This window comes from Camelus dromedarius, chromosome 27, assembly GCF_036321535.1.
Source record: "Camelus dromedarius isolate mCamDro1 chromosome 27, mCamDro1.pat, whole genome shotgun sequence".
NCBI classification, from domain to species: Eukaryota; Metazoa; Chordata; class Mammalia; order Artiodactyla; family Camelidae; genus Camelus; species Camelus dromedarius.
In genome coordinates this window covers 20,724,482-20,868,660 of record NC_087462.1, presented here as the reverse complement: position 1 = coordinate 20,868,660, position 144,179 = coordinate 20,724,482, and the positions used below count along the sequence as shown (strand labels likewise).

The 144,179-nt window shown below is 44.1% G+C and overlaps 4 protein-coding genes and 1 pseudogene across 7 annotated transcripts; 3 read left to right on the top strand and 2 right to left on the bottom strand.

The window, feature by feature from the left end:
- The first annotated feature begins 32,491 nt into the window (after positions 1–32,491).
- On the top strand, positions 32,492–35,596 carry NKX2-5 (NK2 homeobox 5). Its single transcript, XM_010980418.3, has 2 exons — positions 32,492–32,986; positions 34,523–35,596. The coding sequence occupies exons 1-2, from the start codon at positions 32,656–32,658 to the stop codon at positions 35,161–35,163; spliced, it is 972 nt and encodes a 323-aa protein (XP_010978720.1). The 5' UTR covers positions 32,492–32,655; the 3' UTR covers positions 35,164–35,596.
- A 23,632-nt stretch (positions 35,597–59,228) lies between these two features.
- Positions 59,229–60,702, top strand: LOC105089400 (DCN1-like protein 3; annotated as a pseudogene).
- Positions 60,703–72,883: 12,181 nt separating this feature from the next.
- On the bottom strand, positions 72,884–85,965 carry BNIP1 (BCL2 interacting protein 1). The gene is made up of 6 exons (XM_010980419.3): positions 85,823–85,965; positions 83,863–83,955; positions 80,168–80,259; positions 77,819–77,920; positions 76,881–76,999; positions 72,884–73,513 (listed from the first exon to the last, which is right to left on the bottom strand). The coding sequence occupies exons 1-6, from the start codon at positions 85,904–85,906 to the stop codon at positions 73,317–73,319; spliced, it is 687 nt and encodes a 228-aa protein (XP_010978721.1). The 5' UTR covers positions 85,907–85,965; the 3' UTR covers positions 72,884–73,316.
- Positions 85,966–86,074: 109 nt separating this feature from the next.
- On the bottom strand, positions 86,075–140,487 carry CREBRF (CREB3 regulatory factor). 4 transcript variants are annotated; one of them, XM_064480102.1, is made up of 10 exons: positions 140,368–140,487; positions 123,946–124,153; positions 121,871–121,996; positions 119,338–120,424; positions 113,860–114,054; positions 112,035–112,224; positions 110,715–110,788; positions 104,281–104,403; positions 96,162–96,297; positions 86,075–86,094 (listed from the first exon to the last, which is right to left on the bottom strand). In XM_064480102.1, the coding sequence occupies exons 2-9, from the start codon at positions 123,952–123,954 to the stop codon at positions 96,182–96,184; spliced, it is 1,920 nt and encodes a 639-aa protein (XP_064336172.1). In that variant the 5' UTR covers positions 123,955–124,153; positions 140,368–140,487; the 3' UTR covers positions 86,075–86,094; positions 96,162–96,181. The 4 variants fall into 4 exon arrangements, with proteins under 4 accessions (XP_064336172.1, XP_064336171.1, XP_031293666.2 ...); XM_064480101.1 differs by lacking the exon at positions 86,075–86,094 and having other exon boundaries at positions 92,156–96,297; XM_031437806.2 differs by lacking the exons at positions 86,075–86,094; positions 140,368–140,487 and adding an exon at positions 125,751–125,897 and having other exon boundaries at positions 92,156–96,297.
- On the top strand, positions 97,753–99,019 carry LOC105089398 (N-glycosylase/DNA lyase-like). The gene has a single exon (XM_064480104.1). It carries the CDS (start codon positions 98,123–98,125, stop codon positions 99,017–99,019), a length of 897 nt encoding a protein of 298 aa, XP_064336174.1. The 5' UTR covers positions 97,753–98,122.
- Positions 140,488–144,179: the final 3,692 nt, after the last annotated feature.

Sequence of the window (144,179 nt, the reverse complement as noted above, 5' to 3'; positions counted from 1 at the left end):
TGCAATCTCAGTCATGTAAAATATACCCAAAGAAAGATGACAGAACCACACACCTAAATATTTTCCACGCTTTTTGTGCCTTCGTAAAATTGTAGTTTCTTTTTCTTCTTTCTCATGAGCTCATCGCCCCATGGGTTTCATCCCAATTTCTGTGCTTTCTAAAGAAGGAACATGGGGCCTGACAGCCACCTGTGCACAAAGGAGACCCAGGACATCTCGCACATGACTGCTTCGGTGAAGGCCGGAAAAAGGTTTCAAGTTAAAACTGTAAGAGAGTCGAATTAAAATATTAAATAAAAAATAATAATGGGGGAGGGTGTAGCTCAGTGGTAGAGCACATGGCTTAGCATGCACAAGGTCCTAGGTTCAATCCCCAGTACCTCCAGTAAGTAAGTAAACAAACAAACCAACCAACCTAATCACCTCCCCCCTCCAAAGATAAAAACAAAAACTATTTTTAAAAGCTTAAAAAAAAAGAAAAAATGATAAAGTATTAAATAAAAAAAATTCTGCCTAGTTGTGGCAAACAACTGACGTTTGTAGGAAACTCTACATTAGTGTATTAATCTTTTTAATTAAAAAACACTTTAAAAAAATTTTTTAATGGAGATACTGGGAATTGAACCCAGGACCTCGCACATGCTAACCGCACGCTCTACCACTGAGCTGTACGAGCTGTACCCTTACACCCGTAGTGTATTAATTTTTAAAAAGAAAAAAAAATTTAAAAATATGTACAAATGTCTGACTTGGTGACAGATAACCCATTTCCACTCTCGAGATTCCTGTCCCAAAAGGGGGACCCACACAAAGAATCAGAGAGAGGGACAGAGCTTCACAGTGAGCATGTGGAAGGCCAGGAGGCCCCTAAACAGAGGGCAACCCCCCGGTGAATCCATGAGGCCCCATCGGGAGTCCCTTCCGCATCCGGTCAGCTTCAGCCTGGGTCCAGATACTGCTCATCCACTTAAAGACCCTTGGTAACAGCCACCCGAAGACTGACATCAAAGATGACATTTGGGATTGTAACTACAGTGTACCCTAACTATCCGAATCTCTTACTCCTCATTGAAAAGGTCTTCCTTACATAGTTAACAGAAAACAAACCCCAACATAACAAGAGAATAAAGGGAAATGACATTTGTTGAATGCATACAATGTTCCAGAAATTACATTAGAGACAGGACAATGTAGCATATCAGAGATGGCTATCACACTGCTGTCCATTTCACAGATGAGAAAACCGAGCCTCAGAGAGGTTAAATAGCTCATCCAAGGTCACCCAGCTCAATGTGGTCAAGCAAAGCTCAGATCTGCTGACACCCGGGCCCAAGGTCTTTGCATCAAGTCTCACTAACCCCTGCCTCTACAAGGACTTCCTCATGCACAGAAAGCCACGAGGGGCTGGGAGCAGAGGGAGCAAGAACATGAGCTGAGACTGACAAGATCCCAGGGGGTTGACAACCTCTCTCCCCAGACATTTCACCACTGGGGAGACACATGGGCTCAGAAAAAGAAAGCCAGAGAAGGAAAAGGAGCAAAGGTTCAAAAGCAAAGGCAGGGAGCAGCCTCACCGTGGAATCAGCTTCTCGGCTCTGGGCCGTTGGGCTATAGCCCACTGGCCAGTATGTAAATGTGGGGTCCGCTGCGTATGAAATCAACAAGACCAGCTCTTCCATCTCTGCCAGACAGGCAACTCCGGCTGTAATCTAATCGCACCCCTTGAAGCCCCAGCCAGCAATCTCGTTCCCTCACCCTGTCACAAATGCCATCACATTGCATCACAGATTCCCCTCACACGCACAGCCCCGGCAGGACACTGGGACCTGTCTTGGCCACACATCCACAGATCGGCAGGGTCAGCCCTGGTTCTGCACAGTTCACAAAGGCCAAAATAAGAGTGAGACCCGAGAGGGGCCCCTGCGGGCAGCAGGCCTGGCTGGCCCAGGGAGGGCAAGGCTTGGAGGCTTGCTCTTAGCTGAGTCCCGGTTCCTTGCTGCTGCCCACTGTGGGGAAAGTTATTAGGGATAAAAACAAAAGGAAAGAAATAATCCTAAAATGCAATTATTTTTTAAATTATTTTTTTAAAGGAGTGAGGAAAAATATAGTAAAAACTCATCTGATGATTCAGATTTTAGATTTGACTGCTGTAATGAACCGGGTACCACTAACTGGTCTGATGTTTGGGAAGTCACAGAGGGACTGCCTGATGCAAACTGCTTTGGCACCACCAGCCCAGGCCTGGAGTCAGCGGGTGCCCTCCTTCCCAAAGAGTTCAGATGCCTCTGGAAACTCCGGGATGAGGATCAGGGGGAAATGAACCTTAGCACGTTGCCTTTATATTGGGTCGCATGTTTCCAGGTAGTTTATCTCATCTGCCCCCACAGTAATCTGGGAGGCAAGTAAGCCCACGGCTATTGTTCTCTTTTAACTAATGAGGAAAGGAAAGCCCAGGGGACCCGCGGTCCTACAAGTACTTTGTGACAGAGCTGAGACTAGAGCTAAAATCTGGAAGCCTGAACTCCCGTTACCAGCTACAGCCAACCAGGTAGTTCACACCAACTGCCATTCTGCTGAGGACAAACACAAAACCTGCAGAACAAATTCTTAATTGAACAAACGGAAGAAATTCACGAATTTTCTTGGAATAAAGAAGAGGAACATGACTAAGCTCAGCTTTTTTTTTTTTTTTTTTTTTTTTTTTTTGGTGGAGGGAGATTAGGTTTATTTATTTAACTGTTTTTTTAAGGAAGGTACTGGGGATTGAACCTAGGACCTCGTGCTTGCCAAGCACATGCTTTTACCTTAAGCTCTGTCTTTTACTTTCCCTGGCCCATTTAAAACTGAAAGATTATTACACTCACAGGCAGTAACAAAATTACCCTGCCCCTCTTATTGGTCAATGTAAATTTTTTTATTATTATTACTATTAGTCCTAAATAGGGATTGCTCTGCCTCAGATGTGAGGATTTGTCACAAAAGCATGCAAAGGTAAAATAAACTGAAAGAAAAGCTATATAAGCTTTTTTTTTCAGACGTGGTTTCTTTGTAAGAATTCTGTCTGCCAGAATACCTTCTGAGAAAGAAAAGGGGTAAAGCCAATGAAAGACACTGTCATCTCACTTTGTTGCTATTATTGTTTGTAAACATTTGTTTATGGTTTTACTAAAATGGATGATTACTCACAGTAAATAGCAAAACAAACAAACAAACAAACAAAAATCTGCTTCAAGGCATCAGAGAGCTAATAAAATAATGAAGAATTCCCAGCCAGGATGCAGGGGAAGAAGGAGGCTCAGAGCAGTGAGGCCATTCTTTGAGCTGCTTTAAGACCCTGGCGGCGTTTGGTAACTCTGCGAGTGGTGGCTGAGAGGCTGAGTGGCACTTTTGACAGCCCCAAAGGCAAAAGGGGCAGAGGTGGGGTCTGAAGCCCACCAAGAGTAGGATGGGGGCTTGCTTTGGATTGGAACTCCAAAGGGGTGGTCTCTACAAGGAAGTGTGAACCAGAAGGAGACAGGCCCTTGCAGAGACTACAGCTAAGCGGTAAGTATCCCAAAGCCCCGAAATTAGATTAAAGTAATCCTTGATTGTTGGTGCCCCAGGAACCTGGCAGTAGCAAACACAAACCTTCTTAGAAGGAAAACAATGTAATTGGAGGCCTCCAATAGATTCTGCAAGCAATTTTGCAAAAACAACGCCCAAAACACAATTAAAAAAAAACAATTAAGGTACAAAGGATACAATGCAGTATTTCTGAAACAAAACCAAAAAAAAAAAAAAAAGAAATGGAAAATCAACAAACAATAGAAACAGACCCACAGAAGCTCTCGATATTGGTGTTACCAAAGACCTTAAAGTAACTATGATTACCACATTCTAGGAAGTAAAAGAAATAAAACATAAGGCTGAGGATTTTGGTAGAGAACTGAACACTATAAAAAGAACCAAACAGATATGTTAGAATTGAAAAATATAGTAGCTAATATTAACAACTCAAAGGATAGTTTAAGTTTAAAAAAAAAAAGTCGTGAGGGGGGAGGGTACAGCTCAGTGGTAGAACGCACGCTTAGCATGCAAGAGGTCCTGGGTTCAATCCCCAGTACTGCCATTAAATAATAAATAAGTAAACCCAATTACCTCCTTCCCCTCCAAAAAAAAGAAAAAACATTTAAAAAAAATTTTTAATGGTGAACTATGTTAGGTGAGGAGAAATTACCAGAATACAGGAGGGAAGACAAAAGGAGAAAATACAGAAGATAACGCAAGAGAAGTAAGTGAGATCTAACGTGTGTTATTAAGGACCCAGGGAGAAGAGAAGGGGAAAATGTCAGAAGCAAGATCTGAAGAGACAACAGCTGAGAATTTTTAAAGGTGATGAAAGACATCATCATACCACAGATTCAAGAAGCCTCACAAATCCCAAGGAGGATAAATAAAAAGAGACCCACACTTAGGCACACTGTTAAAAGAAAAAAAAAAAAAAAAGACTGCTGATAAACCAAAGATGAAGAGAAAATCCTAAAAGTAGCTAGAGGGAAGAAAAAAGATGGATTACCTTAAAAAAGGAGCAGGAATCAGGCATACAGCTGACCTTCCATCAGCAACAATGGAAAACAGAAGACAATAAGCATGCAACTTCAGTTTGCTAAAATAGAACTCATGTCCCTTGTCTACAAACCCAGTTCTCTTTCTACTGCACTATGCTGCCACCCAAGCTTTCATTCCCTAGTGGCTTCTAGAGCTAGACAAACCTGAGTTCAAATGCTAGCTGTCTGACGTTAAGCCTCTGCTTTCTTTCTGTACAACACAGAAGAGAAAAATTTAGTAGAAAATGTATATAAAGTATCTGGTACTAGCAGCTCAACAAAATTGAATCCCTGCTCCCTCATTTTTTCTCTTCATTTCCCTGAGACTCCGATATCCCCTCAAATAAACACCATTGATATATTTTGTTCCCCTTCTCTGGTTTTCTCTTGTAACACAGTTCAAGCCCTAGTGATTTGCTGAAACCACAGTTCGATTACACATACTCAGATTTTCTAGGAGAATGGTCTGCTTTATCGCATCTCACCATCTTGAATGATTCTTCCTTCTTGAGCTCTCCCTATCTGTCCTGGTCTAAATCACTCAGTGCAGCTCCTGTGAGCCAGAGCTCAGTGCTCTGGCCACCCACCTCCTGACTGCCACACATACGGGGTTGGTGACCACTTGTCTTTTCCTGCAGTGATGTGTCAGATACCTGATTGCCTTAGGGTTGAGCTGAAGCTATATCCCGGAAGGCCAGAAGCATGAACTTGACCATGGCAAACCTAGAGCTCCAGGAAGACAGCAGTTCCTCAACCACATGATCATAGGACACAAGTTAACACTTAGTGAGAACCTGTCAAGGGTCAGGCATTGCAGTGAGTGTGGCTGCTGCAGACAGAAGACATGGTGCTGCCCTCAAGACACTCCCAGTCTACTGAGGAACAAACCATTTCAACAAGTACCAAAGTAGGGTGTGATGGAGTTAGGGGGAGGAGAAAACTAACTTGAGCAAAGAAAAGACCGGTCCTGAGCCCTCTTTTCTTTCTCTACACTCTCCCTGATTAATCTTATCCATTGCCATGGCTTTAAATACCATCTGTATACACTGACGGATTCCACATCACATCTCCAACCCAGGTCGATCCACTTAACTCCAGACCCAGAAGACAACTGCCCATCAGAAACTTAAATGTCTATAAGAATCTAAAACTTAACACAACCGAAAGAGAACTACTGAGTTCCTGCCTTAAATCCCACACCTCACTCACACACACACAAACTTGATTTCTTCAAGTCTTCCCCACCCCAGAAAACCATACTAGGTACTTAAGCCCAACACTTCAGTGCTGAGATGTCCTTCATTCTTCTCTTTCCTTCTCCCCCAAAACCGATCCATCAGAACAGCACTGGACTCTACATCCAAAATGATCTTATTTATGAGTTTGAGTCTGTTCGTTCATTTTCTTCCACCAGAATGTTATCTTTTTAAATGCAGGAACACTGCTGTTCTTTGGAGTTTTGTGTGGTTTCTTTTCACTGCTGCATCTCAGCTTGTGGAGCTGTGACTGTCATTTCACAGGTCTTCAATAAATATGTGTTACCAGCTAAGAAGGTCGGGGAGGGTGTCAGCAGGGAGGTGATATCTGAGCTGGGTCCTGAAATGTAAGTCAGTGTTCACCTGCTGGAGAAGGAGGAAGGGAACGCTGGAAGAGGGAATAGTATGAGCAAAGAGATAGAAGCAATAAAAAGTGCAGAGTGTCTGGGCAGCCTGGACTCGGAAGTCAGGCGTGCTCTGTGTTCAAATTCTAGCTCAGCCCCTAGCTCGGTAACCTTTGGCAAAGTAGCTTCCTGACCTGAGAAAAATGGAACTAACGCTAATACATTCTTCATAGGGCCATGTGGGGAATTTAATAATACACAGACAGGGATGCACAGCACACTATAAGCATGCAATAAATGGTAGTTTGATTAATACGAATTAATAATCATTATACATGCATAATGAGTAACAGTTTTAATAATTTGGTGTGGTTAGAATGTGGGTTGCATGAGAAGTTTCTGGGAGATGTGACTAGAAGATCAGGTTAGAGTCAGAACACCAGAGGTCAGGGGACCCTCAAAATCAAGCAGTTAGTGGCCAAGTGACTATGGCTCTGCAAATTATTCTGTCACTCAAAACATTAGGTGATCAGCAAACTCTCACCTGAAAGCATGCTTCTACTCTGATGCTAGCAAACAGCAGTCAGCTAATACAGTCAATTCTCAATTATGACAGTGGTGTATTAGTTATCTATTGCTGTGTAACAAATTACCCCAAATCTTGGCAGCTTAGAAGACAATGAACACTTATTATCTCATATAGTTTCTGTGGGTCAGGAATACGGGAAAAATTTAGCTGGGTCATTCTGGCTTGGGGGTCCCTCATGAGACTGAAGTCAGTTTCAGACATCTGAAAACTTTACTGGAGCTGGAAGACTCACTTTCAGGATTGTTCACATGGTTGGCAACTGCAAGCTGGCTGTTGGCAAGAAGCCTTAGTTACTCACCACATAGACCACAGGGCTGCTTGAGTGTCCTCACAACATGGCAGCTAGTTTCCCTCAGAGCAAGTGATCCCAAAGAGAGCAAGGAAAAAATCACGTCTTTCATGACCTAGCACCAGAGGTCACACACGGTCATTCCTAAATACCTTATTGGTGACCAGGTCAGCCCTACTCATTGTGGGAGGGTCAGGGAGCCTCGGCATTTCCCCACTTGGCCTCTCATCCTTCCAGAATACCAGGTCATCTTGGGCTTTGGCTACCCCAGTTGGCCAGAGTGGACCTGAATTTTTCTTCACATCCCAACAGATGGAACAAAATAACAATGCTGAAAGAGAAAGTAAAAAAATGGAAAGCAAAAGAGGGCTGCTGAAGGAATAAGGTAATAATAATAATAATATAATAATAATAATAGCTATCATTTACCAGTTGCTCCCCTTATATTGGACAAAGACCAAGATCTCTCCCAACTTCATCACAGGGGTTGACAAGCTACGGTCTGTGGGCCAAATCTGACCCATCACCTAATTTTGGGAATAAAGTCTTAATGGAACGTGGCCACACCCATTCATATCATCTGTAGATGCTCCCACCTACAACGGCAGGTGAGCAGTTATAACAGAAACCATGTGGTCTGTAAAGTCAAAAATATTTACTATCTGACCTGTTACAGTAGAAGTTTACCAACCTGTGCACTATCCCACTAAAACCTCATAAAAAAAGAACCCATGAGGTTAAAAAACCTATTTTAAAAAATTTAAAACCCCATTAGGTAAGTGATATTACTTTCCTAATTTTATAGATGAAGAAACCAAGGATCAGGTAAATTAAGTGACTTGCCCAAGATGGTGTTTATTGTAAGGTTCCTACTGGGGAGCCTGACCTCAGGGTCTGGGTTATTCTGAGCTAGGAATCAGAAAGGCCGGCTTTTCTGAGGAACTCTGTGACCTTGAGCAATTATTTAATATCTTGATCCTCATTTTTCTCTTCTAGGAATAGATTTTAAAATGTCTGTCCAAACACTCCATGGGAAGGCCAAACAATAAATACAAAATTAGAATGAAAACCTATAATGGAAAAGAATGTATATATATGTGTAACTGAATCACTATGCTGTACACCAGAAACTAACACAACATTGTAAAGCAACTAGACTTCAATTAAATTTTTAAAAAGTGGAATGAAAAAACAGCAAATACTTCAACAAAAAGAATTAGGATTCTCAGCATGTGATGCTAAGGCTTACAAAGAGAAAGAAGCTCTGGGAGACACTACTAGAGGAGGCATCTCAGTTATCCCTGCAAAACAGACCACCCAAAATGTAACGGCTTAAGGCAACAGCAATTCATTACTTTTTATGATTTTCTAGGTTGGCTGGGTGGTTCCTCTGCTGGTTCCCCCGAACTCACTTATGCGGCTTTGTTCAGCGAGAGCAGCAGTTCTCAACCAGGGGACATCTGGGGATGCCTGGAGCCATCATTGGTAAGCGTTCCTCTCATCTAGTGGGTAGAGGACAGGGATGCTACAAAATAGGGACTAAATATCAACAACGCCGAGAAACCCAAGCTAGAGAGTCAACTGAGCTAGAAAAGTCAGGATGCCATCACTCACATGTCTGGCTTCGGTGCTGGCAACTGGCTGGGGGCCTCAGCAATCCTTCACGTGGACTCTCATCCTCCAGTAGGCTAGCCCCGCCTCCTTCCATCATGGTCTCAGAGCAGTGTCCCAAAAACTCGAGGGTGGAAGCCACAAGGTTTCTTGAGATCTGGGCTCTAGAATTCACCCAAGGTGGCCTCCCTCACATTCATTTGGCCAAAGTAATTCACAAGGTCAGCCAAGATTCTAGGCAGTGGAGGAAGAGACTCCACCTCTGCTGGGCCAGCAGCAAAGTCACATTCAAGGGCATGCATATACAGGGATGGGAGGACTCCATGACTATTAGTCTACTACAGGAAGTAAGATTAAATATGTTTCAGCTGGAGCCCCACAGCTCAGGGGACAGCTCTAAGCCACTGGTTTTCAAAGTATGGTCCCTGGGCCTGCAGCGTCAACATTACCTGAGAACGTGTTAGAAAGGCAAACTCTCGGGACCTACCCAACCCAACTGAATGGGAAACACAGGTGTGGCAACCAGCAGTGTGGTGTCAACAAGCCCCAGGTGATGCTGCTGCTCGTTCACGTGTAAGAATCCCAGGGCTAAAGGGAGCAACCAGATCAGACACCCATACATGCCCCGGACACTGGCTTGGAAGATGGTAGAGACCAAAATCTCCCTCCCCAACCCTGCCCCAGCTCTCCCTGGGCCGCTGGTCATTCACCTGAGCACAAAACTCTCTCCTTGATAACAGAGTTTAGAGGGAACAGTCCTTACACTCCCAACAGAAACGTGTCAAAGATCAAGGGGCAGGAACATGAGCCCAACAGAGTCTGGGGGCCAGGCCAGGAGGAAGCCAGGGAGGCAGCCAGCCCTCCTCAGGAGCTGGACCAGAAGAATCAGAGGACTCTTATTTTTGTTTTTGCTACTAAAAATACTAGCAGGGAAAAAAAAAGTCCATATAAAACCAAATCTTTTTTTATGATGTGACCAACAAGGTAATTTCCAAAATACACAAACAGCTCAGACAGTGCAATATCAAAAAAGCAAACAATCCAATCAAAACTGGGCAGAAGACTGAAATCAACATTTCTCCAAAGAAGACATACAGATGGCCAACAGACACATGAAAAGATGCTCAACATCACTAATTACTAGAGAAATGCAAATCAAAATTACAATGAGGTACCACCTCACACCAGTCAGAATGGCCATCGTCAAAAAGTCTACAAATAATAAATGCTGGGGAGGGTGTGGAGAAAAGGGAACCTTCCTACGCTACTAGTGGGGATATAAATTGGTGCAGCTACTATGGAGAACAGTATGGAGGTTCCTTTAAAAACTAAAAATGGAGTTACTATATGATCCAGCAATCCCACTCCTGGGCATACATCTGGAAAAGACAAAAACTCTAATTCGAAAAGACACATGCACCCCAATGTTCACAGAAACACTATTTACAACAGCCAAGACACTGAAGCAACCTAAATGTCCATCAACAGATGACTGGATAAAGAAGCTGTGGTATAGATATAAACACTGGAATATTACTCAGCTATAAAAAGAATGAAATAATGCCATTTGCAGAAACGTGGATGGACCGAGAGATGATCATACTAAGTGAAGTAAAGCCAGAAAGAGAAAGACAAGATTTGATATCACTTATATGTGGAATCTAAAAAAACTGATACAGATAAACTTAGTTATAAAACAGAAAGAGACTCACGGACATAGAAGACAAACTCATGGTTACCAAAGGGGAAAGGGTAGGGGAGGGATAAAATAGGAGTTTGGGATTAATAGATGCAAATTACTATATATAAAATAGATAAACAACAAGGACCTACTGTATAGCACAGGGAGCTATATTCAATATCTTATACTACCTATAATGGACAAGAATCTATAAAAGAATATATATATATATATATATATGATGTGTGTGTATATATAGCTGAATCACTTTGCTGTGCACCTGAAACACATTGTAAGTCAACTATACTTCAGTAAAATAAATAGATAAATTAAAGGTTTTTAAGCTAAACAGAAATACTCACAGGGCCCATTTAGAGTTTTCTATCCTCAGCCCAGAACTTAAATTCACATCGCTGATCAAGAAGTGGATGGGACACCACCACTGCTGGTGATTGCCAGCTGAAAGCAGAGAAGCCGGTAAGAACCCCTGTGTTCCAGCGCCACTGTGCTCTGCAGCCTTTAGGCAAAACCAGTGGTAGGACCCAGTCAGGTTCCCAAGCTACCCTTGAGTCCCATCTGGTTCTTTGCTTTTGTCTCTGTTTGTTCTGGAAATTACTGAATACCGCCAGCTGAGAGTGCTAAGCAGGGGGGCCTTGAAAGTCATGCTGTCCCCATGCACCAGGGACCCTCGGGCCAGAGGACCTGGGACTCAGAGCCTCTCCCACCTTCCCCTCCAGGAACCCCCTACCCAGGGCCAGCTGGGTCCTCAAGCTCTTGATGAAGGAGGGAGATGTGTGACCCCCTGACCTGTTCATTCAATCTGAGGCAAGGTGAACTTTCCTGGATTCAAGATAAACCACATGATCCAACAAAAGGACCCAGTCCTTGTTTAGCACAAAAATGGCTCAGCAGATATTCACCATCTCCCAGGCGGGTACTAAATGCGCTCCTGGAGCCTGCTGGAGGACACACATTTGTGAGAGGAGGCGGTAAGAGGACTTAATTGGCATTAGAATAAGTTTTTCTGAGAAAAACAAATATCATATGATATCACTTATATGTGGAATCTAAAAAAAATGATACAAATCTTATTGACAAACCAAAAATAGACTCACGGACATAGAAAACAAACTTGCGGTTACCAAAAGGGAAAGGGCGGGGGAGGGATAAATTAGGAGTTTGGGATTAACAGATACAAATTACTATATATAAAATAGATAAACAAGAAGGACCTTCTGTATAGCACAGGGAGCTATATTCAATTTCTTATAATAACATAAAATGGAAAAGAATCTTAAAAATATATATATATGTTAATATATGTATAACTGAATCACTTTGCTGTACACCTGAAACTAACGTTGTAAATCAACTACATCTAAAAAAAAAAGTCTTTCTGACCATGGGCCCAATCTTAGCATCGTAGAGGCAGCTTCCCAGGGTCATGAGGCCCTCTCACTGGAGTTATGCCTTCAAGAGGCGGGACATTAACAACCAATTGCTGGGGGCGCTAGAGTGGGGATTTAGGAACTGGCGATTTCTCCACTGTCAGCCCCAGAAGTTAAACACAGCAATTTCCAAGCAGGAGCCACCATGAAGACAGGAGCATCCCCTACACTCAGTCCTTCTATGTTACGAATTGGGATTCTGCGTTGGGAAGATCATTTGCAATAAGGATTCCATTGTTTTAAAAACAAAACTTTGAGAACAACTGAACTGGTAACTGCTGGTGTTCCTTCCAACTTTCAGACCCCTAGTTCTGTGGATTAAATATCTGGGTGCCCAGAGTAGTCAACAATATCTAAACCATAATCACTCTTCTTAACAATAATCTCTAATGTTTGGATATAAACTATCGCTACAGCATAAATAAGCCAACATAACACTAATTTCCCCTCCCACAGGAAAGTTTTAAGTCCCTTAACCTTGGTTTGAACAGGGGTGGCAGAGCTGTTTCATTATTTACCTTCTATTCTCTGTCGCTATGAGAAAATGGTGATGACATCTTTTTGGCCAGATGGAACTGATGGGAGATTTATGGAGCAGCTGAGAACTGTCAAAGCCAGGCCAGGCAGATCCCACAAGACAATGACCATGGCCTTTTCATCAAGGAGCACGCTGCTTTCTGGAATCCACTAACACAAGAGGTTCGTATCTACCCAGTCATCAGCAAGATTATCCCAACACCCCACCAGCTGCTGCCACCCAACCCGGAGGCCTCCGCTTCTGCTCTTGGGGGATGCCATGTGACTGCACAGGAGTCTCGCCCCTCACCCACCATCGCACCACCCACCCACCCCATCCCCACCCCAGTCTGGCACCCACAGCCCTCCCAGAGTGGGAAACCTCATCCAATGCCTTCTCGGTTACAGAGATTTCAGAAATTAGTCACAGAAAGGAGGGCGGGAAGAGAGTGGAGGTTTCCCGAAGGAACCAGTAACAAGATCTGGGCTGTTTCACCTCGAGGTCACAGCGGCTCAGATTGTCCCTGAGTTAGCACTGAACGGTCAAGAACAAAATCAACCTCTCCAAACCCTTCTGCCGACTTGTCCACCATCTACTTTGTACCAAGAGCTTCCTTGAGTTGAGGCAGGACTTCCGGGCGATGGGATCTCCCTATTCACCGAGCCTTTCTCTTTGGAGACTTTGATCCTTTCTCCACTGTCAGCCCCAGAAGATGGCCCCAGTGCCCACTCATTATCAGACAGAAGGGAGGAGTGGAATTGGAGACTAGAGTCAAGCATTTGTTTGAAACAAAGGTTCAGACGAGCTTCTCATCCTTTTCTTATAAAGATGCACACTGGGACCCCTTCTCTGGCTTTGGTGACCATATGTCCTACTCAGCACAGAACAGTCCCAGTTTGTTCCTCCTGTTGTCCCGAAGTTGTAACTTCCATCACTGCGTTTCACTCTTAAGAGTCCCTATTTGGACAGCAAACTATACAGTCCCTTTCCCCTGGCCCAGTCACCACCTATGCTTTTCAGTAAGAATCTGGAAAGCCGCAGGTAGCCCTGCAAGCCAAGAGATGTGGGGATTTACAAAAAAAAAAAGCCAAAGAGACAAAATAGATTTCAAAAAATAAATTTTAAAAAGCCAAAGCCAAGAGCAGAGATGCTTATCCAAACAATCCAAATGCTCATGGGTAGGAAACGGTTTAATAAATCAAGGCTTGTCAACATGGAAATACTATGCATCAATTCAAAAGAAAAAGGTGTATGTATTCATACTGATACTGTTATGAAAAGATCTCCAAGGGAGTTTGGTAAGTGAAAAAAGCAAACTGTCGATTGATGCAACATGAATGATCCCAGTTATCTATTTTTTGTCATTGTGCACGTGGATATACAAAAGGTCTAGAACAACAGTGTCTAATAGAAATATAATGTGAGCCACCATGTAATTTAAAATTTTCTAGGTCCATATTTTTACCAAGTGAAATTAATTTTATATAACCCAGTACATCCAAGATATGATCTAAATCAACATAAAAAATTATTAATCTTATTTTACTTATTTCTTACTAAATCTTATTTTACTTATTTTGTACTAAGTCCTCAAAATTGTGCTTTTTCCAGCAGTCTCAGTTCTTACAAGCCACATTGCAAGGGCTTAATAGCCACATGAGGTTATTCAACAGCTCAGGGCTAGAAGGACACACACCAGATAACATGCTATCTCTGGGGAGGGAATTGGGATTATGAAATGGAGTGATTTGCACAGGCTTTTGAAATTTTTACAGTGAGAATATATTCACTACTTAACATAATTTTGTAAAACAATAAGACCGTGAGATTTTTTAAAAGTAAGGAGCCAGAACATGAGATGTGAAACTAACAAAATCTATGAATGAGCAATGAGGAAACATGGTATTAAAATCAATTCATCAGCCAGAGTGTTGGCTTACTTTTTTTTTTAAGTTTGACCCCCTCCAGGTCTGCTGGTCATGGGGCTGCATTAGGGTGCCCAGCAGCTGGAAACCAGCTTCCTGAGGGTCGCCTTGCTGACTTCTCCATCTAGCAAGAGAATGCCACGACATCACCCTGAGGAGCCTGCCACGTCAGGGCACACAGGACAGTGCTCTCAAACACTCTGAAATTCTTTCAAAATGCAGACTAGAAAACCAGTGCCATCAAAATAGCTTGGGGTGCTTGTTTTAAAAAGGCAGACTCTTGGAAGGGAGGGTATAGCTCAGTGGTAGAGTGCATGCTTAGCATGCATGAGGTCCTGGGTTCAATCCTCAGAACTTCTACTTAATTAATTAGGCTAATTGATGAATTAAAGGCAGACTCTTGAGCCTCACAAAATAGGAGTTCCTGAGGTGGGGCCCAAGAATCTGCAATAAACAAGAACTCCAGGTGACTCCTATGCCCAACTAGGATGCAAAGAGACATCATTCTCTCCCAGACAACTTTCTACAGCCGATTCCTGGCTAGAATCTGATTCCACCTAGAATCATACAGCCAAAAACTGGTGGAAGACAGGAAATTCACTCCGATTTCCCCCGCCCCACCCTGAAGGAAGATTATATTCCTTCACAGTACTTACTGAATGATGCTTAAAGACCCCAAAACTTAAAAATAGGCCACCTCTTGGTAAAGACGGCCTTGTCCAGAATTAGCCCTGCTTCCAACTCTCCAAATCAGAGAACAGCTCAGGCTGCTGGACCAGTGCCTGCCCTATTGTGAGAATGCAAAAGGGGTTTGTTTCTTTCTACTTCCACGAGATGAGGCTGGGACATCTGGGTGGAAGATTTTTTCCCTCAAGGTGAGATCTTGTATCCATTTGGGTTTTTTTGTTGTTTTTTCACATACTTTTTGCTTCCTTATTTTTAAACAAACCAAAGATGCAAATCACTGTTTAAAAGGGGGTGGGGTCAGGGGAGGAAATTACTTCAAAGGCACAGTTTCAATAGTGAAAAGTTATTGCTGCCTATGCATAACATCTTTCTCCTAAAAGCTCAATAACCAGAAATTGACAGGTGTGATTTTTCCCTATTTTACAAAAAAAAAAAAAAAAAGAACAGGAGGCTGGGAAGGTTAAGAGATGAGGGGGCTGGAAGGAGAAATTAACCTTTACCCTCCCCGTTTGGACTCACAGGTAATTTTCACAACCGCGAGAAGCTGGTATCGTTACTCTCCCCATTTTCACACCTGAAGAAAGGGGTTGGCGGGCTCGCAAAGCTAGTGAGAAACAGATTGTCCACTGGACTCCTCCGCTGGTGCTCATCGCCCCTGCTTCACACGGAGTAATTCCCTCTGACACAAAATGATTTACTGCCTACTTCACCCCCACTCAGCCACGTTTAGCTGATTACAAGAAAGGCCCTCTCACAATCGTTAAACAAGCAGATGAATCTTTTCATCGAAGCTAAATGTCCTTTAATAATCTGACACCCATTCTCCTTCCCTGACACCTGGCTGCTGTCAGTCTCCATGTAGATGAGAGAGGGAGAGAGGAATTTTCCTTCTCCCCTCACCCTAACAGCCCTCCAAGGCCAGGTTGGGTGCATTCCCTCACACTTGGAAACTCCTTTCCCTTGAAGTTTCTCTCTCTCTCCCCCCTCCTCTCTTTTCCCGCCACTCACCCCCATCTCCATCTCTCTTCTCTCCCAATGTCTCTTTTCCCCTTCAGTCTCCCTCCCTCTCTTTCGGCTCTCTAGGCAAAGCAAACAGCAGCGAAGGCAGGCCATCAGAATGAAGAATGGGCAGGATGATCCCTGTCTGGGGCAGCCTCCCCAGGGCAGAAGGTCAAGGTGAGGCGCAGCAGAGACCAGGGCGCGGAGGAAGCCCAGGAGCGGGGCGTGGCCCGCGCGCGGGGACCAGCTGTCCAGAGGTTCTCGCAGCTGTGCAAAACCTCCCGGTGCCGGTGCCCATGCCCATCTGCCCGCCTCTCTTGAGAGGGAGGAGAAGCCTCCTGGATCTAAGGAGGGCTGGGTGGCGCTCACCACGGAAACCCCAGAAGATTCGGCACACGGGCCCAGGCTCGGTTGTCCTAGAACCCCACCTCCCCCGACCCCGCCCAGGATGCTGCCCCGGCGGGGACACCATCTCCAGAGAAAAGCAAAAGGCTATTTCTGCGGCAGCTTAAAATTTTACCCTCTTTGCTACATCCAAGGCTTTCCCTTCTGCAGCTCTGAGCCCCCAGATGTACTGTCCCTTAGTTGTCACCCCTGAGCCTCTGGGGAAGGAGACATAAGCAGGTGACCCTGATCAGGGCTCACTGGACGTAGGAATCACAACAGCAGAAAGATCCCCTTCCTGCGCAGGAGGCACTGCGCACGCGCATGGACTCCCTGTGCAGTCACTGCTTGGCGGGTTTCAAATGATCAATCCGAAAGCATTCGTTGTACACCCAAAACTTGCTTGGAAGTGAGCTAGAATGTATTCTCTGCCCTCAAATGCCTAAAGACAGGGTGATGCATAGGGAGACAGGTGCTCAAACTGAAAAGCAGAGCCCAGAGACGAGGGGTTACTAAATTCTGCACAATAATTTTTTACAGTTACCATGCTATTATGGTTTTGCCGTTCAAGCAACAAAATGATTTCTCACACCTCCTCTGCTCCCCACTCTCCCACATTCCCCAAGCTCCTTCACTCCAGCCTACAACCCTTGCCAAACACCACTCTAAAATTTTTTTAAAGGAGAAGATGTGGGTGCAAAAAGAGAAAATTCTAAGGCCCTCCAATCACCTCCTTTTGTGGCTATTTGCAGTTTGGAGCTCTGGAGGCAGGAGGAAGACACAGTCCAGGTAGAGGGCCTGAAATCATCCTGGCTCCACTTTCCCGCAGCAGGCCCGTCTGCTCTATTCCCCTGCTAAAGCCTCCTGTTCTCCACTCTGGGACAACTCTGTCACCAATGAGACTACTAAAAGCCACTGTATATTAAATAGCTACTACCAGTCCATGTGCTGAATCATTTTGCTTGAATGATGTTCTGATTGCCTATAGCTGCATCACAAACCATCCCAAAACTTAGTGGTACGGAAACAACCATTTTATTATATTCACTGATTCCATGGAGTAGAAATTTGGACAAGACATAGCAGGGATGGCTTGCCTCTGCTGAACGAAGTCTGGGGCCTCAGCTATGAAAACTGGACCAGCTGGGTGCTGGAATCATCTGGACCCTGCATCACTCACAGGTCTGGCTTTGAAGCTGGAATGACTGGAAAGATGGTTCATCCGGAACTGTCAAGCAGTTTCCATGTCCTGGACGCAGCCAGTGATACTTCCACCTCCATCCCATCTTCACCGGCTCTGGGGCCCAGGATGGAAATTTCAAGGAAGGCCCCCCTCCAGGTTTGACCAGCCTCTAATACCAGCTACTTACGGGCTCTACTAGGCCAGAACAGGAACTGCCTTTGTCCTATCAAATCTCCATTGTCTCACGGAAGCGGCTTCAGTGGCTTGGGGCCCTGATGCACCCTGCCTTCATTCTGCCATTGGCCCCTAACTGGGAAACAGTACCCCATCAGTATATCTCTTTATATACTATCATCAGGTGTCCTAAAATAAAAATGAAGGTTTTAGAACAACAAATGGGAAAACGGTCAAAATATTTGTAGTATACAATAAAATGATAAAGGGGCACTAGCTCATATGAAGAATTCATAAAATCAATAAGAAAAAAACTAAAATCTCAATAGATAGTCAGAAAATGCAAAGAGGTGATATAATTTAAAAAGAAAAACGCAAATGCATTACAAACATTGAAAATAACCAAAATAACTTAAAATAATTATAGTATTGTGTTTTCACCTTATATATTTGCAAAAATCCATAAAATGAGAATTCTCAAATTGCTTTCCAGAAGGACTGCATAAAATTATATTCATGTGTCACTCATGTTCCAAGCGGAGAGTGGCTCTTCTTGAGCTGCAGCAATCAGGAAAGACTGTCTGGGAGAGGTGGGGCTGGGATTGGGACTTTAAAAGGGGGGTAGGATGTCGCGTCTACATCTCTACAGCTACACTACCTGTGTTTTAAAAACTCATGTAAATGAGGAGGGTATAGTTAGGAGGAAGTGCTGAAGTGTATGCTTAGCTCAGGATGCACGAGATCCTGGGTCCTGGGTTCAATCCTCTAAAAATAAAGAAATAAATAAACCTAATTACCTACCCCTCCAAAATAAACTTAAATAAATAAATCACTCTTCAAAAAAATTTTTTTAATTTTTAAAAAACTAACGAGTTTACCAAAAAAAAAAAGAAAAACTCATGGAGTTTAAATTATTCCACTTAAATTGCTATGGAAAGATTTGATCCACCACAGTGTATAAAAAAGGATACATAATAGTGAATTCAGCCCTCTCCTTCAATCCGAAGTGTTTTATTGGAGTTTCTCCCATTTAATGGATGACTAAAATATTCTTAGAAGAAAAAAAATGCTCTAGCAACTATGAGGGAAACAAGGAGAATCAAAGGGTGTTATGTCTTCAAGGAGTTTACTATGGATGGCGGGGTGGGTTGCCCAGAACCCAAAAAGGTACTCAGCCACAGATACCCCAGACATATAAACCAGCAGTGCTACCAACTCAAGGTCAGAAGCATGTCACGAGGCCAGAGCCCAAAATGGATGCTATGGCATTAAGGGAGTAAAAATGCAAACCACCAACTGAGGGACGACATTCACAGTAAGTATATATCCAACAAAGGGCTCACATCCAAAAATATACGGAACTCCCACAGATCAATAAGAAAAAGACAAAAGACTTAAACAGGCATTTCACAAAAGAGGACATTGAAAAAGCCAATAAGCATTTGAAAAGTTGCTCAGTTTTGTTAGTCAGTAGGGAAAAGCAAAAGAAAACCACACTGAGATAGCCCTACACTCCCACCAGAATGGCTTAAAATGAAAAACTAATAATACCAAGTGTTGACAAGGAAGTGGAGTGGCTGTAATTCTCAAACACTGCCAGCATGAATAGAAACTGGTGTAACTGTAAATTGGAAAACTGCTGAGTGAATCTACTAAAGCTTAATTTATGAACATTCTATGGCCCAGCAATTCGACTCCTAGATATATACCCAATAGAAATGTGTACATATATTAAAAAAAAGGCACGTACTAGGGTGTCCATAGCAGCCTTCACTATTCATAACAGTCAAAAACTGAAAACCACCCAAAAAGTACACCAAGAGAGAATGGGTCTAAAAAAGAATGAAATAATGCCATTTGCAGCAACATGGATGGACCTAAAGATTACGATACTAAGTGAAGTAACTCAGACAGAGAAAGACAAATTTTATATGATATCACTTATAAGTGGAATCTAAAAAATAATACAAATGAACTCATTTATGAAACAGAATAGATTCACAGTCATAGAAAGCATACTTACAGTTACCAAAGGGGATGGGAGCAATGGATACATTAGGAGTTTGGGATTAACAGATACACATTACGATATATAAAATAGATAAACAAAGACCTGCTGTATAACAGAGGAAACTATATTCAGTTTCTTGTAATAACATATAATGGAAAAGAATCTGAAAAGAATACACATATATGTATATGTATAACTGAATGACTTTGCCGTACACCTGAAACTAACATTGGAAATCAACTACACTTCAATTAAAAAACAACTTTTTTAATTAAAAAAATAAAGAAAGAAGTGCCCAGAGCTTCTAGAAGATGATGGCCATGTCTAAGGAGAGGGCAGTGTCCTGAGGGTCCACGGTTGGCTGTTCTGACCACTCTTGATTCTGAATGTCCCAATGTCCCCATCCCCCACCCCACACAATTAGAAGAAAAGAGAACAATGAACCCTGGATTCCTTCTAACGAAGCGTTCATTCAGAACAGCTTTCTATGAGGGCCCTTGGCCTGGAGGAGTCGGGGAAGCAGCCCTCCCCATGCAGGAGGGCCAACTCCAGGTCTACCCTGGGCTGATTAGCTAGGTCCCCAGTGTAACCGAAATGGCCAGGAGATGGAGGGCACTGGACTGGCAGACACCATGGCAGTGTCTAGTTCACATTCTGCTAGTGTCAACCTAGCATATGGTACCAACCTGGCAAGAAAGCACAGCTAGAATCTCCCCTCCACTTCCACCAACCAATTTGCTAGTAATCAATTTCGGTATTTTTTTAAATGACAAATGAGATAAAACGGAAAGGTCCACAGGGAGTAGGAAGACTTAGACCAAGGCTTTCAAGACGCTTCAGAAATGCCTCCTCCTCTCCATGAGGGAGAAAGGTGATGTTTTCCTCTACTTAATTTGCCCACAATAATTTCTATCTATCTGGATAAATAAACCCTGATAAATGAGAACCCAAATTTTCCCAAGGCCTGCATTTCCCCATGGATGTTTTTGGTGGGTGGTCCTCTCTCAGCAGTTAGGGTAATCCGGATGATCCCGGGCAAGCTGGAAGGGAGCAAGTCTGTATTAAAGCCAAGAAATAATTTTCCCCCTCCAGCTTTCCAGGAGAAAGGAACCCTGTAGGGAATTGTGAGGCTGGAAATAAAGGGAGGCCGAATCCCACCATACCTGGATGTTTGGTGGGTGTGTGCAGGCTTACGGGGTAGAGGGAGGAGGAGACTGAAAAGTTTTTATTATTGCTATTGGATTATTTTTCTTAAAAAAAAAAAAAAGCCAGATACAACCGACTCTAATATAAAAAGAGGAAGATGAGGAGATGCTGGTAACGGTGCTTAGACATGGAAGCTGGCCCAGGGCCTCCCGGCAGGTCGCCACATCTAAAAACACTTCAGTGCAGAGCCTGGCCTGCAGTTCAGACCGGAAGAGAAAGCCGAGGCCGGCCCCAGGGCCTTTGCGAAGGCTGGAAGACCAGCCAGGGTTACATCGTTACTCTGCGCCCTGTCCTCAGGCCCGGCTGCAGTCAACTCCGACTCCAGCTCGCTGCAGGCTGGGGAGGTGAAGCCGCCAGAGGCGAGGACGGCAGCCGGACGCCCCACCGACCCTCAGCCCTTGGGAGTTCGCTCCTCTCCCCTGCACAAGCCGCCTGGAGACCCGGGAAACCTCACTCTACCGGAGCGCGAAAGGTACCCTGGCGCCGGGTTGGCGCTTCCTGAAGCCCAGGAGGCCCTCCCCAAATAACAAAGCCGATTTTCCTCCAGACGCGGGCAAACAAGGTTGCCCACAGAGTCACCAAAGCCTAGCTCTCAACTATTTTCGTGGTTAGAAAAAAAGAAAAAAGAAACCGCGCCCTCCCCCGCGAGTGCTATGCACCTCAAGTCTCCCCCCAGGCGGGTCGCTTTCAGCCTGTTAGTTCCCTCCCGCGCCCGAGTGGGAGTTCTAAGCCCCCGCACCTTCATCCCTGCCCCCACCTCTTCGCCCCACCCTCCCGGATCCCCGAAGGGGCGTCTGGGCCTAGCCGAGGGCGCTGCGCGTGACCCCGAGCGGAAGGGCCCCAGTCTGGGTCCTAATGCGGGTGGCGTCTCCCTTGACAGGCGGCGTTTGGGGACAACAGCGGGGACGGGAGATAAGGTGACATACCAGAGCAGATTTGGCGGTGCGCGCGCTGATACTCCTCTCCCGACAGGAAACGCGGAGCTATTTAAAAGACCCTATCGATTACTTTATCTTTCCCGGAGGAAAGCTTCTTGCCGGCAGACAAAAGATGTTCCCTACCTAGAGATACAAGGCCACAGCCCTCAACACACACAACGGAGGCTCTGCGCAGGCGACGCCCAATTAGGGCGCAGGGACGGCAGGGACACATTTACCCCGCAGAGTGCCAAGAACAGCTCTGGAGGGCAGGAGCCGAGAGGGGAGCGAGGGGTACTTCACAGGATGATCTGCTGCACCCTCTGAATTTTTCCTTTCTGACTTGGTGAATTTAAAACACACACAAAGAAAGTGACTATGCACTTAAAGAACGCGTATGTGTACCCGAGCCCCTCAGCATATTTAAAGCGCACCCGCTGTGAACGTATTCCAAAGATACACGTCTCAAAAGTAAACACTCCATTGTGCTCCTTTAAAGTGCCTGAATGTCTACAACTGTCATGTGTACACTTAAATGTGGGGACGCGTCAACGGCCCTTTATAGTGCGCTCATTTCACGTCTTTCATTCCCCGCACCTCGCCAGTCTGTGGGCAGCGCAGAACGCCATCACCGCTATCCTGCTGCTGACACTGAGTTAGCTCTGGAATCCAGAAGCTCTTTGGCCTCCGGGTCCCCTACGCCATGCCCCCGGGGGAGATTCTCAAGAAATACCGAGAGAACCGAATTGCACGGAATCGAATTATTTTTCTGTGCAGAAATTTGCAAGCTAGGCATTCACAAGGTGCTTCTCCCGGCTGTGCAAACTTCGCGGCTTGTCCACAGAGCAGGTTGGAAGCTAAGACAGGAAGAAAGATGCTGAAAAAGGAAAGGTGGCGGGCCTAGGAAGGTTCGATCGCCCATTTCCAGCTTCAATGCAACACTGACCAGGCCGCAGAAATCCGGGAGTGGAAGCTCTGGGAGCCGCGGTGCCAGCCTGAGCCCAGGAGGCGGCACAGATCTGGGCAAGACTCTAAGATCTCTCCCGGAGGCCAGTGCCGACGACCAAGCCGCAACACTGCTGACTCCGCGAGCACCCCGCGCTTTGGGCAAAATCACACGTCCGCTCGCCCAGCTGGGCTTCTCCCAAAGCTTCGCACTCACGCCAAAGGTTTTTCCAAAGCCGCGGCTCCCGAGCTGTACACTCACCGGGCAGGTGTACACCGGCCCTGGAAAATCCATTTTCCTCTTCCTCGGATTCCGAATCGTTGTCCATAGGACTCGAATGTCACCTGACTTTTCCAGCTGTGAACGCGAGCGACGGGATCCTGGGGGACTGGCTGCAGTGTCTTGGTTCCCTCCGCCTCTCCGCGCTGTTTTCGCTGGAACGGTTTGCAGCAGTGAGGGGAGGGGTGGAGAACCAGGGGGAATACAGAGGAGAAAGCATGAAATTAACACGGAACGGCAACGGAAGTTTGAAAGCGATGCCCTCCGATCTGGCAAACCTTAACACGAGTTTGAAACCGGGTCACATCTATGCACACAGAATAAATTCCGTTTTAGAAACATGCCCCCCAAAGCATGAGAAAGTGACTTACACAAAGATACTGGTAACAAAAACTGTCAAGTGCAAAAATGCAAAGGAATTGGGGAAGGTAGATGCTCTCAGAAAAAAACAAAAACAAAAATTAAAAAACAATGTACTTGTTTGCTTACATTTGCAGGAAATGTCTCCAGAAGGGTACTTTTTTTTTTTTTTTTTTAAAGCCGGTGACTGCCTGGATCGGGGTAAGAATTAACTGGGAAGGAGCAGAAGGAAACCATTTGTGGTGACGCAAATGTTTTTGTATCTTGATTGTGGTAGTCCTTACACAGGTTTATTCCTGTCAGGACTCATCGATTGTGTTTTGTTGTAGATACATTATGCCTCGATAAAGTTGATTTTAAAAATAAATAAACCCAGATACAACTTTGTGTTTAAGGAAACTGGGTGGCGGGGGGAGAGTCCTGGGACGCTTTACATTGTATGTCTCTTTTCATGTGTTTATTTTGGCATTTTGCCGTTGTTTTGTTTTTATGGTGTATTACTTACTCAAAATGTGTAAGTAGGGTATTCAGTGATGTGAATATAAAACAATTGTTAAGGAAACCAACAAAAGCAAGACAGAGATGCTAATATGAAAACGAATATATGTATGTATATGCATGACTGGGACATTGTGCTGTACACCAGAAACTGACACACTGTAACTGACTGTACTTCAATTAAAAAAAAAAGAACAGAAAATGCTTATACACTCCCTTGTAGGGATTTTAAAAAAGCATGCATTGTCCAAGCCCAGAAAATACTTTGAAAGAGGAAACATCTTTAATGTCCAGATTTGTTTCTTTTGTTTTTGGGTCATATGTTTCAGACATCAACATAAATGAGGACCTAGAACTTTTCCGGTGTTTACGTGTGGTGTGGGTGGCTGTCATCTCCTCGAGGACTGGAGGCCAGCCACAGAGAGCTCCACTCAAGGCCACAGGAGGTTTTCCTGGCTGCTTTGTCCCAGCTCCCCAGAGTAGCATGCTATCCCGCTATCCTGCTTGGAGCAAAGACGTGATGGCCCACTGCGCTGTGCTGTCCGGAGAAGGCCAGATGCCCCGGGCGGGCATGCTTCACACTGGGAGAGCCCTCCCAGGGGTCAAAGCAGGGCCTCCCAGAGGCTAAGCAGGCGAGTGAGAGGCCCCAGACCTCGCAGCCTCTGTGGAACCCTATGGGGCTGGCAGTCTGGGACCAATGACTGGAGGGTCCCGACTCTGGGAAAAGCAGATATGAAATGCCTCCATGTATTGCTCTGCAAGACAGGGAAGAGTCACTTCGGCCTTATTCAGACAGATTCCAGATCTGGTTTGGATTCAGAGCTATTTCAGAGAGAATTTTGAAAGCTGGCCCTCAAGACAGATGGACAGTGGGTCCAAGGCCGGGGGCCAGGGAAACTAGGACCTGTCAGACTCCTCTGCTGGCCTGGGGGCAGGGCCTGGGTGGGGTTACCAAGCTTTCCAGCCAGCCTCGTCTACTGTCCTACTCACAGCCACCCAGACCCACAGCACCTTCAAGCAGCAAGCCAAGGCATTGGTTAATTTAACGGAGTTGTATTCCCAGTGACCCCAAAACTAGTGTCTAGCCCCAGGACCAAAGCACAAGTCAGAGGGAAATCATGAGGGCAAACATGAGTTTGCTGAGTGGTAACAGGGACCACTGACATCCTGTCCCTGAATAGTGCTGGACCAAAAGGCCACCCCACTCCTCTCTCTGATGCTCCTCTGACCACCCTACTCAGTCTTCCTACCACTGATGACTTAGCTCCGGTTCCCTCTGGGAGAGTGGAGATTTCATTGGACGGCTGCACAGGAGGAACTTTCAAGCTATATACACCTTTGATTTGCAAACTCCAACATGAAGGGTGGGGCCCATAAATGTGCATTTTTAACATGTACCCCAGGTGATTCTGGCCCAGATGTTTCTAGATGTTTCTATAGCCCAGATGTCTCTTCCCTTCTACAAAGGCACAATTTGATTCACTATGTTTGGAGTTTGCCTTGATTGTGTTTTTTTAATCTTTTTAAGGCAATATATGCATGTGGTAAACAACAAAACAAAACAAAATTTAAAAAAGAGGAAATTGTCCTTAAAAATGTACTAAAAATGTCACGTTTTTATTCTTGACCACCCCCCCATTCTTCCCCCGTTTCATTACCATTTTGTTTATCCTCCAAAAAATCCATAGAACCATACATATGTACATATGTCCATATTTAAAATACAAATTCTGCATCTGGATTTAATACTTAATGTGCTTCAAAATGTATCCGTAAGAATACAAATAATGTAACAAACTCTTTCTCATGGCTGCTAGTATTCTTTTCCATCGGCAAACAATTTTTTTAACCAGTCCTCCAAGATAGATATATTAGGGTTTTTTTTTTTTAATGTTCTGATTCTTTAAAAAAAATTTTTAATTGCAACAAAGATACTTCTTTTTCCATACAGGTGCTCATACAGAATAGAGTCTTAGAAGTGGAAACACTTGTTCAAAGGGCTTAAACGTTTTTAATTGTGATAGTACTAAATTGTTCCAAGGAGGTTTACCAATTAACTTTCAATCAACAACGTAAAAGGGTGCTTAGGTAGGGTAATTATCAAACTTTGTGATCTTTGCCAATCTGATAAGTGAAAAAGTTGCCTCTTTGTTTTTAAATTTCTTTCTTCCTTTCTTTTTTCTTTCTTTCTCTTTCTTTCTCCCTTTCTTTCTTTCTCCAGCAAAGTTCTGCTACTCTTGGCCAATTTTTCAATTATTTTGTTGCATCATTTTCTAATTCATTTACAGAAACTCTTTCCATATTGTGTAACTCAGCAGGGTTTTTGGTCATTATTTCAAGCATTTAACCTGTGTGTCATTTTTCTATTCTATTCTGTTTTGTTTTGTTTTATTTTTCTGTACACAAGTTATTTTTATGCCATCAGGTTATATAATTCACCTTTTATGGTTTCTAGGTCTTTAGTGCTCCTCATTCACCCTCCTAAATATATAACCACTCCAAAATTACTATCTTAATTGTTACTTTTCATTTTTTAAGCTTAAATTTTTAATCTATCTAGAATTACACGTATTTGATGTAAGAATAATCCAGTTCCCTTTCCCTAATGTCACTTTTACTTTATTTCGAGTGTGTCTTGCTGTATGGACCACATTGCCCAAAACAGTGTAAACTGACGATTCGTAGGGACCTTATTTCCCATCTTGCCAGTTTCACTTTGCAGATTAGACAACCACCAACATGCTGCTCCACCCCTCCCCACCGCCCAGGTGAGTCCAGGTAACAATAGGGAATGTTTCCCAGAATAGCACAACTAGGAAGAGAGTTTAGGTACACCCAAAATCACCAAGGAAACAAACATGAAATCAGTGAGAGAGGAAAAAGGATGTGCTGCAGAAGAGCCAATCAGTGAGGGAAGCAGGACCAGAACCCAGTACTAGCTCATAGTCTAGCACTCATTCTGGCACAACTCTGCCTCCTTCAAGGTCTGTGTGTCTTGGACTGTGCAACCCCAGCACCTGATGCATGGTGGCCACCCAGTCAAGGTGGGTAAAGAGAAACAGAAATCAGCCCAAGTATCCCACAGTGACTAGGCTATGGGGTCACTTGGTGGCTGGGTGGAAGTTCAGGCCTGCTCTTCTAGCCTTTCCCCTCACTGCTCACCACGCCTCAACACACTTATACATATCTGCACATAATATCCACCAGCCAGCTGGGTCTGCCCACTGCTATCCCCTTCTGTGGGCTCCAAGCCCTTCTTATGGCTGAGCAACTTTGGATGGACAGCCTTTAATGCAGCTCAGGGGACTTCCTGCCTGATCCAGCTGGCTAGCCAAGGCTAAACCCTGGGGGGCAAAGGAAGCCAAAAGCCTGACAGATTACAGGGGCCTTAGGGACATGAAGATAGTATTTCCAGGACTCTGCTCAGACCGCCCAAAGAGCAGAACCAGTTATATCGTTGGTGGGGCCCGCTGCAAAATGAAAACGTGGAGTCTATTGTTCCAAATGTAGCAAGAATTTTAAGACAGCAACAGCAGAACACGGGGGCCTTTCTAGGTAAGTTCAGGCCCTGTGTGACTGCACAGTTGGCATACCCATGAAGTCAGCGTTCAAGGAAGGACAGGGTTAATTGTTGGGGAAGGCAGGAGAAGGGTCCTCCCCAGGCCTCTAAAGGTTCAGAGTTTAGGCCAGAAGTGGCCTGGGAGATTATTCATAGCAGCCAAAAGGTGGAAGCAACCCAAATGTCCATCAACTGATGAATGTAGAAACAAAATGTGATATAGCCATACAATAGGATATCATTCTGCCATAAAAAGGAACAAATTTGGGAGTTTGATATTTGCAAATATTAGCCACTGTATCTAAAAATAGATTACAAAAACAAATCTCTTCTGTACAGCACAGGGAACTATATTCAATATCTTGTAATAATCTTTAATGAAAAAGAACATGGAAATGAATATATGTATGTGTATGCATGACTGGGACATTGCGCTGTACATCAGAAACTGACACATTGTAACTGACTATACTTCAATTTTTTTAAAAGAGGAACAAATTACTGATACATGCCACAGCATGGAGAACCTTGAAAATGGGAGATGGTGGGGAGGGAGAGTTGATGGCTAAAGCCTACAGATTCTTTTGGGGGTGATGAGAATGTCCTAGAATTAATTGTGGGATGATTGCAGTACTTTGTGAACATACTAAAAGTCACTGAATTGTATACTTTAATGGATGAATTATATGGTAGGTAAATTATATCTATTATATCTCAATAAAGTTGTTACCAAATAAGAAGAGACGGGGGAGGAGGAGATGGGGGAGGAGGAGGAAATAGAGGAGATAATGGAGGAGTGGAGGAGGGGGAGGAAGAGGAGGGGGAGATGGAGGAGGTGGAGGAGAGAATAGAGGAGGAGGAATCTTAAATTTCTCTTTCTCTCTCTCTCTCTCAGACGAACTTTTTGCCAGAAGCCCCCTCGTCCATGAAGGTTTTGTCGAACCCAGCATCCCAAATCCAACAGCCTGCTCATCCTCTCTAGCTGCGGGGGGTGTGTGTTGGGGAAGGGGATAGTGTTTTGATTCCTCTCCAGTTAATTGGCTCTAGGAGACAGCGACGTACAATTTAAAAAAAAAAAAATCACAGCTCTGTAGTTAGTTCTGTGTTCGAATCCTGACACTATCACTTCCCGCCTGTGTGGCCCTGAGCAAGTCACTTCACCTCTCTGAGCCTCTTTCTCCTCCGCGGCGCAATCGAGATAAGCGGATCAGCGATGACGGTCGAGAGTGTATGGCTCTCCCAGTGGGAGCGCAATAAATTGGAACCGGTTGAGCCACCTGAATAAGGAGAATCCCGGGCAGGAAAAATCCGCTGCCCCTGAGGCCGCCCGGACTCTTCTGGAGCCCAGGGCGAGGGCGGCAGCCCCCACAGTCGCCCCCCACTCCCAAGCCCCGGCCCGGCCCGGAAGGAAGCCGGGACGGTTGAGAGGCCCCGAGGCCAGCCGGGCCAGGGAGCCCGGGCGAGGGCCGGGAGCCGGGCTGCAGCCGCCGCTACTCATCCATCAGCTGGACGAAGAGCAGAGGCGCGCTCTCGGCCCACTGTTTGCTTTCTCGCCAATTATTGCCGCGCCGTGGCCCCTTTGTTGATACAGTAGTCCGAAAAAGTGCTAATGTTCATTTATCAGGGGGCCTGCCGGGGACTCCCACGAGTTGCGATTCTTCCCAAAATATAAACACGGGGCGAGCGTCCCAGACAGAAACCCCCATCTGTTTCCCCGGCGCGGGCCGAGAGCGAGGCGTTGTTGAAGATAAAGCCGAGGATAACGCCGCCTGTCTCCAATGGACGTCTCCCCGGCGCATTAATGACATTCCCGGTGATAGTTTCAGCTTATCTTTCAATTAATCATATATACCTTTCGCGGCCGGCCCTGCTTATTGCAGGAAAATGGGAGCCGGCTCAGGCCGCTCCCATCGCTTTTCAATTAATAATATTTTATGTGCGCAGAATGCGCGCAAGTCATCCTGGAATTTGGCTCATATTAAAGCACCGACTCTCTAAAAGGCAAGGAAATAGATGGACAGATTTTCGGTCTCTCCTCTCTGCCTCCTTTTGTCTTTCTCTAGACTGAAGGTTGTTTGTTTGTCCTGCTAGTTTGGCCAAAGTGCCGCTTAAAGAGGCGGCCAGGTTGGGTCAGTCGTGCTTGGGACGGGAGATGCACCCCTGGTGGGACTAGAGAATCAAATTTCATCCCTTCCCATCCCCAACCACTTCTGCAACTTCTATTTAAAGAAAACAAAACAAAAACATTTTTTTTACTCACTCAAATTGTGAGGACTGAAAGGAAAAGTTAGAAATTGCTCTTGGACATTTCTCTGCAGAGACCAACATGGGTTGCCCCAATTTTGAGTTTTGCACGTGTTTATCCGGTTTTGCCCCCGGTTTCATCTCTCTGGCCTGTTTTAGAGTCAAGAGAAATTATTACCAATTCACAGAGGGTGCAAGGGGTGGAAAAGTCACTGATTTTGTCCGAAAAGGAAGGGTTTTCTTTTCTCCCCTTTTCATGACACCTGACCCACAAGTCTGTCAGCTCTGGGAACCCCCATATCCGAAAATACGTGATAAATCTTCATCTCCTTGATTTGCAGAGGAAATGCTGATTTTTTTTCTTCCTCCAGAGCTCTCTCTTCACACACACACACACACACACAACTAAAAACAGGGATGCCGGATGCAGCCTCGATGTCCCCCATTAAACGGTAATATTTCAGGCGTCGGCTCACACTAATCTTTCAAACTGTCATCGCGAGCCGCCAGGCCAGCCCATTCACTTCGCAGCGCTCCCAGGACTCTCGCTCAGAGCTCTTTTCAGTGAGACGTTTAATTGAATCGGATGTGGCTCGTTTGCCAGACGTCACCGCCTCGGCGATAGGCATCCTCTCCCACTCCCCAAAAACATTCTTCAAAGGCGAAGCAGGCCCCCAAGCTAGGTTAGTTGAGGGCAGTAACTGTAATATTGGCCAAAAGCCATGGTGAGGTACGGCCGGCCGAAGAGAGGCCATTGATCTGCAGATCTGTTGTGGGAGAACCTAGGTTGGAAGGCTGGGAGGTGTGCTGGTGCAGAGGGTTCCTGGGGCTTTGAGAACGACCCCACATCTCTGCGTAGAGATGCCCACGAAAAAAGACATCTCTACACAGACCAAGCTAATAATCCCAGAACCTCGCATCGTCCCCAGCTTGAAGACGTGAAGCGAGATTCTGCCTCTGTGGAGGGGGCCTGGTTCTGGCGGCTGGCGCCTGGCGCCCGGAAGCCGGGGTCGGAGTGCTCCGAGCCTCTGCAACCGACCACCGTGCTGGGCTCCGCTCTCCTTTGCCTAGGCCGGGGTCCACAAGCCCTGCCTGCAAGTGTGGGCTTGATGAAGGGCTGGAAGAGTCCCAACATTAGGCCTATGCTTGACTCCACTCGCTTCCTTCCCAGTGGCCCTGCCTGATGGCTCACCATCAGGCTTGAGCATCCTAAGGCTCACTTTCTGGGCCTGCTTTGTACATTTCCTGGGCGCCTTGAGTGCATATTCTGGACTCTAAAGCCCAGAAGCCGTCACCTTAGCATGTCTTTGGCCCTACGCACCTTTCTTCTAGTCCAAACACTTCTTCCCCAGTTTGCAACTCGCCCTCCACAAGGAGCTGAGCCATACAAATCTCCATTGCCAGAAAGTCCGCGTGCTCCACTTGGACTTCCCCTGCAGAAGCTGGAGTCTTGGGAAATCCACGTTATTCCCCTGAAAAGCCTCTCCATCTCCGAAGATAGGGTAAGGCAGCGACCTTAACCTGGGACCGTTTTGTATGCCCAGATCCTTCCTCACTGAAATTGTACACAAAATAGAGAACTTCTCTGCAGTGTTCCAGGGGCATGGAGTGGAGAAGGCCACCCAAGCTTTCATCAGATCTCCCGAGGGACCCAGAGGGATGAGGCGGACCAGTGCTAGATCTGGCCAGGTAGCTTGTTCTCCTGAAACACTGACAGATTTGTCTGACAGAAGATACCTACTTTACTGACCCTGGGCTAAAAATTAACACCCTGGCCCTTCCCCCATAGGCCTGGCCAGGCCGCTGCCACGGCACCCCACTCGGAGCCCGCCCAGAGAAATCTTGGCTGCGCTGGGCTCAGAGGAGCCCCACCTGCCTGAGACCTAAACCTGAGCTGAGGCCTGAGGCCCCGGTGCTGACAAAGGTCTGGGGGACTTGCTGCCAGGCAGGGAGGGCAGGAATGACCCGCCTCCATAACTGGAGACACTAGGCCACTGGAAGCTAGAATGGCCTAGAAGACAGCTCTCTTCTGGCAAGCTGAGTACACCAGCTGGGATTCTGGATTTGTTTCATTATTAAGGGGAGGGTCATCTCTCTGGGAGGAGACTGGTAGTGACTGGTGTCTCCAGGAGTTGTGTTTGTGTTACTTGCACGTCTGTAGGAGGTGGCCACCCCCATCCCACAACCATCAACCTTGCTTTTCAGCTTGACTCACTCAGGAGTCCACAGGGTCTGGCCTCTTGGAGAAGGGCAGACTACTAGGGCATGAATGGCCTGGTAAGTCAAGCCACACAGGATCCCAAAATTATCCAGAATGTCCCGCTCCTGCCATCAACCCAGAGCAAACCCTCTCCCCCATGCTTTTCTTATTCAGACTCTTTCAAGCGAACACAGTCGGTAATAAAGCCTTTGCGACTCCTGGAAATAACTCCATTTCTTCAGCCTCCCATCCAATCCTTCACTCTCCTATTCAGTTTCAGGTACTGAGGAACATTTCTTCAAATCCCAGATCCACCCAACCCAGCCCAAAAGCCGGATTCAGAGAATAATCAGATCCTTTCCTGTGTATGCGTCCTGGTGGGGGTTTCAGGCGGATACTACGGAAAACTCTCAGGCTGCAGAAGCAAAAGGGGAGCCTTCCAAGAGCGTCGCGGCCCCTTTAAAAAGCTGAGCGGGATTTTTTTTTTTTTTTGAGTCGTATGACTATATTAGGTGACACAAAACTGCTCATCGCTCCTGTCAACGAGGCCCCCGGCCCAATGGCAGGCTGAGTCCCCCTCCTCCGGCCAGATCCCGCCTCTCCTGCCCCTTGCGCTCCGCACTACCTGCCGCGCTGCCACATCCCGAGCTGGAAGGCGGGTGCGCGGGCGCGCGGCGGCCACCATGCAGGGAGGCCGCCAGGGGCCGTGGGCAGCGCCGCTCTCTGCCGCCCACCTGGCTCTGTGAGACGCGCGCTACCACCATGTTCCCCAGCCCCGCGCTTACGCCCACGCCGTTCTCGGTAAAAGACATCCTGAACCTGGAGCAGCAGCAGCGCAGCCTGGCCGCTGGGGAGCTCTCGGCGCGCCTAGAGGCCACCCTGGCGCCCGCCTCCTGCATGCTGGCCGCCTTCAAGCCCGAGGCCTACGCGGGGCCGGAGGCCGCAGCGCCCGGACTCCCCGAGCTGCGCGGCGAGTTGGGCCCCGCGCCTTCGCCCGCCAAGTGCGCGCCTGCCTTCTCCGCCGCCCCCGCCTTCTATCCGCGCGCCTACGGCGACCCCGACCCCGCCAAGGAGCTTCGAGCCGATAAGAAAGGTGAGGAGGAAACACAAGCTCCTTCTCCCCTCTGGGGTCGCTTTCGTCCCCAAACCCCGCGGCCAAGAAACTTTGGCCTGGGTAGAGGAGACTCGAGTGCCTGGGCAGAGGGTCAAGCAAAGGGGGCCCCAAGTGTGAGAAGGGAGATTGCTGCCCGGGCCCCTGCGCTCTGCGTCCAGTCGGAGTTCTAGAAGAAATGCTGGATCGTGATGATCAGAAACAAAAGGCAAAAGAGAAAAAAAATTTATTTTGCGGCCTAACAAAGCCCCAGGCGGCAGCGCCCTGCTCCTGGATCTGTTACGGAGAGATCTGTTTGTGGTAGAACAGAGGGAGAAAGAGATGGTCTCTATATTGGGTTTTGTTTTAAATCTCTTAAAGGTCTTTCGGAGGATCTGACAAAAACTGCTGAACAAATTAAAATGCTGCACACCAGACATACTTTGCCTACAATTAGAGAAGGTCCGAGACCTTCTGTAGCCCACCCGTTACCCGGGGTTTCTGGGGCCTTTCCTCCTTTGTGCCAGGAGAGTGGAATCTTTGAGAACAAGGATCTTGAATTTAAAATGGGATACTGCAGACTCTCCGGAATTTGACTTAGCAGCTTTGGTTTTTCATAACAATTTCCCCACGCGGTCAGGGCCGAGGGGTTCTCTCCTGGAATAAGAAAGTGCCGCGTGACAAGTCGTGGGGCAATGGAGAAGATGGCTAGGGAAGGTGGCCAGATCGCCGCGCACATCCCGAGGTTCAGGGGGAGGCTAACTCCGTGGCGGAAAGGGCATGTAGGAGATGGTGGCCCAGTCCAGAGTCCGCGCGAATCCGGGGAGGACGGGGGCACCGCGTGAAGGGCCGCTGTGAGCCCAGAAAGGATCTTGCCGTGAGCCTACAAGTCTGTCTAGTTGCAGAGGGAAGGCCACGGCAGCCTGAATTGGTCTCTACCAATTCGAATTATAATTCGAGCACACCAGCAGGCAGGTTCCGAGGCCGCCTGGCCACCCGCCGCATTCTGGGCGCTGCACAATCCCCGAGGCGGTTGCACGGAACCTTCGATAGATCACCAAACCAACGCTTCTTGGCCTTCTGTTTCTTCGGTTCTGTAATTTTCAGAGTTTGCCGACCCTGGGGTGAGGGCTATGTCTCCTTCGTTTAACTTCTCAAACCAAAGTAGCCCTAATCTAATTCACCCCAGAGAACCATTCGGCTCTATTTTCTTTGCAGCCTTAAGTCCTAAGTCATTGTCCATGTCTCTCACTAGAAGGTGAACTACCCGAGGGCAGGGATCTCTCTTGTTTTGTTCTTCAGTGCCTAGAGCCATGCCTGGCACATCGTAGGCATTTAACAAATGCTTACTGCCGAGGGGAAACCTAGCTGTCGTGGCGCCCAGTGCACCCGGCAGAGTGAACCGCAACCAATCTGGGGCTCCAGGCAGGACCGGGTGGCACGCACCGGGGCCCATTACCCACCTGGCGGGCGCTCGGAGGGTCGGGCCGCTGCGACCCATCATCTTTCTGCCTCTCTGTCCCCCTCCTCCCCCAACAGAGCTGTGCGCGCTGCAGAAGGCGGTGGAGCTGGAGAAGCCGGAGGCGGACAGCGCCGAGCGACCCCGGGCGCGACGGCGGAGGAAGCCGCGCGTGCTTTTCTCGCAGGCGCAGGTCTACGAGCTGGAGCGGCGCTTCAAGCAGCAGCGGTACCTGTCGGCTCCCGAGCGCGACCAGCTGGCCAGCGTGCTGAAGCTCACGTCCACGCAGGTCAAGATATGGTTCCAGAACCGGCGCTACAAGTGCAAGCGGCAACGGCAGGACCAGACTCTGGAGCTAGTGGGGCTGCCCCCGCCCCCGCCGCCGCCTGCCCGAAGGATCGCGGTGCCAGTGCTGGTGCGAGATGGCAAGCCTTGCCTAGGGGACTCGGCGCCGTACGCGCCAGCCTACGGCGTGGGCCTCAACGCCTACGGCTATAACGCCTACCCTGCCTACCCAGGTTACGGTGGCGCGGCCTGCAGCCCTGGCTACAGCTGCACCGCTGCCTACCCGGCCGGGCCACCCCCGGCGCAGTCGGCTACGGCCGCCGCCAACAACAACTTCGTGAACTTCGGCGTTGGGGACTTGAACGCGGTGCAGAGCCCCGGGATTCCGCAAGGCAACTCGGGAGTGTCCACGCTGCACGGTATCCGAGCCTGGTAGGGAAGGGACCGGTCTGGGGCGCCCCTGACCGATCTCACCTCTAAAGAGGGGCATCGACTCGATCCTGCGACTCTTCTCGGATGTCACATTCACTCCCATGGAGGCCTTGGAGCGTTTTCCGCCCCAGGCGCTTTTATCTCCTCCACGCGCGGGAGAGTTTGTGGCCGGGTTTATGCAGCTTGCGGTGAGTGATCCCGCAGCTTGATGCCTTAGCCGTCGCCCCGGGAGTGCCCTCCGAGCGCCCACGGGCATCCCTAATCGGCCGAACACCGGCCAACTGGGACTGGGAGCCCGGGCGCGCCGGGCCCAAGACCTGGCGGCCTTTCCCCGAGCCTGGGCCCGGCGCCTGGGCCCTTGCTGCCTTGCCGCCCACCCACCCGTATTTATGTTTTTACCTGTTTCTGTAAGAAATGAGAATCTCCTACCCATTAAAGAGTGCTCTGATCCTCCTGTGTGCTTTTTTCAGCTTGCAGTGTTTCAGAAACTGAATTTTGGAGGGCAGAGACAGCCGGCCTTGAGTTGTAGGGACAAGTACTCACTGAGCAAATAATAATAATGATAAAAACTAACCTGAGCTGGGACCCGTGTTAGATGCTTTTGGGGACTGCTCATGTAATTTTCAATAACTCATAAAAGGAAGGCACTATTTTGAAGTTAAGCAGACTGAGGCCTGGAGAGGTTTAATGTGAGCAAATAACCAGTACTGGTAGACCTGAGGTTCGTTTCCAGGTCTTACTTCAGAGACTGAAGACACCTGCCCAGAGGTCCCAGTCTCACCTCCTTAAACCCTATGTGCCAAGCACTGTTCCAGGTACTGGGCATTTAATGGAGGGCAAAGGCATCTGGGCCCTGAGACTGGAGGGCACCATAATTCATCCTGCTTAGAAGAATGCTGCAGCCCATTTTAGACAGAAAAGCCCAGAACCAAAGCCCTAGTCAAGCTTCTCAAAACTCCCCAGCCCAGCGTTACTCCACATGTAAGGGCGACAGGAGTCCTGTGGCCCGGTCCTCACCAGTTGCTGCGCTGGGCTGAATGCAGAGCCTGGAACACAGAGATGGCTGGCTGGCAGTGCTCACTTCCTTCTGTGGCTGGGCCCCATGAATTCATGTGGTCAGGGAACCCTTCTCCCCCATCTGACTGCCTTCCTCTCCGTTCAGCATTTAACAAATTTTGCCATAGTCCTTACCAACGGATGCTATTACACAAACTTTACAGATGAGGAAATTGAGGCTCAGCGAAATCAAGCTAAAAACCTGCTTGCTGTGGGAACTGCTTGCTGCGGGACCTGCTTGCTGCCTCTCCTGTTTTTTTGGTCAGTAAAATGAGGATAATAAAGATACCTTGCTCTGAGCCCAGCTCCCAACAGTCCCCAGTGGCTCGGACCTGACCTCCAGATCCTCTACTTCCAGCCTTCAAGGTCAGGAGAAACTAACCTGATTCTTAAAAAGTGAGGAAAGCGGGAGGGAGTTGGGGCTTTCTGTTCCTGTGGAATATAGGTTTTTCTGAGATTTTGCCTGGGAAGTGCTGGCCTGCCGGTCTGGCCCTGAGCTCCTGGTTGAAGACACAGCATTGCTCCAAGCACTTCGGGATGGAGCCAGGCTCGATGTGCTTCTTATCCCGGGGAAAAGTCGCCAAGCCAGGCTGGTGCGACCAGGGGCCGTCCAGCCGCTGAGCCAGGGACTGAGCATCGCTGCCAGTGCCTGTACTGCCATCTCTTTAGGTAAGTGCTGTCCCTCAGGCTGGCCCCACCGCCTCCGGGGAGAGGGGAAGATGCCAGGGGATTCTACGTGCTTAGAGCGGAGCTGGATGGGTTTTCGATACAGGGACGCTGCGGTGTATGCAATCAACTGTCGCAGGGGTAGAAGCTGGGCTCTGTAAAGGTGAAAGACTGTGCTCAGAGCAGAGCTTGACTCTGGGCCCTGGGACTTGAATCCTTCTGTTGTAGGGTCCAAGCCAGCGGTCGAGGGCCATAGGGAGGAGGAGGTGTTCAGCTCAGGCTCCGCATTCCACCTTCTGAGCCTACGACGACGTTACTCCCAACCTTTACCTCAGTGCCTTCAGCGCTCTGTGACCCTTCCCGAGATGCACGCCGTGGTCCCATCTCATGGAAGGGCACACTGAGGCTCCGCCAGGCCACCAGACCAACTCTTAAGCCACGCAGCGCTCTGCTACCAGACATCCTCAGCGCACAGCCGCAGCAGGCGGCCTAATTCACACAACCAAGGAAACCCTTCTATCTGGAGCTCACCCACATTCCCCCTGGGGTCCTGCGCATCTGTGAGCTTTTTTCACCTTACACTCATCTACAGTAACACTAGAGAGGTTTTTTTTCCACTTAACGTTATATACTGCGAGGGTTTTTCTGTGATGCCTCTGTCTCTTTCTCATCGTTCAGGGACCAGCTGAGTGATCACAAGGTCTCCCAACAAACGGATAACAATGGCTGACTGGCACTGGGCTGGCCGAATGCGAGGACTCCGGGCTAAATGCTTACAGGAGTTCTCTAATCTGATGCATCTTAATTTGCCAACCAGGAAACTGAGGAACAGAGGCTACGGCAATGGTCAAGGTCTTAGCGTTGCCTAAGCAAGCGCGGAGCTGGAAAACCCACCCGCCGTACACACGTAGGGCGGGGCAGGGGGCGGTGTGTTTAAGAAGCGAGAGCGCGCACATCTCTTGTCAAGATGCAGCGGTACCCTGCTCCCTGCCCCGGGCGACCCCATGCTCGCTCCAATGGGATGAGGATCCCAGGCTCAGTATCCAGGCTCATTATGGGGCAAACTGTAGCGCGCGAAGGCTGTCGCCCGGCCGAGGGTGTTGCGTTCAGGAGCCAGGGGCCGAGGGCCGCAGGGGCGTTAGCATCCTAAACACCGCCCGCGTTCCCGTAGAGATCCCTTCCAAAATTAAACCGGTAGTATTTGTTTTGTTTCTCAATATTATATAAACGACGCGTGCAGAGTAAGAAAATTCCACCAGAACAGAAAAGTGAGAACTTCTGACAGCCGCTGAGGTGGCAACGCGCGCGGAGATTGGGGTGGCGCAGGCAGGCTCCGCATGCCCGGAGCGCCAGGGGGAACATAGGGAAATAGACTTAATTTAAAAAAAAAAAATCAAACAAGCATACGGCGCGGTTAAAATACAATGAGAGAAAAACCTTGGCATTAAAAAGAAAAAATCTGGCTCCCCAAGCTGGAGTGGATTGGGTCCCTCAGCCCCGCGCCGCCGCGCACCAGCTGGTGGTGGAGAACCCCGTCTTGGCGGGGGGGGGGGGGTCCTCTGAACGAGAGGTGAGGAGAACCCCGTCCGGGGGGTCCTCAGAGCCAGAGGCCGGGCCCACACACCTCTCCCCTTTCTGCCGCGCTCTGGCCAAGACGACCTTGTGTAATTCCCAGCCAACAGACAGAGGTTTTGCCAAATCAGAATAGCTCCCATCTTATTTTGCATAAATTTTCCCTTAAATCGATGCCATGCTGAGTATTTCAATACCTGAATTTAAAAGAACGCGCAGAAGCCGCAGGGCTCGCTGCAGACCGGCGAACTTGACGGTGGCGGCGGCGGGAACCCTGCGCGGCTCCTTGGCAAGCACGCCCTTCCTGGGCCGGCCCCTCGCTTCCTCTGGGACAGATTCCTGGCTCCGGCCGCGCTCTTGTGTCGCGCGCCTGTGCGGGAGCCGACAGTTCGGCAGCCCCGGGTCTCTTGCTGACCTCCCAGCTAGACAGGGCTCCTGGGAAAAGGGTCCCGTGGCTTAGATTTACATTTATTTATCACTCACGGAGCTTACTGTGTCACTGGCACTGTCCTAGCTCTTTACAATAAACCCATCTAATCCTCTTTCACACCTCTTGAGTTCTGTTGAGGAAGCAGATGAAGAATCAATCAGGCCCAGAGAGGAGGAGTAACTTGCCCAAGGTCACACAGCTGATTAGTGCCACAGCTTGGTTTCAAACCTAGGCATTCTGGCTCCAGAGCCCAAGGGCAAGGTGCCATCTCACCCCTAGTTCAAAGAGTGGGCACCAAAAACATTGTCAATTGCTTAAAGGGTTCAGTAATAATCTTAGCGAACAATTCTTTGAAGATTTCTATGAGCCAGGCATATCAAGCGGATGAGATCAGCAGGATTATTTCTCACTTAGGGCAGCAGAGGAGACCGAGGCATAAAAAGAAGTGGCCCACCCAAGATCTCACAGTGGAGGAGGCAGGGCAGCTGCGATTCTGGGGCGAGGAGTCTGACCCCTTTGTACCACTCTGCTGCTTCTCCGGAGAGCTTGCTGCAGTTGGGTAGGAAGTGAGCAGGCCTGGCAGGCTGGTCACCGGAGCCACCACGAGCTCCCTACCCTGCTCCAACCCACAGCTGCGGAGGATAGCAGTGAGGATTACTGCCTAACATCTGTTCTTGCTTGCTTTGTGCCAGGCACCGGGCTAAGTGCTGAACCTGCAAATCTCATTCTGTCATTTTCCAAGGAGGAAACTGAAACCCAAAGAAGTTAAGGGCACTGACTACCTAAGGCCACTTTGGTAGTGTGGACTGGGGAATCCTACACGTGAATTCACATGGTTCCGCTGGAGCCCTGGCTCTTTGAACCACTCAGCGGTTCCTGAACTTGCCTGAAGACACAAACTGCTGGAGGCTGGGACAAACCCAACCCCCTGCTTGCCGCAGCGCCCTTGAATTAGACTCCCCAGGGATGGGGGCCTGCAAAACCGCATTTGGAACCAGGTGATTCTCGTCATCTGGCAAGTTGGGGAACTGCATCTTTCACAGAGGCCTAGATCCCTCTGGCTCCTCTCTTGATGGCCTGGGAGAAACTGGAGTCAGATTTCCCCTCTCCAGGCCCTGCTCTTCCATCTCAGGGTCTCTGTGTATTTGCTGTAATCCAGTGGCTACAGCACAAGTCTCACAGCGTGGGGACCCTGGAAGTGGGGATGTGGGCAGAGGGAAGGAAAGTGGAGGGGAAGAGGTGGAGAGAGGTACTCTGGGACACACCTGCCTCAGCCCAGACCACAAAGCCATCCCTGTAGCTCCTGCAGCCCAATGCCCGCCAGTGCTGCACAGGGGAGAAGAGGAATTTGGGGGGACTCGTCGTCAGAGACAGTCCATCCGTTCTGCCCAGATCCTAAGCTCCCCTCTGGAGTCCCCCAGGAAGGAGAGTGGGGGTGAGCCAACCTCCATATGGGTTTACGGGGTGGAAAGCTTTCAGCTGTCCTCCTGTCTACATGAGGCTTAGAAATGTTTTATCACTTGTCCTGTTCTGCACTTAAGCAGCAGCCAAGCTGAATTCTAACATCAACTCCCCCTTTTTTCCAGCACACCCACAACTAACCCCACCCCACCCAAACTCCAGCTTACAGAAATCTCAGTTGCTACACTGGTTCACATTAACTCTGCCTCCCCCCACAAAGCAGTTTCCTTTGTCCTCAGCTTCTTAGGAAAGGTTTGTTACACAAGCTTGGTATACTCCTGACTCAGGGCCTTTGCACTGGCTGTTCCCTTTGCATGGAATGACCTTCCCCTAGGTATCTGCCTGGCTGATGCTTCATCTGTCTCAGTCTTTACTCAAATGTCACCTAATCATGAGGCCCACCCCAACTATCCTACTTAAAACTGTATCCCCACACACATACTCCTGATGGCCTCTATTTTTTTTCTTTCTTTAGCCTATGTCACCTTTTAATATATTGTTTTGTCCCATGCTGTATATCCCAGGCATCCAGAAGACTGTCTGGCACTTACAGACGCTTAGTAAAATGTGGTGAATGAATGAATGACGATAAATTACCCAAAAGGGAAAATCAGGCAAGAGAAATGAACAAGAATTTCATGGAGAAGGAAGCACAAATGGCCAGAAAATATATAAATACAGGTGATCTATCGATTAGTTAGCAAAACAAAAAGTCGTGATAAGATACTATATCTCAACCATCAGATTGGCAAAAATTAAGAGTCATTAGTACCAGGAATTGGGAGAGCAGGCATCGATGGGAATGTGCCCCTGGAAAAGGTGTGACTAAGTACAAAGAATTTAGAAGATCGTTTGACACAATTTAGTAAAGGTAAATATGAGCCCACCCTCAATTCAGCAGTTCCACTTGTAGGCATATATCCTCCTAAGTGTGCACCTGGAGATACATATGTAATTAAGTTCAGAACAGCCCTGTGTGTTGTATAGACTGGAAACAACCCAAATGCCTATCAACGGTTGGATAAATAAATAAGTTGTAGGAGATTCACACGGTGGAACATTATACAGCCATGGAAATGAAGGTGACTCAGCCACACTCATTGACATGAATACGTCTCAAAGCTGAGCGAAGGAAGTGGCACTGCAGAATACAGTGACAGAATGGCCATCATTAAAAAGTCCACAAACGATAAATGGTGGAGAGGGTGTGGAGAAAAGGGAACCTTCCTACACTGCTGGTGGGAATGTAATTTGGTGCAGCCACTATAGAAAACAGTATGGAGATTCCTTAAAAAATTAAAAATAGACTTGCCATATGATCCAGCAACCCTGAACATATATCCAGAGAAAACTGTAATTCAAGAAGATATACATGCACCCCAGTGTTCATAGCAGCACTATTTACAATAGCCACAGCATGGAAGGAACCTAAACGTCCATCAACAAATGACTAGATAAAGATGTTGTGTGTGTGTGTATATATATATATACACATACACACATATATATATATGAATATTACTCAGCCATAAAAAAGAAACGAACTAATGCCATTTACAGCAACACGGGTGGACCTAGAGATCATCACACTAAGTGAAGTAAGTCAGACAGAGAAAGACAAATATCACATGATACCACTTACATGTGGAATCTAAAAAAAGTCATGAATGAACTTATTTACAAAACAGAAGCAGACTCACAGACATAGAAAACAAGTTTATGGTTACCAATGGGGGAAGAGCTGGCAGAGAGATAAATTAGGAGTTTGGGATTAGCAGATACAAACTACTATATACAATACAGATCAACAGCAAGGTCCTCTGGTATAGGACAGGGAACTATACTCAATACCTTGTAATAACCTAAAATGAAGAAGAGTATGTGTATATATATGTATGACTGAATCACTGTGCTGTACACCAGAGACTAACATAATTTTTTGTAAATCAGTTATACTTCAATAAGAAACTGAAAAATTAAATAAAATTTAAACAAGAATATAGACAATGAGGTTCCATGTACATAACAGTCAAAATGGGCAAAACAAAATGATGTATTAGTGAGGACGTGCCTAGATGTTAAAGTTATAAAGAAAAGTTAAGTGGATGAATAACTCAAAATTCAGATGGTGGTTGCCTCTGGGGGAGAGGACGAGGAATGCAATGGGGAGGGGGTTTCAGAGGGGCTTGTGGGGTATGGTCATGGCCCAGCTCTCGGTCTGGGTGATGATGACTTCATTGCATTATTCTATAAACTATACATACCTATGTTTATTTTATTATTATTTAACTATTCACCTGCGGTATAACTTACATATAATAAAGTGTACAACTCTTAAGTGGTCAGCTCAACCAAATTTTGCAAATCATCATACTCTTGCATGTATATACATACAATGCCATATTTCACGATGTTAAAGGGCACCCCCAAAATCAATCATGCTGTCCTGAGTTTCAGGACTTAGGCTTCGAATAAGGGAGCTCCACCCGAGGTAGATTTTAAAGCGAAAGCAAGTCAGATGCAAGCTGTGCTTCCAGAAGGATCCCAAGTATGTAAAGAAAAAAAATCAAGTATGCTTAATACATTATAATGCATGACATGATTATTTTATATTTTCTAATAATCATCATCTTTCTAAGCTGCCAGAATTATTGGTGAGATGGATCCAGATACTGTTTACACTGAAAAAACAGAGTGTCAAGTGAAGAGTCAAGTCAGCCAGCTCGCAGGGGCCAAGGGAAAACCAAAACTTACATTCTTCTCACTCCCATGTCTCTCACTCCATCACATCAAACCAGGGTTGGGGAAGGAGGGAGGTGGGAAAGAAACACACCAAAACATGCCTGGCCAACAGTAATCTTGAATTTTATACCAGGAGGGTTTCCTTAGGACCTCAAATAATCCCAGTCTGGGTTTGCAATTGGATTAAACTGGAATTACGATTCCCCACCATGTCAAGTTCTGCACTTAATGGAAAACGATCATTTTTGGTATTTCATTACTTCAAAAGCATAGGATTCACATTTACAACGTTAGGTATGAACTGATTTCTCTATAGTCTAAGTCTTCTACAGTGAGCATCAGAAATAACAAAGTTTAAAATTATAAATATGTCTACGGAGAGCGGTATGTGGACACCCTTTCACTGAGAGGCCTGGAAACAATGTGCTAGAGGTCAAGGTCAAAGGGAGAAAAGTCATTGCACTGTCCTTCCCAGAAATGATGGTGCTTTTTGCTCCCTATTTCTGTTGCAATAACGGAAACTCCATGAGGACAGGGAGCTTGCCTGGAATTCTCAGTGCCCAAAACAGCGCCTGGCATAATGGGAACTACATATGATGGACTGCCAAGTGCTTTACATTCATTCTGTTTTCCTAAACTTGGCAGTCACCCTGAGATACTTACCAGAAACACGAAGCCCAGGTTCCTCTCGTGGAGACTCTGATCTGGCCTGACTTCCAGGTGACACACTGGCTTCTCCTCAGCTCCTTCCTGCACGTCTCTTCCTTCTGCCCGCGAAGCTCCTTGCCTCACAAGGTGGCCTGTGTTTCCTCCCCATCCCTCAGGACTCAGCTTGAATGCAGCCTTCCCAGAGGAGCCCTTCCTGAGCACCAGTCTAAATTGGGTGCAGCTGTGACCTCTGTTTTAGTGCCCTGATCACAGACTGTTGCTGTTCTTCTGTAAGTGCAATGATTTCTTGTCTTCCTTTCTAGACTACAAGCACCTCGCGGGTGGGGACTATACAATCACAGGCAATACTTAGGGAGCAATCGCAAAGGGTCAGGCTGCATTGGCACCATCTTATTGCAGCTTCACAATTAACTCTGTAGCTAAACGCTGCCCTAATCTTTGTTTTATAGGCACGGCCCAACGACTTAGGGCACGGGACACCGGGAGTAAGACGCAGAGCCAGAACTGAACTCAGGACCGAGGCGGGCTAGTCCAGAGCCCATTCCTTTATTTACTGGAGTCTACTGCTTCTGTTCAGGTCACCACTGCCTGACACACAGTAGGTGTTCAATAAATACGTGGCAGGTGAATGGATGTTACCTAGAGGTGCATCACAGGGCTGAGAAAGTGTGCGCCCTTTATTAAAAGAATGGGAATGCTGGACAGAGCACAGCTGCCTTGCTTAAAAGAAAACACAACAATGAAAAGCAAAAGAGGGTGACACCAAACAGTCTGGGGCCATTTAGGGCCCAACTGCCCATCTGTCCCGTGCCGCCCTGTCCCCATTAACTGTAAAGCTCGCCAATGTCAAATCGACATACAGCACACCTGAAACTAACAATTCCGTATGTCAACTATAGTTCAGTGTTTTTTGTAAATGTAAAGTTCAAGGAGTTTCATCTTGTTAGAACTGAATCCAGGCCCCTCCTTTAAGAGTGTTGACAGACCGGGAGAGAGCCACCCGGCCTCACTGGAGGATGATGGCTTTAAAACCTGACAGCGTTTTCCCTCAAGGAAATGAACTGTTTGGTCCTGCAGGAATCATCTTCAAAGTCGGAGAACCTGGTTTAAACACGGCCTTTAGAAGAAGCTAATCGCGCCCCTGACTCCCACACCAAGCAGATGGCTGGGCCGTCTTCCCCTTGTGGAGTAAGGGGCCTGCTTCACGCAGCTGTCCAAGCTGGGGGCTGAAACGAAGATGCTGGAATTCACCCTCTCTCTCTTTCATCCGCAGCCTCTGGGGCCTGCGGTCCAGAGTCAAGCGTGGGGTGAGCCGCAGGGGCCACGGCAGGTGAGGTCTCGCCAGCATTTAGCCCCCTTGCCCAGGCACTTGCTCCTTTTCATGTTCCTAATGTTTTTACCAGAAACACTACAGACTTTGTTCCAAGCTGGGCTGGGAGCACCACTCTCTTCAGAGGCCATTGGGAAGTCAGGTGTTTTAAACACTGAAGACCCCTTGGAGAATGGCCCCAACTCTGAATTAACAAGTTCCAGAAACAGCTGGGCTACTAGAGAAAGTGAACAGCATTAAGAGAGCATTCCTAGACAGCAGGTTAAGAGAGAACTGACGCAAGGAGAGAAAAAATAGGTAAGTTGGACTTCACCCAAATTAAAACCCTTTGCGCATCAAAGGGCACCATAAATGGTGTAAAAAGGTGGGGGGTGGGAATAGCTCACTGGTAGAGCACATGCTTAGCATGTGTGAGGTCCTGGGTTCAATCCCCAGTACCTCCACTAAATGATAATAAATAAAAATGCATGATAGTCAAATGTTTAAAAAAAAAGTGTAAAAAGGCAACCCATAGAATGGGAGAATACATTTGCAAGTCCTATATTTCATAAGGAATTGATATGCAGAATTATCAAAGAACTCCTACAACTCAGCAACAAAAACCAAACAACTGGATTTAAAAATGGGCAAAGGACTTGAACAGACATTTTTCGAAAGAAGATATATAAATAAGCCAATAAGCACATGAAAAGATGCTCAATATCATTAACATAAGCCAAATGCCAGTCAGAACCGCACACCCATTAGGATGGCTACTGTCAAAAAGAAACCGAAGAGGAGGGTATAGCTCAAGTGGTAGAGCACATGCTTAGCGTGAACAAGGTCCTGGGTTCAATCCCCAGTACTTCCATTAAAAAAAAACAACTGAATAAATAAACAAACCTAATTACTCCCTCTCCCCCTGCAAAAGAAAGAAACAAAGAGAAGAGAAGGGTTGATGAACATGTAGAGAAACTGGAACACTTGTGGACTGCAGGTGGGGATGTAAAATGGTGCAGCCATTGTGGAAAACAGTCTGGCCATTCCTCAAAAAACATGAAACACAGAATAACCACACGATCCAGCAATTTCACATATGGGTATTTATCCGAAAGAAGGGAAAGTAGGAACTCAAATACACAGCAGTGTTATCCACAACAGCCAAAAGGTAGAATCAATCCAACTGTCCACTGAGAGATGGCTAAATAAACAAAATGTGGAATATACGCACAATGCATCAGTCTTAAAAAGGAAGGAAATTCTGACATACTGCAACATGAATGAACCTTGAAGACTTAATGATAAGTCAAACCAGCCAGTCACAAAAGGACAAATATTGTTACGTTTCCACTCGGGTAAGGCACCCAAGTGCAGTCAAATTCATGGAGGCAGAAAGCAGAGTGGTGGCTTCCAGGGACTGGGTGGGAGTAGTCGATGGGGAGTTAGTGTTTGATGGATGCAGAGTCTTAGTTGGAGAAGATGAAAAACTTCTGGAGAAGGATGGTGCTGATGGTACCATAACAACATGGATGTACTTAATGCCACTTAAAAATGGTTAAAATGGTCAGTTTTATATTATGTGTATTTTACCACACGAAAAAAGACTTGTCCACCCAGCAAATGAACCACAGGATCAGCCTCCTCCTCAGCCCCAGCAGTGATGCACAGAAGTTCACAGTTCCGTGGATTTACGTTCTCAATGTCTGTAGTAGACTGATGGCAAAACAGCCCCAGTTATCACCTCTCGGAACACCTGTGCCCTTTACAGCGCGGCTGTGCTGCTCCCCCCATCCAGAGGCAGAGCCTAAGGAGGGGAGGGTACAGCCCAGTGGTAGAGTGTGGGCTTAGCAGGCAGGAGGTTCTGGGTTCAGCCCCCAGTACTTCCATTAAATAACTAAACCGAATCACCTACCCCCCCCCCAGAAAGTAGAGTCTATTTCTTTACCCCCAGAATCTGGCCTGGCCTTGTGGCTCGTTTACCCAACAGAATCTTGTGGAAGCAACAATACGCCAGTTTTGACCTAGTCTTCAAAATATCTCGGTTGCTTCTGCTTGCCCTCTGGGAATCCTGTTACTGTCGTTAGAGGGAGCCAGTTAGCTGTCTGGAGGAGGAGAGCCTATGTGGAGAGAGGCCCATTATCTCAGCTGAGGCCATCCCAAATCACCCCACAGCCACCTGGGCCCCAAACACATGAGCAAGGCCAGCCACAATTAGTGGACCTTGTCTAGATGACAGGTAGCTGGCTGCCTATGCACGACCAGGCCCTGCCCAGACCAGAAAAACTGCCCAGTCAACCAGTAAACTCAGGAGCAATAAGACATGTTTATTGTTTTAAGCCATTCTTGGGGTGCAGGGGTGAGGGCTGTTACGCAGCAACAGCTAACTGATACATACAGTACAGGCATAACTTGGAAGTATCATGTGTTCAGTTCCAGACTACTGCAATACAGTGAATATCACAATGAAGTGAGTTGTAGGAGTTTTTCGGTTTCCCAATGCATAAAAAAGTTACATTTACACGGTACTGTGGTCTATTAAGTGTGCAATAGCATTATGTCGAAAAAAAGCAATGTGCGTATCTTAGTTAAAAACATCTTATTGCTAAAAACTGCTAATCATTTGACAATGCAGGGTGGCCACCAACCTTCAGTTTGTGAAAAAACACAGTATTTGACTGTATTCTTATTGAGTCCTTTTCCTCTTCCTATTCAAGAATTACATTTGCCTTAAGCATCAAGATTATATTAGCAACCAGTATTTAGATTTAAGTTCAGTTTTGTACTGCTGACTGTGATTTGCTTTACACCGTATTTTCCCAGTTCTTGTGTCCTTTATTTCATGTCCTCATTAAATGATGGAATTAAAAGATGGGGTAACTCCTGTAATTTTTTCAGGAGGACTATGCAGATGGTATACTTAAAACAGAAAGCTCTGCAAGCTTGTAAAAAGTCAAACCATATAAATATATAACTTGAAAGACAATGAAGACAGTTTCTGAGTTCCTGCAGGTCTGAAACTGACTATGTTTGCCTTTGAATTTGAAAAACTGCTTGACTATGGAATTCCTGGGCTACAATCTTTCACTTTGATACTCTCTAAATGTTGCTCACTGTCTCCTACTCGAAGGAAGCAGTCTGACATCAACCTTAGTTTTCCCTCTTTTCTGAGAACCAGTGTTTTTTTCCAGTGGCTAATAGGCAGGATCCTTTAAAATTTAAAAACTTCACCAGTATATATTCAGACATTGATCGATTTGTCATAGTTTGGGGGTTTTTTGATCTTTGGTAAGTGAAGTATTTTTCAGGTGAGAAATAACTCTCCTTTATTTCTTTGGTGCCTGCTTCTGTTCCAGCTTTCCTTTTATGCCCATTTCTCTTTCCAGGGCATATAAACTGTGCAGACGATGCATCTTGGGGAGTTTTCAACATGTTTCCTATCCTCTCTTCCATTCATGTCCTTCCTTCAATCTTTTTCTCTAGGTTTTGGGGGAACTCCTCTTCAATCCACAAGTTTGCTATTTTGCAGTACCCAAATTCCTGTCATTTCCCCACCACATTTTTTAAATCTGATCATAATTTTCACCTCCAGGAATATTTTTCTGATTCTCAGATTATTTCCTTTTCATGACTGCCTGTTTTCCAGAGGCTGTGTCCTCTCAAATCTTACTAAGAAGATAAATGAGAACTTGTTTTTTTCCACCTTGTTTCTTTCTGGGGTTTTTTTTCCTAGTAATTATGTTTGAAGGGAGATATTTGCTTTAATTTCTCCAGGCAGTCCTTTTCTTTTGGTTTACTGAATTCTTTCCATATTCCAGGTTAATTTTGCTGTTTTCTCATTCTTACAGGAATGGTGGTTTTGGTAACTCTAGTGGGGTGGTGATGGTGACAGGGGTGGTGATGGTGACAGTGGTTGTGATGGTGATGATGATGGTTATGATGATGTGATGATGGTGGTGATGATGGCTGCGGTAGTCTCACCCCAGGGCTTTGTCAACCTTCATTGGTTATCTGCAGATCAGCCACACCCTGAATCTATAGGAAAGGCTCCTGAGGGCTATGGTCACCTGGGGTCTCTCTCCAGCTGGTCTTGGCCATTATGAGGGCTATTCCCATCCTAGACGCTACCCAGCCCAGCCCAGAAGTCCCCATCCTCTTATCTCCATTCAGCCCAGCCCTGGGTGGGAGAATTGGCCACATCCTACAGCCACAGTCAGGCAGGGTCTGTAGCTGACCAGTCATGATACAAGAAGTCCTGCGAGACAGACAAGGGCTTGTCTAGGGGAGCATAGGGGTGTGGTGTGGGGCAGGGAGGTCTTCTTCTGGAAGGGTCCATGGGGTAGTAGAAAAAGCACTAGTTTTAGCACCCACTGACCTACATTATTATCTCAGCTCTGCTATCATTAGACTATGGGCAACTGGCTCCACCTTGCTAAGCCTTGATTTCCTTGACTGTAAAATGGGACTAATAAAGCCCCCCAGGCCACGTTGTTGGGAGTAATGGGATAATGCAGGTTCTCAACAAAAGTTACTTCCCTTCCCCATTTTCCATGCATCTCTGTCTCAAGCAGGAGGCTGAGCTTAAGGTAGTTTCAGTTTGAGATCCCAAAGTGGAGATTCCTCATAGACAACCCCAGGCAGGGGGAATTGGAGGCGGATGGTAGTGTGGTTAGAGCACAGGCTTTGGCCACAGACAGCCCCGAGCACTGCGTACTAGCTGCACGACCTTGGCCAAGACACTTCACCCCGCTGCATCTTGGGTTGTTGTGCATCATTGGGATGATGGTGTCCTATCTCACCGAGCTGCTTCAAGTGGACACTGGGACACAGGAGCACTCACTGAATGGTCGCTGTTAAAGAATTTGGAAATCACTGAATTGGGTTTGTACAATATGGTTTGAACAGAAAGATATTACAGTGTTTTCTGTGTCTGTTCACTAGCCAGTAACCAGCCACTATGACTGTTTCTTGCAAGAGGGATTGCCAAGGGCATACGTCCACTCTGCCACCACTGTCCCTGGTCACACTGGCCACATTCAGAGTGGGCACGATAGGCCCAGAAAGGGGCACGTTAACAACCCTCGCTTGGTCATGTTTGACCATCACACAGTCGGAAAGGAGGGGGCTGGGGGCACTGCTTTCATGTTGTTCTATATTTACCTCCCACTGGCCTGTCCGTGGGACTGGGTGTGGGCTGATCCCTGCCCAGCGCCCCCCTGGCTCCCAGGGGCACCCTTATCACTGGACACAGACGCCTTATCTCCTGGGAGGCTCAACTGGCAATTTTCTTTCAGGTTGAAACCTCCACAAATCAGTTTTCAGATGCTTTGTACGTGACAGCCTGTGGCTACGGCCACCTCCCTGGTCCCCTCAACTTTGGTCTCTGCCCCTCCACAGTGGTTCAAAGCAGCTTTTGGAAACCTTTTTTCCCTCCAACAAATCGTTATTCATTCAGTCATTCAGGCACTCAATCAATGTTTATCAAGACACGGCGCTGGGGCCTGGGGATACAAGTGCTAATAAGATATATATATATAAGGACCCTGCCCCTCCTGAGCTTATGGCGAATAAAATAAGGATGTGGTAGTGAGCACTGTCATATGAAGAGACAGGCAGAAAAATAAAACGGGGGCCGCCTTTGATGTAGCTGATGCATTGGGGTCCCCCAAAGATCTCCCAGGGGAGTAGGCTGGGGAGCTCCACGGGTAAGCTGGTGACTTCCCCCAGGCCTGGTTCTCCCCCACATCCTGTTGACTCAGAAGTCTCATCAGAGTCCTGGGACCAGATCCTCATCTCAGTGGGGGCTTATATGTTGTGCAAGCTGTTACGAATTGATGTGTCCCTTGTAAAGCTGTGTTGAAGTCCTAACCCACAGTACCTCAAAATGTGACCTCACTAGGAAATAGTCATTTCTTATGCAATTAGTTAAGATGCGGTCATTAGGGTGGGTCCCAATCTAACATGACCGGTGCCCTTTTTGTGGAGGGGAGTGGTAATTAGGTTTATTTATTTCTTCTTAGAAATAAATAAATTTATTTACTATATATATGTATATATGTATATATATGTGTGTATATATATATATGTGTGTGTGTATATATATATATACTTACTGGGGATTGAACCCAGAAACCCATGCATGCTAAGCATGTACTCTACCACTTGAACTATACCCTACGCCCTGTACTGGTGCCCTTAGAAGGGAAATTGGACACAGAAACAGATGTGCACCATGGAAGATGATGTGAAGACACAGAGGGCGGGGACGGCCATGTGGTGATGAAGGCAAAGACTAGACTGATGCCAAGAGCATCAAAGATTGCTGGCTACCAACAGAGGCTAGAAGAGGCAAGAAAGGACTCCCCTCTAGAGCCATCAGGAGATGGACATGCTGACACCTTGATTTTAGACTTCCAGCCTCTGGAACTTCAAGACAATAATTGTCTGTTGTTTTAAGCCATCTACTCATGAACCAAGTACTTACTGAGCAATTGCTATGTGCAGACATTGTGCTTGACCCTAGGGACACAGCTGAAGGCTTGGAGGCTGAGGTAGGGGGTACTCAGGTGAAAGGCCTGGGACAGAAGTGGCAGGACCAGGGCACTGTCGTGTAAAGGTGTTTATGCGTGAGACCGGAACCCAAGGCAGGGGAGGTGAGGACCCACTCCTCCCCGATGGACAGAACTGGGGGTACTGTGGGGTGAGACCACCCGACAGCCCTTTCCTGTCCTCCTGGCTGCAGTGGTCACCAGGTTGCTTCTCCGGATGGACACATCACAGTAGATGAGGCATCTGCTTAAAAAGCTGCAGTCTATCCAGTAGTTAGGTCTCCTGAGGCTGCCCCAGATGACACTGGCTGGAGTCTGGGGCATCCCCAAAATTCTCCACTCACATTACCAAGCTATTACCAATTTAACCCAGATGTCACCCAGGGTCCCCCAGGGCCATCACATGGGCATTCTGTTGGCAAGACAGTGTGTTTGCCCCAGGTCCCACCCCATTCTCACACTTTCTGCATGCCTTGCCCTTGTGAAAGCATCTAGGGTTAGGATTCCTGGCTTCCTCACATTATCAGTAATGTTCCAGTTATCTATTGCTGGGCAGCAAACCACTCCACTCTTCGTGGCATAAAACCTCCATTTAATTCTTCAGTGGGTCAAGAATGCAGATAAGGCACAGCGTGGATGACTTGCCTCTGCTCCGTGATGTCCGGGGCCCCAGCTGGGAGACTTGAGTGGAGCCTTCTTCACACACCTGTCTGATGCTGGGCTGGGATGACTCAAAGCTCAGCTGGAACTGACAACCTAAGTATCTACATTGGCTTCTCCCTGTGCCTTGGGCTTCCTCACAGCATGGCGGCCTTAGGGTAGTTGAAATTCTTACGTGACAGCTCATTCTTCAGTCAACGGAGCCAGAGAACAAGGCAGAAGCTGTATGGCCTTTAAACACCTAACCCTGGAAGTCAGATAGAATCACACCCACTGGACTCCACAGGTCAAAGCAGTCCAAGCCCTTGACTTTCAAGAGGAAGGACATGGCGCCCTTGGACACAGTCAAGTCAGTTACATCCACTAGGCAGGAACCAGACCTTCCTCAGGTCAAGGTACACCTCACCTGACAACTCCTGGCCCTCAAACCCCTTGGTGTGAAAATCAAAGCCCTTCATAGCCTGTCGCAGACTGGATTCCAGCCTCCTCTGGCCCTCTGAGCTCTCCCCAAACTGGCGGAATGCTCTCATACCAGGGTGCCAGCCACTGGCCAGCGTGGCCTCAAGGACCCGTGAACTTCAGAGGGTGCCATCGAGGCCCAAGGCTCCAGAGATCATCCTTCCAGAGGCTCTGAGCTCCACAAGGGGATGCAGAGACCCACGTGGAGTGCTGGGTCCTCAGCCTGACGACGATGCCCCCTTGCCCTCTGCTAATGACTTGGCCATCTGTCTTCCCTCCCTGAACTCTGCTGCGCTGTAAGCTGCACGGGTCCCCAGCTGGGGCTTCAAAGTTGGCGGGTGGGGGGATGGAGTGGTCCTAAGCCCAGGAATCAGAATGGGAGCTGCTTGTGATTCTCTAGAGTTCCCGCCCCAACTCATAACTATTCATAGGTGCGGACAGCTGAGTCCGGGCTGCGCCCTTGAAAGGGCCGCCTTTGAAGCCAGTGGCGACACTGAAAGTTCTCCTGAGTGGCGGGCACCGGCTGAGTGAGAGACAGCGGCCACCAGGGCCACACCTGGAAAGGCCACTCTCTCAAAAGGACCCATGTGCACTGCCAGGAGTCAAGAAAAGAGACAGGAAGAATGCACTTCCACTGCCAGTGACCCCTGGTCCCCAGCAAAATGATGACTGTAAGATCTGAGAGGTCTGAGTCCAGGAACAAAGCCACTTCCCATTTTAGCTGACAAGACACAGCTGGGTCTTTTCCTGGTGGTGCCAGAAGGAAGAGGACCCTCGCTCTCTGGAAGCAGGGGTTCTTCTCTTCCTCCCTCCCTTCATTCACTCATTCATTTGTTGCTTCCATCATTCAACATGCAGTCGCTGAGAGCCCACTGCAGATGCAGCCCTGCTGGGCTCAGCACTAGAGGTTAGCAGGTGGGGCCAGGACAACCCCTGGCCTCAGACCCCGGGTCATCCCAAGTCATCAGACCGGCCTAAGTTCACGTCCCAGCCCTACCACGTGCTGGCCGAGTCTCCAGGTGTGGTGGGCTGAATGGTGGCCCCTCAAAGATCTGTCCACATCAAGTCCTTAGAACCTGTGAACATGACCTCATTTGGGAAAATGGCACACAGCAGATCAGGAATGTTGGCTGTTTTTTAACTGGTCTGTGCCCCACCCACCCCACCACCCCCCTCACCAACCCCCACTATAATGGGGTCCTTGGTCTCCAGTGAATTTCTAAGTGGGGCCCTAAAAACAAAGATGCTAGATTGGATTCTGATGCCATTTAGAGGTTTTAAGAGGGGCTGCTCATTCTATCCATGAGCCTGAATTGCCTGCATTCCGTGGTGTATCGTTTGAAGGTCCTTAGGCTCCTGGACAAGAATGAATTCTACGAGGATTAGACAAGTCAAACCCACACGTGCGTAAGCTAAATGACGCTCTGCGCTTGGACTCCTGCGCCTGATCAGCACTTAGTGAATCAAGTGTGAATGAAATGAACCCCAGCATCCAGTGCGAAGCCTTCTTTTTTGATTTATATTCACCTGCACTAACGCATCATGTTTAGGGTGTTTTTAAACTTATTTAGAAATCTTTATGGACTCACAGGAAGTTACAAAAATAGTACAGAGGAGTCTGTGGACCCTTCACCCAGCCTCCCTCAAAGGTAACATCTTACAGAGCAGTAATCCAACACCCAAAGGAGACAGACCTGGGTATAATGCCATGAACTAGACCACCTGCCTCACTCCTTTCTCACCAGTTTTCACATGTGTTCACTTTTGTGTGTGTTTCCATGTAATTTTATCCCATGGATAGACTGGCATCACCACACCACTGCAATCAAGACACAGGGCAGTTCCATCCCCGCATAGGAACTTCCTCGTGCTGCCCCTCTCAGTCACAGCCACCCTGCTGTGCTCTCCATCTCATTAGTTTTGCCATTTTGAACTTTATACAAGTAGACTCACAGAGCACGCAACCTTTGAGATCAGCTTTCTTCACTAAGCATCACTCCCCGAGATCCATCCAAGTGACTGCACGTATCAAGTATGATCCTTTTCATCACTGAGTAGTATTCTATCATGGGGATGTCCCAGAATTTGTTGAGCCATTCACCCGCTGAAGGACTAAGGTGAACTATTCCCGGTTTGGGGCTACTAAAGCCACTGTGAACCTTCATCTATGGGTTTCTGTGTGGACCTAAGTTTTTATTTCTTTGGGATAAATGCCCAAGGGAATGTTCAGTTTTAAGCCTCTGTTATCCGGCACACATCTGCTAAGGAGTTACAATCTGCAAGTTTAGATTTTGTGTTTTAAGGCACTAGGTGGTCATTCTTCTAAAGGGAAATTGCCCTGTTCTCACATGGGTTTTATAAATGGGGCTTCTCCTATAGATTTCGCATATGATGCATGATTGAAACATTCTGCTGTACGCCAGAAACTGAAACAACATTGTAAACTGACTATACTTCAATTATAATAAAAACAATTTGCATTAAAAAACATTAATATTTCTTACCCAAGAGATAATCATGCTAGTCTCATAACCAATTTGAAAAGCAGAAAAGAGACAGCCATTGTACTGCCGTTCCTCAAATGATGACACCGAAATCAGTGGTTGATGTGGTTTCATTTTTCATCCTTCCAAGCCTAAACTGTCGTAATGGACCACTTGTGGGCTTTCAGAGGGATGCTGAGGCGGGTACAGAGGAGAGGATGCAGACAGCCTGGGGGGCCTGAATTAGAGGGACAATGACAATGACAATGACAATGGCCCAGGCTTCTGGGTTCCTAGTCATTGCACTTTTCAATGAAGTATCTCAAGAAGACCAGAGGTTAAAGTGGTTTTATCAAAATGGTAATGTTTCTATGGCAAACTGCAGTGAACAAGAGGAATTTCAGGCATTTCTCTGTGGGGCTTAGTGAAAAAATTCACCACACCTTTGTAGTATATAATTCAGATTAAAAAAATAAATTACCAGCAACATGGATGGACCTGGAGATTGTCATACTAGGTGAAATAAGCCAGAAAGAGAAAGCCAATATCATATCATTTATTTGCAAAACAGAAACAAACTCACAGACATAGGAAATAAACTTAGGGTTACCAGCACGGGGAGTAGGGGAGGAAGCAGTGGTGGGGAGGATTAAATGGGAGTTCGGGATTTGCAGGTACAAACTACTATGTATAAAATAGATCAACAACAAGGTCCTGCTTTATAGCACAGGGAATTATATTCAATACCTTGTAATAACCTATAATGAAAAAGAATAGGAAAAGGAATATATATATAACAATCATTATGCTGTACACCAGAAACTAACATACAACATTGTAAATCAACTATACTTTCATTAAACATAAATAACTAAATAAATAAAAATTTAAAAATTAAATCCTTCAACGTTAATATATTTAAAAGTAAAACTATTCAATGCAATCTTAAATAGATAAATTACCAAGATTCAAAAACATTGAATACGGAATTTGAATAAATATTTTCAAAAAGTCTGAATGAGAATTTCCCCCTATAAATGCAAGTTTCATGTCAAGCTTTGGGCTTACAGCCACCTGTGCTTCCTGCTTTAATGATGAGGGCTTCACATTCTTAATCATCATCACTGCCAAGAAATTTTGCTTTTCAAAGTAAGTGGTTTTAAAAAAAGGCTTAGAAAATTTTTTTGCCATCTCAAAAAATTGACAATAGTCAAAATAACATTTAAAGAATCTCTTTTCTTTCACTGGCAATAATACTGTGGGAACTTCACGGGGTTCTGAATCCAGTCAAATTTCTTCACACTGAGTTTCAAAATGGTGACAAAGCCCTGACTTCTAGGACACCTGCGCATGGCTAGGCTGCCTGAGGTGGCACGATTCCCCTAAAGGGGACACATCGGTCACACTGGCTGAAGCGTCTGTGTGAAGACAGCACCCACCCCCATCCTTCCCATCCTTCCCTGTGGGCCCAACTGTGTCTGTTTCTGCCACTTCTGAGCATCTGGAACACAAGCCCCAGCCCCATGGCCCTGGCCCATCTCAGGCAGTGGGCACTCTGCGGCTAGCTACGGTCGTTGACATCCAGGCGGCAGCATCTCCTTGGCCGCACCCAGCATCCCACCCACACCAGGGCATGCCACTGAGGCTCCCAGTGGCCTCTGGGGCACCACAGGGCCACCCTCCAGGCCTGCCCACTCCTCTGGGCTCCCTCATAGCCTAGAGGCTGCCGTTGTCCAGCTCAGCCAGGCTGCCCTGAGGTGTCAGTGTCTCAGGCACACCTGAGCGTCTAACGAAGCACACCTGTATGCCAAGCACAACCCACATGCTCTGGTGTAGAAGACAACGCAGGGAACCTCAAAGTACCCCTACCACCTGGTCCAGGAAGTAAACGATACGCAGATCCTACTAGAGCCCAGTGACACTGATTTACTGTAAGAAATATGTATCTGGTCTTTGACCCCATTCCGGAAGCAGAGCTCCTAAAACCCTGAAGAATTCCTAAGTGAACAGAGCAATAAAGGTGCCTTTTGTGATGTTAAAGAGGCTTGTTTGGAAAGCCCCTAGGTCACCTAAGGATGGGGACTGGTTGCCAGAACCAACTACTTGATTAAAGAGAACTTTTAGTCCCTTCCCATCGACCTCCAGGGAGTGGGGATGGGAAAGGAGCTGGAGATCGAGTTCAGTCACCAACAGCCAACCACCTAATCAATCCTGACTCTGTAATGAAGCCTCCGTGAAAAACCAGAAGGATGGGGTTCAGAGAGCTTCCAGGCTGGTGAACACTGAGGAGAATCGTGTCCTTCAGGAAGGCATGGAAGCTCCGCCCCTTTCCCCATACCTTGCCCTATGCATCTGTCCCATCTGGCTCTTCCTGAGTTATACTCTTTTATAAGGGTGGGGGGAGGTATTCTTGGAGGACAGAGCCCTTAACCTTTGTGTTCTGACGCCACCTCCAGGTAGATAGTGTCAGAATGGAATTAAATTGTAGGACACTCAGCTGATATGGGAGAATAGCTTGGTGTGCGGGAAAAACCCACACAAGTTGGAACTGGGTGCAGAATATTAAACCCCTGCACGCCCGTCCCCAATTCCATCTCCTCTCACCCCTGCAGAGGTAGCCACTATCTTGAGTATTTATTATTACCATTCATTTTTTAATATTTTCACTACATGTGTATGTATCCATACAAATATAGAATTCTCTTGCACGTTTACAAATTTGGCAAATAGTATTTGGCTGTAAGAATCCTTCCATAACTTAGTTTTTTTTTTTTTAACATTGTGTGATGTTTCCATGTTGATACATAGATTTCATACATTTCTTTTCACAGTTGCACAGTATTCCATGAAATAAATACACTCCCATTTATCCTGTAAATGGACAGTTAAGTAATTCCCAATATTTGCTTTTACAAATGATGCTTTGAGGCCTCTTTTGTGTATACATAGGTGCTTAGGAACCTGTTCAAGAGATGCTCTGAGGTAGCAGATGCTCTGAGGTAGCAGAACATAAGAGTGGTCAGAAGAACCTCGGGTCACCGGCCTATTCGAGGGGGTTCGTGAGAGGCCCCCTCTTCTAACTACAGATCTTCATGAAGCCAGATTTTTTTCACCAAAACAACTTACCGCAACGTACAACGTAGAAACAGATACCAAAATCCAGCTGCTTCTGCTAAGCCAGAGAGTGCAGAGATTTTCAAACATGTAAAACAATGCCACGCCGCTCACGAATCTTCCGTTTTGAAAAACACGGCTACTTGTCATTAAAATATTTTATGTTAAATTACCATTGGCTTATTACTGTTGTTAATGAGTTATTAGATGTTTTAAATTTCTCAGTTTTCATTTCTAAGATACGCACATAAACGAAAATTCTCTGGAGAGCTCATTTTTAAGGCTATAATAAGAGTCCCCCAAATTTCTGAGAACCCCTGTTCTCAGGTACATACCGCGGTGTGGAATGACCAGGGTACGGAGAGTATGAAAGTCCAGCTTCTCGAAGATGAAGAGGTGGCCGCGGAGGCGGCAGCTGGGAGCCCGGAAACGCGAGCGCCGATGGGAGGTGGTTTGGACACAGCCGGCAGCCGTCGTTTCTAGAAAGGGTTTGGAGAAAGCTCTGTGGCAGCTCTGTTGATACCAGTCAACTAGGATCCGTTCCCCTAAATGTTGGAACAGTGCTCTGAAACTCTCTGCACAATGGACCAGGGTGTTTTACTGAGTTGGCTAGCTCCTCTTGTTGCGGAAAAATGTGTTACAGCTCAGTTGTAACAGCAACCTGGATCCGGGCGAGAGACCAAGCAACACTCGGAAAGCTGGAAAACTCAGGTTTATTACACCACGATGCCCAGAAGACTTAACACTTCAAACTCTGAACCCCGCGTGTAGATTTACACAGGCATTTTATAGGCTGCCAGTTTTACACTTTGCAACATCATATGCAAATAAGGTATAACAGAAGTTGACCAACCAGGAACACGCTTTGTAGAAATAGACCAGTCAGGAGTGAGCTCCACGCGAATGAACTACTACAAATGGACCAATCAGAAGTTAGAGGAGTGGACCAATCAGAAGTGAGAGTAGTAACCAATTAGAAGTGAGAGTAATAGCCAATCAGAAGTGAGAGTAATAACCAATCAGAAGTGAGAGTAAAATAACCAATCAGAAGTGAGAGTAATAACCAATCAGGAGTGAAGGAAAGTGAGCTCAGAGAACCAATAGAATTCTAGGTGTAAGTTAGCCGCTTTAGAGGCAAAAAATGAGATAGAGCCTCTGGGCCAGGGAACCGGACGGTGCTAAGAGGAGAGCAGCGGCCCTGCGTAGGGGTCCTGCCGGTCTTTTTATGGGGCTTCTCGCTTCACCCTGGCTGATGGCATGTTGAGGCACATGGGCCAGTGGCAACGAAGGCATCCGATCCAGAGGTGGCCACTCTAGAGGCCAGGTCACCCCAGCATCGTGGGCCAGTGCGTCACCAAATGCACGAATCCGTCATCAGCTCTGGGTGGCGAGAATGGAGACCACCGTGACCCCAGGAGCGAGTCACACAGCAGGTGGGGTGCAGGCCATCATGAGGAACAGCTGCCAGCCTGTGGCAAGCCAGATGGGGTTACGCTTGTCAATGGGTCCAAAAAGGCAGAAGCTGCTACTGAGGCCCGCCAGCTGCCAGCATCCTCGGGAGATGCTGGGAGAGAGCCCCAGTCAAAGGCCGAAGGGTCTTCCTTGCAGAGGCTGGAGGAACTGTTCAGGCGCTACTAAGGACCGAGCGGGACGATGCAGTTTTGGAGGAAGGCATGGAGCGCTTGTGCAATGACCTGTATGTTGACTCCACAGAATTTCTAGTGCTGCTCTTGGCTTGGAAGTTCCAGGCTGCGACCATATGCAAAGTCACCAGGAAGGAGTTTTTTCATGGCTGCAAAACAGTAAGTGCAGACAGCATTGATGGGATCTGTGCACGATTCCCCAGCCTCTTAACGGAAGCCAAACAAGAGGATAAATTCAAGAATCTCTACCAGCTTACATCTCAGTTTGGCCAGGACTCTGAAGAAGGGCAGCAGTCACTGCATCGAGAAATAGCCATTACCCTGTGGAAATTAGTCTTTACCCAGAACGGTCCTCCGGTATTCGACCAGTGGCTAAACTTCCTAACAGAGAACCCCTTGAGGATCAAAGGCATCTCCCGGGGCACTTGGAACATGTTCCTTTTGTCACTCAGGTGATTGGCCCCGACTTCAGCATCTACAGTGAAGATGAGGCCTGGCCAGGTCTCTTCAGTACCTTTGTGGAGTGGGAAAGGGAACGAAGGAAAAGAGAAGGGGGAGAGGTGGGCTCAGGGCCGGAGGGCTTGTGTCCCGAGGAGCCGACTAGTGGCTCTGTCTCAGGAGCAGCAGCAAGGATCTGCCCGTGTCCTAAAGCCATCCGAGGAATTGGACCTTTCTGGAAATTACTGAAGATCTGGATAATTTTTACTTTACACCTTTCTCTGCCTTGTATCTGAAAGGGTTCTAAAATGCTGTATCATGTTTTAGGCATTTTCTTCACTTTTTGGCTATTTTTGTTATTCCTTTTGGGGGGGGGGTTCACCCAAAATATTGCAACCTGGTTACATGTTGTGTTTCTTTTCTTTCTTTCTTTCTTTCTTTTTTTTTTTTTTTTTTTTTTTTTTGAAGGCTTCAGATAGAATAAACCTGCCGTTTCTTGCACAAAATAGTTTTTGGGGTTTTGGGGGGGGGTTGTTTGTTTGTTTTTTTTTTTTTTGGTTGGAGAAGGTGCCAAGCAGGGAGGGGGTGGTACAGTTAGGCTGAATTATCATTACAAAGGGATACCAGTTTTGCATATTCTTGTTTCTCAGGGCAGGTCTGTACTGTGTGCAGTGCTGTTTACATGGTTGAATTTAGGTTGTAATAATTATTTTTAAAGATTTACAGAGTTGCATAGCATCAGTAACTGTTAACCACATTGTGTTAATTGCCAGGTGATTTAAAGCTCTTGGAGAGCTAAGGCCAGCCAAGAACATTTGTAGTCTAGTTATAACCCCTTTAAAGCTAATGTATCTGAAACCCTCATTTCCCCCACTTCTTGTCCTTTCCTCCTTTGACCTATTGCATTTCATGTTGAGTTTATCCATCAACGTGCCGCACCTGTCAGTCAAATGAGCAGTTGTTTTTTTAGAACACATTGTATGTACTGAGACCCACTTAAAGCATTGAATGCAGAGAAAGCAGTGCTACCTCAGTTTTGCTGGAAGTAGATTTTGATAGTTTTCTTTCTTTGATGAATATTATATTTTTTCATGTTGTAACTAGAAATACATTTTTTTTTCTGTCCATTTGCCTTGGAGCCAAAGTTTGTCTTCCTGGTGGTCAGAAAACTGGGCCTGCCAGCCAACTGACTTGAAGGAAAACTATGGTATGGAGCTCTGCTTGAATTTTTTTTTTTAATTTTTTTGAGTATCATCAGCTTACTTGTCTGGCAAGTGCGGAAGCCTGGGGCTGACCTGAACTCTGCCAAACGAATAAGAATTGTATTTCATAGTTAAACATGCACCCTTTCCCTTCTTGCTGCACCCATGTTGTCACTTAACCCCCAGAAGTTATTTATCTCCTTTGTTGATGTCAGGCTGATTTGGCGTAATGTGATGAGTGTTTAGGTTTACAGGACCCTCCTTCCCTTACCCCCAAATATGTATATATACATATATAAAAATACATTTATACGCATATATGTATCTATATTCCTTTGTTTCTTCTTTATTTTTTTTTTAAATGGGGGAGGTAGTTAGGTTTATTTATTTATTTTAATGGAAGTACTGAGAATTGAACCCAGGACCTCACGCATGCTAGGCATGCGCTCTACCACTGGGCTATAACCGCCCTGCTTTTGTTTCTTTACCTGCAAAATATGGCTACAAAATGGAGCTGCCTGCAATGTATAAAGTACAAGAAGAAGACATCATCATGGAGGCTTTTGTATCTGAATTTGGTCCATTTTCACTAAAGAGCAGATGAATTTTCCCAGCCCTTTCCTCGCAGGAGGGGTCCCAGTTCCCCAGGCTCCCCCGCAGGCTCTCCTCCCTGAGGCCAGCTCTGGCCAGACCACCACGCAGGAGCTGATGGGTCCTACCTGGTTTCAGTAGAAGGGCCTCTTGTTATTTTTCCATTAAAAAAAAAAAAAAAGTCCTCATAAAATTATACTGGAAGGTTGGGTGGCAGGAACTTGTACCGTTCAGCTTCCAACACTTCGGAAGAGACTGAAAAGGGAATCTTTTAAACAAAAAACTTGTAAAAAAAAAAAAAATCCAGCTTTCCTAGCTGTCACCAGGTTTGTCTCCTGAGCGGTCGTACCGCACAGAGAAACTGGCACTTGATATCACAAGACTTTTTATATTTTTGCCAAAATGCAGATTGTGAAATTAAATCTCATTAGAGATTTCATTTGCATTTCCCTGATGATTGATGAGCAATAAATCCCCTAGAAATTTACTTACTTATTTTTAACTATTGTAAAATACACATAATATAAAACTTGCTGTCTGAACCATTTTTAAGTGTGTGGTTCAATAGCATTAAGTATATAAATATTGTGCAACCAATCTCCAGTGCTTTATTTTTTTTTTGATGGTGTGAGATGAGGATCAAATTATCATCATCATCATCATCATCATCATCATCATCTTCTTCATCTTTGGTGTTAATTGGAAACCCAGTGGCCCCAGTGCCTTTCACTGAGTAGCCCATCCTTCTTTCAGTGATTCAGAATTTCATTTGTGTGTGATGCATGCAGTTTGTATCTATAAAAGGCGCTCTTTCTGGGCCCTCTCTTTTGGTGCATCTGTGTCAATGACACATTGTTATAATTACTACAACTTTATTATCAATCTCAAAAACTGGTAGGGCACATGTGCCCAGCCCCTCTTCAAAATTTTTTTGCTTCTGCTATTCGCTTTAAATTTTGGAATTAAACAATCAAGTTCTACAAAAATTTCTCTCAGGATTTTTTTTTTTTAAGTTGCATTGAGGAGATGGGGAAGCCTGAACCAGCCAAAGGCTGAATGTAGAAATGGGGGCCTCTGTAGAAGTGGGGGCCTCAGTGACTGGCCAGGCAGAAGAGATAAAGACAAGGGAGGTGAGAAACAGGTTGAGTTTCCAGCCGGGGCACTGGGGGCCAGTGGCAAGGGTGGAGGAGGCTTTGAGGTAGTGATTAGGTTGCAACCAAAATGGGAAACACTGGGGTTGGTAAGGGTTTTGACACCCAGCTACTTCATTCTCCATCACTGGTCCCATAAACAGGCATCCCTGACCCACCCTCGGTGGTCAGGTGGGGTCCAGTCTTGGGCCAAAACCTCATGGTGAGACCAAGGACCGGGCTTAATGTCAAGAAGAGCCAAATGCCAGGCTTTGGGGCAATGCTAATGCCAGCTCTGGGCAAGACCAGTTCACGGTCAGCTGAACAACTGTGGGTAAAAGAACAGTCAGATGAGGGCCCATGGCCTGCGCTGGGGCCGGGGGCCTCTGCGGGGAGCGGTCTGGACAGAAACTCTTGCTTTGGGGCCACACTGATGCAGAGGGCTCTTCTCTGAAAGCCTTGCTGGGAAGGAGGCTGGCCTGCCAGTCCCTCCTCTTAACCTCTCCGTCCTCCAGTACGTGGGCTGTATCAGTAAGGACAACTGGAGTTGCAAGAGAGGGAAACCCAAAGTAGAAGTTGATTTTTGACTGACCTGAACAGGAAGACCAGAGAGACATCTAGTTTCAGGCATGGCTGGATCCAGGGGCTTAAATGTTGTCAATAGGGTGCTGCCTCTCTGCCTGTCTCTCAGCTTTCTTCTTGAACTGGATCCAAAGATGGTCACTCCATAGCTCCAGGATCTCTTCCTACAAGCTTATTGATCCCAGCCGAAGGGAATGCTTCTTTCTGGAGAATTCCAGCAAACACCTCTCAGGACGGATGCTCTGTGGCCTGGCTTTGTTTATGTGAGCCAGTCACCGAGCCAATCACTCTGACCCTGATTGTCCAGGTCACCTCTCCAGCTCTGGCATGGGGGAGGGGTGAGCTCCACCCTGACCAGGTGGACTGAGAGTGGGGAGAAGTGGTTCCATAAAGGAAAATCCCCAGATGAAGAAAGGACGCAGGACAGGCAGACACAGCAGAAGCCACCGCAGGCCAGGGGAGGGGGCCTCCCTTCTCTGCCCAAGGGAAAGGAGTACGGGAATGTCTCCCAAAACATCTCCTACCATATAACCAAGTAACCTCCTCTGTGCTCAGCCAGACCCCCTATTCCTAAAGACAAGGGGGAAGTACCTCTGGGTAACCCTGCTCACACCTGTTTTACATCACTGGAAAAAAAAAAAAAACTAGGGGAGAAAGCAGTTTTTTGAGTGTGTTAAAGAACATAAGGAAGAACAATAACCTTGCGAGTTGGGGGTTTCAAGTCAGAAGGGACTGGGTGTATTTTGGTCAATTGATAAAATTCTGGATCATGAATGTTATTTGCTCAAAAGTACCTCTGCTATTTGCTTTCCAGGTTTTTGGTTTAGAAAACGGTTAATAATTTGGTTTCAGCTGCTGCCACATTCCTCGTAGGCCCTGGGATTACACAACCACTTCTGCTCCAGAGAATAGCCGGGGGCAGCGCCTACAGCTTGCTGGAGAGCAGCGTTTGAAGTCAGGGTGATGCTGAGTAACATGAGCAGTGCCACTGAAAGATGGATGTAAATATTATCCCCGAGAGCTCACCTTCCTGCGTAAATCCATTTTCCAGAAGGAAGATGTCTGCGATCTCTTTTCCAACCTGGGCTGAGTCAGCGCCCCAGATGGAGGAAGCTGAAGGTCCCACGAAAGGCTTTTCTAGCCGGGAAAGACGAATGTGGAGGTGGCAAACCTTAGAAGGGCTTGCCCTGCTTCCACCTTGCTTGGCACAACAAACTTAGAAGTCAAGAACCTACCGCTCTAAAAACCTGCAAATGACCTAAATGCCCAGAAAGGAATGGAGGCCAAACCGTCAGTTCATTCACTGACTCAGTAAATGTTACGTGCCAGCAATTATCTCCAGGTAGGAGATTTGCCAGTGATTTTTTTTTTCTTCTTTAGAATTTGTCGGTGTTTTCCAAATTTTCTCAGACGAGCCTGTCTCACTTTTATCATCAGAAAAATATTAATGCTCATTCAATAAGGACAAAATCAGCGAAAGGAATGGGTGCTCTGGGAGTGGTCTGGCAGCATGCACCAGTTAGCTACTGCTATGTAACAAATCACCCCAAACGTAGTCGCTAAAACCAACATTCATTCCTTATTATTTTCTGTTGTGGTTCTGGGGACTGTCAGGGCTCAGCCAGGCACTTCTTTCTCAGGGTCTCTCATGCACTTGCAGTCAGATGGTGGCTGGTGCTGGAGTCATTTTGAATGCTCCCTCCCTCACATGTCTGGCATTTGATGCTGGCTGTTGCTAGGACCTCGGCTGGACTAGAACACCAGCATGTGGGCTCATGTGGTGTGAGCTTCCTCACAGCATGGTGGCTGGGATCTAAGGGCGAGTGTCCTGAAAGAGAGAGCCAGATGGATGCTATACTGCCTTATGCCCTAGTCTCAGATGTCACACAGTGCCACTTCCACTGCAGACCATTATTAGAAGCAAGCCACGGAAGTCAGCCCATATTCAAGAGGAGAGGACTTAGACTCCAACTTTTGATGGGAAGAATGTCGGGAAATTTGCAAACATCTTTAAACAGGATTGTGTTTTCCTGAATCAAAGTTCCCAAGAACCTCTGCTGTCCTCCACGACCAGCCATGCTACCCCCCACCCCATGAGTCTCTGTCTCATCCATCTTCTCAGCAACCCTGAACCCCACCTTGGTCCCTCTGCTCTCAGCAGAAGACCTGGCCCCGTCAGAGACAGCAGACATCCCCACACATACACACTCTTTCTCTAAAAGCTCTCAGAGCTGAACCTGAACCCCTTTCCTAAGGTGACCGCTCTCCCCTCATCTCCTCCATGACCTCACCCAACCTAATGGGCCATCCTTCTCCCTCTTCCTTCACATTCTTGGAAGGTGCTCGGTTTCTTCAGAGTTCCCTCAGAGCCTGGGGAAGGGAACCATTCAGAAAGTCACTGCAATAAGCCAGCCAAGGTCAGACCAGGGCAGTGGGAAAAGGCAGGAAGGGTCAGCCAAAGGAAAGTCCCCTTTGGAAATAGAATGGCTGTCCCCTCTATAGTGATGATATGAGGAGTTTTTTAACTTGACTTTGAGGTTTCCATCTTTCACATCCCATGTATCCTTCCCTGGTGTCTTTCTTACTAAATACATAGGACAGAGTTCCCTCTGTCCTCTTATATCCCAGAGCAGTGAGTGGTCATGTATCCTGCCAGACAGCATCCTCTTCTTGACCTAAGCACCATGACCTCCAAAATAAAGCCCCAAAGAGAAAGGGGAATGAATGCAGTGGCCATTGCATTTGGTTACAGTGTGAGCTCTTGGCCTGAGTTTTGCCCTCTAGTCCTCCCACTGCCCCTAAGAGGTCAGTGTGGCCGCCTGTTCCCGTGTTCCAGAAGTTGGGCAGGTGAGGAAACCACAGAGGGGCGATCCCTGTGCAGGACAGCTGACCCCAAGGTTGCACTTCTGACCACCGTGCACTGTGGCCCATTGCAAACTGTAGGCTGACCAATGCCACAGGCCCTGGGACTTCGCTGTTGGGGACCGAGGCGGGGGTGGTTAACACTCACCTCCCCTCACCCCAGCCTGCAGCCCTTCATTCCTGACAGCACGGCTGAGACTCCCGCCTGGTATCTCTTAGATTAGCCCCCGGCTATTTTTGTTCTGCCCTTGCTTAGGGAAGAAACACAGTTGGGGCAAACCCTCAGGCAGGGCCCCCGGGGAGACCACCATTAGCCAAGGAGGAAAACAGAGCTTATTTTACATTTTTTTTTTTAAATCTTTTTCCATAGAAGCATCTCCAAACTTTCCGAACCAGGTGGTCATGCATCTGTTAAATGAAGTCTCCTCTCCTGGGCTGGTGGGAAGGGGTGTCAAGGAGAGGGGCTGGGTGAAAGGAAAAAGAACCTGGGAAGGGGAAATGGGAGAGCTGCCGGGGGAAGTCAGGGAAGGCTGGAGAAGGGCCAGGCTGTGCGTGGGAGGGAGAGCTCAGGGACGTCCCGTGGTGGAGGAGCCCCAGGGACACCTGAGTGGAGACAACAGAGGGGTCTGGGGCTCACTGACATGGACGACGAGCCTCTAGATGACTGTTACAGCTCCGGGGACGTGGATGACCCTGCCTCTGAGAGAACAGCTAGAGGCAGGGGAGGGAAGAAGATCTGAGCCAGCATCTAAGGCTGAAGAGAAGATGAAGAAAGAAGGGGGAGCAGGAGTTGCCAGAGAAGCAAAAGGAGAAGCAAGAGAGGTGGGGGGTCACAGAAGCACCAACGAGCAGAGCGGCGTGGTCAACAGCGCTGATAGGAGGTTGGGGGGGCAGGCACCCTCCAGAGCAGCAGCCTGGAGGCAACTGATCACCTTCCAAAGCTTGTTTTGGGGAGGATGATGGTAGCGGAAGCCAGACTGAAGCAGCTGAGGAAATGGGGGTGAGGAAAAGGAGACCTGTGTCCCAGAAGTTGGGCAGTCAAGAGGAGAAAAGACAGAGCAGGGGCTCATGGGGGAAACAAACTTTTCCATGTTCCGTTCAGAGCACCGCTCTCTCCCCGTATGGCTCCCCCAGGCACCCCTGTCATCCTGTGTCGTCCTCAAGGGCGGGGGCCCCCATTTATGTGCAGTCCTCGGAGTCTAATGCACAGGGGGAGCTCGACAGTTGGAAGATGCTTTGGATGATGCTGGTAACAACCATGACTACAGCAATGAAGACGATGATGAAAAATACAGATTCTTGAAGATGAGAAAATCCCCCGTCTGGGGATTAAAAGAACAGTTAGATGCGAGAAGTCTAACCAGGGAGAGCGCCTGCTCTGTCTCAGGTCCTCCCCTCCCGGCCTTGCTCACTGGTTCCCCTTTTCTCTGTCCTTACTTTTTCTCTGTCTATACTCAGATCTCCGGGTGATCTCACCCTACCTCATGGCTTTAAATTCCACCGGTGCGCCAGACACTTCCAAACTCATGCCTCTGGCCCCGACTGCTGTCCCAGACTCCAGACTCACACAGCCGCTTGCCTACCTGTCACCTTGACCTAAGTGTCTAACAGACATCTCAGACCCAGTGTGTCCAAAACCCAACTCCTGACCTTCTTCCTCCTCCAGTGCCTTAGGCCAAAAATCTCAGTCTTTTCTCTCATTCCTTCAAGAATGATATCCATTCCTTCAGGAAGCTCTGTCCCGTGGGTCAGTCTTCGAAATACATCCAGGTTACGACTACCTCTCACCACCTCTACTGCCACCAGCCAGTTACAAGCCACCAGCACCTGCCACCTGGGTGGCTGCCACTGTCCTCGTAACTGGTCTCCCCGCTCTGCTCGTATCCCCTTCACTTTGTCATCAACATACAAGTCACATCGAGTCACTCCTCTGCTCAGAGTCCTCTGTAGGCTCCCCATGTCCCTCAGAGTATAAGGCCAACCCTCCCAGTGACATACAAGGCCATTTGTTAACGATACTGTCCACCCGTCTCTCCGACCACCTGTGTTACTTCTCTCCCACTCCTCACGCTCTGCTCCAGCCACAGTGGCTTCCACGCTAGTCCCCAAATGTGCCAGTCAATCATGCTCTGACTCTGAGGTTCCCCCCTGCCCCCCAACACCAAGCAGTTCTCTAACACCAGCTGGGCGTCCTACAATTCTGCTCCATTCCGACACTGTCTACCTGGAGCTGGTGTCAGATCACGCAGGATAAGGGTTCAGTCCTCCAAGACGCCTCCCACCCCCAGCTTCAGACTCTAATCACAAGTCCAGTTTGTCACTGGCACTTCTGACCAACAGGCTATAGATGGGAGGTTTCCATCGAGCCCTCCTCCTGGGGTTCCATTAATTGGCTTTAGAGCGGAACTCAGAGAAACGTTTAGTTTACTAGATCACCAGTTTATTATAAAAGGATGTAACTCAGGAACATCCAGGTGGAAGAGATGCACGGGGCCAGGTATGGGGAGAGGGGGCGGAGCTTCCATGCCCTCCAAAAGGGCAGCACTCCGCCCAGTCTCCACTTGTTCACCAACCTGGAAGCTCTCCAGACCCCATCCTTTCTGGGTTTTTGTGGAGGCCTCATTACACAGTCAGGGTTGATGAGGTCATGGACAATTGGTGATTAAACTCAACCTCCAGCCCCGCTCCCCTCCCTGGATACTAGGAGGCAGGACTGTAAGTTCCAACCCTCTAATCACACGGTTGGTGCCCTTGGTACCAACCCCCATCCTTAATTAGTTCTCTCCCAAAGTCACCTCAAGAACATAACTAAGGACAACTTCATCACTCTCACTGCAGGAAATTCCGGGGGTTTTAGGACCTCTGTGCCAGGAACAGAACAAAGACCAAATATGTATTTCTTATTATAAATCACAAGGCCACACATGCTCCCACCGTAGTCCTCTGCTCCAGCTGAACCCTCTTCTCCGGGCCATCTGCTCTGCTCTGATCCTACCTCCTCCATGAGACCAAACCTGACCCCATGCCTATATTCCAATTCTCTGTTAGCTGGCTCCACATTCCCCCAAACGCTTATTCCCTAATGTAATAAGTGATTTATTTAGTATGCTAATTGTTTTTATTCAAGTATAGTTGATTGACAATATTATATTGGATTCAGGTGCACAGCATAGTGACTTAGTATTTTTGCAGGTCATACTCCATTATAAGTCATTACAAGACAATGGCTATAATTCTCTGTACAACACAATGTATCCTTGTTGCTTATCTGTTTTATACATAGTAGTTAATCCCATAGCCCTGATTTGTCCCTCCCCCACTCCCCTCTCCCCTTTGGTATCCACAAGTTTGTTTTCTAGTATGCTGTTTCTCACCTGCCCACCCTTCCCCACATACTGCAAGTTCCATGACGACAGGGAGTCTGTGTTTTGTTCCCTGAGTATCCCTAACACAGTGCCTGGCACAAAGTAAGATGCTCAGTAGATACTTGAATTAACAATCACTTGAAAGCTGTTCTAATAATTTAATTCCTTGGCTGTCAGCTAAGCAAAGTGGAGAATACAAGCTTGCCTTACTGTTTAACAGTGAAAATTAAGGTCCTTTGTGAAATGTCGTCCAAAAACCATATACATAAGCTTTGTATGTTTGCTTTAAAAAAACAATCTGGCATTTATTTAAAAAAAATCCATAAGAGCATTTCATATGGACCGATGGAAACAGGCTACTCACAGGTAGACCAAAGAGTGAATGTGAACACTGCCCCCTCATGGTTGAACATGGAGATGGCGGCTTCCCACACTGCCAGCTCACTTAGGGACAACTTCCAACCCTGGTGGCTGATTGGGGTTACAAGATATGCGATCGATGACATTTCAAAATGGGTCAGATTCAACCCTATTTTCAGACGGAGGCAAGGAAATGGGGAGTTAAGCGTCAAAGGGAGAACTTTCTCGGGAGTAAAATTTTTATTTAGAGCCCACACATTTCCATACTGTGAGGAGGATGTTGACAATTAGTGGGTGGTAAAGAAAAATGTTAAGACAAGAAAATCCTAACATGATAACATCCATCTGCTGCACTTACAGCTGGAATCTGAGTGGGAATTTCCCATCTGCGCTTTATTCGCAGCTTTAATTTGACTATAAATAAGACACACGTGTGCAGAACTCGCACTGAGTGTCTTCTGGGGCCAGAAATTGTTTAAGGATGATATATAAAGTGTATATATATATATATACACACACACACTTTCACTCAGAACCTACTCATTAGTCAGTCTGAGGTGTACAGCCAATCTCGTACGACTTGGTCCCAGGACATCTGACACTTCATACCTGCGGCCGTAACTGTTGGTGCCCTCTGCTCAACAGACCTAAACAGAACTCCCCAGCGCCCAGCCAGCCTGCCCTGCAGACCCTGGTAGTTTGCCACAGGAAACCCCAGGGCCCAGAGGCCCGGAAGTGGCCGGGTCTGGGGAGCTCGCTGCTCAGTCACAGAAGCCGCACTTGCTGCTTTTCATGCCTGTGATTCTCAGACTCCACGAGTATCTATATGGACTGTCACTCCTACTTTACAGGTGGGGAAACTGAGGCTTAGTGACATCAGTCACTAAGTCATGTGGTTTTTCTTTTTTTAATTGGTGGAGCCAATATCAAAAGCAAGTCTTTCCTCTCTGCCTCCACATTACCCTTCCAGGGCCTCTGGGGCTATAAATAGCGGGGGAGGCACGGACTCTGCATGCGAGGTCAGCCAGGCCTATAGCACAAGGAGACACCAACATCTCCTGGGCTGGCCAGACCCAGGCCTTACAATACCGTAGGCCTCAACAGAACTCAGGCCCAGACAGGCCTTGGCTTATCACTAACTTTGCTCTCTTGGTTATATTTAGCTCTGGACCTCAAAGAGAAAAGGGTAGGCCAGCCCCTGAGAGCACACAGCCCCAGGCCAGACCAGGCCAGGCCTTCAGGCATAGAAAGAGAAGGAAGGATGTCTGCCTCGGGCTGAGCTGTGTGCACCCTCCTTCCTTAGAGCTGCAGGATTTTGTCTGTCTTGCTCCTTGAGGGAGGGACCAGGCAGCGTCTATAATGCTCTGTGTGTGGCTGGTGCTTAATAGCTCTTTGCTGAGTGAACAAAGCAAGGATCCAAGTTCATGTCCTAGAAATCTGTACATCAAGATCAGGTACGTGACCTCACACCAGTCAGAATAGCCATCATTAAAATCCACAAGTGATGGATGCTGGAGAGGGTGTGGAGAAAAGGGAGCCCTCCTACACTGCTGGTGGGAATGCAGTTTGGTGCAGCCACTGTGGAAAACAGTATGGAGATTCCTTAAAAAACTAAAAATAGACTTGCCCTATGATCCAGCAATCTCACTCCTGGGCATCTATCTGGAGGAAGCTCTAATTAGAAAAGACACATGCACCCCAATGTTCACAGCAGCACTATTTACAACAGCCAAGACATGGAAGCAACCTAAATGTCCATTGACAGATGACTGGATAAAGAAGTTGTGGTATATATGAACTGAATACTACTCAACCATAAAAAAGAATGAAATAATGCCATTTGCAGCAACATGGATGGACCTAGAGATTATCATACTAAGTGAAGTAAATCAGACAGAAAAAGACAAAATCATATGATATCACTTATATGTGAAATCCTTAAAAAGACACAAATGATCTTATTTACAAAACAGAAACAGACTCACTGACATAAAAAACAAACATGGTTAGCGGGGGGGGAGTGGAAGGATAAACTGAGAGTTTGAGATCTGCAGACACTAACTATTACATATAAAATAGATAAACAATAAGGTCCTACAGAATAGCACAGGGAACTATATACAATACTTTGTAATAACCTAAATGAAAAAGAATATGAAAAGGAATATATACAGAAACATATATATACATACATACATATATATTCCTTTTCATTATAGGCTATTGCAAAGTGTGTATGTGTATGTGTGTGTGTGTGTATAACTGAATCACTATGCTGTAGATCACAAATTAACAAAACATTGTAAACCAACTGTACTTCAATTAAAAAAAAAAAGGTATACAAATTCCCAGAGGGATACCTTATAAAACCGAATGCATCTCATTCTATTAAATACAGCGAACTTTATTCCAGGAATGGACATGAGTTTTCATCCCCTCTGTCCCCTCTCCTCTCTCCTTCCGCCAGACCTGGCATTAGGGCTGCAGCAGCAGAGGGAGAAGGAAGGAACATCGAATCCCGGACGCTGGCCTCTGGGTGCCCCGTGTGGCAGCCACCCACACTGTGCGACGGCTCTTCGAGTCCCCGTGTCCTTGCAGGTGTCCCGATGACAGGCCTCCTTCCCCTTGCTCTGCTTGCCCCCTTACGTGCCAGCCAACTGCAGAAACCTGGGGGGCTGTGTTTCCATCTGACCTGCTGAGCGACTGGAGCAGACTGGGGGGTGGCGTGGATCGGTGTGATAGCCGGGATCAGAGCTCAGGATTGTGGCTAGATCCTGATGCTGGAGCTCAGAGGGCAAAAGCTGGCAGCTCTCAGACCTTACAAAAATGGAAAGAGCCGCTTTTTCACAATATAGAGGACTGTAGCAAGAAAGAGGGCCAGGGCAAGGAAGATGAGAAGCTTGTCCGTCAGCTCTCGGCGATTATACTTTGTGATGAGCTTCCGTCCCAACTGGATGGTCCCCGACATGGACTTAAATTCTTCGTTTGCATCCAGGATAGTCCGGGAAGAATTAACTGAAACAAAGGAGGAAGGAAGCCTGACTCAGAAACTGCACAGCACCAAATCCAAAGACTCTGCTCTGCTGGCTGGGTCCCCAGTAAATAACACCGCACTCAGAAGCAAGTTCTTCTGAGCCAGAGCAGAGGATGTGAACAGAGGCCATACAGAGGAGCATGGAACAGGACAGAGCAAGGGCAGGCACTTCCTTGGGTCCCGTCCAGCTCAGAGAGGGATGTGGTTTGTTGACATTCAATGTCAGGGGCCATAAGTAGCAGTCCTTCCAACGTGGACATCATCAGGGCAAAGGGCAGAGGACGGTTCCTCTCCTCACTCCGCTTTCTGAAGGAAGCAGGCGCTGCTAAGAACTGCCGGCCACAAAACTAAGACGGTGACTGGGGACAGGCACTGTGAGGTCCCCGTGGGGGCAGGGCTGGGAGGCAGGACCTCCCCCCGCAAGGTGCACTCCGCCAGGATGCCTGCTGGTCACACCTACTCTTTGAGGGACAGTGGAAGGGCAAGGTGTCCTGCACTCTGTCACAAGCCCTACACACGCCAGTCCTCCAGTCCTGGGACACTGGCTGTAGCTTTAAACGTGTGACACCTGTGCTCCAGCCCCTGCGTGAAACCTAGGAGGAGGCACGTGTCCCTTCAGGCTCACTTCACCCAGGTATCAAATTAACTCCTGAGTGTGGGTTTCTGGGCCTGACACTCGGGGAAGAAGGTTTACGTGGTAAGATTCTCCTACAAAGCACAATAAGGCATCAGAACATCCAAAGGATGAAACATGTTAAAAGAGAAGGCAAAGTGGGAAGGAGAGTCTGTGAAATGTTTCCATTCGTGTAAGAAAGAAGGGGATAAGTAATATTTACTTTGCTTGCGCTATACATGATTGCATAAGGATACGAAAGAAACTGGTAACAGCCTCTGGGGAGCAGACCTGGAGGCTGGGGGCCAGGGGGGTGTCAGAGGGAGAGCTGTCTTTCTGTTTCCCCCCGAGACCGTCCAGGGCTGTGCAGCCTGGTGTGACGGCCGCTAGATACACATGGCACCTGCGTGTATAAAATGGGTCCCAATCCAAACTGCGATGTCTCCATGGATAAAATACCCACATGATTTCAAAGATTTAGGGAAAAAAGGGAAATGTAAAGTAGTTCAGTAATTTTCAATATGAATTGCATGAGGAAATGGTAAAAAATATATTATTACAATTAACTTCATATATTTGTTTTTACTTTTTTGAATATGCCTAATGGAAAATTTAAAGTTACCATATGTGAAAAAATATATAATTAAAAAAAATTAAGTTACCATATGTGGCTCACATTGTTTGTATTGGACAGGGCTGGCCTGGAGGTTTTTGCCTTAGCCATGTAATTTACATTACTGTTCCACAAAATACAAGTTAATAAGCAAATAAAAGAAATTATCAGAGGAAACAGAGCAGCGTTTTGAAAAACACAGATAAGGAGTAAAAACAAAGACTCTATACACAAAAATCCCTCTCGGCCCTTTCTCCATGCCTGCTGCCGTTTCAGAAACCAAAGAAAGAACCTGTTAAATAAAAACCTAATAGGCCTTTTCTTTTAAAACTTTCTTTATAGAGAATTTTAACCATCAAAAAAGTAGGTAGAATAGTGTCATGAAATGCCATGTCCCATCACTCATACCCAAGAACCATCAACTCCCTGGCAATCCTGCCCCCTCCACCCCCGACCCCCAAAAGTCCTATGATTTTGCAGCAATTTCCACACATCATATCCCTAATACTCTTTTTTTTTAAAAACTCTTTTCCTAATAGGCTTTTAAATCAAGCTGAATTTGTGAGCCATAAGGAAAGGGTTAAGAACTGCATTCTGAGGAGAGAGAGTGTAGCTTAAGTGGTAGAGCATATGCTTAGTATGCACAAGGTCCTGGGTTCAATCCCCAGTACTGCCTCTAAAAATGAATAAATAAGCCTATCGCCACCCCCCACCAAAACCATAAAATAAATCAGTAAGTAAAATCACCTAGAAAATGTAAAGAAAAGTAAGTTAGAAAAAATAAAAGAACTGCATTCTTTTCTCAACAACTGTCTCTCCTACAAAATACGCCCCGAGAACAACCCTAAGCACCCCGACAGCCACAGACATACGGTCTGTTCTGATGCGTGTGCTGGGGAAGGGCGTCCTGTCACTCACAGCAGAGCAGAAAAGCCCTGATCCCAAGGGCAGGCTGGCTCCTCCCTCTCATCTTCCCCAAGGCCTCTCCCAGGCTCGGGCTGCACTCCCCAGTGCACACTCAGAGGAGGTGACCAGCTGGTCCTGAGCCTAAATGCCCAGATAAGTTTCAAATACAGGGAGTGACCTTGGGGACAAGCTGCTTGCTTTCCTTTTGGTTCTGTTTGAATAGCGCACTGGAAAAAAAAAAAGGTTCAAGATTACAGATAATTTTTAGGGGTGATAATGGTACTGTGGTTTGGTTTTGTTTGTTTTTTGTTTCCAGTGTCTCTTATCTTTTAGAGAGACATACTGAAATAGTTATGGATGACGTCTGAGATTTGCTTCAAGTAGTCCAGATGGGGGCACAGTGAGGACAGAGTGAAACAAGACTGGCCGTGAGCTGACAATTTTTAACGCTGGGTGATGGGTCCATGGGACTCATGTACCACGGTCTCCATCTCCGTGTGAAATCTTCCAAAAGTGTTTCAAGGAGTAAATCTCTCTTCCTCTGTTTTCCCAAACAGAAGATCCTGGACAGAGCAGATTCTCTTCTGCATTGCAAGGGAGACATCATGGAAAAGCCACTGGAGAGAACCAGACGGTCTCAAGATGCCTCTTCTGTGGCCTCTGACTGTATCTTTTAAAAGGAGCTCACAGTAAAAATAGCACTCAGGAGTACCGCAGTAAGCGGAGGTCCTAGCCGGCAGCCAGCACACTGACCCTCATTCCGGACAATGGTTCCCAAACCTGCCTGGCCACGGGCATCCCCAGAGCCCTTGATGAGAAACAGGCTCCCCGGCCCCTCCCCTAGCCTTGCGGGTACCCACTCTCCAGGAGAGGGCCCGGGGGATGGGGGGGTCTCTGCTTTTCCCATGAGCCCGTGCGAGTGCCTCTGCTGGGGAACACAGTTTGATGGGGGGTGGGTATGGATCTTGTAGCACAACTATAAAAACCAAAAAGAGAAATAGGAGCAGTGTATCCCACCCTGGGGAAGGCCACAGTGTCAAAGGAGTGAGAAGCCACACAAACCAGTAAGCCTGGGGGCAGGGTGGGGGCAGAGGCGGAGGAGCCCAGGGTGCCGGTGCCGGTGCCAGTGCCGGTGCCGGTGCCGGTGCCGGGGCCAGGGCTCCGCTGACGGGGCCAGGGCTCCGGGAGCAGCTTCCTGCCACAGGCCCGGCCTTACCCAGCGTCTGCATGGCTTCCTCGCTCTGCTGGACCTGCTGGGACATCATCCTGCTGATCCCCATGAGGCTCTCTGTGATGGCACTGGACGTCTGGGCCAGGCTCTCTTTGGCGGTTTTCCTACAAGTCCAGAGTGGGAGAAGGAATGTCAACAAAAGCCTGGCTTGCAAGAAAGCCCCAGATTCACATGAGATCCCATTTTCTAATCTATCGAATTAGTACAGATTTTGAAAAAGATCACGGTCAGTGGGGGGAAGGCTGTGCCCAGAGCACGCCGCTGTGGGCTGCTGGTGGGGACAGAAAGCGGGGCTGCCTTCTGGGGGCGATCTGGCGATATGTGCTAGGAGCCTTAGGAATGTTCACGACTGAGACCCAGAAATCTCACCCCTGGAAATCTCTCCAAAGGAAACATCCAGAATGCGGATAAAGCCTTATGTCCTAACACGTGCCCTGGTGTGTTATTTACAATACTGACAAATGACATATAAACACACAAACAACAGACTAGTTAATACAAGAGAACACTATGTACTGTTAAAATTTTGTTTAAAGAGTTTTTGTTTGTTTTTTTTTAAACAGGCAAGTCTTTGTGCTGTAATACTAAGTGAGGAAGAGTGGGAGACCAAATTTTATGTGTGGTATGGTATTGACTTTATAAAAAATATGGAGGGAAAAATAATGGGAGGAAGCGATGTAACATAATGTCGGTGGCTAGCACAGTTACGACCTACTTTCACTTTGTAATTTGTATTTTTCTTTATTCTACCAATTCATTACAAATAAGCGAGCATTTTTTTCATACTTAAAAATATTACTTATATAATAGAATTAAATGCCAATTTTATGCTGAAAACAAGAGAGGGTTCACTACAGGGGGGTTCGCGCCTTGCCAGCTGCGGTCCATTCTGTCACCACCCAGAGAGACAAAAAGACGGATACCTTTGCCTGAAGAGGTCCCCTCCCTGGAGCAGTTCTGCTTTCTCTAGGTTGTCAATGGCAATTTTGCAAGTGAGATTAGCCTTCCTCCATGAGGTCTGATTGCTGGAATCAGAAAGGTCGTGTGTCAGTTTCTGTTGACATCATCAGGCTGTCAGTCAGTTCAAGTCACAGTAGTTCTTCCTTCCAGCAAGGGAGTGGTGGGGAAGGCCACCCAGGTGTGGCCCACAGAGCCCAGCCCCACCTCCCGCCACCCCTTCCCCTTGGTTGCCCCGGCAACTGCTCCAGCTCAGGCCTCCGGAACCTCTCATCTGGACCCTGGAGGCTGCCCCTGGGACGTTCTCCTGCAGCTCAGAACTGTCTCTGTCCCCCCAGGGCAGCCCGAGGGAGCAGTCTGGCCACAGCACGCCTCTGTTTACAGCCCCACAATGGCTCCAGACTCGGGCAACATCCACACTCCCCAGCTGGACACACGAGGCCCCGTTCCAGTTCCTCCCTACACGTCACTGCTCTGACTCGGGTACTGCCTGGTTCAGTCCTCGAGAACCATGCCTTGTTCATCTCTGTATCACCAGACGCAGAACGACAGCCACTGACCCGTCAGCTGCTCAAATCAATATACGTAGTAGGAAGTAGAAAAATCATTAAAAGACAGTCTTCTTCAACATTTCTTCAAGATTTGCTGTTCTTTACAAACCACAGCCCAATTACGGACAACACGAACATACGGTATTAGCATGGCCCAGTCTGACATGACTTGTTCACTCTCTTTACCTGAGCTCCCTTGCGAGAAACAACTCAAATTTGGTGAAATTTGGAGATCTCAGGAGGTAAGAGTGTGTGGACAGACTATAAAAAAGTGAACTGGGCCCCTCAGAGAATCAAACTCATACTCTAGAACTCTTCTGCAGCTGGCTCAAATCAACTGAGCCAACCCCCAGAATATTTAAGAAGGCAAACGAGGGGACATGAACTGGCAGAGTGGTCCTGAACAGCACCTCTGCGTTCAAAGTGTTCAGGTGAGCTCTCTGATGCCTGACCAGCGTCTGCCACGCCGTCCCACGCCTGGTATTTTAAAAGAATCAATTACATTTTCGATCTGTTTGCAAGGGGCTTCTGCTGGGCCCTGCAATGCAGAGATGAACGAGCCACAGTGCCTGCCCTCAAGGGGCTCACATTCACTGGGGAGAAAGCCAAGCAAAGAGATATTTACCGTATAGTGTGATGAGCCCGATAACCCAGCACGGTACTGTTTCAACGCACAACTGGCAAAGTACTAATTTACTGCTTTCTCTCCTCTATCCAGGGATTCCACACCATGAAGGCCACTCTCAACTTTAAACCCATGCTGAGCTGATTTTGTTGGTGTCACTGGCTAGACGCTATACAAGGGGTCCCCTTTACTCAGTGTGTATAATCTGAGTCTCCACGGTGGTCTCGGGAAACAAAAGCCATCGTGACACAAAGTTATCACTCTTGAGCCAAACACGTTACCGTTGACGCTGGTCCCGCTCACCACTCACACATCCTTCCCTACTCACGCAAGCCTCCACCACGCCCCTGTCTGTGTCAGTCCCTTTCCTCCTGACCTCTGGGTGTTATAAACACAGCTGCCACAGGGGAGGGTGATGCTGGAGAAGTACTCAAATCAGAAGCAGTTAGACCGACTGACAAAGATGGAGAGAAAACCTTTGAGGATGTGACACACTAGCGACTTCAAAAGAGAATGATCTGGCTACCAGGCGACTGGGAAAGCTGATGGGGCCCTCAAATATTTTTGCAAGTATCAACCTTCTTTATGATTATGGTGCAAACATCAAATGTGAAGGATCAGGTACGGTTTCATGCTGTCAGACAATTTTGTTGAGAAGTCCCCCAATTCAACAACAGGAAATAACACATACTTCTAATTAAGTCATCAGGGGTTAGTATACTTGCAATGGAAACCTCCATTTTGTTTAACATAAGCTTATTTGCGTTTTTTTGTTCACTGTTAAAGATGAAGCCCCATTCAGAACTTTCTAAATGTTGGTCCATTTTAAGTAGGTTCACTTTCAGTGGACTTTTTCTGGTATCAGTTCTCCTTAGATTCAAAAAGACCTTGTATTACAAAAGCAATCATGTTTTTGCTTTTTAAAACATAAAATACAGAATGTTAAATATGCTTTTGTAAACTATGCACAGGTCCACCCACCCAGCAGCCCCCGCTTGCCTGCTGGCTTTGAGAATTACATTCAGTAAACGACACAATCAAGTCGGTAAGTCAGGCTTACTGGGCAAACCCAGGCACAAGCCGCGCAGGGAGCAGGTGGCCCAGCCGAGGTCACTGGCAGGAGGCCAGGCCCCCCCTACCTGAGCATCTGCTTTTTGTGATTCTCCACTTCCTGGAGCAGCGCTTGCTTCTCTGACTCTTTGTCTTGCTCTTTAGCCGACTGCTCGAGCTCCTTTGGAGGGAAAACAGCTCTCAGTTAAAATGACTTTAAAAGCCAATACAAAAATTGGAGAGCACTTCTATTTCTAGCAAAGTCATACAGTAGCACTTGAAAACCCTTCTAGAACAGAACACTTAGGAATGCCACGTCACACGTAACAAACATCCTTTTACACAGATAGCTGAGTCTGCAGGAAAGGAAGGACCATCCCCAGGGCCACACAACGAGAAGCAAGCTAAGAGCTGAGGGGTCTTCCCGGGCATGGTGCGAGGCTGCCCTGGGGCAGGAGACGCCCTCCTGCAACCTAGGGCGTGCCTGGAATGCAAAGGGAAAAAACACGACTAAATAGGAGCTCACTGATCGTACCCTTGGATATGATGGAAACATCCAACTGCTAGCGGTTTCTAAACGCTCACCCTCCATCTCTGCACACATCTCACTGTAGACGGGTAACAATTAGAACTTTAGAGTCCATGCAGGGAGGGAAAGATGAAGCCTTGGCCACATGAGGCTGGGAACAGCAACTGAGAACACCGCAAAGCCAGGGCCACAAAGGGACACAGCCTCAGTGAGAAGATGAAGTAGCAGAGCGTCTGTCAAGCAGCACAGAGAAGACGTGGAAGCCTGTCTTTTTTTGCTGTGGGTACGTGTGGCCAGAGCATATAAAATATCTCCCCTGAGAATACACAACCACGGAGCTGCCCTCACACCGATCTGGGGCTCAAATTCACCCTCCTTGAGGGGTTCAAGAACCTCTACGAGGAGAAATGAACACAAAAAGTGCTCCCAGAGTTGCAGTCATCCCAGGAGACCTTGTAACAGCAAGTGAAAAACCTCTGAAGAGACGTGCCTCCCACCGAGGCCGCACAAAAGGCCCGAAGAGTGCTCAGAGCCCAACACGTCCCAACACCAGGACGCAAACCGGCCACCACGGTGAGGGGCAGTGGACCTAACCAGCAGCAGTCTGAGATGCGCCCCTCCAAGAACTTCAGAAAACAGAACTATCCGACAGACTATAGCTAAGGATGTACACCTCAATTCTCATGTCATATATATTTTTAAAATTGAAGTATAGCTCATTTACAATATTGTGTTAGTTTCAGGTGAACAGTGAAGTGATTCAGTTATACATACATATATATATATATTTCTAATTCTTTTCCATTACGGGTTATTATAAGATATTGAATATAGTTCCCTGTGCTCTACAGTAAATCCTTGCTGTTTGTCTATGTTATATAGAGGGGTGTGTATCTCTTAATCCCATACTCCGAATTTATCTTTCCCCTCCCTCTCCCCCTTCATAACCATAAGTTTTTTTTTCCTATGTCTGTGAGTCTGTTTCTGTTTGTAAATAAGGTCACTTACATTATTTTTCAGATTTCACACATAAGTGGTATCATTCATATGTTATTTGTCTTTCTCTGGTCATGACATATTTTTTGTTTTCAGATCAAAACAAGTTCCAGTTTTAATCAAACTATTGGTGAAAAGACATACACTATTAGCTCACTTACATACTAATTTACTTATTTACATGCGTGTTTTTGTACTAATTTGTACACGATGGTCTGGAACAAGCATCTGTATCCACCATCTCACTAGCTCACAGGTGACTTCTAACTGACGGCCAGAAAATTGCTCGGATTCTCAGAATGTGAGCTGGGAAGGTTTTGCAAATGCGGTAAGTTAATGATTTGTTTAAAATCTAGGTTCCTTGATGGAATCTAAACTCTGTGAAAGCAGGACTGTATCTAGTGTTCACTATGTATACCCCGTGTGCCTGGCACGTACTGGGCACCGATCACGGAATGGAAGAATGGACGTACAGGAAGAAGGGAGGGAGGCAGGGAGGGAGAAATGTACAGGCTCCCCATGAGAGGAGGCTTGGAAGTTCTGTCACAGAGAACCGGAGAGAGTTCTAGGAGAAAACAAAGGGGGTAAAGTAGTTCTCAAATTCCAGTTTGAGAACCATATACAAAGACATTCACACAAATACTTACACATTGTTAATGTCCAACATTTACTATGTTAAGAATGTCATCTTCTGAGGCTATGAAGCCAATTCACCTAGTATCACACAATCTTGCTGCTAATACACAAAGAAGACATTCATGGAAGAGCTAAGAACATCAAGCAAATAGAAATCTTGTATACGTTTCCAGGTATAAACATTTAGGAGCTGCAGATTAAACTGGGATGGGGTTATTCATTCATTGATCATGTGTATAATAGGGCCTTACTAGGTGCCAGGGACACACTGGTGCTTGAAGAGCTGATGAAGCAGAGAGGGACATAATAAATACATACATGTATTGCTGGGGTTCAGAAAATAAACACTGGGTGAGCGCACAGAAACTTAACAAGAAAATACTTCTACTTAAGGTGGAGGGTGTGGTTGGAGAACTGAAGCCACTGAGTTGAAGAAAGGTTTTTTAAGGAACAAATTTGCTTTAAAAAGCAAAAAAACAGTCCAAATAAATTCCCTTTGATAGAAAACTGGCTAAACAAATTATGGCTATGAAAAAAGAATGAGGAGACTTCCTCACACTGATATGAAAAGATTTCTAATACACACTGTTAAGTTTTTTTTAAAAAAAAGCAGTGTTTTAGTCTGTTACCTTTTAGATGAGAAAAGGAAAGAAATAAGAAAATATATTTGTCTTGTTTAGTATCTGAGTAGAGAAACGATGGAAAACTACATAGGTAACAAATAAAAGCGGTTACCTGTTTGGAAGAGGGGAACAGAGAACAAACATGAGATCAGCTAGGTTCAGTGACACCGCTGAAACCCTGAAGTGTACTCCTCTGATAAAAACTGCACGTTGCCAAAATTGCCCTTGAAAATCCCTTAGGAAGTTAACACACAGGATGCAGACATACTGTTTCTCATGGTCCAAACTGCCAGTTTTGCAACCAGCTTTGGAACAGACTGTTTTCTTATGTTAAGCAGCAACAGAGTTGTTGGCTGGCATTTGGGGCCATGTCATACAAAAAGCACAAGTCTTCAAATCCGAGGACCACACACAGTGAGACCAGGTGCCCCAAGACCCACAGGTGAACAGAGCCATGCCACCCACCCTGCCCTCACTCAGGGCACGGCACAGAAACACGTATGCTATTCAAACAGCTACTTTTCTCACTCTATTGTTTTTTGGAGACAGTACATATACCCTAGTCGAATTCAGGACTGTTACATATGCATATAATGTGACTGGAGACTACAGAAACAGAGAGGAGGACGCTGGGCTGATTGACAGCAGGAAAAATCCCAGGAGACCCCGGAAATGGATTGAGGTGAATGGGATGGAGAGACTGGTATAGAACAGAAAGTAATTCAAGTGACCTCAGTTTTCAAGTTGAAAACTTCCAAGGACAACGGTGTCCCTACCATCCACTTGTTAACACAGCTGGCAGTGCTCTGCATTCAAAGTTTCTCACTTCTACCTGGGATAGCAGGTTAGCAGTAGTTACCTCCACTGTCTAAACATTTACCACTCCCCTGTCTGAACATTCACTGAAGAACCAGGACAGCTCGCAAGCAGAGGTCAGTCCCAGGACCGAGTCCTGTTCATCGTTACCCACTCTCAGCATCTCAGCTCTGCAGATACTCACCTGGATTCTGTGCCTCAACTGTTGAAACTTCTCTTTCACTTTAGTATTCAGCTCAGTAAGTGCACTTAACGGTCCTGAACAATCTCGAATATCCTAGGAGACATTGAAGAGGTGAGGGGGCCTTTCTCAAGACAATGAAATAAAATGATGCCACCTGTGCAGTGAGAGGCAGTGCGGCCTACTGACTGTAATTCATCCTGATCTTTGCTGTTTACCTCTGCAACACAAGCAAAAACATGGTAATTTACATTTTCCCCATCCCTCTTTAGATTAATTCTGAGCAAGTAATATAAAAGCAAAGACAGAAACACAGCTCTCTCTTGACTTCTTAGTTTCTGGAGTTTAACAAAATGCCACCGAGCCATTCTGAAGACTTACAGGGGCTTGTACGTCTGACAAGAATGAACATCCAAGAGGTGGATGATCTTCCCAACACAAAAATCAGGGTGCTAAATCCCTGGCATCATATGACAAGATTAACTTCTTCAACTCAATCTAATTTTACAAACCGTCTTTTATAAATCACACAGTTTGCAGACATGGTCAAAGGCAGAGTCGGAATTTGTTTCTGAACATTCAGAATTACCGAGGCCAGGTTTCAAAGCAGGCCATGGAGCCAGATTATGTGGATTCAAATTCTGGTTGCAACACTTTATTAGCTGTGTAACCTTGAAAAAGTTACTTGAGTTCTCTGTGCCTGTTTCCTCATCACACCATTACCTACTTCACAGACCAGGATGTATTTAAAGGGCTTAATAGAGGAGCTGGAACACGGTGAGAGTGCACTAAATCTAGCTATCATGAGAACCCAAATGTTACAGAGTGCAAAAAGAGGCTTAAGCAACTTTGATTATATGAAAAGGCAATTTCATTTGTATAAATCCTAAATTCATTTTTCCAGAATTGGCCCAGATGTGTTATAGCTTATACATGGGAAACGTGAGGTTCAAGCAGTTTAAATGTTTGCATCAAGTTCCCTCACTTGTCTGGATTATTCATCAAATCACACGTCCTTGCACCATGTAACAAACTATTAGTTTACATCTGTTTTCCGTGGAAAGCTTTACTTTCCTTCACTTTTTACCACAGCTAGTTGCAAACTGAGTTTACATCTAATGTTTAGTAGCATTTGTTAAAAATGGAAAGGATTTGCCTAAAATGATTTGTTTAAAACTCCTAGGTTTTTTGTTTTGTGTTTTTTGATTTTTTTCTAAACTCAAGGAATCATTTACATTCCTAACTTTTGCCTATGCCAACGGGTCTACTGCTCTATTACCTCCTACCCTTAAATGGCTTACGGCAAAGGACATAATTACCCAATCTGTTAAACGAAGGAGCAGACTCTTAAGTTTTTTCTCTAGGTTGACTTTCCCTGTCCGGGTCCCAGTTTTGCCATTATCTGCCTTCTGGTCCACGCCTTGGCACTTAACTCGATTTCTTCATTTACAAAATCATAACTACGGTCAGGTGACGTTCATTTCACCCGGCGCTACCCGTGCCAGGTGGCCTTTGGTGCCACGGGGCATCTGCTCCAAGGAGCGGGCCAACAGGGGGCGGGGCTCATGGCCTCCAGAATGCTACCAAGTGATGGAGAGGACGGTGTCAGGAGGCGGGGCCCAGCAGGGTGGCAGGTGTGTCGTGAGGCGGTCGGGGGCGGGGAGAGCCGACGCCAGGGGTGGGTGGGGTAGGGACCAAGCGGAGCCCTAAAGGGGAAGCGTGGTCAGAGGCGGGGGTGGGGGGTGTCTCGGAAGAGGGCGAACCAAAGTCAGCGAGATGGATCAGGGCCAAGGGGATGGGACCAAAGCGGGTCGGTAAGGGGGTAACCGGCCATGGGGCGGGGCCAGCGACCTCGGAGACTAGACCAAGCGGGGAAAGCTCGCAAGTGAGGCCGCAGAGCTCAAGCTGGCAGAGCTTGGGTTTAAGGCTGCTGGACCCCGGCGGGGGTCCCGGGAATTAGTACCTGGATAAGCGCCTTCACCTCCAGGTCGAATTTGACAATCTCCTGGTTGCAGATCCGGACGTGGACATCCTGGGGAGCTGCCATGTTGGGGTTGCCGGCTACGGGCAGCCGCGGTGGCCAAGTTCCAACGCGTTTTCGCACCGCCTTCTCCCGGCCGGATCTCGCGGCAGCGCCCCCTAGAGCCCGGCCCGCGGCGAGCGGGGGCGCGGGCGCCGCGCCACGGGGACTTTCCCTGACACGTGGGAGAAATCGGTCCGCCTCTCAGTGTGGACCTAGTAAGACCGAAAGGGAGAGAGGAAGGAATTATAAAGAACGGTTTAGCAGTGGCCTCTCCCCATCTTCCGCCTATCAGCCAGTCTAGTGACTGCATATTTTTTGCAGAGAAGGGAGGGGGAAAAAAGACTGGAAGTGTCAGTGGGGATGTCCCTGGAAGGTAGAATTAACAATTTTTTTTTAGATTTCTTTAAACTTTCTTGTATTTTTCTTGTATGTTCTACAGTGAATCTAACTTATGCCGTGAAAGGAGGAAAAATTACAGCCGTTGTTGTTATTACTTTTTTAAATGTATGGAATTCAGTGCAGGTCGCTAGGGCACCTCTGACGGTCCAGCCCAGGGTCCGAGGGATATTTCTGAAATGCACGACTGATCGTTACCTCCCAGTTTATACCCTTTTTCTGGCTCCCGGCGGTTCCTTTTTGTGTGCAGTTGGATTTATTAAATTTGCCTCGCTGGAGCAGTTTTGATGGATTAATGTAGATGGAAATAATTAAGAGCACACCCTCCACAGATGGAGTATTTAGTAAGAAAAATAAAATCAGAGAGCCTGTAAGTTTCTTAGCTGGTCCTCAAGGGAATCAGCCTTGCCTCCTTGTGGGATTCTTCAAGCTCTTTTTGGATCTTTAGCCGTGGAATGTGCTGTTCCCTCTTCTTTTTTTTTAAATTTTATTTATGTTTATTTTAATGGAGGTACTGGGGATTGAACCCAGCACCTCATGCGTGCTAAGCAGGCATTCTACCACTGAGTTATATGGTCCCCCAACTGTTCCCTCTTTTTAAAATGCTTTTTCCCCACTTGCCCCCACCACATTCACTTTTGTTCACTTCAGCAAACATAGATTGTGAGGACCTGAGTGCCAGCTGTTTCTCTTAATCCTCACAACCACCCTTGAAATAGGAAATAACCCAATTTCACAGGTGGGGAGCTGGGCTAAGAGTAGATTAAAACAAAACATCCTTGCCCCAAGGTTACCCAACTTGAAATTGGCAGAGTCTTAACTGAAAGCTACATCCTCCCTCAAGAACCAAATATGGCCCCTTGGGTAGTGTTGAAGAAGCAGGGCTAAATGCTCCCCGCCTACCACTCCACACACCCCGCCTTAAGGTGTTCATCACCCCACTGCTCCTAATAGAGAGGCTGTGTATTGCAGGCTTGGGCATCTGCCTTGCTTGAATCCTGCTTGACATCTACTGCACATCTCTGTGATTCAGTCTCCTCAGAGGCTAACTGGTGGTAATCACAGCGTTGGCTGGAGGATTAAATGAGGGAATATATAAAAAGCATCCAGCACAATGTAGCAATGTGGTACATGGTAAGCACGCAATACGCGCTGGCTGCTAATATTACTGACCTTTTTGGAGCACTTCCCTTGTGCCAGGCACTTTGGACTAAGTCCCTTATATGTATCATTCTAACCAGTTAACTGTCACAACAACCCTATGAGGTAGAATTATCCACTTTTTACCCATGGAGAAACAGGGACAGAGAGAATAATGACTTGCCCAGCACAAATGGAATTGCTAGGTCCACGGGTATATGCATTTTCAAATTCTGATACAACGCTACTGAATTGCCCTTCACAGAGGTTGTCTCAGTTTCCACTCCCACCAGCAACGTGGCACAAATGCCTGCTTTCTCACGGCCTCACCCACGCAGTGTGTTAACAGTGGGATTCGCCAATCTTATTAAGTGAAAAGTGCCATCTGGTAATTTGCATTCCTCCTACCATGAACGAGATTGAGAATCATTTGTATTTACTCTCTGCTTGCTCTTCTGCTGGGTTGTCAGTCTTTTTCTTATCAGCTCCAAGGAGCTCTTTACATATTAGGAGGATTTGCCCTTAGAGATGAAGTCTATAGTCTTAGTCTATAGAATTTTGACTTGACTTCTGGTTATTTTTGGCCTTAAAAAAGTTTTATTTGAAATTTAAAAATTTTGTTTCGCATAAAATTTGTCAGTCTTCATTTATGACTCCTAGATTTGAGATCCCAGTTAGGCCGTCCCTACCCATACACGTTTAAAGGGATTGGCCACATTTCCTTCCAGTGGTTTGTTTTTTTTTAATGTTTAGATCTTTACCCATTTTGAAATATATGTTGGCTTGTGATGTGAAGTATAGAGCCAACTTTATGTTTTCCAGAGGGTTACCCAATTGTTCCAACATTATTTTCTCAATAATCCATCTTTTTCTCACTAGTTTCAGATGCAACATTTACCATATAAATTCTTACATTTGAATCTACTCCTAGACTTTCCATTCTATTCTGTTGGCCTTTTCATTCATGCATCAAATGACACTGTTTTAATATTATAGTTTTATGTGTTTTAATATCCGTTATGATTGAACACTCCACTTTTCCCCCATGTGAACTTTAGGGTTTTTTTTAATAATTGTATTGCTGTCTTATTGGGATGCTATTAAATTGTTTAACTTAGGAGGACTGACAGCATTATGCCCTTGACTGCTCCTGTTCAAGAACTTGGTTTATCTTTCCATTTGTTCAAGTCTTCTGTGTCCTTCATAGCATTTTTTTTAAAATAGTAATGACCAATGTTTTATTAGAAAATATTTATCTTGGATAAAGCAGTTTAAGAAGTGAAATTGTATTATTCCATTTCATATTAAAATATATTCCCCCAAAATAAGTCTTCATAGTATTTTAATGTTTTCTTTAGACCTTGTACATTTTCTGTTAAGTCCATTCCTGGCGAATTTTTAAGATTAAAAACCTAAAGAAACTGAGGTTGACATTTTTCAGGTCACTCGAACGTTTTGGATCCTCAGATAGAAGCTCCCCATTTAAGTGTCACAGGGAAGAAGCCCCAAGTCTGTAGCAGTAGATCTGCCCGTGTGGCCTTGGGACCCTTTCCCATCATGCTTCTTGCTGGAAATTCCTCTGCAACTAACAGTCGCCAATTGCATGTGTGTGTGGCAATTAAAGAAAATGTAGCTCCCCTTTTCTCCACCCTCCAACATACTCCCTTCTAATAGGAAAGACTCAGTTCTAAGCTCTTCAGCTGGAGGCCATTCTTGGGGGATAGACATGCAACTTGGTGACCCACACTACCAGACACCGACTACTGGCAGTGCTGTTTTGCCTACATCTACTAGGTTTTGGCTTTAGTTCTCTCTGGTTTTCAGATTCTAAGCTCATTATCTTCCTCCTACACAGACATCCATCTAAACACTGCCTGTGACTTGGCCTGGCCCTCGCGGAGGAGTATGGATCGTCTGAGTGCTGCACGCAGACTGCCCTTTGAACTGGAGCTGTATTGTCTCAGTGGGGTCTGGGGCGAGTCCCCGCGTCTCTGAGTCTAGTCTCACCCCTTTGTAAGATGGGCATGACCTCCCATTTCACGGGGCCACGCAGAGCAGCAGGTGAGTTCCCTGATGGGAAAGCACCTAGCCAGGGCTTCCTGAATGCCACCCTAGCCTTCTGGGACTTTCTAATGCCTTCTTCCTATTCTGATCCTTTCAGCTGGGATATTAAAAGTATTTCCAACTAGTGGTTTTCTCTCTGGCTAAAGTGCTGTCCTGGTTTCCAAATTACTGTGGGTGAGAGACAACTGAACAACTCAGCTCACTGGGTGCTGCCTACGAAGGTTTAGTTTCCTAAGAGCTATGCTGACCTGGCTCACCCAGCTCCTTAAAGCTCCCAGACCCCAACGGAGGTCACGTCCTGAAGCTCCAACAGCCATGAGAGGCCAGGTCTACTTTGCTTCCTGACAGCCTTGCTGTCACTCAAATGAAGCAGAAGGGGCTTCTTCAAGGGACCAGGGATGTCATGAACAAAGTCTCTCAATTCTCTAACACATCCCGCCTCTGTCCTTGCAAATACACCTTTGTGCTAATGCACCTAGAACCCTTTGTAACAGCTCGTGTTGCTCTGCGGTCCTGTTCACAGGCGGCCTCCCTCAGCCTACTCCAGAGTTCCTGGAAATCTCTTCAATCTTCTATCCCAGTACCTCTAGCCCAAGTCTTGGCAGAGTAAGTGCTAAACAAACGTTTGTAGGCCGAAGGAACACACTGCCAGCCCCGATTTAAGGGCTCACTGGACATACCCAGCCTCATTAGGGGACTGACTTAGAATTATAAAACACACAAACACATACAAAGGCTTAAAGCAGGAGAGACTCTAAATCCTTTATTTCCCTCAGAGAAATCACTTGGCCAAAGAATCAAGGAGAATAAATAAAAATAAACTAAACTGTGCTTCTAAACTATGAAGAATGTAAAGTTTTTATCAACATATAATTCTACATAATAGCTAAATTTCACTCAAGTATTGAAAAATCAGCCCGAAGTGTCAAAAAAAAAAAAAAGTTAGCTCTTTGTACACGACACCAGGAGGGGGGCAGCGCGGTGAAGAGTTCAGCGCTGTCTTTAGTTTGGAATCTGTCTGCGGTGGGCTACTTCGAAGAGGAGTAGGTGGTCACCTTGGAAAGCAACAGAAAAGCAAGAGGGAAAGGAAGGACGAACACACGAGACGAACAATTCAGAACCTTTTCTTTTCATCTTTTTTTTTATTTTAAATTACAAAGGATGTTGCATACACTGATGAATCTGTATCTGACTAGAAGTGCCGAGGGGTTGGAAGGTGACAGAAAACAAAGGCAACGTTTGAATTGCCTTTTCTTCTGAAAAGAAAAACTGCACAACTATTAACCAACATTTAATAGAATAATTTTTAAACAGCTCATGCGTCAACAAGATAAAATTCTTTCTAGACAAAAGACAAGACTGAATCCAATAAAAAGTTTCATAGCTCCAGTTGGGGGAGGGAGGGGAACAGAACTACAGAATATTCATGGTAGCATTACAAACAGGAGCCTACGCAGCTATGCAGAAGAGTTCGCCACATTGGTATGAACAAATGCTTTGAATTCTTGCCTTTCCACTCTTCTCTTACGACTTCTTATGTGCGGTCAGCCCTAGTATCACTGTTAACCACAAATGCTAAGTTCTAGGACAAATCCTAGGGAGAGAAGGTTAAAAAAAAAAAAGAAAAGCAGGCAGTGGAATACAGTGTCATAAAAATGTGGTGAAAAGGCAGATACAGTACACACATACACATTTCTGTTATTTGGTTCTGAAAAAACAAAGGGCGAAGGGCAAGACACAGTAATCAGTCCCGCTCCCATCCACCCAGAACTTAATTAACCACACCATTGTGTTTACATGGTTATGAAAAGAGGCGAACCTGGTCCACCCAAACTTGGCACACTGAAGTACCCAGCTCCGATGTTCGTCACTGGTCACCAAGTCTTCAGCTCCAAGATACTATTCGGAAGTAGTTTTAAGGTTCTATTCCCTCACCACTACCCCCAAATCTCTCTTTTCTAAAGGAAAATGGCAATTTGGCATAATTCATTTCCTAGGTGTAATTTCTACAATTTCAGTCACTTACTAAGCACGAGGATTATGCTTCAACACATAACCCCACTCGCCTACGGAAGTGTAAAACTTTCAGTAGTACAGTTTCATCGTCTTTCCCCAACATGCTTATTCCTTAAAACGAAACAACCATTCCTACAGTTGACATTCATTGTTACATCCCAATGTGTTTGAAATATTAAAAAGAAACATGGAGTCATCTTCTCATAATGCCCTTATTGAGATTACAAAGATTACAAAAGAATCCGCAAGTGTTACGGCACTGTGTGAGACTTATTTGTCATGATCCAAGGGAAGAACAAGACTGCAGGACTGTGCAAAGTTGTGGAAGTGGCCTCAGTTCCATGGGAAATGGTATTCCACAACAGACTTCACTAGAAGAACAACTGAAACCTTTTACTTTAACACTGAAAGCATAATTCAATGCAGTCTCAAAATTCAAGTTTCAAGATTTGGAGAGATGCTAACATTCTGTTACATAATTAACTAGAAAATACTTGAACAGAATTTTAGGAAGACTATATAAAGAAAGGGAACATAGGTTTTTGTTAATTCCTGCTGAAGGCAACTTGAATTCGTTTCTTAGAAAGTTGACTAAGTCTTAGCAGCTAAAATATTTTTAAATGTATGGAATAAAGAAAAGCACATCCATTCTTGACATTTTGGTGAATAAACTAACAGCTTTATTAATGAAGGCAAACATCAGATAATTGTATGAATATTATATATAAAAAAGAAATTCAAACTAACAGCATTGTATTTCAAAAGTACTGTACTTCTGTTTTCTTTTAAAGAGACTTGTCATCTGTTTTATAAAACAAACAAAACGGGTACTCTTCTCCTAAAAAATTCTGGAAAAAATGAAATAGTCAAATTTTAAGCTGATGAACGGAACACACCTTTCTTTAAATGCAGACTATTGCTAAGGAGCAAATAAAGTCAAGCATCAGAAAGAAGATGTATGACAAATCCAAGAAAGTTAGGAAAAAGGGATGTAGTGAAACCACTGCTCATCTTCCCCCCTCATATTCAAAGACCATTCAAAACTGGTCTTTCATACAAATATAAAATAACAGTAAAGAGAGGGAATCTGAAACCATACCCATCTGAAATCCTTCATGATGTTTTTATAATAGTTCTGATTCTCTTACCAAAAAGGTCAAAGTGAAAGATTTACGAAGTGGGAGGGAATGAAGATGGTTGGTTTTAAATGTACAAGTAAGGCACAATATAAAGCCACATCATAATCTGTCATGAAGGGTCTAGGCGAGGACAAGCATCATACATGGTACAGGAGAACAAGCAGTCATACCGACTGACAAAGTGTGGCACCCAATTCAAAACTCAGATGAGATCTTAACGAGAACAACTGGACAGCATGCTTTCATATGGAGACAAACTCTATAAAGAATCCAGTGTATCTGAAACGAGGAAGAATGTTTTTTCTTTTTCTTTTTTTTTTTCAAATCATAGTAGTACTACAAGTCAAAGTTGACAACTACTTTTGGAACAATGGGTTTGTTTGAGGTGAATTCACAATGCCTTCACTTAAAGTAAGCCTCTGGACTTCATTATGAGCTATCTGTATACCATGTATGAACACAGAAAACCTTTAGAGAGCTCTTCTCTAATGATCTTCACCCAAGAACACATGCCACAATTTTCAAAAACAGAACGTGTACAATTTTTGGGGTTTTTACGTTACCCTTATAAGATTTGTTTGTGTGATACACTAAACGTATATATTTTAATGACAATAGAGGAAGCAGATTATTACTGGCATTAAAGTACAACCATTTCTAGACGGTTTTAAATGCCACAGAGTCCCCTGGTTAAAATGTAAAGCTGCACAGCTTGCCTATATCATCTTTATGATAAAGTTAAAACAGCAAGAGGATTTAACTTTCACTCTACATTTTACTGCCAGGTTTTATTTAGATCAAGTATCGCTGCAGCATTCTGACCAGCCCAGATTTAGCAGCAAATGGCAGGAATCATATAAAATGCAATTTTTTTTAACAAAGTGCTTTTCTAAGATATACATACATATATAAATAGGTACAAAATAAAGTGTCAACATTAAAAAGCTCAACTATTTAAAAGCTTTTAACTATTTAACTTAAGTAGTACATATAAAACACTGAAATGCAAGGATATGGAATCTACTAAACAGATTCAAAGTCTTTTTTTTGAAATGCAAGACCAAAAAATCAAATTCTGGTTTGCAGACAGGAAAAAGGTATCAAAAACCAGAATTCCTAACAGAGCAGCTAGAAAGGGGCAATTTTATAAACCTCATCAGCTGAATCTCTTATCATAAAGTGATTTTCACCTGATTGCAAAACTGCCATATTTGGGATCATGTTTCAATTTCCCAGACATACTCTGTCAAAACTTCATATACTTCTAAGTTACAAACCTGTGCTTTGCCTTCTCCCACCTAAAAAGGAAAACCTTTAAACAGTCAACTTACATTCTATTAAACTGCTGGATCTGAGCTTATAACATCTGTTTAGTGTGAGTGCACTAACCAGGTACTTCTCCACCGAGCACGCAGGGAAATCCTGTGCATCACAGTTCAGCTAAGGTGTTAAGACAATCCTTCTCGGAGTTTCTTTTTCATAATGTCAAAGAAGCACGAAGCAACACTGCTCAGTTGTTACTGTGTGTTTTAGCATCAAAACTTTAAAAGCTACAGCTTCACGTGCTATCACTTATAAATGGGCAAGGGTGATGGGAGGGAGAAGGAAAAAAAAAAAGGAAATACACTGTATAGACAGAATGTAATTACAAATAAATTCTCCAAGGGATAATGGAGAAATAATTGGAGAAATAGATACTTTCCCAGCAGCTAGGTCTGGAATATTTGGTATTTTTCTGGCTAAACAGGATTTTTTTTTAAGTATAATTTTTAAGCCACCAGTTTTCAGAGTTCAAAACACAAGATTTGAAAATAAAACAGTAAGAGAGACAGGATGGAAATATCTGTAGGGAAGGTTTATAATGCTGCCTTGACATAAGAAATTTCTCATCAAGAGGTAAAGCTTTAACACAGTTAAAACACTGACTAATGAAGCTGTTTTATGTGAGCAAAAAAGAGCACCTAAAAACTAAATGTGTTAATATTTCTCAGTTCTAGAAACTATAGAAGAGGAATAAGTCACATGTTAAGTTTGAAGAAGCTAGTTTGAAAATACCTGTACAAAAATATAAAAATCTATAAATTGTTTTTGTTTTTGTTTTAAGCTTGTGTTGATCTTTGAAAATATTACATGCACAATAATACATCAATTGGAAAAGTGGCAACTAAAGAATTAGATATTTTTAGCTTTTTTCTTTCTTTACATATATATACATAATACAATAAAAATAATCTGTATTTTGGTTGTTTGGTGGAAGTATACTACAATAAGCTAAATAAACTTTTAATTTTCAAGGTCAAAAACTATTTTACCAATAGCTTACTAAAATGAAATATATTAAAATTTCCTACAATAAGTGCAGAAATAAAAAGACTTACAGACACCTAAATGGTCACCAACTTATCTACTATGGAAGCGAACTAGAGGAACAGCAAAATAATATTTGTATGTGTGGATGCTCCTTCTGTAGATAATTGGACCCAAACAGAAATAAAATTCACAGTTCAGTAAGATCCCTAACCCTGACCTTTTCGTTTTTCTTTTTTTTTTCTCCTTTTTTTTTTTTTTCATACATTCATACAGTATCATGTAAGCTGTGCAAAACTTTACTTAGACTGGCAGTTTGCCATATCAGTTGCATTTGTCTTTGGTACAAAAAATAAAACAATCGCAATAATGTGCAAGTATTTGTCTTCTTCCGGTCAAGTACCGAAATATGAGTTTTCTAGAGCCATCTTTTTTTTGTTTTTTTTTGTTTTGTTTTTTATACAATACACAGACTCTGTGGCATATATCTACATTTCAACATAGTCCTATATACATTCAAAAAATTTGAAAAAGAGTTGGAACAAAAAAACATTTAAACCCCATAATTTTCCATCTATTTATCTTGTTTTTCCTCATTAGGGTTTTCATCATACAAAATATTACCAGTTTTATAGTTTCCCCAAAATACAAGGCACAAAGAATATGCTTTTTTTTTTCTTACTTGCACAGACATTATATATATTTATATATATATTTATATAGACCATATTGAGCTCGGAAAATGAACATCTAATATGGCACATGGGCGTGAGTGCTGGGTTGTGCCATGTACAAGTGAGATTAATGGTTGTGGAAAATTAGAACAAAAAGCAGTAATTCTAAAAACAATCTAAATTGAATGTTTAAAAAAATGCTTCCTCAATTTTTTTGTGTGGTTCAGAGCATAAACCTGCCACAATATTTGGCATTTACTATGATCTTCGCTCTTCCAAAATGCTTTGCTCTAACGGACTCTGCAATCTGTATCTAAACATCTCCTTATGTGTGAGTTTCAATTCTGATACCAGTAGCAGTTTTAACCATGGTTTATGCTCTGAAAATGCAATAATCAAGTATTTTGGATCATGCTTCACTTATGCTACTTAGTTCTTAAAACAATGTAACCTAATTGTAAATGTTTACATAATGCTAAGCTGACATGCAAAACAGAATGAAAATTTACAATGAATAACATGACAAACACAGACATTTCTGACCAGTGGTCCAATGAGGCTGACTACACTTTTGATGTTGGTATCCTTAGTCCCACAAGGCCTCCAGTGGGATTGCCTTCTGCCGTCTTCTCCAACACTTGGTTAACAAATTCTGAGGTTTGCCCAGCAACTGGGAGACCTAAGAAAAGAATAAAAGGCACACTTAGACACATATGAAGGTGAGGGTCAGGGGGAACCCTCGCTCAGTACTGGTCCCAGATGAGTGCTCGGCTGCTTGCTACTGAGCCCAGAAAATAATTCTATCCACTGAGTTAGGGCCTACAATTTTAAGATTAGAAGGGTTAAACCAAGGATAACCATGAAGAATGGTTATTCAACATTTTACAGCAGGGTAGATGACAAGTAATAATAGTCCAAACCCAAGCCCCCGGCCTGCCGACAGGGACTAGTCCCTAAGCCCACTACGCATGTTTTCCCCTGTTCTCTCAGCGAGTCTCTTCCAGCTGCTCCAACCTCACTGCATCTCATGGACGGGCTTCACCCACATGACTGAAAACATAGATCTGAAGGATGTTTTCAGTCACTTTCATAGTGACTGGATAAATTTTATGTCCCCTTTTCCTTATTTTAAAGAAGAGTGAATGAATCAGCCAAGTTGGAAGAGAAGAGGAAGGAAAGGTGGGAGACACTGCAGGTATGTTGGGTTTTTTCCATCTTCCTTATCTTCTACAGCTGAGGTCAAAAATATTTGATTTATTGATTTTAAGTAACAGAGGTATAAATGTTCCAAAAGTAATAAAAATAGTAAGTAATTAAAAGGATATGGAAGCAGAAAAATACTATTTAGTCATTGCTCATAAGAAGCCAAAAGATACTGTAAAAAATAGAGAACTGACACCACCTTAACCCTGTAGTCAAATTCTGTGTGACAGTAATGGGACAAACTGATAATAGATGCTTCTTAATCAATGGAATGAGAAGGATATATAACCTGCAATGTATTTTTGCCAAGAAAATGTAACTGCATCGAATCACGAGGAAACGAATTCAGATAGTGGGGCATTTTACAAGGTCAACTACCTGTATTTTTTCATGGGAAAAAAAAGGCTGGGAGACTCATCTAGATTAAAGGAGACAGAAAAAAAAAAAAAGACAACTAAATGTAATACATGATCCTTAACTGGATCAAAAACAAAAAGGTTATAAACGACATTACTGAGACAACTGGGGAAATTCAAATATGGACTCCACATAGGTATTGTATCAATGTGAAGCAGGAAGTGATACGAGTATTATGTCTAAGTAAGAAAATGTCCCGTTCTTGAGAAATCCATGCTGAAGCAGTAGTTAGGGGGGAAGAGTCACATGTTTACAAGTTACCTTCAAATATTTAGGGGAAAAATGTAGACAGAGGCAGAAATAAAGCAAATGCAGCAAAATATTAACAACTGGTGAATCTAGGTGAATGATACACAGATGTTCATTGTACTGTTTCTTTCTACTTTTCTTGTAGGATTGATATCGTAAATGAAGAGTTGAGGGAAAAAAATAAGTATACATGTTATGTTACAGTCAAAGAGCGAACCTGCAAGACAAAAATGCAGGGCCTGCAAATTATCAGAGACACATACAAAAATGAAACTGTAATAATGGATCACACAGGGAATGACATAAAAAGGCAAGAACGCCAAATGAACAAACCCTAACAGATCTTCTGATGACAGAACTAAAACCCAACATATATCAATAAATAAAAATGAGCTACTTGAGGAGCGTGGCCTTAGTGGGGGTGTGGTCTCTTGGCAGCAAGTGGAGCTGTTCTGAGTGGGGGGGTCCATAATGGGGCGGGTCCAGACGTGGAAATGTTAGCCCTCTCCCTTCTGCCCGGTAGCATGGGGCATCGTACTCTAGCCTCCATCCCCGCCCTGTGGGCCTCCATCCCCTGTCCACGCTCTGAGCTGCGCCTGGACCTGATTCTGGCTTCTGGACAGTCTTTCCCGTAGATGGAGCAAAGCCCTGCGCGTGGGAGTGGCGTGCTGGCGGACCAGGTATGGACACTGACGCAGACTGAGGAACAGCTCTACTGCACTGTGTACCGAGGGGACAAGGGCCAGGTTGGCAAAGCCACACCAGAAGAGCTAAAGGCCATGCGACAGTACTTCCAGCTGATTGTCAGCCTGGCTCAACTGTATCACCATTGGAGTTCCATGGACCCCCACTTTCAAGAGGTGGCTCAGAAATTCCAAGGTGTGGGACTCTTGCAACAGGACCCCATCGAATGCCTTTTCTCCTTCATCTGTTCCTCCCACAACAACATTGCCCGCATCATGGGCATGGTGGAGCAGCTCTGCCAGGCCTTCGGACCTCGGCTCATCCAGCTTGATGATGTCACCTACTATGGCTTCCCCCGGCTGCAGGTCCTGGCTGGGCTGGAAGTGGAAGCTCAGCTCAGAAAGTTGGGCCTGGGGTACCGTGCCCGTTACGTGCGTGCCAGTGCCCAAGCCATCCCGGAAGAATGGGGTGGACTTCCCTGGCTGCAGCAGCTGTGCAAGGCCCCTTACAAGGAGGCCCACAAGGCCCTCTGCACCCTGACAGGGGTAGGCACCAAGGTGGCCGACTGCATCTGCTTGATGGCCCTAGACAAGCCCCAGGCTGTGCCTGTGGACATCCACGTGTGGCAGATCGCCCAGCGTGACTGCAGCTGGCACCCCACTACCACCCAAGCCAAGGGTCCGAGCCCCCAAGCCAACAAGGAACTGAGAAACCTTTTCCGGAGCCTGTGGGGACCTTATGCTGGCTGGGGCCAAGCAGTGCTGTTCAGTGCTGACCTGCGCCAAGCCCACCGAGCTCAGGAGCCACCAGCAAAGTGCAGAAAGAGATACATGGGGCTGGAAGGCTAGGTGGGAGCACTGGACACAGGGATTCCCCAAACACCCCCCCCTCAATCCCCCACTTCTCTCCCCCATCCAGTCTTGTTGGAAAGGGGGCTCAGGAGTCAGGCACCCTCAAATCAAGCAGTTTGCTCAACAATATAGGGTGTGGATTGTCGGGGGAAACAGAGCTACCTGTGGTTTTAACCTCTTCTATTACAAGAAGGAACAATAAAACAGAAACATTTGTATGGAAAAAAAATGAGCTAAACTCACCTATTAAAGAAGAACTTCTAGACTGGCTAACAAAGAAAATCCAACTATAAGTTATACATAAATATCTAAGAGTGAATTTTATGGCATATGATCAAAATTAAATTAAAATTTTAATCTAAGATCTTTTAAAAAGAGATGTATCTAATATAAAGTAATTTAGAAAGATTGCAAATAAAAGACTAACAAGCAAAGAAATACCTAGCAAATATAAATAATAAGCTGCATTCATGACTGTAATATCAGACAAGACCGAATTCAGGGAAAAACTGTAAACAAGACAAAAGATGTGTGCTTCTTGATGATAAAGATTGCAGTCTACAATGAAGACCTAGTAGTAAAAATCATACTCAAACATCCAACATTCAAAAACCAAAACACAAAATATGAGAAGAAATTGAAACACATGAGTGGGGGCCTTTCTCAGTACTACACAGAGTAAATGAACAACTCTTACAAAAATCAAAAGGAAAAGAAGATTTAATTAAGATTAGCAAATTAACATATATTGGAGTTTTAATATAAAACAGAAAATATATCTTCTTTACAAATGCCCACAAGATATTTAAAATTACAATCATATAATAGGTAGCTAAAAAATCTCAATAAATCACAAAAGAACATAATAATAAAACCAGAAGATAATATTCCCGGTCTTCTGGAAAATTTTAAATCTCTCTCAAAAATTCCTTGGGTCAAAGACTAAATCAAACCTAAAATTTCAAAGTATTCAGAAAATAATTAAAATATGATTCATCAGAATCTGTGAGATACAACTAAGCAGTGCTTGGAAGAAATGTCAAAGATTTTTAATTATATTAGTGAGTAAGAAGGAATAAAAAGAAATGAATTAAACATCTACCTGAAGAAATTAAAAGAACTGATATATTCAAGAGCTAGTTCTTTGGAGGGGAGGGAGTAGAATAACCTGAAACCAATCAATTCAAGAAAAAAAGGGGAACATGATAGATATAAAAAAAGAAATGAAAAATGTAGCGCTAACCACCGATACAAAGGAAATTAAGAAACAAAGATTGTTTTGCTCAATTTTAATAAATCTGACAGCCTGGAGGAAGTGGGTAGTCTTCTGGGATATACAAATTATCAGAACTGATTCCAGAAGAACTTGCAATTTGACAGACAAATTATCATAGAGGACATAAAGAAAGTTTTCAAAGAGTTAATCACAAAACCACACTGGGCCAGACAGTTTCAAAAGAGTATTCTACAACCTTTCAGGAAAAGAAGCTCCAACATATTTAAACTGCTCCAAGGTGGGGAGGGTACAGCTCAGTGGTAGAGTACATGCTTAGCATGCATGAGGTCCTGGGTTCAATCCCCAGCACCTCCATTAAATAAATAAATAAACGTAATTATCCCCCCCCCAATTTTTTTCAATAAAAATTAAAAATAAACTGCCCCAGAGGGGAATTCTGGGAAGATAGTCATATTGCAGCATGGATTTTTAATCTCCTCAACTCCTCACATAAAAACAGAGCAATCAAATAAAAAAACTATGGAAAACTTTAACAAGTGACAAGTTATCTCCATGAACCTCAAAATTCAAGAAGACAGGAATAAACTACCAAAGGCGCTGAGCCGCCTGGCATTCACATTATTACTACTTGTGTGGGACGAGTCAAAAGGAAGTAGTGGACCTGAGAACCTGGCCACCTGAAGTGGCCAGCAGGTTAGTCGCTGGGAGGGACGAGAGGACAACTGGAGGGCAGCCGAGGCTGTGAGAGCCCGTCTAAACAAACAATGAGTATAAGGTGAGTGCGGGGCTCACAGATGTGAAGGGGCTGGAGCAGTCCAGCTTCTATGAACTCAGAAAACATGGCTAGCCAGGACTCCCTCGTAGGACACAGGCCAGCACTGTTGAGAATTAAAATAGAGTGGCCTAGTGACATTCAAATGCACCCAAGAAGTCCCCTCGCACCTTCTGCCTTTGCACTTCGCCCTGACCCCTGATAAAGGCACCTGCCCACAGCTTCCTTTGTTCTCTCCCTGTTTCCTCCTGACCTGATGGGTTGCGCCTGCTCCCTTAGTGCTCCCCTCGTGTGGCCCCCTCGTGGCATGTGGTAACTCTGTCTTTCTAGGATGAACTTTCTTTTCCTGCTCCTCTCCTGTGTCCCCTCTTTTGGATGGACCAGAATGACCATCTCATGAAAGCATACGAGACATTTTTTTACGTTTCCTGAAAACACGGGACACTCTGTTAAGTTTGAAGTTAGAAAAACTATCTTGAAGCAAACTTTCTTTTAAAAGTTCAGAAAAACTCATTTCACATACAAATGATTAACAGAAAAGCAACAAGGTCAAAATCCCATAAAAAAGGAGTAAGAAAAAAAAGGGAGTAAGAGACTCCTGCAACCAATGAGAGGATGCCTGGAAGACTTGACCACAAAATGGGTGAAAACCATACCCACTGTTATTTCAAAATTAACTAAAGACATTAAAGCAAATGCTTTAAGACATAAGAAACACAAATCAGAAATATAAAAATTCAGGAAAGAATTAGAAATAAAGCCCCATGTTAATTATAACATTACAGTAGCCAAGACATGGAAACAACCTATATGTCCATCAATAGATGAATGGATAAAAAAATTGTGGTGTACAGACACAGACACAGACACACACCCCACTGGAATATTATTCAGCCATAAAAAAGAACGAAATCTTGCCATCTCTGACAACATGCATGGACACGGAAGGCATGATGTTATGTGAAATAAATCAGACAGAATAAGATAAATACCGTATGATGTCACTTATATGTGGAATCTAAAAATAAACAAACCAAAAACCGCACAAAAAAACAACAAAACCCCCTCAAGCTCACTGATACAGAAAACAGACTGGTGGCTGCCTGAGGCGGGAGTAGGGATTGGGCAAAATGGATGAAAGGTGGTCAAAATATACAAATTTCCAGTTATAGGATGAATAAGTCATAGAGTTGTAATGTGCAGCATGGTGACTACAGTTAATAATATGGTACTGTATATCCAAAAGTAGCTAGTAGGGAGGATCTCAAAAAACATCACAAGAAAAAATATTTTGCAACTACATATATTGATGAATGTTAGCTGGACTTGTGGTAATCATTTTGCTAAGAAGATCTAAAATTACATTCAGAAAGAGCATAGAGCATACATGTGAATATCAACCTAAAATGACCAACTCCAAGACATGGTCTAGTAAAATGACTGGGATTTAAAGAAAAAAAATCCTGTTGACAACTGGGCAAAAATGGCAAATGACATAATGGGAAAAAACTTAGGCAATTATTAGCTTTTCAATAGCAATACTTTCTGTCAGGAGAAAAATGCAGAAACATATTTAAAATACTCCAGGCAAGAAAATGTGAGTCAAAGACTGTACCTGGTAAAACTGACAACCAGGTATATAGGGAAAACACAAGCTTATCAATATATAAGACCTCTAAATTAATAAAAAAAGGTAGGAAGAATTTTTTCTTGTAACATTAAATCCCTCCGTCTACCTAACAAAAGAAAACTGAAAATGATTTTAAAGAATAAGAAAGGAAACAGAAATGCTATGAAAGAAGATATAAAACACTAAAATAGTATCAATTCATTTGAAGTAAAAGTCAAGCAAATTCATCATTACTATTCCATGTTTTGCTTAATATTTGGGTGTGGAATTAATCTACATGGAAGTTAAGAAGGAAGTGGTTGTTTAGGAAAATACTAGCATATTTTACATTCAGTATGAACACAATGCTGATTAAGAGAAACTAATAAATAATTTCAAAGACCATGAGAAACTTACTAAATGAATGGGAGCATTCAATATGTATTTTCAATTAAAGAAAATGCAATCATTTTGGTAGCTATGAGTAGTCTCTCTGTAAAAATAGAAATAAAATATTCTCGCTCACTCCACTCTATTTAGCATCTTGAGTTCTTTATTGCAGTTGCCACAATGTTATTTGTTTTTGTTTTTCTGTTTGTTGTCTTTCATTGGTTTAGATTACAAACTTGGTAAGAAGAGCAGCAACCAAGTCTCAGCTTATTAACCCTGTATCCCCCCCCCCAAAGCCTGGCACACAGTAGGTGCTGAAAAAATTTTGTGGAATGAATGAGTTTATAATAACTGGAAGTCAAAAAATTCTCTTAACGAATTCCAAGATATTTACAATTTAAAAAAATTAAATTATAGTGTTGGCACCCTAAAATTAAAGTAAGTAACTAACTAATGATGGAAAAGTAAACTCTGCTTCTTTTAAGTTACCTAATTCAATACACAGTCAGCATCATCAGGAAAAATGAACTGGAAGAAAATGCTCAGGTAACTAAAGTTTACCACTCTACACAATGACTATGTCAGAACTGGTATTTAAGAGACAGTCCTAGAATAAATACTGTTAAACAAGGAATATATAATATAGCTGAACCAATTTCATGATGCTTCAGGGTTTTCATGGATTGTGCTATGCCGTAATGCCCTTGGGATGCTACTGATCATGGGGTGATTTGCTCCTACGGCAGCTGAGCTCCTGGGCCTCGGGGGTTCTCATGTCTTTGTGTGCATCAGCTCCCTCTATCCTCCCCGTCAGGCATCGCTCTGACTGCCTTCGGCATGCCCGCCTCACTGTTCCTCCCCCATGTTATACAATCTGTTCAGGGATGGAAAACCAGATGATCATGTTTGTTAGAATCCTATAAATGGGTAGGAAACTCCACTAAAGAATAAACTGCAGGCTTGACAAGTTCAGGGATCTTTATTTTCCCCACAAAAGGTTAAAGTTGCTAGAAGTTTATCTTTCCTAAGTGTTAAAACCGTTCAATGATGAAGTCTGAGTAATAAATTGTGCTAACCAACAGGACACGTGTACAAATGCTAAATCTCAAGAGACAAAAACTACTCGTAGAGGAGAGTGACCACCATGAGAGCACTTGAGTTTTTCCTTAAAACAATTTGTATCCCCTTGAATCATGTATCTTACATTACATGTTATTATTTGTTATTAATTTATCCAATATTCTTCTTACCAAGAGTATCTTTAATGAGGATTTCAAGCTTCTGTCCCATGTTGGGTCCCCTTTCCTCTCTTGGATTCTGTACTCGGTTTACAATCTCTTGCTTGATGGAGTTGATTACAAATAATAAATTATCTGTAAGACAGAACAAGACACTTGGAACATGTCACTAACAGAGAAAAATTTACTTTTACTATGTAATAATAGATATTCAATTAAAAGAATTTATAATACATTCAATGTATTCAATACATTGAAGAATATATAAGAAAACATTAAGCAGTGATGGTTATAAACCTTCTCTCTTACACAAGAGACTAATTTCAAATGATGTGCCACTTTTGATAACACGTTGTGGACACATATCAGTGTCCACTACCCTGTAAGCAATTTGCCCTACTTGTCTTCACAGTTTTAAGGCCTATGACGGTGCCTGGTATATCGAATCAGAGGGTCTTAGTAAATGTTTATTAAATAAATCAGAGTCCTTCAAAGACAAAGCTTGAAAAATAAATTTCCCCACCTTAAGAAGCTTTTAAAAAAAGAACAAAGCTAACCAAAAATATATAAGGAGGGAAATAATAAAGATAAGAGCAGAAATCAATAAAACAGAACATAAACACACACAGTAGAGAAAGTTAACAAAGCAAAAAGCTGGTTCTTTGAAAATATGGAAATTGATACCCTCTGCTACCCTCGTCCCCCCATCCCCAGCTATATTGCTCAATCACCTAGACCTAAAATGAAAAAGAGGTTATCACTTCAGAATCTAGAACCATTAAAAGGATAATACGAAAATGCTATGTCAAGAAGTTCAACAACTTGAATGAAATGGACAAATTTATTGAAATGTAACTTAACAAAACTGACACAAGAAGAATTGGAAAATCTGAATAGCCCATTTCTAATAAAGAAATTTCTAGTTTTTGAATTTATCAAAAAATATTCCCAAAAGAAAACCCAGAGGATTTCAATGGAAAATTCTATCAAATGTACAATAAAGAGATAAAATCAATCTTAGCAAAAATTTTCAAAAACGAAGAAAGATGATAGTCTAATTCATTCTCTAAGGCCTGTATCCCCAAATACCTAACCTGACAAAGAAAGAAAATTACAGACCAAAATCCCTTTTGAATACAGACATAAAAATAATTGACAAAATATTAGTGACAGAATCCAAATTAAAATACTGGAATAGAATCTCACAGAATATTTGCAAAAGACTCTAATATAAAAAGGAAAATACATCATAAACAAATAGAGTTTACTCCAAGAACAGAAGGTTGGTTTAATCAAAAAATCAGTTAATGTAATTCACCACATTAACAGGGGGATGTGTGATATATAACCAAGAATAAGGGAGAACAAAGTGTTCCAATAAATGCACACACACACAAAAAGTAAATGACAGTATTCAACATCCATTCATGATAAATCAAACTAGAAAAATAAGGGAACTTACTCAAAATTACACAGAGCATCTCATCTACAAAAAAGCCTACAGCCAACACCAACTTAAAGGTGAAAGCTTCCCCTCTGAGATTGCGAACATAGCAATCACCACTTCTATTTAATGTCCTAGACATTGCAATAAGGCAAGAAATAGAATTAAAAGGCATAAAGATCAAGAATGAAGGAAAAAGCCCAACTCTATTTGCAGGAGATGACTGCTTAAACAGAAAATCCCAGGGCATCTACATACCTACTACTGGAACTAATAAATTTAGTAAGATAACAAGGTATAAGAGTAATACACAAAAATCCATTTTATATATTAGCAACAAAGAGTTTGAAATTCAAAAATGAGTCCATTTACAGCAGTACCAAAAAATATAAGACACCCAGGAAACAAAGGATAAAACAAAGGATAAAAAGGATAAAACAAAGGAAAAAGATGTTCAAGCACTCTACACTGAAAACTATAAAAGAAGACACAATGAAATTAAAGAAGACTTAATTAGATGTAAAGAGATAGCAAGTTTATGGATTGAAAGCCTCCATTTTACTAACATGGTAAATTCTCTCCAAATTGATTTATAAATTCAGAGCAATTCCAATCAAAATTTCAGGAAACTTTTTTTTTGGTAAAAAGTTATAAACTGATTTCAAAATGTACATGGTCACGCAAAGGCCCTAGAATAGCCAAAACAACTTTGAAAGGGAAGAACAAAATTGGAAGACTAACAAGGACTAACACTATCAGACTTAAAAGATTTACTGTAAAATTACAGTAACATACTGTGTATTCACATAAAGGAAGACAAACAGAATACAGAGTCCAGAAGTAGACCCATACATATAGGGTCAACTGATTTTACAAAGATACAAAAACAATTCAATGGGAAAAGGAAAGTCCTTTCAATAAATGGTGCTTGATGAACTGGATAGTCACATGGGGAAAAAAAAATCAACTCTTAGCCTTTACACCACACATAAAAATTAACCTGGAAATGATCACACACCTAACTGTTAATTTAAAAATTTTGCTCTTTGGAAGATGTCAGTGAGAAAACAAAAAGGCAATCCAAAGACTAGAATAAAATATTTTCAATATATATATACCAAAAAAAGAACTTGTATCTAAAGAACTTTTAGAAGACAAGGGCTTTAAATGGCTAAATATTTTAACAGATGCTTCACACACACAAAATATATGAATAGCCAGTAAGTTCGGTAAAGATGTTCAACATCATTAATCAAAGAAATGCAAATTAAGACCACAATGAGATACCACCACACACCCATTAGGTTAATTAAAATTAAGAAGGTTGACCCTACTAACTGCTGGCAAGGATGTAAACCTACCAGAATCCTCCTACACTGTTTTTGAGAATGTAAAATGGTATAGACACTTCGGAAAACAGTTTGGCAATTTCTTATAAAGTTACTCCTATGTATATAACCAAGAGAGATTAAAAACATGTCCACCTAAACACTTATACAAGAATATTCACTGCAGCACTGTTACTGCAAAAGCTAGAAACCACTGAAGTATCCATCAACAGAAGAATGGATAAACAAACTGGTATATCTATTATAATGGAATACTACTCAGCAATGAAAAGGATTTAACTATTGATACAGGCAAAAACATGGAGGAACTTTAAAATAATTATGCAGAGTGAAAGTAGCCAGGCAAAAAAAGAGAACATATTGTAGGATTCTGTTAATACAAAATTTTAGAAAATGTAAACTAATCTGTCATGACAAAAAGCAGATTGTGGCTATCTGAGGATAGAAGGGAGGGAGAGGATTAGCTTACAAAGGGGCACTAGGAAACTTTTGGAGGTGATAAAAATGTTCAAATGATCTTGACTGGTTTCACATGTATATACACATGTCCAAATTAATCAAATAATACTTTTTAAATATGTAGTTACTATACTTCAATTACATCTCAGTAAAGTTGTGAGGGGGAGCTCATTTCTACTTTCAACACACAGGATTCCTATGGTCTGAAATAACTCTCTACCACTTTAGAGACTGCTTTGCAACAGTTAACAATAACAATTTGTTATTCCTCATCTATTAATACTGAGAAGAGACCAATCCAGACTGATACTGAAGAGGAAAGTGAGAAATATTTGGGAGGAAAGCAGTTTAAAATTCATGTAGGGACAATATATATAAAATGTGTCACTAAACAAGGAAAGCGCAACTGACTCCCTAAATCACATGAAGCAAGAAATTTATGCTTCTTTTCAATGAATAACTGGGAGAGAACACCATTTTCTCAAATATACATAAGGACCTTTACAGGCAGTCTGGATTTATGAGAAGCGATGAGGTTCCCCCATCCTCAACAGGTAAAATAATCAGGTTACCTTTAAAAAGAAGGAAAAAAACTCCACTATAAAATCGAAACTGAAACAGAACAGAAGAGCTCTTCTCAATCTGGGCAGCACCCATGCCGGGACACAGGGGGCAGGGAGGGCAGAGGTGTAGGGCTCTATTTAACACCATCAAAAACCCCTGGGTGAGGAAGTGGAGGCATCTGGCTCAGAAAGTGAGGACACTCAACCTGTAACAGATCCCTCCTGCTTTGATTCCATGTTCACCCAAGAATTTTCTAGTTTTAATTTTCTCACATAGCTTGCTTAGGGACAAAATAGGCTGATCAGGGTGAAGGTCCAGTCCTCTTAGCAGTTTTACTTCTCATTCTGAGTCAACAAACCTACATGTGACTCACAGGGCAGCTTCTGGTGAGTAGGAGGAGTCAACAGGAGGAGGAGGTTTGGCAGGACAGGACAGGGTGAGTAGGACAGTACTGGGTCCCTGAAGCTAGTGTTTGGAATGGTGCTAGCTGATGACAAATTAGAAAGGATAAGAATGACAGAATACATTTTTCATAAAGCATATTTTATTCTATTCTGAGTTTATGCCTGTCTCAATGTTTTAAAGCTAAAATGTCCTTTCTTGTATGAAATTACAGGGGTCATGGATGATGTTCTTTTTAATCTCCTTACCTGGCAAAATATAAACCTGGCCATCCTATGGTTCCCAAGTCCCCAAATCTTTTTCAAATGTCACTGATTTGTGAATCACAAATGCTAGAAACCATTAGGTCAATAGATAGACAATGGATAAAACTGTTCCACAAAGCAGTAACAGAGTGACTCACAGCTACTGAGAGGAATCAAGGACACTGTTCCCTTGAGAGACGTATCAGAAACCCTGGGAAGAATTTTCAAACTGCATGTGGCAAACCACACAGGAGTTATCTCATTGGTTCGGAGACGTCTTCTAAACCAATAGTCAAGGCTGTTCTTTCCCAAGACTGGAGAGAGACGCTAGTAAGACAAAAGGGGAAGGTCCTCTCCCTCCATGCTGACTAACTAAGAAGAAAATGCTACCCTTTAAAGACAGGCCTTTCCCTACATGTAAATATCAGAGGCTTTAAGTTAGCTTTGGAAACAAGAAATTTAAGTCAGCCATCAAAAACTCAATTTGAGATTGAACATATTCAGAAATATACACCCTCCTGGCCCTTACCAACTCCCCAGTTGTTCTCCACCCCAGAGTATATATACATCACAGACAGAAAGCATGTGTGTGTGGGCGTGCATGTACATACATACAAATGCAAAAATATATGGCCACACAGGTGTACATCATTATGGATAGATAGATATATTAACTGAACCACACAGACAGATGCCTACATGTGTCCAGAGAAAAAGAGACCCAGAGGCTCCTAGTGGCCCATCACCTCTCCCTGCAGTGTGAGTCACTAGGCTCTGAAATATGAATGCCCAAGAAATTGCAATTGTTGTACAGATACACTCACAGAGTATAAGGTCAAAATGCTTCAGTAGCAAGAAAGAATAATAGGAAAATGGGTAGACTGCCACTCCAACAAACCAACTCTTGTTTTACTTAATTCATATACCTTGATAAGAGTTCCTGTGTAGCCATAAATAAATAAAACCATCAGTTCATTTCACAGGTTGTAAACTTCACAGTTGGAAATCCCCTTTCTGTCCTCACAAATGGAAACAAGATCATCAAGATAAAGGATTAAGAAAAACTACACAATGTTAATTGAGCACTTGTGTGCCAGACATCATGCTGGACTTAAGAAAAGCTCTGGAAACAAATAATCATTGCTCATTTAGCCACTGTTTCCTTTTGGACACAACTTAGCCCAAGAGCTACACAGGGAAGAGGACAATTTTAGAGGCAAAGGAATATACGGCCTTTTATGATACCAGGCTTAAGAAAGAGCAACAGAGCAAGGGGGGAAGGAGGGGAGTGCTTATTAAAAGCAGAGCTTTCCAGCCCTCTGGTATGCTGCAGAAGTGTTCCACATGTGTGAGACAATGATCCTCTCAGCCAGGAGCAGCCTGCTCTGTTATATTCCAGGCTGCCTTAGAGATGACAGTTATCCGCACGTGCCGTGATGTGAAAGACTGGGAAGCAATGATCTAAGCCAAGAGTTCCCAAATATGTGCTAGGATGGCTGTGTAAGAGTAATCTGAGAAAATGGTAAAAATATGGATTCCCAAGTTCCACTTGCATAGATTACAATTCAGAGGATCTGGGGAGAAGCCTAGGAGTCCACATTTTGCATAGATGATTCTAATGAGCAATCAAATTTGTAAAACATGTATCTAAACTATCCACTGAAAGGTTAAAATATACATTAGCCAATAAAATTGGCTAGCCCAGCAACAGAACTGTAAAGTGGAAGCCAGAGAGTACCATGGTCACAACAGAATGAGCTCTTTAGGACAGAGATGAGATCTGGCTTGAGGAGCCACAGATACAGACACGCTAACAGGAGGACGTGAACGACTGAGAGCGAGCGTGTGGCTTACTGAGTGGACGAACAAAAGGGGCCGAAAACTGGGCAGGACACACGGAAAGCAAAAAACAAAACCAAAGAAAAAGAGAATGGTCAGCAAGGTAAAAGGAAGTTTATCGAATTCTTAAAAGTGTAAGTTTACCATATTCTGTGTTGAGGCCCCATAATTTCACTTTATTAGCTTCATACTGTGCTTTTTTCTTTAACCGACAAGCCCTGTGAAAGGAAGGAGCAATCAGTTCAGACTTTTTCAAGTGAACATTCAAAATATACTTCTTTTTGCTGCTGTCAGACATTTTTTAACAGCAACCAAAAATCACTGCCTACTGATGTTTATATCAAGGGACTCAGTTATTCCAAAACATACAATATAATCATTTACCCAAACTTATTTCTTTAAATTTTAGCATACATTCAAAAATGAAGCTGCAGCCAGTACACTGAAGTAATAAACAAACAAAAACTGACAATACCCAGTGCTGTAGAAGATGTGCAGTAAGCGGGACCTTCATATGTTGCTGGTGGGGATGTAAAATATAGTACATTCGGCTACTTTGGAAAATAGTAGATATTTTTGAAAATTTATTTCATTCCTTTGGAAATAGCTACTACTGCTTTTTCTTATAAAGTTAAACATACACTCCTGGCTATTTCCCCAGGAGAAATGAAAACTTACGTTCCCATAAACACGTGTAAGTGAATGTTCATGGTGACCTTATTCCTAACCGCCAAAAACTGAAAATCACTCAAATACCCTTCAACTGGTGAGCGGATGCATGGCAGCATATCACTCTGAAGGACTACTACTATCAATAAAGAGGAACAAGCTATTTTTTCACACAGCAACATGGATGAATCCCAAATTCACTGTGTGTGAAATCAAAGCCAGACTCAAAAGGCTACATATGGTATGATTCCATTTATATGGCATTCTAGAAAAGTCAAAACTGAAGGAACAGAAAACAGATTAATGGTTGCAATGGGTGAGGAGTGAGAGAAGGAGTTCACTTTTACAAAGAGGCATAAGAAAAAATTTTAAGGTGACAAAAACGTTCAGTATCTTGATTGTGGTCATGGTTACATGATTGGATATGTTTGTCAAAACTCATAGAAGTGTACACTAAAAGGGATGAATTCTACCACAAGTTAAGTCATATCTCAGTTAAAAAAAAAACACCCTGACTTACTTCAAAACAAACAAAAAATAAAGCTATGACAAAAATTTTCATTGTTATACTGTAAGGCTCTTGAGTTCATTCACCTCTCCTCTTTAAAAACTTCCTCCATGAAGCATAAATACCGTCTTTTACTTTCAAAGGAAAAATTGTAATACTCTCATTGCACTGTTTATAAAAGTATATTTCTCAATAAATGGCCGAGGGTCATCTCTACAAAAGCTCACTGGAAGTCGAACCCCACCTCCTAGACTTCAATCGCATGAATGAACAGGATGAGCATTTACCTGGAAGCCAGCTTATTTTTTTCCTTCCTTGACCTCGGCCGCGCCGTTAAGGGAAGCTCACTGACTGGAGTCAGGTCACTGATCACCTTATTCAGCTTCCGTAGTTCATTGCCTATCTGGAGGAGTTTTTTAGGATTTGGAGTCAGGTCTTCTACGTCCGTTCTCCGTGACTTCTTTACAGCGTATTTCCCTATAGATGTTTTAAAAGAAGCTTAAGTGAGATCATCCTATTTTTATTTAACAAGAGGTACATTTTCTACAGCCACATTTTAAAACCCCATTTCTCCCCTCCCCCCTTTCTTTTTCAGAAGTCTCAGCATATGAACAACCTATGCTAGGGGGCTGCCCTCTTCTCAGACTTCCCAGCTTGTGAAACGGGAATAACACTGCACGACTCCAGCCTGTTCCCAGCCCTTCTCCACCTCAAGGTTTCTAGTCCCAGCATGACAGGTTCTTAATTATCTGCATGGCAGTAATAAGCATTTCAAACTCCAGGACTGGAGTGCAAGTTCACCTGCACACAAAAATCGGGGCTAGGGCACAGGATGTGGTCAGCAGAGAGTTTGAAAATTTTATCCAAACCAAGACATTTTGCTATGACTGAAAATTTGTCAGACATGTATATTCCTGTGTTGGACTTAAAAGTCCAACAAGTAAAGATTGCCTTTTTGGAAACCACTTCTTCAATTAGTTTGATAAATAACATTACAGAAGACTCAAGAAGTCTTTCCCTATGACTGCAGGTACTACAATACCCTGAACAACTTCCCTAGCACTCACCACATGCTACCTGGACCTATTTATTGGATCTGTCTTTTCATTTCTGGTAGAAAATTGTTCTAAAGTCAAAAGCTAGGTCTTTATTCACTGTAAGACAGTATAGACCTGAGTGCCAGTGGAGAGGGAAAATGACATACAAATATACTTCTGATACAATTTCTATGTCAAAAACGCTTAGCTAAGTCTGTAGCATGAGTGACTACTGAACTGTTTATTGAGCTCCAAGCTTATGAGTGCCCTCCCTCTTCTCGTACAGACATTGGAATAACATTTCTGCAGAAGAAATTCTACTTAACTACATCCTTCTGGGTCCACAGTTCAAAATGCGGCCTACTTAAGATTATAAGCCCCTCCTGACTCCTAATATTCAGTTCTTCCTGCTCCATTCCTTTTCTCCACAATTATTCTTCCTCTCCTTTCCTTTTGCTCCTCTTTCTCCCCACCACCGTTTTGATTCCACTCTCCCGTTCACATTTAGGCCTGGAGAGTGGACACGAGTGGAGGACAGAGATGCTGGAGCCCCAAGATGCTCTCCCTCCCCAACCCTTCTTGTCTACAGCAGCTGAGACAGGTGAGGGACCAGCAGTCCCCTGGTCATTTCCTGGGTAGGATATGTAGACTGACAAGTGACTAGAAATTGCTTTTACACAAGCTGTTCCCCCTGTTTAGGCGATGGCTCTCAACACGGATAAAAGCTATTTGTGAGTGAAGCGCAGTCACAGCAGACACAGCAGCTCCGCACTGTTCTACCCTCCAGCCCGCTCGGCAGGGCTGAACGCTGCAGACGGTGGATGATGACTAAGCATTGCAGTTAGTACCTCTATTTAAAAGTGACGCGAAATGTCAGGGACAGATGGTTACTAAGACATATCATGGTGACCACTTCATAGTGTATGCACATGTCAGATCACGATGTAGTACACCTGAAACTAACATAATATTGTACGTCAACTGTATTTCAAAAAGAAGAAGAAAGTAGAGAGAGAGGTAGAGAGAGAGGGAGGGAGGGAGGGACACAACATATATGATCGCAATCCCCTCTTACCATGGTGTAAGCCATTTTTCTGATACATATTACTGGGCAAGGTGTCTCGGTTCCATTCAGATGGCCTTAGCATCCTCTCTTGCTGTGACGGTGTGAGTTGTTCACTATACTCCCAGAAGTACCTTCTTTTACCTCTCTTCCGAGAGGATACTGACGTCATCTCCTTCAAGTCTTCTACAGAATCGTTCTCATAGCCTTGAAAAAAAAAAAAAAGCAGCCCCTCCCAATTTCTTAAGTTCCATAAATTTCAATGAACCAGTCAGGACACACAAAAATAACCCTTCTATTTGCCACCTGACACATTTCCTTTCATCTGAAAACATTATTAGCATGTCAAAGATAATAAACCAAACCTATAAAGTAACTTTTAATATGGAAATCTCTAGCTCACAAAATATTTAGGGATTAATAAACAGAGATAACTACACTGTTTATCTTCCTTGGGTTTCTCTTTTTAGTGTAAGATACTTTTCTGTATCTTCATGTAAGATTGAGAGAGTAATGAAATATAGCCACAGGAATGTCCAAAGTACCATTAGATAATGGTACTTACACACTATACTGTGATTTTAAATGTCTTCCGTCTAATATTTATGCACTGAAGCACTGCCAGACAGAGAGCTGTCTGCATTTCTGGGATGGCTTCCCACTAGGCGGAACTCTGTGAGGTAGCAGTGGTTTTCTTCCCACTTCCCACCTTACCGCTTTTGTAAAAGTACAAAAATGACAGCTCTCACACAGGTTATTCAAATAAAAACTTATATGCCTATTTGAACTAATATTTTATTGGAAGTAATTTGCATTTACTTCACTTTTTAAGAAGTTATTTTCCCTACTAGTGGGTAGTTGCACAAAATTCTTAATTCTGAGCTGCTAGAACTACTGGTTACACCCAATACAGGAAGAGCTGTAAATCTGAAATACCCTTAGAGCATGCCCGTCTTAGAGGTATACTCCACATGATTAGTGCTGGATACCTGGGGCAGTAGAGACGGGATGTGCACAGCCCTAAACCTCAGGTGGCCAGGAAAAACTGGACGGCAATGGCCAAGCAAAATGATCACTCTCCCTCCTAAAAGCATGACTCCTCTGGAACTAACACTAAGAAAGTGATGACATCTGCACATTTTGGGAAAAACATAGGAGTTTAGAATTTTACCAGGTTTTCTTCAGATTAAAAATTAATTCGGAACATGATTCCATCTATACAACATTCTGGAAAAGGCAGAACTATAGGGACAAAGTCGTTGCCAGGAGTTGGGGGTGGAGGGAGGGGCTGCCTATAAAGGAACACAAGGGGCATCTCGGGGTAATCCAACTATTCCATATCTTGATTATGGTGGCAGTGGTTACATGACTGCATGTGCTTGTCAAAACTCAAAGTAGTACACTTAATAAGGGGTGAATTTTACTGTGTGAAAATTATACCTCAATAAGCATAACCTTTGAAAAAAGGATAGCAGAATGATTTTGAGGCAACAGTCAAATAAGCTTTTGTAACACTGCTGGCTTAACAGCATTATAATGCTCATGTAGTAATTCAGAACAACATGGCATGCAGTGTGACAGAGAACCTTAGATTCTTTTTTAAGAAATGACGCACAAGTGGAGTGACACAATCATTTCTAGAAACCTGATTTTTTAAAATTTTGTTAGATACATGAAGTGGTAACTTTGGCCTATTTACTTGTGTTAATGTTTCATTTTAAAGGATTTTATCTTGGGGGGGACGGTATAGCTTAGTGGTAGAGTGCATGCTAAGCATGCACTTGGGTTCTGGGTTCAATCCCCAATACCTCCATTAAAAAAAAAAAACAAACCTAATTACCTCCCTCAACAAAATAAATAAATAAATAATTGAAAGGATTTTATCTTAGTCTAGTTATCAACCTAGCTTTGGAAAAGGTACAAAGGCCACATGGTGCCATCAGAAATGGCCTTTTTTCAAAAGACCCTTGCTCCACAAGGCCAAGTTAAAATTACTGGCCCATAGAGATTACCCTAGTATGGCTGGGAACACCTCAATACAGGGGGATGCACCAACCAAAACACTCTCATCTTCCTGTCAGGGTCGAGAACTGGTGTTCCACACTTAAGTCTACCCCAGCCCAAAGTATCAGGGAAACTTCCTTATACACAGCTTCCTCAGGCAACCTTCTCCTGTGCTTATCCGGTTTAATGGTCTAAGTGGATTTTTTTTCCTGACATGTATTCCACGTTAAATTCAAAGTCATTAAGATTTGGATTTCTCCTGTACCATCCAAATTAGTTACCAGTTTTGTTTACTGAATGAATCTTCAGTCTTTTTCCAAAAAAGTATTTAAGGGACATCAGTTTTCTTTGACCTAATATTTTAACATTTTCTAATAGCATACACGACAAATTCATAATCTCACACACACACAATGGATTTGGTAAAAGTCATCCACTGTTCAATAGCAACTACTGTGATCAAGTAGATGCAGAAAAATTATATTCCCAGATCATTGGTCTTGCATTAAAGGTAATTAAATATTTTTCAAAGTATGTTCTGAGGAACAATATTACTATAAGACATGCCTTCAATCTCAAGTGAGTTCCATGGTCAAATAAGTTTTAAGAAACTCTCATCCTGCATGTTTCTCTTGCCAAGTCACAGTACACATAAGATCAGAAGACAGAGAAAACATGACAGTAAATAAACCCACTCCTCTCTAAGCTCCATGAAGATAAGGACCATGACTATTTTGCTCATCTCTGCATAGCCAGTAATCTAACACACACAGTGCCGAACACAAAAATAGGAAGCCCCTTCAATTTCTTTTAAGAATCAGTGGCCTGTTTAATGTAACATTTCGTATGAAGCTTTTCCCTTTTCTTTTCATTTGGTGGATCACCATATTGATCTAACTTATTTCTCCCTGACACAATTACCAAATGGTATTCCAAAAGGCTGTATTTACTGCATAAAATTCTGATCACTTATCTTTGGTTAGTCCAGACTACTCCCATTAAGCTGGTAAAGTCAATCATGAAAATGTCTAGTAGGTATTACAAAATAAACTCTCATTCTGAGGGCCTAATTCTTAGCCTTATAACCATGTAATTCCATGACCCCAAACAGTTGTAGCCTGTCCACAGAATAGGCTCTATTAAAACCTGGGAGCAAGTCCAGAATAGGGACTGAAACTCCATTTTACACCTTTCCTGGAGCTTTGTAGGCTCAGGCACTGTTGTAGCCAACTGCCAAGAAACAGCATCAAGGGAGCGAGTCATCACAAAAGGGCCTTTGTGAACCGCCTGCTGCGAATTAAACCAACCAGCCCACTCTAAAACTAGCACTCTGAAGAAACTATAACTATCCCCACTTTCCTGCTTCAAAGAATTTCTTCTTGCTTCTCACCAATAATTCACGCTTGTATTCCTAAAGTCGCTTCTTTAGCTCTTTCTTCCAAGAAGGGAAATTTTCATTAGCAAATGTGAATAAGCCCCCAAAATACCACAAAATATTGATTTGTGGTTAAAGCATGTCATTCATTAAAATTTGTGAGAGGTGTCCAGGCAATACTAACCGAAGAGCTTTTTACTTCAAGTCAACTGGAAGCGAAGTGAATTAAATGCCATCCAAATGCATTAAACAGTGCCAAGAGAAGAGCTCTCTTTACCCTGCTGAGCACCAGGTAAAGCATCTCTGCTTTAAAGCAGTGTCGCTTGCTTAATACCAGTGAACTCACAAATCAGGCTTCTCCTACAAGCGACAGGGCAAGAGACTATGGCATGACAGGACATCACCAGCTGTAACACTGGTTCCCCCTCCCCATGAGAGTCAAAAGGCTGAGAAAATGGAAATGAGGATCAGCTTATAAAGTAGTCTCTCCTCATGGGCCTACTCATCTCTCAACATTTAGCCAATAATAAACTTTCACTAAGTTTCACTTAGTGAAACCAAGTCAAAAGATCAAGGATGAACTTAAACTGGAGTTAAAAGTCAAAGAAAAGCAAAACTACAACCAGAGATGGAATCAACAGCATAGTCCTTGCCTGTCTTGGTTGGTGACGAGGGGATTTACTGACTTCCTTGGATTTATATATTCCTTTAAGCATCAGTTGGTAAAGGTGTTTCTTCCCCATTCTTTCCATTTCCAAGTCATCACCCTAGTTATTACTCCTTTTCTCACCATTCCCCTCCTTCCTACCCTAATTCTAAATACGGGACTCAAAACAACAGGGCTGATCTTTCAGACGTTAAGGACCACTCATGGACAGCACTGTGGTCCCAGGAGGGAGCTATATTAACACCACTAGCTGCAAAGACAGCTCTCCTTGAAACATCTCAAAGCAGATGTTATTAATCTGTTGAGAGAAGTTTCCCTGCTAAGTAGAAAAGACAACTGTTCTACTAGACTATACTGAGTCCTAAAGCAAACCAAGGAAAGGGCATAAGCTCTTTTCTTCCACAGTGAAGTACCTCTTCCTTACTTGAAATTCCACCCAACTCAAACAACTCAGTTGTATCAAATGCATAAATCTAAGCATTTGTGAACAGAAAGATTTCACTCAGAGGAAAGTCTCTCGGCAATAGTAAGCTTCACCGGCTACAGTCTAGCTACTATGGCTGAAAAACCTTCCTGAAAATTAAATATCAGCATTTGTACAGCTGGAAATTCCAACAACGAAAGAGCTCTCCGACAATTCATAACTTTTTTTTCCTAATAACTTGGTCTTTTATGTAGAAGTTATAGTATCAACATTATTTTTCACGAAAAAAAACTTCTGCTTAAATGTGAAGATCTTCACTTCTTTGTGCATTTTAAACTGCGTGCCACTTGGCAATACCATTTTCATAAATAAACTGTACAAGCCAATGATGGCAAGAGCCCAACCATGTACTTGTTGGAGTGAACCAGTTCCCCAAGGGTTTCATTTTCTTTCTCCCTTTTATTTGTATGCGTTGTATACAAATAGAGCAGAGGCTCCTTCATGCTCATTAAATTATAGCATGTATTTTTCTTAAATGGAAAAATACTGCAAACGAAAGATGCAGCAGACACAAAGCAACGGCTCTCTTTTACATTATTCATTAAGTAGGTTTTGTTGGTTACAGGCATGAGTAATACAAACCATCATTGCTTCGTTCACCATTCCAGGGACTCCTAACTTACCTCAACTATAACAGAGGGACACATGCAGAAACAGAAAAAATTTTAAACCGATCAATTTTGGCATCTTTGCCCAGCTGCTCAACAGAGTGACAAATCAGGTCACTTAGCATAAGATAAATTAAGAAGCCTTTGAGGAATCAGCATATGAACCACTCATGAGCAAAAGTGATTATCTGAGAGCTGTTTGAATAGATAAAAGCAATTACATGTCCAAGAGAAGACAGTAAGTCATTTAATCCCCAAACTAAGACAAAGAAAGCATCCACAGCAAAACTTCCTATTTCAAGAGAGCAGGAAAAAGTCCGTTTGGTAATTAAGCCTCCCAACACTACAATACCTGGTTCAGAGAAGGTGTCACTGATATCATCATCCTTGTCATCTTCATAATCCTCTTCCTCTTCTTCCTCCTCCTCGTTTTCAGAAAGTTCGTGCTCGCTGCCAAATCCTTCGTCATGGTCCTCATCATCAACGTCCTCCTCGTCCTCCTCGTCTTCTTCAGGACTGCATTTGGTCGGCTGTTCACCCAGGTTGTCGGAGACAAAAAGGGAGTAATTGTGCTCTTCTTTTTTCTGGGATGAATCTGAGACCGATGTGCTGGCAGAAAGGCTGCTACTTTCTCCTGCTGCAATTGACCCAGGCCCCTCCTGGGGCAGGGGGCTGAGTAATAGTTCCTGGGTTTCTTTAAAAGGCAAAGCTGGAGTGGCATGGCCCTGCAAAGGCTCCGTCCCTTTCTTCTCCGGCCTCTTGGCTACAACGCCACAGTAGCAGGTATTCTCCTTCGCTGCGTCCGCGGGAACCTGGCTCAGAAGGGGCCGGCTCTGCGGCACTGGGTTGATCTTTACTTTTGCCTTTTTCACATAGTCTTTACATTCAACATGAAAGTTCACTTTTTCATTATGATACATGTTGGTCTTCACCATGATTTGTGTGCTTGAAGTGGGTTTACTTGCTTTTTGGACACAGTCTGACAAAGGGACCTCAGCCTGAAGAATCTTAGAAGAACACACAGGGGCAGCTGCTCTGCTTGCGAGCTTTTTACCAGGGAATGAAGAGGGCAAGGGATTTTGTTTGACACTGAAAAGTGAATCGGGGTAGTAAAGGGAGTCAGAAACAGACTGAGAGTCCTCACTATTAAGCTGGGCCAAAGTTGGGGTTTTACTTATGACCTCTTCATCTTGGTAAGGGCTAGAAAAGTCATCAAGGCCCAAGTAATCCACTTCTTTTGTTCCCCAGATGTCACAGCTGGTTAGTTTGGTGTACTTTGTTAAGTCTTCACAGTATGTATCCCACTGTTCCCAGTTTGAGGTTAAAGCACCCTCATTATCCAAGACATCTGTGAAAGACTCCAGATTTTCAATGTCTTTGCAGTCCTCCAAAGAAAGGAAGTTGTCTCTAGGATTCTGTTGGTAGTTCATCTCTCTATCCTGAGAAAGGTTTAAAAAAATAATCACAGACCATACTTTGGGAAAGAATTATTTACCTCCATCCTAACTTCCATATATCAAATTGATACATCAGTACTCAACCTCTGGTCTGTTTTATTTTAAGATAAAGACTACTTACATGACACTCTACCATTCCATTTAATATCATTTACTTGGGCAGGGGGGGAAAAAAAGAGGGAAAATATGTCCCCTGAGCAGCTTAGGTACAGTCAAGGGCTCTTGAACTTCACTATAAACACTCTGCCTGAAAAAAGTTTACATTTCCTGACCTTTGAAAGATTTGAGAATCTTCTTAGAAACAAGATTCACTTATACAGCAGATAATGAAGACCTTATCTTCCTCACAGAAGAATCTGTCTTCTTAAGTGAGAACTTAAATGTAGAGGTAAGGAGCAATCCAAAGAGAGGTAGCAACGCAGCCACAGAAAGATAAGACCTTTGGTAAGACCTGTAACAATGCTTGGGCATGGGGAATAAAACACTCCTCACGAGCATGACACACCTCGTGAGGAGAGGTGTGATTTTTAAAACATCAGTAGGGTTACGCAGCCATTAAAAAGAATGCAGTTAAGCTCTAACGTACGAAGATGAAAGGCTGCTTACCATGTTTTTATGTTAAAAAGAGTAAAGTTACAGAATACTATATCTATGATATGTCATCCAATTTAAAATATTCATAGAAAAACTCTTGTTAGTGGTAATTACTTTTGGGGAGAAGGTTTGGTGGGTGGAGGTTCAGGAAGGAAATAAAATTTTCAGTTTTCCAGTTTGTTTTTGTTCTGTTTTGGTTTTTCTATTTGTTTGTTCAGGGGGCTGTTTTGCTTTTGCTTGTGTGCGTCTCTGTGTTTTAACAGCTTTACTGAAGTGTAGTTTACCCACCACAAAAGTCACCTATATTAAGTGTACAATTCAATAATTTTTAGTAAATTAACAGATTTGTGTTAGTTTCCCAGTTTTCATACACTTCAGTGTTGCTTAAGTTGTACGTAATTAAATTTATTTAAAAAGTGTTTTTCTTAGGAATCTTAAGTATCTATTTACCTCAAGAAAAAATGATACGTATATTCAGATACTGCTTGGAATTGCTATTTTTGTCTCAACAGTCTCTGTGTCGTATGACTTGCTGAATATTATCATTCCTAAATAATCCCAGCTGAAAAGTCCTTTAGCAATTAGGCATATTAAAAAGACAGCTTCCCATCCTCATTATCAAAAACTGGACTTAAGGATATTTAGATAACCCTTCCTCTTACTATTTTCAGTGGGTTCATACATACTTCTAAAGTACTAAACTGATAGTGACAAGAAAAAAATTTGGCCTAAATACATCCTTTTTTCTTTTCAGGTATTTATAAATAAAGAAACTATACCACAATGTTTTTGCCCCAAATAAATTAAAGTAGAATCCAAGAAAATGTTACTTACCAGTTCATACATGAAATCTGGATCTGAACTGTTTGCTAAGAGATCTGTGCTCATCAGAGTCTGTTCTGAAAAGGTGTGGCTTCGAAAGGCATCCCCAAAAGGCGGATCCATTCCGCTTACACTAGGCTACAACAGAGTGATTTTAATTTGGGGAAGTTAGAGATTGCTTCAGGATCAATTTATTATACGTAAGCCCCACAACCACACCAACTCTAAATAATTATTTTCAGAACGATTTTGTGTTTTCTCCTTCTTTTTAGTACCTTTAAAATATTTAACTAATGTTAAACTGTGGACTTATGTTAGAAAAATAACGAAATGCACTAAAAATAGGAAAAGGAATAGAGCGACAATTGTTAAATAATCTCACTTCTAAAAACTAGAGCTTATTTATCCACCAGAGCAGCACACAGTACCTAAGGAGTGCTTTTACTTATTAGCTATATAACATTTCTTCAAATCCATCTCTGTCAACACTCTCTGTTCTAACTCCATAAAGTGCAGAATCCCCTGCCATTTCCTGGGGTCTGCAGAGGTAGCAAGACAGTCTTACTCTGTACTCCTAAATGAGTTCAGTGTCTTATTTCCCAAAACAAGTGGAAGACAATTTGGGCATCCCTAGTCCAACAAATGCCTCCAGGAACGAGAAGCATGCAAATATCTAACACTCTCCTGGGTGAGACCAGTAACTTGGGCATGAACTCAGTACTGAGCCTGAGTCTTGATCCCTGAAAAGGGTACAATTTCTATGATAAAAAAGAAAGAGGAAAAAAAGACTCGGCACCCAGAGTTAACGCTCCTTCTTTTCTCTTCATGCCCCACTTCCTTTTCAGTATTGATACAAATCATTCCAGGGTGAAGATGGGCTAAGACTCCTAAACTGGCCCAAACAAGTCAAAGTCCTCACTTTGCAATCTAACTTGGACAAAGGAAGAAGACGGGAAAGAATAAAAATTCCCTCTTTGCCTTTTTGTTCTTCTTTTGCAAGTTTCCATCAAAACTTAAAAAATTTTATGAGTCTACTTCCTTACATTGCTCTATTCATACACCTCCCAGACACCACAGACTGACCTTTCCAAACAGTCTTTTACCAGGTTTTCCTTTATTGGTACTTTCCATCTCATTCTTTTCTTTCTCTAATTTTCTGCAAATTCAAGTATTCAATAAATAGTAAATGAAACCTTGAATGGGAAAGAACTCAAAATGGGTATCTGTAGTCGACTTGGTACAGAGTTGGGGGGGGGGAGGCAAGCCACTGATCTTTTTAATATCAGTGAGCAAATCCCCTTTCTTTGCCTCTGCTGCCCACTTCTGAGCATGTGGACCATCTCAGCAAGTCACTGATTTCCTGTGTTCAAGGCATAGTTCTGCCTGGCCTCAGATAAAGTCCCCTTTAGAGTCCCTGCCCTCTCATTATTTCTAGGTCCTTCCCCAGCACAAAAAGGGGAGGGATAAGTGCTAACCACTGGAGGGGGAAGGGAAGAAGTTTGGATGTGCAGAGTAGGGACTAACAGGACTTCATTTATTGTTTCAGGGATTGCCTCAAACCAGAACTGATCAATTCAAAGTAGTTACCATAATATAAACAGATATAGTCATTTTTAGACATGTTTTGTAGGAGGTGTATACGTGCGTGTGTGTGTGTGTGTGTGTATGAAAGAGAGAGAGAGACTGAAGCCCCTCACCATTTGTTCTTAACTGAATTCAGTGGGCGTAAATGGAAAAGAACAATGGGGAAACAGGAAGAAGAGAGAGAAATGGGCTCTCTGTGGCACATTAATTTTCAGGGGAGTTGGTTTAGCCCCATAAAGCCAGCACATCTGCCGACATTCTAACAAACTTTTCCTTCACATTGTTCCCTGTGTCAAGCTTGTTAAATTTCAAAGCTGTAGCAAAGGAAGAAATAAAAACGAAAGGAAGGACATGTATTCAAAACCAGCTGAGATCACAGGCAAACATCTTTTAAAAGATAGTGTATCAGGTTGTGTTAAGATTCAGAGAGCTTACAGAACCAATGGTACTGACTTTCTGCAGTGGAAAAATATAAAACTTTGCACCTACTCTGTATCATTTACCTGAGGCATTTCCAAGCCCAGATCCTGTGAGTCCGATCCCAAACTTCTTTTTTTTCTTGTTTGTAAATTCCTTTCCAGCTTTACTTTTAATTTCAAGATCAAAGATGATTTTCACAATAAACAACAGGTTTCCCAGAATGCCTTCAATTCAACTGCTTGGATCACTGCGGGTTTTTTTTTTTTTTCTTTTTACTAATTCCGTGTGAATCTGTCAAACAACACAAAGTAACTTCACTGAGCACCACTATAAACAAGTTGACCTTTCAAAAATGACATTAACAAAGAACACTTTAAAGGAGTAAGTACTGTGGTTGTAACATCAAGAATGTAAGAGAACCAACTATTCTGAAATTCACCATCTCTCCCTATATTTGTACCTACAATAAGGTTGTAGGTACAACCAATTGGCAACACTGAAAAAAAAAAAACCTGACAAGATTAACATTGACCCATCTTTCCTGTGATGTAAAGATATATTATACTTAACATTAAAATCAAGCTCTAATTTTACATAAGAAACATGACTCAAAAATTCCATCTATTGTATAATCAATACTGCTAAGTGAATATACATTTTATATACCTCAAAAATCTACAAGAAGAGAAACGAAAACATAATCAACAACAGAATGTAACATATCCTCCACATGAAATAAAATCACATTTGTAAAGGTATATGCAACAATATTCTTTGAGCTATAACTGAAAGCTGTCCTTAAAGTAAGAATTCTTCCAGCAAGATTTTAACATGTGTATGTTGAGGGGGGAAACAAGGATAAGGACTAATTTGCAGGGTGGTTTCAAGGGTTAAATTAAACAATGATTGCAAACATGTGGCACAGTGTCTAGACGGATGTAGAAACTGACATGCTAGTTCCCCTTTCCCTCCTCTGTGAACACCTGAATCAAGAAGAACTAAACAGATATACCCATTTCATCATCTCTTCCTAGATTAGTGGTCCTCAAAGTGTGATCCCAGGACCAGTAACACCAGCATCAACCTAGAAATTTGTCAGAAGTGCAGTTCTTGGGCTCCTGCCTTCACCGACTAAAGCAGAAACTCTGGGAGTGGGGCCCAATAATGTGTTTTAACAAGCCCTCGGGGTGTTTCTGATCCTCCCTAAAATTTGAGAACCTCTGCTTTAAACTGAACTCCTTGCTCTCATTCAGTCTAGATGCAGCATTATTTCTTTGATTGATGTAAAGAGCCAATTCAAGCTGAGCTGCCTCTGTAGCTAACACATTCTCTGGGCTAGAGAGTTAAGAGTGGTACATTATATTGATTTCAGAGACCTCTTGCTGAACAAATAAGAGATAGTCAACAAGGACTCAGTAACTGATCTAGTCAATTAGATTAAAAAATTGACTCTTATTTGCATTCTCCACATCTTTGCTGGGCTCTTCCATATGGTGGGCTGTCATTCCCAGCACACTGTTCTAGCCTAGAAAACACCCTCAAGTGCACAGCCTGGGCCTAGAAACAATGAACTATGCGTCTCGATCCTGTGCTACAGGTTAAGTGGGTTGATTCTTGCTCCTGGCAAAGGCCAGTTCTGGCTCAGTACCTCAGCTTCATGCCTGGGACCTACCCCTGATACGTAGTCTCAGTCCTAACTCTTCATTTGATTTCTGTGAGAAACAAAGTCAGTTGTCTTTTCCAGACCTCTTACTTAGACCCACCCCCAAAAGCACATTATTCAAGTGATGCATTCAACAAAGTGGACCAGTGTCATCCTGGTCTTTACCCTGGTCTATAACCTGGATCTGGGAGAAAAGTTTGATACTCTCTAAAATCTGAAACTTACCCTTTCTAGCAACAGGGTTGAAGACCCAAGAAGGTGGTTGAGTTCTCTTCAACATTCATTTATTGGCATCTACTACAGACACCACGTATCGACAGCTTGGTTTATCACGGAAACACTGGACAAAAAAGGCTAAGCTCTAGTCCCAGCTCTCATTTACAAACTATACAACACTGAGGAGGTCCATCTTTCTAAGTCTCATTTTCCTCATCTCTAGAAAGAAAACGATACTACTCCTTCCTGGCTACCAAATTTTCTAAGCCATAAAACTTCCATACAAATACAAATATATTTGTTTAAAACGTTATTTAAATACTTGGCATCAAAACAAACTTGTCAATGCAGTTAGCAAAAAAGAGCACTTGTTGGGGAGAAAGGAGACCTGGATTCCAGTCTTCACTTCATAATTAAAACTAAACAGCCTTAAGAATCAGAGCAAGTTAATTAAACGTATGCCCAGCCCTCAGAATTATAATTATTCTCCCTTAACTATGTAATAGAGATGTTATGAGAATTGAATGAGATATTAAATTAGGATTCAGTAATAAAATAAACCTGAAAGGTGATCATTATCAGTAGGTATATTCTTTCAATGTTTTCTTTTGTCCCACAGCTAGTTTAGCTCAGAAACTCAACATCTGTGACAGCTGCTGGCAGCAAGGCTGAATATTTTAAAGATACCAATTCCCAAAGACAGGGCATCCACCACGTGCAGGGTTGAGCTCGTCCCCCTGGGACAAAGGCCCTTAGTTGCTTCTCCAGCCTCTCAGGTAGCAGCAAACAGGGCCGGGAGAGGGCTGATTCTACCACAAGCAGTAGGACCTCTTTTCAATGATAAATACACTCGCCCAGTCTCTACAACTAATGACTCAAGGTCATGACACCAACTACCCTCATCCCCAACATTTTGCACCCATTTTCCAGAAATGCTTGGTACTTTTCCAAACATTTATTGTGAAACAACCAAGAAGAGCAAAATTCCCCACCAAAAAGTGGAAGGAAAAAAAATAGAATAAGGACTTCTGTGGCAATTACCATTACATAGACTCTTCCATGACACACTGCTCCCAAACCACCTCCTGCACCAGGGAGCCGTGCGCACTAATGCTCCGCTGGCTGAGGAACACTGAGGAGGAAGGTTTAATAGCTTGGTTTTCGGGATGCCTTCACACTTCTGTGGGCTCAAGAATACCTGTATTTTACTCAAAATTTTGATATTAAAGTACATAAAAAGCAGTGATCTAATTTCCTAGTGTGTGACCTGAGGAATGTCTGCTCCTAGGAATGTTAAATGGTTACTCAACCAAAGGGCTGTGAGGTCAGGAAAACACCACATTAAACAAAACTGTTATAATGCTGCTGTCACACAGGACTCCTTGGGAACTTTCAGATGCCAGGTGCCAATGTTCATTATAAATCACCAAAGTGAACGGAACACATGCCATTTTTCAAACTTATTTGATCATAAAATCCTCCACTCTGCCCTCAAGCTGACCTCAAGGACTGGTGTTTATTCGGAAAGCGAAACAACAACAATAACCGCCACAGCTCGGGGAGAGGCTGCGTCCGCTCCCCCAGTCACTCCTTCCTCACTCACGGCGCGGGCTCACCGCTCCCAGGACAGTCCTATGACCCTTTCAAGGGAGAGAAGACTGTGGTCCATCAGAAATAATAATCACTGACAGCTTTTCTGTACCTGGGCCCATTCAGAACTATTCAGCAGCAGCTCCTAGGCTCAGGAAGATGCCCCAGTAACACAGAACTGGTTCTCTGAAGCAAGGGGATGGACATACGACTGATTTTTATCAGCAGCAATGGGACCACGTGAAGACAGCTACCACTTCAATCCCTTTCACAGCCCTTTCCACCAGGTCCTACCCCAGGCTTTTTTGGTTCTCCGTCTGAAAATATGTTGGGGCTTACAATGCACATTAGGCAAGGCAAAAGGTAAAGATGATAGGTAAGGTCAAAGGACTCCTCACAGAAGCTCATCCCGTGGACTGCTCAAACCACGAATCCAAACTTTAAAAGCCAAACCCAAGGGCTGACTGGTGTGGCGCAGGAAGCTCACACATATCCAGGAGCTCCTAAATTGTACCCCTTCTGAGTCTGAGGATTTCAGCTGATCCCTCAGAGTCCACGTACAAAAAAAAAGTTGACATCACAAAAAATATAAACCACTTTATAAGTGAAAATGTCTCATGAGTAAGTAGATGCTGTACACGATGGCTGGCACCTCTGCAGCTCCCCTTCTGTGTGGCACTGGCTCACGCCACTGCTCCCTTTCACTATCTTAAGGAAACTGGTTCCTCACAATGGTAAACAGCACTTCTGAGTCATCCAACATTCATCAGAGTAGATGTTAAAAAAATTTTGACACACCCGACAGGATGGCTATCATCCAAATAACGGAAAATAACAAGTGTTGGCGAGGATATGGAAAAATTGGAAACCCTAGGCATTTCTGGTGGGAATGTAAAATGGTACAGCTGAGAAACAGTTTAGCAGTTTCTCAGAAAGTTAAACATAGAATTATCATATGACCTAGCAATTCCACTTTCAGATATATACCAAAAGAATCAAAAGCAGAGGCTCAAACAGATACATGTACACCCATGTTCAAAGTAGCATTATTCACAATAGCCAGAAAGTGGAAACAACTCTAGTGGCCACAGATAAATGAAAGGATAAACAAAATGTGGCATATACATACAATGGAACATTATTCAGTCATAAAAAGGAATGAAATTCTGGTACATGCTACAACACGGATGAACCTTGAAAATATTATGCTACATGAAATAAACCAGACACAAAAGATAAATACTATATGATTCTACTCACATGAATATAAGAATAGGAATAGGAAATTCATGGAGACAAGAGTTAGAACAGAGGTTAGCAGAGGCTGAGAGTTATTATTTACTGGGTTCAGAGCTTCTGTTTGGGGTGATGAAAATATTCTGGATAAAGATAGTGGTGATGGTTACACAAAACTGTCAATGTACTTAATGCCACTGCATTGTACGCTTAATATGGTTTAAGTGGCAAAATTTATGTTTATTTTACCATAAAGAACATTTTTTTCAAAAAATGTTTGCAGTAAGAAAGGCCAACACATTTATACTGTTACATAATTCATGTACCATGGTTTATTTTCATCTTTGCTAATCTTTGCTAGTTCATGCTCATCATTTATTTCATGTAGGCAGAGTTCTTGGGTTCTCTCTCTGTAGGTGGCAACTGGTTTGACCCCTAGTTTAAATAATTCATTCCTTCTGAGGTTTAATCCCCAAAGATGAAAGAAAGGGAAGAGAGGGGAGGAAGGAGGGAGGGACAGTCACACATTCCATCCAAACTGCTATACTTCAAATGTCCCACTCAACAATTCCTTTCCTTCTAAAAACTACTTAATAAGAGTTGCACAAAGCAGTCCTTCAAATGCTTACTAAATCCAGCCACTACCTGTTCCATGTTACAGCGGAAATCAGAGATCCTTCAATCTCCACACCATTGAGGAAGCAGAGGCTAACTATACAAGAACACAATGGATGGAGGGAAGGTAGGGCCACGTTCTCCCTTTCATCATGTAACATAAATCCTGTGAACATGACTGCAGATGAACTGCCATTCTCTACCCTTCAACAGCAGTTCTCTAGACTCCAAAATATGGAAAACAGGCAAATAAATTTCAGACTAAATGGTTATCCTAGTATGATGTTAATCCAGTCTGGATAAGATCCTTCTGCCATGACACCTTGTGAACTCTTTATTCGTGGGTCAACACAAGAGTCTCCTTTTATCCTTACATTCAGAGTTTAAAACATAAAAGGTAAATTAGATCGGCCACATAATTTAAATTAAATGAAACAATTTAAGCCACATTGAAGAGCTAAGAAAATACTAAATCTCAAAAATGATCTCTCCTTGGAAAGCTATCTTAGAGGAAGACACAAGACCTCTCAAGAGAATTTTATTTGATTCCTTTTCAAAGGCTTTGGCCCAATGTTAATCTTTGGGCTACAGAGCCAACACATGGGAGCTTAGTTAGACTCCTTTGGGAGCCGATAAGACCATCAAAGCAGGTTTCTGAATCAGTGCGAGGTGAATGGGAAGAGGTTTTATTTCTGTCAACTATTGACTATAAGATACCAGGGCTTTCTGCAGCCTTGACACCTGCCAGTGAAGAAGTTCAGAGCAAGAATAAGAGCATGGGACAGTTTTAGACAGAACCAAAGAATGCATTTCTAACCCTAGCCACTCTTGATTACCACTGGCAACAAATATTATTTATATTTGGTGTAACTGTTTACAGATTACAAAGCACATTGCTATACCTTGTCATTTAATAAAACAATTTGGTAAAGTGTTAGTATTAGCATTATTACTATCCCCTACTCTCTGTCCAACCACTTTTACATTAATTTAAGAAGTTCAGCAAGGATGAGAGTTGTCCAAGGTCTCTTAGTAAATGAATGCCTCTGTGTAAACCTATCATCAAAGAGACCATCCCTGCTCTCACTGCCTCAAAGATCATCTCAAAAGGACTCCCAAATCTCATGTTCATCCTAAACACGTCAGTGCACCGTCCCTGCCATCTGAGATCAAGGTATTCCCATGTTCATTCCCTTTCCATGACCTCAGACATGACATGCCACCTCTTCACCCAAACTCTCCTATTCTGTCAACAGTACCATCACTCTCAGACATCTAGCATGTAAGACTCATCTCAGCCTTGACTCCTTCCTTCCTCTTCCCCATTTGCTTTGTTATTAAATCATGCAAGTCTCTTTATCAAAGATATGACAACTTACCTTGTATATAGCATGCATGTACCTGTCTTGACTTTGACTTCCCACTTCCTCAGCCCTTGCTTGGGCCTCACCATTCTACATTTATTACTCCAATATCTGCTCTACAGACCGTCCTGTCTCCAGTCTGTCCCTCTCTCCAGTTCTAGTGCCTATTATAAAGTTATTCTCCCTAATCACCACATCATATCAGCACTATGGTTCATAAGTTTTAAAATACTCAAACACAAGGAAGACTATCTTTCCAATCCCATCTTCCATTACTCTTTGACAAACAAAACATCAGTATTAGTTTGATTTTACAATTTCCCCCAGACCCTTGAGGTTCTTACAGTCCCACTTCACTCCACTAAGGATCTCCAGCAGTAAGACTGGCTTTTCATGCCTTTGTTCACAAGGTTTTCCTTTTCCTCCTCCCAACCCCTTGCCTCTAGTACCACAGACTGTACAATCTTTGGGAACGACCATTCCATCTCATGTCTATTTCACTACAGTGCCAAAAGCAGCACTTTGCCCAGCACAGACATCCAGACAAGAGGTGACTGACAATAAATAAGAAATTCCCAAAGACCACACGTCCTTCTGGATAAGGAGTCAGAGTCAGATGCGCAATGTTCTTTATAAAGAGGACATTACAAAGAAGTCAGTCATTCAATATATATTTATTATCTTTTACATGCTCCGAAGTAGCTTGTAGGAGCTTGTGAATTTGAGTCTTGAACCACTGTAGTACAGTATAATAAAAATATTTAAAATTGTACTCCTGAATTTTCTTTTAAATTTCTTGGAAGAGTGCTGTTCAAATTTCAGTCAATTTGAAAGACCTGAAATAATTTTTGTCTAGTGAGGAGAGGGTAGAGGAAAGGGTAAGATTAAAATTTGTTTAAACTAATTGAATTGAGGCACTGGACTGGTACATGTTCCAGTATTCTCTCTTTTGCTCTCACATATTTCTAATCAAAACAAAATATTGTATGCAGGTTAAACACTGGAGTTTTAAAGAATCATTTTGTTTTCTGAGCTGATCTGCAGAAATTTACAAAATGTAAAAAGGGAACAGTACAATTAAAGGTAGGAACATAAAAACAAGACGGTGCTGCAGGTGAGAACACACTTGAGCCATTCAGCAGGATTCCAGGGAAACATCCATCACAGGACACTCTGGACACACCCTGATGACATCAGTGTTCTTGTTATCAGGGATCTGGGTACTTCCTCAAAATTTATCTTCTCCTCCCTTTTTCTTCAGATTTGGCATTTTTCAAAAGTAGCATAAATACATACTAGAGAAATTTTGAAATTTCCTTCCAATTCCTTCCTACTGTGTGAAATGGGCTACGTATACACCACTGACACAGGACTACAGAGGTACAGAGGTTATGGTGCAGGCTACAGAGAAGCTATAAATACAGTTTGCAGTCATTTCTTTCAACATTGAGAAAGATGGGCTGCCTCTGACTCCAATGCTCCTAAAAGGCTTGCTCTATGAGAAGCAAACTCTAGATTCAAGATAAAAGTTTCTGCTTTAAAACTGAATATTTCTCATTTCATTCCAGATTCTCACTTGCCATCTTTTACATACAAATACTAGAACCCCCCCTTACTTTGCAGGGATATTGCGGTTCGCGATAATATGTAAAGAATCCGGCCCTGGCACAAAACAGACAATAAATGGTGACTATTTTTGTTTTCAGATTCCTTTCTTAGTATAAGATGTTCCTGGGATGTGGCTGCTATTGAATGTATAAACCCGAACTCAACTCAGAGTCCTCGATTGTCTGAATTCCACACTTAATTATCACAAAAACCCAACTGCCTGGAACTAGGGTGAATGAAAAATACGCAGGCAACACAGGTCATTTAACACCCTTGCCCTGGCTTTATGAGGGTGAAACATCCATTATGCTGGTTTAATCAGCAAAAGAATCTTCGGATTCACAAAGTAATTCAAAAACTGCAAACTAGTCACCTCTATACACAGTAAAGAATTGGCAGATAAGTTACAAGGAGAAAGGGCTTCTTTTGAGAGATTACTGCTCTTATTGTTCAGACAATTACATACAATTTATCTCTTTTTAAAAAATAGTTATTTACACTGGCTTCACCATAGATTCTGAGCAACTCAAGGGAGTAGATTTATACAGAATTTCTCTTTGTATTCATTAATACCTTAACACAGTTTCTAATAAATACACACACACATTAATCTATATCATACTTGTCTCAACAGGGTTCAGAATAAATCATACAAAGGAGGCAGACTATCCCAACTGCAGGGAAAACATAGCTTTGAATAGAATCAGCAGCTATCAAAGAAGTACGAAGAGTAACACGAACCTGGTCCCACCCTTTCATTATACACTCATAATTCTTATATCCCGCTAATCAGAGAAATGAATAAAATTCATTTACAATAATTCACTAGTTTTTAACTTGGGAGTTTGGACAACCAGCAAGCTATTATGCTAAGTTATAAAACACAGGAAACAAGGTCCTAATAAGTTCATTCTACCTGATGTATGTACATTTTAAAACAGGAGACAAAAAACTGAAGATTTAAAGCAAAGGTCTCAAACTGCACTGCAGCCACAAGCTGCTACCTACATATATGGGTTCTGTTCAGCCCACACATCAGTGTTTTTAAAAAATTAAATTTGGGGAGGGGGTAATAACTCAGTGGTAGAGTGCATGCTTAACATGTCCTGAGTTCAATCCCCAGTGCCTCCATTAAAAAATAAAAAATTTAAATTTAACTGCCAGCACTTAAGTTGAAAATTTCATATAAAATTTCTGAATCCTGTTATAAAATGCCACTCTCCTGGGAGGAAAAAACCCAGACCTAACCACACTGGGTACATATTCCAGGCAAGATCACCTGACCTGAAGTGAGAGTTACCCCTTGAAACTGGCCTGTGATCTCCAGCTTGCTCCAATCTCCACCCAGCCCCATCTTACAGATGGTGAATCTGAAAGATTCTTGAAACCACAGAGCTAGCAAGAACCTTCTTTGTGACTATAGCTAACTCTAGGACTTTTATTCCTAACCATTTTGCAACTCGACCTCCAAATTAAAGGTAGTGTTAAAACAGGTATTTAAAAGAACTGTACATGATTACAGCAGCTTTATTCACAACAGCCTAATATCTGGAAGCAACCCAAATACCCATCGACTGGTAAATGGATAGACAAATTGCGGTATGTCCACACAACAAGTACTCAACTGATACTTGAAATGACGTGAACAAGTCTCAAAAGCATTAGGTTAAATAAAAGCAGTCAGACTCAAAAGATGACACATTCTATCACTGCATTTACATGAAATTCCAGAAAAGAAAAAACTCCAGTGACAGAAAGGACATCAGTAATCGGGGCCGGCATGAAGCGGGGTGCGAATGAACTCCTGTGGTGATGGAAATGCTCCCTATCATGACTCTAGAGGTGATTAAATGACTGCATACATTTATTAAAACTGAAAACTGGGTGAATTTTATGGAAACTATACCTCAATAAAGCTGGTTTTTAAAAGAGGTGTTTAGAAAATACTGTAAAACTAGAGGGAAGAGTACTGCTACCTCTCCCCAGGGAAGTTCAGGAAAAGGTGAGACCTGAACTGGGTCTCGCCACGAGAAGTCGAAGGTGCGTAAGAAGTAGACAACACAGGACGTAAGTAGCAGTTTTCGGCACTGCAGCCTATGAGAAGTGGCATCTCTGAACACAAAGGGAAATGCTTCAAAAACAAGAAATTTCATATGGATTCATGGATAATTTAGTACCTGGGCAGGCATCAAAGACAAGGTGGTCTTACAAGGTTTCCCAAGAAGGAATCATCTCAGACACATATTGCAGATCATATGCTAAATAAGCAGACAGTGTTTAAGAATTTGTTTCGTTTTTAAATAAAACAAAAGGAAAACAATAAGTCAAAAAAAAAAAAAAAAAGGAATAGAAACCCAAAGGGAGTAAAGGAGGGGACGAAATTAAGGAGATGAAACAAAGGCAAGGGACATACTGGGTCAGAATCAAAGGTACCTTGGCACCCACAGATTAGAAGAGAGAAGAAAGGTGAGTCAGACCTTGATGACAGACTAAAAGAAAAACTGAAAGCGAGAGGGAAAGACACCAACCAATCAAAGGCAGAGCTACAGAGAAAAGAGGACAGAGACCGGACAGTATAAAGCAGGCCCAGGAGGATGAGAGGACGAGGGAACGCAAAGAAGTTCTTTCCTCCTAAACCTCACAAAGCAGTCGCTTCCTCTTCCAACTATGTGTCTGCCTTAGGTGAAGTCCTCACACCAACGCCACCCCACCCACCTTTTACACCTTTATATTTCCTTGACTTCTTTCCCTAGTCTTCAAAGGCCAGTCAAAGGTCACCTTTTCTGGGAAGCTTCTCCAGCTTTTCCTGGCATAGTTAGTAGCCCTTCTTTCATATTTTCAGAACATTATTCTAAATAATGTTGAACTACAACGTCCGTCTCTTCTACTATGGGCAACTCCAGCAGAAGATTCAATTGTAAGGATGAAAACCCTTACTAAAAAGCAGTTCAAAAAACTATAAAGCCCACCTTGTGTCACACAGCCAGGTAGATGCTTGAAGCCTTGCTGTTTAACGGGCATGGTGAATCTTTCAAACGAGTAAATCCACCCTACCCCTAGCTTCTCCCCATACCATCAAGAACTTTTTTTTTTTTTCAAGAACGTTCTAAGTTTTGTTTTCGTAATGTTTTACATTTCTCACTGAATGGCAAACACAAAATAGAGAAGGCCAGGAATGGTGTGTAGCAATCAAAGAAGAAACTTCCTCTATAAATAAAAGGAGCAGCTTAAACTCGCCAAGACGGAACATGATCTAGAAGAAAATAAGTGTACAAGAATTTGAAGAAAACGGAAGGACAAAAAAATCAGCCACCTCATGAGGTTTTCATGGGAAACTTGTCAACGTCAACAATACTCAAAGATAAATAAGTGAAAACATGACTTTGTAACAAAAGATGTAAAAGTAGTTTTGGCGTTAAAAGGACAGCATGACAGGATGATCAGAGTTGCTGGGAACTAGTGGGGAGATGAGCAGTTTGGAAAGCTGTCAAGGGAGGAGAGCTTCAATACAGATTTTTGGAAGAAAGGTCATGAACTGGTGAAAGGGCACAGAAGGCTGGGCTGGCCATGGAATGGGATGGTACTGCAGTCACGAAGTACCACTGCAGCCCCTGCAACAAACTCCCTCCATGTCCAGCCCTCCCCAGCGGGGTGAATCAGACTTATTTGCAAGAATGATTTTACAGTGCTTCCCTGCAAAAGGGACTCTGCTACACAGATGAATAATTACCCCAAACCTCTAAGAAATAAGAGGTTTCACTCACATTGGCCAGAAACCCAGAGACCAAGTGTGCCAAGAGCTAATGACAAATCCAAAGGACAAAGCACAAGGTTTTTTTTTTGTTGTTGATGTTTTTTCAGTTTTCGGTGTGTGTGTGTGCGCGAGTGCGCGTGCCTGGAAGGAACAGTCAACAACTCTAACTAATGGAATGCATCTGAAAAAATTAACAGAAGAATTCAAGCGATTTTTAGACATCATCAAAATAGCCTCTCTATAAACTTTCCTACAAGAAAGAGTCAATTTTAAAATGACGACTTGTTATATGCGCAGATAGTGATTGACTACTCCATTCCAGCTAAGCCCAACCTCTCTCCTAATAGTAGACTGCCTTGTTGCCTTCCAGATACGCAGTTTTTAGCAATTCACTCATTTTAAAAAGTAGTTCAGAAGCACTAAAAGGTGTGAGGCACTGGGGATACAGAAATAAGAGGCAGACTCTGACCTCAAGTTGCTCACAGTTAAATGGGTAGAGAAATACTGTAGAGTTAGGAAGTTCTAATAAAGATAAACTGAGAGAAAGAAAACTGAATCCAGATTTGAGAGGTGGCTTCAAGCAGCTATTAGCGTATTCAAGGACTTTTAGCATATTCAAAGTACAAGAGCTTGAAAATACAGTAACTGACAATTTCCCAATATCCCTCTGTGAGATGGAAAACATCATTAACACCTACCATCAACAAATTAATAAACTGAATTACTGAGTCGCCAAGGCAAACACAGGTTAACCAGAACAAGAAACAAGATTATAGGCTACATGATGCTTTTCAATATATAGTCTCCTTCCTAAAGTTTCATGCTCACAGTTGAAATCCAGTTCAAGTCAACAAGACTGGCAAAAAAAATTACATAAAAACAAAACAAAAAGCCACATAGGAAAAAATTACGTTTCTGCCTGTAATATTTTTAGTTATGGCATCTCTGCTTCAGTGAGCACTTAGCACCACTTGACATTTTCCAAGGAAGAGCAGGGGTAGCAACCTATGTTTTCAGGGTCTAGTTTGAAAAAGCACCCTACCCTATCTAGGCAATTCTACAGACATCTCAGGCAACAGTACAATCAATGTGGCTCCCAAATTAACTGTATGATATATATGAGTATAAGATCTAAGTGTGACCAACTTCTCTTCAAACAGCTGTACCCAGTTTTGTTAGGAGTGATACGCTAAATGCACTTTTAAACCTCAACAGGGTCATACTCTTGAATATATTAAGGTTCTTTGATATATCTTAAAGCTAAAGGTTTTTCAACCAGAAAGCATCACTAAAATAAACAGAACTTTTAAAGATCTTTTCAGGAAAACATCTCCTTGCAAGTGAAATAAAAATATAGAATACAATATTGCCATGTGCTCTTATTCTAAAAATTCAAGACAGGTAATATGTACATTTTGCAAGTGCTCAAATATTACATTTACATATGCCGCAATATCTTAACATCTAAGTACTTAAAACCCAGTGACTGATGTCTTGGAACACGAGTTGACAAACAAACTACGGCCTTCAACTATAGCCTGTTCTTGTAAATAAAGTTTTTTTGGATCATAATTCCAAACATACTGCCTATGGCTGTTTTCATGCCACAATTCACAGAGCCGAACAGTTCTGACAAACACTACATAGCCCACAAAACCTAAGTATTTACTACTTGACCCTGTCCAGAAAGTCTGTCAACCCCTATCTTGGAATCATCAGAACCAACGATCCGACATATTTATGTCCAGCCTAAGAGTTCATCTACCCTGAAAGATGAATTACTGAATATGGTGAAAGACAACTCTTCGCCCATACATCCAAGTGCATGGAAAGAAACCTCTGCTGATTCATTCAAACTCATGTCGTTGTCAACCTTGACTAAACTTTAAAAGCAAATGGTGAATTCAGTGATCTCAATCTTTCAAAACTGTGCTACATGAATAGAATTAACTAGCAAATTCATCATACATTCACTGTCACTTGTGTTTAGTTCCCCACCACCAGCCACCATACTAATTATGCCTTTATGCCTTACACTGGCATCCAAAAACCCACACTCATTCAACTACTAAACTAGGTAGGACATAGTCTTTGTACAAGTTTGTCTTCACCTGCCATGACAGGCAGACAAGAAAATGGGATGGTAAATGGAGGAGTCAAATCTCTTCTTCTGGATGTATTTAGCCTCTTATGTGCTTAACAGTCTAAAAATTCCAAAGATGCTTTATCAGTCACATAAAAGAATTACATCCAAATAAGTCCCGTTGGATCTATCTGCCATTCTTAGAATAAGAGGGAAAAAAAGCTAATATTTTTATTTGCCATAAAAATTATATTTAAGAACCGGTCTACCAAATAATTAGGGATTATATTTCTATATATCATTCTTAACAGACCTGAGACAACCATATCAAATCAATACAGAAATCGATAAATCATTTATTTACCAACTACTTTTCTCCAGTTAACAAAAAAGGAGATAAAGCAAATTCCTAAATAAATACAATTAACTCTTGAATAGCCCCTGCATTACATACCTAAGGCATGTTCCTAACCCTAAGTCTTAACCAAAGATGCATCAACAGCCTGGTACCCTTGACAATACCAATGCAATCAGTCACAGGTTGTAAGGCGACGATAAAATAAAACTAAACTAAGCATTTAATACGGCCGACATGATGCCAAAATAATCATGAAACAAATAAAAGTAAGATAAGTGATTTTCTAATTACTCATACCATCTCTTCCTTCATTTTTGGTGTTTCTCTTAGCTACTTCGGATTAAAAGGAAAATGGGAGAAAATATTTTAAAGTACAATCAGGTGACAAACAGTTTACCACAGATTACAAGATTTACACAGAAGTCTTATTTTCTGCTTTTTTAAAAGAAGTAAGTCAAATCTTGATCCTATTTCTCACCTGCAGGGTATTCGCAAGACAAAGTCCTAAAGAACCTTCATACCTAAATAATTTTCTCAAGGTTCAGTTTTCTCATGAAGCTGATTTACTTGAGCTACCAATTTATGTAAGCAGGAGGCGCAAATTACTACTAAGACTAGGGCAAGCACCAGGGGCCTGATCTTTAGAAGGTATCCTGATGAAAAAATGGAGACCCCGTCCAGCCCTTAACTTTCTCGGCTTTTCTAGTCCTGGTTTTCTCTGGGCAAAATCCAGAAAAGCAGAACTTCCTCCTCACTGCCTGCTTCTATCGGAGGCCTGGTGCATAAATTCAGACCGCTAGTTTTCCAAGTACCTTCTTAAGGTAGTCTTAAGGCTCAAGCTCGCTCATAAACAGCAATAAAGGTTTTGCTTTCTTGCGTTAAAGGAGGGCAATTACAGGGTCTGGCGGCCGGGTTTGTCAGGAAGCGTAGGGCCGGGAAAGAGGGAGAATCCGGAGACTGAGCTCCATCTAGTCCCAAGAACCACCCCCAAGGGGCGGCTAGACTGCCCTCGGTACTTCCCTGCCTCCTCTGCTCGGGTAGGGAGAGCGGTGGGTCGGGGTCGGGCTCGCCTGAGCTACTTCCTGGTCCGATCGGACTCGCCTTCGGACACCCGAAGCGCCCCCGGCCCGGCTCCCTTGCCCTTTGCCCTGTCTCCTCCCCTCTCAGTGACCCACCACCACTGTTCCCCTCCCATCTAACATGGCCGCCCCACCCGGCCCACCCCCAGCACAGCCTAACCAATTGCGGATCCTCGGCACCGCATCCCCACGCCCATTGGCGCGGTAGCCTCCGTCCGCCTGCCCCATTGGATGACACGCCCTGCCACTCGGTGCCGAGGGCTCCGCCCCGATGCCGCTTCAAGCTGCTTTGAGAAGACATATAAACAAATCCCGGGAGGGAGGCCCCTCTCGCCTGTCTATGGGGCGGAGACGGGAAAGGGGAGCGGCCACCCCCGAGACACCCCTGCCTGGACCCCCCCACCCCAAGCCCGCGCCTCGCTGTCTCCTGCCAGCCTGGTTCCAACCTTCGTGGCCCCAGCCCTTCCTCACACGCCCCTCTCTCTCCTCCTCCCCCGCCAGCCTCGCCTCCCCTCCCTTCCCCGGCCCCTCCCACCCGCTCGCTTCTCTGACAGGCCGGTTGCCGGCAGCCACGGCCCCGGGCTCGAAGGCAGCCGTGAAGGGCCGGGCAGCCTGGCAGGGAGGACGCCAGGCACTGCCCATCCCTGGCCTAGCCTGCCGCCAGCCCGTGGGTCCCTCTACTGCCGCCCCGCGCTTTTATATAATCGTCCCGGGCCGGGAGTGGGGGAGGGGAGCCGGAGCCCCCGTGACCGGCAGGCGGCAGCCTGCTGCCCGCGCGCCCCCAGACTCGGCCCTGGTCCCGGCCCCCGCCCCGCGCCGGCCCGGCCCAGAGCCCCGGCGCTGCCGCCTCCTAGGCCAGCGGCCCTCCTCCGCCCCCCGCCCGTCTAGTCTCCTAGCCCAAGCCCCTGCAGGCTCTGGGCGGCAGGCAGCGGAGCTCACCTGTGGGTGTGGGGGCGGCTCAGGGGCTGGGTCCGGTTCCGCTGCAGGGGCCGCGGCCCCTCTCCATGCTGCCTCGGGTTTGTTTTGTTTATGTCCTTCCTGACGGGTTCCCGGAAATCGCGTGACTCGCCCCCCTCACGTGGGCCGCGGCAAGGAGGAGGAGGGAGGCGGGGGCCCGCCGGCCCCGGGCCAATCGCGAGGCGTTCTGCAGCTCGGCCAATCAGGAGCTCGGCCCGGCAGGGCACCCCTGTCACATGACGCCGGAGGGGCGGGTTGCCGGGAAAAACCAGGAAGAGGGGGCGGAGCGGGGGCTCGGCGCCTGCCACTGCAGCGTGGGTGTGGGCCGTGTCTGGTACCCAGTTACACTCAAGTTTGTGAAGGATGATCATTTATAAAGGCTTTCGCATCCAGCGTTTATCTAACTCACAACTGCGCGATGAGGCCTGAAGTGCCCGTTATTCCCATTTTACAGTTTAAGTTTAGTGAAACTTGAAGGGACTAGGGATTGTATCCACTTTCTGTTTTATGAATGTCCTCCCCATCTGAACCTCTTAATTCACCGAGAAGCTGACCTTGCCTTCTGTCATTCGTTCATTCTTTCAATTAATATATATTGCGCACGTATGCTCCAGACACTGGAATCAACCAGATTTCGTGCACCTTTATGAAAAAGAGCTGTACACAACCGTACAAAAAGAATGCTACCAGAAGAGCCTAGACAAACAAACCTTCATAACACACGGGAGAGGGAGGGAGGGAGAGAGATGACTAATCCTATTGATAGTAACACGCAGTGGTAATATATGCCAGTTTTTCAGACGGGGAAATTAAGACTCAGAGGGTGGTTAAGTTACTTGCTCAAGGTAAAGCAGCTTGTAAATGACCTAGCCGGGACTGGAACCCAGGTCTGTCACCACAGCCTGTGCTTCCAGACTGATCTTTAAGGGCACAGAATTTATCTTCTGAGCACAGGTCAGAAATCTAATTTTAGTAAGTATAGGGAAAGGAGGATTGAGGAACAGAAATGCTTGCCCAGATTCCTTTAGGATGCCAGTTTTCTCTTAGGAGTAATTGCCTTTGGAAAGGTGGCTCCTCTTTGCACAGTTCTATGGAAGTAGTACTGTCAGTGTCAAAACCATGACCTTCTGAGTTTTATAGATCTTAAACTTCAAAAGGACAAAGACTATCTGTGTTGTTTTTCCTCTGCCTTTCCTGCCTGCCACATACTGGTTGAACAGCAACCTGGATTTGAATCCTTGCTCTACCCTGTGTGAACCAGCACACATTATTTAAGCTTTGTGAGGCTCCTCTGTAAGTACCTCACTGGGTGGATGTGAGAATTGAGTGAAAAAATTCATATAAAGCGTTTACCATAGTGCTTTGAATACAGTGAGTACTTTATGAATGATAGATTGTTTCAAGGACATCATTTAAGAAGATCCACTGCAGACTAAATAGCAAGTAAAGATAACTCTAGATTTTAGCAGTTTAGCAGCTACTAAAATAATACTTTGTACACAATATTAAAAGGTAAGTATATGTAGATACCTGAAAGGGAAGTAAAAGTAAATTTCACCTCTGTATCCTTCAAAATGCCTTAAGGTCTCAATACGCAGTGAAGGAATGAGTATTTTGCCTACTGCACAGGAGGCAGCAGGATTATAATTATTTTCTTAAGTCTATCATACCACATTCAATTTTTCCACATCAACTGCCGTTTAAAAAAGAAACCCCAATAGAAAAAGTAGCTTGGGAAGTTTGAGCCAGGTTCCTCTCACTCATTCATGAGATTCACGCATTAAATCTCCACGGAATACATGACAGATGATCCTCTCTCGTAATACTATATTTGGGGAAACTCCAGCAGATGGTTGGTTGGCTTTTCCACTGTCACGCAGTCCTCTGAATGTAGGCATTTTCACCTCCTCTACTGGGCAACAGTTCCTCGGGCTCAAGGAGCGCCCAGATTCTTCTGCCAGTGTGAGGCTGTGCCCATTGAAGGCACTTACTGGTGAATTATATTGTATTCCCGCCTTTGCATCTTCTGTTGCCTTGGAAAGGACAGAGTTTTGGCTAACAGAGACCTTTCCATCAAAGTTTATTAATGACTATATCCTGTTCCGAAGTGAATGAAATCGCTGACTCCTAATTGATTTCTGTTTCTCTGGGTTTTATCCTGCCAGATTGTGCCACAGTCAAAGTTGGCAGGGAGTTAGGACTCTGGAATCGCACTGATTTGAGTTTCAGAAGCCTCTTCTTGTTCTAGCCACAAAGTAGTAACCAGTGGCTGTGTCCACTTCCAAAGTGCTGAACCTTGCTCCTGCAGAATCATTTGCATACTGGGATAGCCTGAGTCAGAAAAATATGTTTTACACAAACACGAGACAATGGGGTAAGAAAAAAAAATACCAAGGACTCCACTGAATTCTTAAAAATAAAATTTTTATTGGATGATTGGGTAATATATATGCACCGTACAAAATTCAAAAGGTACAAAAAGTCTTTGGTGAATACTGAATCTCTCTCCTCACCCTGTTCCCCGGTCACTCATTTCTCCTTCTCAGAGCCACACACAGTTACTCTCTGTATCCTTCCAGAGATATTCTCTGTGTATGCAGACATTTCACCCACTTTAAACCTTGATGTTTTTGAAACACTGTTCTTGGAACCAAGACCCCAGTTTAAGCTCTACCACCAACTATGAGATCCAGAGAGAGGGGCTAGACCTCGCGGGGTTACAGTTTCTTCACCAGAAGGGATCTGGACTAGAACTGGATGTTTTCTCCAATCCTTCTCACTTCACATTGAGTTCTCCTGAAAGAATTAAAAGTTGCCACAGGTCCTCCCTTTCCTTTTGACCTAAAGTTGGCACTGTGTGTGATTCTTCACTAGAGCACAGGCAGCCCTACTTGCTGATCATGGACACTTCTCTAAATGAGCGTTATCCTTACAAATATATGTTTTCTTTCCCGACCCCTCTGGACCTGTGTGATGTAAAGATTTCACAGCTTCAGAAGTGAGATTAATTAACTCAGCACTGGAAGATCTCCAGGAAAAGCTGTGTCCCTCTGATACTTTTAAAAAGTGATTTTCTTCCTGAGAAGACCGGAGCATTGCTGAGGGGGAATCTAAGAAAGATACTAATTGATGGTTGGCAATTGGCACCCATCCCTCATTCATTTCCTCCTAAAAAATATTCTCGCAGGGAAGAGGAAAGATCAGTTCTGCCCATTGCCTTAGCCTCTCAACAGGATGCAGTGTTCTTATGTGACTGCTCTGAGCTTCAGTTTATTACTTCTCCCAGAAAGAGCCAAAGTTCAGTCCCCAATGCCCTTCCTTTTAGTCGATCATTTACTTATTCACCCCAATTCCTTGTTCTCCATACCCAGATCCAGGTCTGTCACAGGACAGAAGCTTGGTAACTGCTTGTGGTCTGAATGCAGAGATTAAGCTCCAAGTCCTATTCATCCTCCATGGCTCAAGATCCCACATCCTATCTCTTTGAACCAATTCTTATATGGTGGTTGGCTTTATTCCTTTGATAACTGTGTAAGTTTAAAAAGCTAAAGCTCTAAACGTTCTTAGAAACAATAAACAGTACATATATATAAATTTTTTAAATGTGCAGTATATTGTGTATATGTATTTACATGCAATATATTGTATATGTGCAAATTGTAACAATTCTACCTAATAAAACTGAAAAATGAAAAAAAGATCTCACATCTTTTATCAAGTCTATTTCTACCATGTCTATTTCTGCCCTCATTAATCTCCTTTCTTCCACCACCCAGCTGAGCACTGGCTGTACT

Coding starts and splice junctions, on each gene's coding strand:
- NKX2-5 (XM_010980418.3), top strand. CDS start 32,656: ATGTTCCCCAGCCCCGCGCTTACGCCCACGCCGTTCTCGGTAAAAGAC. Junction 32,987..34,522: donor GCTTCGAGCCGATAAGAAAG/GTGAGGAGGAAA, acceptor CTCCCCCAACAG/AGCTGTGCGCGCTGCAGAAG.
- BNIP1 (XM_010980419.3), bottom strand. CDS start 85,906: ATGGCAGCTCCCCAGGATGTCCACGTCCGGATCTGCAACCAGGAGATT. Junction 80,260..83,862: donor AGTTGAGGCACAGAATCCAG/GTGAGTATCTGC, acceptor TTCCCTCCAAAG/GAGCTCGAGCAGTCGGCTAA. Junction 73,514..76,880: donor GGAAGCCATGCAGACGCTGG/GTAAGGCCGGGC, acceptor CCTTTGTTTCAG/TTAATTCTTCCCGGACTATC.
- LOC105089398 (XM_064480104.1), top strand. CDS start 98,123: ATGGAGCAAAGCCCTGCGCGTGGGAGTGGCGTGCTGGCGGACCAGGTA.
- CREBRF (XM_064480102.1), bottom strand. Junction 120,425..121,870: donor CAGATTTCATGTATGAACTG/GTAAGTAACATT, acceptor AACCTTTCTCAG/GATAGAGAGATGAACTACCA. Junction 110,789..112,034: donor AAAAATAAGCTGGCTTCCAG/GTAAATGCTCAT, acceptor TTCCTTTCACAG/GGCTTGTCGGTTAAAGAAAA.